The sequence below is a fragment of the Excalfactoria chinensis genome, chromosome 1 (genome assembly GCF_039878825.1).
Source record: "Excalfactoria chinensis isolate bCotChi1 chromosome 1, bCotChi1.hap2, whole genome shotgun sequence".
NCBI lineage: Eukaryota > Metazoa > Chordata > Aves > Galliformes > Phasianidae > Excalfactoria > Excalfactoria chinensis.
This window is the reverse complement of record NC_092825.1, coordinates 42140673-42284851: the sequence shown is the minus strand read 5'-3', so window position 1 is coordinate 42284851 and position 144179 is coordinate 42140673. Positions and strand designations below refer to the sequence as shown.

The following is a 144179-nucleotide window of genomic DNA, read 5'->3' as shown; positions in this document are numbered from 1 at the left end:
AGGAGATACCAGACCTGCCATGTATCTTGTATTTGTCCCCCATTAGCTTTCTGCTCGTGTCCTTTCAAGCCATTCCCATTGGCTACCCTTTTTTTCTGGCCCCCAGAGGAGATACTATACCACAGTGAGCTCCCACTCCTTTGAGTCCAGTGAGCTGGGAGACAGTCACAGCACCTTTGCTTATCATCAGTGACTTCCTGGAGAGACTGAAATCAATCCTCAAGTAGGACTTGCTCTTTTAAGGAAACTCAGTGAGCTTTTGCTATTTACTGGTTGGCATATGTATTGGTTATTTAAACCAGAGAAGGCAAAATCCCTTGGGCCTGTTGCCCAGGGCTTTATGAGTTTATTTGGGAATGGCTGACAGCTTGCTATCCCTGGCTCTGTGCTTCATCCTGGACGTGTAATGTGTCTCTGAGTCAGCCACTGCATCACCTTGGTTTACATCATGGTTGCATTCTGTGATATAAGAAGGCTGATTCATGTTGATTCACCAGCAGTTCAGATGTCCATGTGGTTTGGGCAAGGCAGAAAGCAGGGGATCTTTCACCTTTTATTCCACCTAAGGAAAGAGCATCTTCACTTGCATTTCTTAGGCAATTTTGAGTATGGGAAGATTCACTGTTCTGCAGAGCATTGCTGGCAATCTTTATTACGTTCTTCTGGAGCTTTCTGAGGTCTGTGATTGCAGGAACATGATAGGCTCAGGCTGTGCTGCCAGTCTGTCTGGGTTTGCAAGTAGACTATCCCCTGTATTTCTTGTCAGCTCATTCAGGCACATCCTTGAGGATTTGCTTTTCTTTGCCTTTCTTTTCCTCGTCTTTAAAAGGGTCATAACCTGTTCCTGGCCCTTTTAACTGCTCTCACGGGAGTTCGAAAGCACTATGACACAACGACTTAAAAAACACTACAAAATGTTCCTTCAATTTCAGCACAGCAGCTGTGGGCAAAGTGCCATGTTATCAAGTACTGCAGTGAAAAATATTGCCCTTCATGTGCAGGAGGTTTCCTTACTGCTGAGAAATCTGCTTTCTGACCTGTTTGCATCCCACTCCAGGCACAGCTACGGCAAGCAGTTCTCAGCCTCAACACACCACTCTCCTCCTTCTTCTGCCTTTCATTCCCATCCCTGCTGCATCTCCCATCTCTATCGCTGTGACAGTGTAAGAGGAGTGGAGAGAGAATCTGTTCAGAGAAACCTAAGAGGATGGTGGGGCAGAGTGAAAAGAATGGCAAGAAAGGTGGAAGACATTGGCTTTGTGGGTCCAGGCAAGTGCTGCTGGAATGGAGACAGAGGTAAGAGGAGACTCTGCTGTGCATCAGATCAGGGAAGAACTCACTGAAGGGACAAGTCATATCTTTTGTTAGATACAGCTAAAAAGCTCAGACATATTTCTAAGCACACCAACTTTGCAGTTGAATTGGAGGAAAAATTCAAAGGCAGATCTTCCTCCAGGGTATGTTGAGAACAAGCCTTCCTTATGCAGCCTCTGCTCAGAAATAGGTTTGACATCCTCTTCAGTTCCTAGAGTTCAAACCAGTTTAACATCTTAAAACACTTGCCTGTTTGTTGCATAGCCAAACCCTGCTCTGCTTTCTCCAAAATTAGCAGAGCTGCCGGAATAGTAGAGCTGACCAGGATCAGTCCCTTCCTGTTGTCTTTGTGCACTATTTCTCCCGATGTTTACTGGATAAACTGTCTCAAGCTAAATATGTCCACCAGTGTATGTGTTAGGCTTCTGTCCCAACACTTGCTATGGTACAAGCACTGCGTGAAGGAAGTATCTTAGCATATGATAACATACTACCTTCGTGTTTCTAGTTTACTGAGGGGTAATATGGGATATAATTTCAGGGCAGACTGCTGATTTGCAGCCTCTTCAGGAAACTGTAATGTTCACTTAGAACCTATCCTTAGCCTGAATACATTAACTCACTGCCAAAAAAATATCCACAATTTAAGTTAATTGTACAGTTGCTGGGAGCAATAAAAGAAGAAAAAGTTTCTCATTGTAGCCGGTCCTCCCACTCATGGGATCCGCTGGTGTCATATTCTTGCTGTCTCACACCACAAACCAATGGGGACAAAACAGTATTTTTGGCTCTTGTTTGAGTTGGAGGAGGCAAGGGAAGGACTTCTTTGTATTCTGTACAGCTCGATTCAGCAGTATTGTTGTATTTCGCTACAATTGTCAAGTGTTTCCCAAAAGATTACCAAACCTACCCTGAGAAATATCTGTGGTTTATTTTGAAGAAAGAAGTTGAGATAAAAAGAAATGAAATTGAGGGAATTCATGTCAGGGTTTTCTGGCTTTAGGTTGTGGCTTAGTTCATTAGAAACGTTTAAATGGAAAGGTGATCTGTTTGCAAAAAAGACTGTTTGTCAAAATGCAATCAAGTGGTAACGTTTCCAGGCTTTTTCCTCCACTTTACAATGAAGGCCTTAGAACAGGTAACCAGGAGGCACACATCAGTCCTCAAATCTGGAGAGTGAGATAGGGAGAAATATGCTGTCTGCCTCTGAAGTGCTAGCAATTGATTCCAACGGATCCCTGAGCTTGTTGCTGATAGGAGGAAGTTCTTTCTCATATATAAGGGATATTATGGTCTTGGCCTCGAATCCAGGGAAGAATTAGATATCACTGTGCATAAAACTTTCCCCCAGGCATTTAGGAGGGGCTGGGAGCCTTCAATAGCTCTGTGTCTGTTCACTCCTCTAAGAAGGGTTTTCTTCAGGCTTTAAGGGGGGGAGGAGAGGGGAGAACAGACACAAATGCTGGTGAAAGCAAATGCCAAAATGTGAAAATAAGACCAGCAAAGCTTAAAGCAGGAGACTGTCCCTTCTTCCTCCTTGCAGTCAGCCATTCTTGTTCTTACAGAAAAGCTCCTAACAGTTGCAACACAAGCATTTGTGTGACCTTGTGGCATAATATATTGGAAAAACTGCATTTCTTTTTTTTTTTTTCCCAGGGGCTGTTTTTCAGCTGGATCAGACCTCTGATCTGGTTCACCATGTAGCTGCACAAATATTTATGATGGCACAGTACAACAGATGATCTGGGAGATGATGTGGGAGTGGGAGAAAGCAGGGACTGCTTCACTGGAAATTTGGTATGCTTGAAAGAATACCAAATTGCAGCTGAAGGAAGAAAGGATTAGACATGGGATGACACACAGGAGAATAGAGTTGAAGGATATGCATGATTCCCCAGAAAGGAAAATGTGGCTTAAAATGCCAAATGGTACAACTACAGGAGCTGAAGATCAGTCGCCACAGCCATTTCCAAATAATGCAGCCTGCAGGTAGGGAGATGTTCAGTATTTCACCCATTCTGGAACTTCATCTGGAGGGAGATGGGAAGCAGAAGATGGAGTTGGTGGGCCAAAACAGCTGCAAAAGTAGTGGGTCTACCCCTACACTTCCTAATGAGCTACAAGATCTGAAGTGAGATCTTGAGGAAGAATGTGACCCACAGATTTATTAAGCAATATTTTCCTGCTGGGCTGCTTGCAGTAGCCTTCTGGGCCCTTCATGCTGCAGTGGCACAGCACCTGGCCAGGCCCTCGCAGCAAGATGATGTGCAGCTTTCTGCTTGTCTGGGTTAGGACAGGTGCACTGCCTGCATCCGTCCATACTCCCCAAAATGGACTTGGCTGTGACTTTGGATGGCCTCTAGCAATTGCTTCAGTATGTCTGGGTTTTATGCCAAAACATCCTATTTCCAGTGCATTCAGCTGGAAGGGAGAGAAATGGGGAACTTCTGTTTTCTGCTTTTTGAGGCTCTACAGTGTTTTATAAAATGCTTTGAAGATATTTCCCAGCCCAAAAGGGAGCTCAAAGCACAATTCACCACTATCAAGCTAATGCCATTTCTGAGTCTATTCAAATGATCACAGCAATGCGTGTGCTGAAAGGTCTTGCTGGACAGGATGGACAAAATGCTGGGCTGCATCTCTGCTGCAGTCTCAAGCACCAGTTGATACTCGCTGTTTTTTCTCCTATACCCAAATAACAGCTCAGATACATCCAACCTGGTTTTGAACCTGTTAGCTCAGCAGTCCAGATATTGGCAATAAAGAGTTCAGCAAAAATGTCCTGTCAGAACATCTGGGTAATGTGAGCAGCACTGAGCTACATGGTACTGCAGGTTGATGGTTGCCTCTGCCCCAGAAGACCTTTAGATCTTTTTACATTGTTGTAATGGGCTGCACTTCTTACATAATACTGAGATAGGTTTTCCCTGTTTACAGCTGTCTGCCCCACTGTTATGTACAGTATCTCAGTTATACAGGAGGCAAGGTGAGAGCATTTCTGCACTGTGCTTAGTCTTACAGTAGGATGGACTGTGTGCAAATACTCTGAATCTGGACTAAATACCATATCTGATTTAGTACAGCAGTTCTTGTGTGCATGTTTCCAGGGACACATGAATTGGTTTCTTTTTGAAACAAACCTCCGAGTATCCAAGTGAGCTTTCATTTTGCACTGGCACTTATTTCAGAAAGTACAGTTTCAGGCAGTATCTCCCTATCTTTTCAGTGAATGATGTGATTATATTTCCACCTCTTGAGAGGCTCTCAGGATCTGTAGTGAGATCAAAGATGTCAAGTACTCTCTGATCTTCATTAAAATGGAGAGGCAACAGGGAGTGGGCTGGCTCATGCAGTGGAAAGATCTTTTAAAAATCTTGGTCTCTTCAGGCTTCAATAACAAAGCAATCATAGAATGACTAAGGTTGGAAGGCACCCCAAAGGTCATCTAGTTCCAACCCCTTGCTGTGGGCAGGGCTGCCACCCACCAGCTCAGGATGCTCAGGGTCCCATCCAACCTGGCCTTGAATGCCTCCAGGGATGGGGCATACACAGCTCTCTGGGCAGCCTGTGCCACTGCCTCACCACTAAAGCAACAACACTACTGTGGCTAAAGGACACAGGATAAGAGGCAGAACAGTGCTGGAATCAGACAGTTTAGCTGTTTCTTTCCTTTGTGCTTGGGGAGGAGCCTTTCCAGAGCAATAAAAATTCTGTGTTGCCACTGTGCTGAGCAGGATGGCAGGAAACCTGATGGCAAGGAGCAGCCTTGGGAGCAAGTTTGCAGCTCTGTCTGCTGCAAGTTGGAGGGCAGCACTTCTGGGCTTAAAAAGCATTGGATGAATAGGAGGCAAAAGTATCCCCAGGAGGGGATGTTCAGTGCCCTGGTGCCCCGCTCTGGGCAGGGAGTTGGGATGGGCCCAGGCTGCAGGGCCCTGCCCTGCCTGCCCATGGGATCCCCATCCCAGGGCTGTCTGTGGGCCTTTTCCAGCTTGTGCTCAGAGACATGAATACGTCTGAGCTGACTAAAAATATTCTTATCTATTATTCAATATCTCTTCGTCTTTCACCTTGCTGCTGGGCTGCTTTGTAAAACTTTAACAATAAGCTCATTTGATTGAAGTGCAGATAAGGAGTCAGCTCCAGCGTGCAGATTTTTGCTGGAGAATGGTTTGTGAAACCCATTGGGTCTGTCTGCTGGCTTCAAGGCCTATAGACACTGCCATACTGCCAGGAGAGAATGCTTTGTTTCCACTGAAGTTTCAAGTACATAATATAAGACAAACATGCTATTTAAAGCTATATTTTGCAAAAGCACTGAGCTAGACTCCAATACGCAGGAATAGCAAATGAGCTGTTCACTCATCTGGAGCAGTGTTCTAAACAAAGTATTTTCATGGCAATGTTTTTATTTTCAATTGAATGATTATTTTTCATCAGCGTCAGAATGTTTGGTGAATGTATCTGACAGCATTTTGTTGAGGAGTGCATAACAGCCATGTGTTTGAGGCTGAATGATGAGGAGAAATGGAGGAGTTACCTGATGTGAGGATGCTGGAACAACTCTCCCCAGTGCCACGCCAGTTTGGATACTAGGTGATTTTACCATGAAGTATCTGACTGGTTGCCTTAGTGTTGGTAAGTGGATCTTGGGCACCTACTGCTGCTTTCTCCACTAAGGTGGTAGTTGTGGTTGTGGTGTCTTCTTCACTTGTGCCAAAGAATTGCTTTTGCGGATCCTCCAGATCTACTGTGTAAACAGGACAGAAAGGTAAACCATTTGTACCATCTATATTCTCAGTGTCTCCTTGCATCCTGATCCTAATGGAAGCAATGTTTAAAAGTACTGAAAAAAAAAGTCTCAATTAAAAATTAAATTAAAATCTTATTAAGCCTCTTTGGCCTGAGAAATACAGATACATATAGCTACGAATACATTTCTATTTATAGCTATGCAGGGAAAAAAAAGCACTAATTTTGCAGAAAACAGTTGTGTTCAATAACATGGTAATTTGTCGCAAATTTCTGCCCTTGCCCATTCCAAGGACAAAATGAAGTTTAACACTGAGATAGTTAAAAAACATTTTACCTCATACATTTTAACACTGCATTTTCCCACTATAGTGCTGGGCTTAGGTATTCTAATTTTATCTTCAGTAATTGGTTCCTAATTTTATTGTTGTGGCTGTTGCTCCCTGAGGGCGTTTGGAAATGAGATTCAGCATTTTAAAAAACCCTAAGCTGAAACAGACTTTTAATAATGAAATCAATGAAAGGAGCATTCCTAACTATAAAACCTGGGCATAGATACGTAAATAATGGTTACAATTTGTTTAGTGCAGAGTCTTCCAGCCCTGTTGCATTTAACCATTTTTATTGTCCTGAGGATATTCTGCACAGATCTGCAAAATCCCATTCGTAAAGGCTGATGGATGGCATTTTTTCAACCAAAGCATTTTTCAGATGTGGTACAGTCCACAGGAAACCTTTTGAAATAGAAGAGGACTGTGGCAGCCAGCACAGCATTGCGGTGTTATGACCAAGGAGCTGTTTTGAAGAACGAGAGACATTTCTTCTGATAGAGAAATAGATGATACTTACCCTTCACTTCAGTGGGAAAGCTGGTGGCTCCAGGTGGGAGGAGGTATGTCTGTGGGACTCTGGGTTTCCCGCTGGCATGGCCAGGTGCTCCCATTCCTGGGTGCCCTTCTCTACATCAGCAGAGAAGATCAACAGAGATGTCCATGGGGATTGCATCTGCAGACCTCTCCATTCCTATGTCTGTAGATTACTCAGATAGGATAATGTGTTTAAAAAAGGATTATCTTGCTGGGTCTTGTTTGCCAAATATCAGCCTGGAGCAAGTTTTTACAGCTGAGTTACAATGACCTGATAGCAGTGTTTATGATAGAAATTGTGCCAACTACTTGATACCAGCGGCGCGCTGGTCGCTTAGTCACTGGAAGACTTTGTTGTCAGAATCACTTTATATTTTGCAAATGGGAATATGTGTGGTGAATAGAGCTTGGTGCCTCTAAGCACAGAGGCTCCACGCTGGTTAGTGGTTAGCCAGCCCCACAGGCACTGCCTGCAAGCATCCCCACGCAGCGCTGCCAGGAATAACAGTGGCTGATGCTTGCACAGCACTTTTCCTCTTTGGGTTGATCACGGGATGCACTGCACATGAGCTGTGGGTGCTGCAGAGTTGCCACTGCAGCCCTCTGGCAGCCCAGGGCAGGAGAGCTCATGGTGATAAGCAGGACATGTGCTGCCCACCACTCCTGCAAGTGCCCTCTAGTAGAGGACACAGCACAGCCCAACACAGGCACTCATTGTTTACCAGGGATAGCAATACCACACTGCCTGCCTGGAGACTGAACTCCTTTATCCTATGGACAGACATATCTCTACTGGGCTAGTTTTAATTCACCTGGTATAGCACAAGAGTTCCTTCAGCTCTTTTTACTACTTTTCGTGTAACTGGGGCAGGAGGTGAGAATTTGTTCCTTTAAGGTGAATAGTTTTTGATCCTGATCTGATTTCCCACACTTGAGGCACTTTTGGATAAAGAATACCAAATATGCAAAATTAGGTTGTGTTTCTACAGTGGAGTTACTAAGGCTCATTCACTCCTTTGCCCTTATGCCAAAAAAGTTCTGATGAGGCAACCCCACAGCAGAGGGGTTTGGTCTGGTGGAACTGCAGAACAGCCTTTCTGTGGATGTGCCCTTGGGATACTGAGAAACAACAGCCTTGTGTGTCGGTATGGGCAAAAGCTACCTAGAATTTAGATTAAAAAGAAAATGTATTTGCTGAGCCACTCTGAGTAACACAGCAGCTCCTGCAGTCGTGTAGTTGTTGTCACTGGCTGGGTTTGAGCAGCTCGTAGTCATATAAAAGAACATGAGAAATGACATTGTGATCTGAGACCTCTGAGTTTCAGGTTATGTGATACATTGCCTGCTTTTGGTTAAGCTCAGTATGAAGGAAATCGTTGCCAGTTGTGTTTCATTAGGGCACTGAGAAAAAGGGCTGCATTTATGTTTTCCAGAAAGCTGCTGAATCACATCACTGTGTAGAATTTATTCCTCAAATGGTCTCTCTCCAATCATGCAAGGAAAAGGAAGAAAAAAAAAAAAGAAAAGAAAGCAAAGCTGTATCAAAAGATGAAACATTATAGGGGTTGGTGAAGGAAAAGTAATACTATCCTTTTAAAAAACCTCAAGCTGCAGTGCCTAGGAACTGAAGGGCAGAGTGTTCCTTTTCTCTGTTACTGCTGCATGACCTGTGCTCAACTATAGATATTGCAGTCTTAAAGCCTGCTCTCGCTCCCCAGGAGACAAATGCTAAAGCATTCTTAAACCTTAGTGCGTGGGGGAGAGAGCTCTCAGTATAATTTCGTGTATAAATATTGTATGCTCTGTGCCTGTTCTTAAGTTTTTACAGAATTGGAAGTTAGCTGGTGCACACTCTGGTGGCCAGTCATTCTACAGAGAGAACTCACAGGGATGACACAGTAAATTACAGTTGCAGACTTGCCATGCATTATGCACCATTTTCTCCTTAGCACATTTGTTATTTTTAAGACGAGAAAGCATATGTCTCTCAGTTAAGCTTCTTACAAAAGTCTTTACTCCCAAACCTACATATTTTAGTTGCCAGTCTTTTGATTTTAAAGGCTGAATCTGAGTTTGTTTGGTAAGATCCGCTTTCTGTTAAATTTTTCTGCTCACAGCTCCTTGTCTGTTTCAAAACCAAAACCAAAACCAGGATGTCCTGTCATCCTGTCTTTCCTTGGGCTGTAAAATCAAGGCAAGGTAAAGCTCTTAGCACAGGTTTGTATTATGCTCAGCAGAGACCCTCTGCCTAGGCTGGGCCTTCTGAGCTGAACCAATAACTACCAACTTTCTGGACCTCTAATAAATGTATACATGGGTTAAAGATCTGTATTTAATTATTTATTTTAATTTTGTGTGTATGTGCATATAAAGCAGAATGCATGTAATGTTTGATTTGTTGAAATTCAGGCATATGAACACTATTTGCGGTATTTCAATAACTCTGATATTTCTGTTTTCCGTCTTCTGAATGCAATTTTAATATTGATTCTGCTCAATACTGCTTAACTAATGTTATAATAACTAATGTTATCTGTGACATGCAGTTGTGTATTTTCTTGTTATTCTACCTGCTCAGCAGGTAGCCCTGTGCTTTCCTTACTGCGTTCTTCCCTTATTTCTAGCCAATGCTGTACTGCTTTGGCTGTAGGTGTCGGAAGATGAAATTCTGCTCAGCTTTGAAGAAAGGAGGCTGAAGTGTCAGGACATGCCAGCAGCTACAGAAGATGGAAAACAGCAAGTGATTCTTCACTTCTTGCATGGCCTAGGTGTGAACTTTAAGACAGGGTAAGGAGGGAGACATGGGGCCACAGCCCTCTTGCCCATGGCCTGGGCAGGTGGGTGCTGCTGTGGCTCCACTTCTTTGCAGGGTAACCTGATCAGGCCCTGGGACTGCTCCCTAAGACACGACCGTCCTCCACCTTTGGCTGTCCTCCTCGCAGGGCTGTTGCTTAAGACTGAAAACCCGTCACTCAGGAAAAGCAGGCGGCCTGCTCCCTCTATAGGCTTTTCTGGTTGTTGCTTCCGTGAGCTGGCTGCCCAGATCAGAGCTGCATGCGGGTTTTGAAAGCTGACAACTCTTACGTGAGGTGTAGTTTGCATTTCCTTTAAATTTAGAGATGATTCTTTTTTTTTTTTTTTTTTTTTTTTTTTTTTGCATGTTTACGTGTGTGTGTATATACATGTGGATTTATATTTGTGTATTTTTCACGTTGTCTAATGACTATACATGCAGCTATTTCCTCTGCAGATGGCACATAGATGAAGCAATTTTTACTGTTCAACCTTGGGGCTTTTTTGAACTGATGCATTATCCTTTTTGTTGGTGAGCTGTTTGATAACTGTGTCACTATAACACTCTTTCAATTGCAGTCTATCTTTATTAATGGAAGAGACGCTGTCTGAACCACGGCACACTTCTTCCCCAGTGCCTGCTCTCCTGACTGCACCAGCACTGCAGTTCCTGATGCCATTCTGATAACAAAAGCCATCTGGATTCAGAGTATCCTCTTTGTCATTTGGATCAGCCCAGGGAGCTGCTGTGCAGCCCAGCCCCAGCAGCTGCTGCATTGCTGCACGGGGGGAGGCAGGGTGGGAGGCAGGCGTCCTCAGGCTGCTGTTGCAGTTGGGTGCCCATTGCTGCAAGCACAGCTCCCTGCCTGCTGCTGGCATGGGCTGCGGAGGGGATTCCCCTGCGGTGCCTGAAACAGCACTGCAGGGAAAGATCCAACACATCTGTGGGTTATATATTAATAGTCAGCGATGACCTTCTGCAGAGTGGTGGAGTAACCATCTCACTGAAGCACTGATGAAGAAGTGGCAGTTCTGCTATGCAGATCGCAGATATTAGCACCTAGCAGAAGGCTGACAGACAATTTCCATGCAATTATACCATTATCAATTGCTCCTTACTTTTTAAAATGTGAATAAAACGTTCTGAAGTTTTCGGTACTAAATAAATGGCTGTTTGTTGCAGGGAACAGAAGGGAGGCAACAGGAGAAGTTTTCACTGAAACACTGAGGGCACGTCCGAGGAAGCATTGGGAGAGTAATACATGAGCTTTGCTTATAGAGAAAAACCTTAGCAGTCATTCCATGCTGTGCTCATTTTTCCTTCACCAGGTCTGACCTTGTTCTGCATTGAGCTCAGTCAGAGATCTGCTGCAGTGGTGGTTATGGACACTTGTCACTTAAGGCACAAACAGATTGCTTTAACTTAAACTTAAAAGTAAAGCCAATAAGTAATGGCCAATCCATACACCACTGGTTAAATGACTGACGGTTTATTGGTCTTTGGGGCTGTTGGTGAATGCAGGAATGTAGCAGTGAAAGAAAAAAAATAAAGGTAAGCTACATAAATATCTCACATATGAAGTTTGTCATGGTCTTTCAGTGTTACATGCGTAGATATACTGAGGATGATTTCATCTGGTGTCCATTGTGCAGTATGCATAAATTCAGAAGATGTTTTGACTAAAGATGAGACTCTCAGAGAAGAGCTTTCTTCTGGTCAATATATTTCACTATTTAATAAAAAGAAATCCTGGCCTTGTTTCAATTCAATTATTTGGTCTCAGGAGTCATTTTTTACCTTCAAACACACGCACACAAATCTTTTTTTTAACCAAATTATCATCTTTTTGATTTTTTTTTTCTTCTTCCAAAGAGCTTCTCATTTGAGTAGAAGTATATTTACATTAAATTGAATGATTGAAATTGTGTTGTATGGATATTCGTGTAGCCAAGGCTTTAAGTGCTCTTACATAATTAGTATGAAACAAAATCCTTGTGGTGTCTTTCTGTCAGGAACTCAGCAGGACAGCCACCTGCTGAGACTCTTTTCCACTCTGTCAATATGGGAAGCACACTCCCTGTGCCTGGCAAGGTAAGAGATGAAGGGATTCAAGTAACTAAAGGCTCATAATAAATATCAACCAGCACAGAAGATTGAAGGTGGACCATAATGAAGGCAGGATAACAGCTATAATGTAGTTGGGGAGGGAAGTGCTAACATATAGGAAGATGAGGGCTGGTATGAAGCTTGTCTGCCCCTTGGAGTTGCTCCCACTGAAGGCTGTATCTCCTTTCATCCTCCCCAGAATGCTTCACGGAAAAGAGAAGCAAGAGTGGTGGAGAAGAGGATGAATCATTTTGCATAAATAGCTGGTGCTGTGGCAGCCAACGAGGAGAAGGGTGAAAGGCCAAGGGGGAGCCCGGATGTGGTCAGAAGGAAGGATAAGTAAAAGCCAGGGATGAATGACGCAGTGTACCTATGAAATTGGTGGAGTGTAGGATGTAAGTGTGCTTAGGGATAGTGTGGGGGTTGTGTTTGGATGCAAGGGCACTGTATGTATCCTTGCAGTTCAGACAATGGAGCTGATGCCAGAAGTCTGTCACATACGTCAATCTTGGAACTGCTGCCAGTTTTCTGGGTACAGCTTGTCCACGTGAACATTACGTGAGACTGCAGTTGGAAGCGTGCAGAACGAGCTGCCTTTGAGTCATATGTGGACAGGGGGAAGAGATCACCTATGACAATTTTGATCAGTATTAAAAAAAAAAAAAAGCTTTGTACTTTGTAAACTAAACTTTTGTTGTGATGAAGAGGCAGCAGCATCAATTTCTGCTCACTAAAACTGTCCTGCATGTGGGCTTTGACACCACCATTTATCCTCAAAGGGCATGAAGAAATTCCAGCGTTACCTCTCAGATGGTTATGCCATCACGCTCCTCTGTTGCACCACAGTGTGTCGCAAAGAGCACCTTACAGCGCAGAGCTACCCACTCTGGGAAGGGAAAGGCTTGGGAGTGACAGATTCCTTACCATACACATGATGTCATTTCAAAAAGGAGTTGAAAGGTGAAAAGAGTTATTGTAAATTTCATTTCAGCAACAGTATGGTTCAGATAAGAAGGAATTCCATTATTGTTGTTGTCCTTTTTGCCAGCTCTACCTATAACTGTTCTCTTTTCATGCAGAAGAGGCAACAGCGCTGACATCAGAAGGAGCAGAAGTCCTGTGCAGCAGATTGGTGCTGCGGATGGCATGGGGCTGCACGCAGGCGCCTGCGGCTGTGAGGCAGAGGAGGGAGCTGCAGCCGCTGCCAGCAGCCAGCTCTCCTGTCAGACTGTGCAAAGTGGGAATCAATGGCACTGCTGCAGACAGAATTCTCATTCGTTTCTTGCTTGAAGAGAAAAAGCCCTGCAGATGTGGGGACAGGGACAAAAGTAGCCAGTATTTCCTCTCTTCTCTTTCTACATGCTAATCAGCCACACTAATGGGACACTGGCTAATCTCTCTGGTTCCTGAATTGAAAGAAGATGCTCCTCTTCCAAGTAACTAATGAATCATCCCTTTTAGTGCACAGCATGCATGACTGCATCGTTAAAAGCAGTCTTAATCACTCGCTGAGAAAAATGATATCAATCATTTCTCCCCTTTAGAGATGTTGTTAACTGTGAGCCTCAGGAGCTCTGACTCACAGCCTGTGTGCTGCAGCAAGCCCAGAACGACTACACTAAATTTTTAGCAAGTGATTGGAGCCCCCTGAGTCTTATTCCTTTTGTCTTCCTAATATGGCCACAATTGAGGAAAAGCGTAGACTTCTTGGTTTTGTACCTTTCTATCAGTCTCTGGTCAGGTAGATTTAGACTGAACTTTACACTGAAGTTCAAAGAGAAGGATTTTTGGTAGGCAATTGAGTCCTGGCAGAGTACAGGGCCAAATAGTTCCTGAGCTGATAGAACCCTGCTCCCCATTTTGCCCTCAGCTCTGCTTGTCTGACGGACAAGCTGCACACATAGCACTTCATCTTGCTTTACAAGCATCAGATTGTCTATGGGACAGTATCGTGAAGCAAAAGAAGTAATACGAGTACATTTAAAAGTGTTTGACAGTTTCCTGGAAAGAGGCTGAATGTGTCTGATGTGAGAAACACATTCACTTGTTGATGCTGAGGAACTGCCAGTGGCAGAGCAAACAAAATGATCAGATAAAAAGTTTTCAACCTGATGGGGAAAAAAACGTTACCTGCTGTACTTTCCAATATAGTCGGGTGCACTGATAGAAATATTTGTGTATCCATCCCATAAAAAATAGTCTTGTTGTTACCAGTGACAAATGGTCAAGTTTTCAACTGTTGGGGAATGCAACAATTAAGACTGCCCACACCATCTTAAATCAGCCCTTCTGTGTCTGTATGTGCATTACAGGCATGAGAGCATGATATCGCTGAGTTATCTTATTGCACCCAGGTTCTCTTTTGGATCAGACTCTCAGCTTGTCAATAGCTCCACAAATGCAAAAGGAGATCTGGGGTCTCCCTGGAGGAGATGTAAGGGCAGCTCTGAATGTCAATGACTGCAAGTATGCTTCTTGTTCCCAGTACTTTCTGTTATTTCCCCTAGATAGCCCTCCTCAATGAGTCCGGGCAGAGACCGTCCCCAATTGCTGCTCCAGTTCTGACATAGCGACATGCTGCCATTCAGCTCATCCCTACCATCATCCTGCTGCTGGGAAATGAGTTTGTTTCTGCCTAGAGCACACCTTCAGGAGGCACTGGATGAGGATGGTTGTGTGTGTTACCAGAAATGCACGTGTTTTACTTTATTATGGCTTTATAAGGCTTTATTATGTTTGAATGCAGGGAACAAAGGTGATGTAGAACAATTTGGTCATTTGTTGGGCAGCGTTCAACTGTCACAACCTCTTGTAACAGACAAGTGCAGATGAGCTCTCCTGAAGCCTGCAGCAATGGGGTCTCTTCCAAGGCCAAGCCCACCGCTGTGGCCACCAGTCTGCTCTTCCCTCTGTAGGCCTTTTGTCAGCCCCAGCCCTATGCTCTGAGAGAGGAGAGACAGCACACAGTCCTTCCAGGACAGGTTAAATTTAAGATTAGGATCCACTTGTGCACTGCCCCAAAGAGTCTGAATACTTTTTGTTTGCTGCCGTGAAACATCTGCCATAAAAATATGTGTGGCCTGCTCATTAAATGCAAATTGCTAAGGACAGTGACGATGAACAGGGAGAAATATATCCAGATAAATGGCATGCTCAGACATTCTTCAAAGAGATGCTAGGAGTTATCATGTGAACTGCCCTTGGGGTTGTGCCGGTGGAGGTGGAGGGCTGAGGATGACCCAGAGATCTGGTGCTTTGGCAGGGGCTCCCAGGACATACTTTCTCAATCTGTGATTGAGGTGATCATGGTTTTCTCTTAGCATCTTTGCCTGGCGTTGGATGATTGAATTTCAGTTTTTTGGGCTGCCTTTGCTACAAGAAGTATTTGTATCAGCTGCAGGTCTGAGAAATATTGTTTGATATATGGAAAGAAATGGGATTTATGTAGTGACAGTCTCATTCCCCTGTGGGTCACTTGATGGATTTGGTTACTGGATGGAGGAATGCTGTCATGGGGAGCAGCCCCTTGGATCTGCCTTCTGACAGCTCAGCTTTCAGGCAAGTATCCCAGTAGAATCACAAGGAAAGAGATGACGGAGAGGGGCTATGTTGGGGATGCCTCTGGGGCAAGACACAGAAGCCCAGATGCCTGCCTCAGCAGCTGTGGGCTGCCAGAGGCATTGCTGACTGCCCTGTGGGTGCAGAGGAGTGCAACAGGTAGAGCTGCAAATCCCAGCCAGCCTCTGCACCGAAGGATCAGTGAGGAATACCAAATAGTAACTGTACAAAATTCTAGTTTCTAAGTAGTTTTCTCTCAGTAAAAAATGACTCAGCCCTTGGCGAATAAAAATGGGCCAATCAGTTTCAATCATCTTTAAACGTTCTCATGATGCAGTGATAGTTACAGTAGCCAGCACTTGTTCTTTGTAAGTACGGTAGCAGACTTCAGGAAACCAACTAATAACAATCTGCAATTTGATGTTTGAATTCCTGACTGCAGCTTCGGTTTCAAATCCCTGTAATGCTCCTAAAAAATATTTCTGGTCATGATGTTCATTCAGAATCATGGTTTCTGCTCAGAACAGGACAGTACCTTTTCACATTTGCTTTCTGTTATAGTCACAAAAACAGTAATTAAACATCAATGATACCTTATAATCCCAAGACTCTTGGAGGACTTCAGGAAATCGCTCAGTACAACTAATTGCCCACCACTTCACAAACCCCCTTTTTGTTGCAAGACCTTGTAAAACCCCTGGGAGACTGAGATAGCTTCCCATCTTGTATCCCAGTATTCCTAACTCAGCAAATTTGAGCTTTTTCCTCCTTTCTCCAATATATATCTATAGGCAGGCACAAATCATGGAAGACCTTAGAACTGGGCCCCGGTGCTTTGCAGTCAGTGGGAATTCTGATTGCCAACTCATCCAGGTGCACTGCTGTGGCCTTTCACAGCTCTGTGGCATGTACACATACACGTTATTTGCCTTTCCATGTCAACAGAGTTTTGAGAGGTGTTCCTACATAACAGGGACCCAATGGAATCAAAAGTCAGGTTGACCAGAGAAGCCCTGCTCAGTCATGAATCATGTGTAATGGTTTTTTCTCTTTCCTTCATACGAGCTGGAGTATTGATTTCAAGGCCTTGCAGAGGTCAGCAGTAAAACCCATGTCTGCAAGGATGCCAGGAGTCCAGCCTTAAACATCTGACACTTACTAGGAGATTTACTTGAGTGTTCTGAAATGAAACACTGAATGCCTGCTCATTGCTTCTCATGCCTTGGACTGGGCTATAAAATGGTTCTGTCCCAGCTGGCGGTAAACACTGTGTCACTGGTCAGGCAGCAAATGGTGTAGCAGGAGATGATCCCCACCTTCTTCCTAAAGACAAATGGCATTTTAAACCTACATTTTTGCCATTATACTGTTACATTGTCAGGGTTTGTGATTATAGGAGGCAGGCTTTAAATGAAGGATTTTTTATGCAATGAAGAATTTCAGAAATCTCAAACTGAAATTTCTACCAAAAAGTGGCTTCATTATATCTTATAGGAAATCTCTTTACTTGATCTGAAAGTGTAATATAAATGAAATATGTCAACTTCAAACAGCACATCTTCCTGCTTCTCCAAAGCACCTGGCAGACTCATCAAGAGGTTTTGGCACACTGCACACACTCTAGCTAAGCTTTTAAACCACCACTGAGACATTTTGCAAGTTGGATCCTTTTAATTGATTTTCTTATCTTTAATCTTAAAACCATTTATTTTCTTTAGATGATGCTCTTTCTTGCTCATTTGGTTCATAAACAGGTAAAAACTGCCAGAGCTATAGACTTCTACAATATCTAATACCCAGTATTGTAGAAGTCATTTCGGTATCATTACAATGCCAAGTAGTAATAAGGAGTGAACACTTACTTCTGAACATATCTCTGGCATTCCTGCAAGTGCTCTCAGGAATCACCTCTTTCTCTTGCATTGCTCCTGCTATTGCAGCTACCTAACAACCATCCAAGCAAGGATGGGTATGGAGACCGGGCTGTAATAAATTTGGCTCCGTAGAATCATAGAATTGCTCAGGTTGGAAAAGACCTTAAAGATCATTGAGTCCAACCATATTACCCTAACTCTAACAACCCTCTGCTAAATCATGTCCCTGAGCACCACATCCAAATGATTTTTAAACACATCCAGGGATGGTGACTCAAGCACCTCCCTGGGGAATCTATTCCAGTGTTTAACAACCCTTTCTGTAAAGAAGTTTTTCCTGATATCCAACCTAAACTTATCCTGGTGCAACTTGAGGCCATTTCCCCTCGTCCTGTCACCTGTCACCACTGAGTGACACTGTGGTACTTATCACACTTATTACAATTGTTTTAATATTATTTTTGACCTGTAACTTTTTTTCCTATCCAGCTTTATTATGGACATCATACCTTCTTGGCCCACTATCAATCTGCAGCCAATGGAAAGAATGAACTGCTTTAACATCATATCCCACACTCACATTAGTTCAGAAGAAACAGCAGTACGATGGCACACGTATTTGATCCAGATTAGAATTGTATTGACAGCTGACTCAGTAGTGCCTACAGCTAGTATTAGTGAAAGGGAAGCCTCAGCTGTTGAAGGATTGATTCTTGAGAATGATGGAGCATTTTGTCATCCCGCAGTAAATGCATTTTCTTTTACCTTCATTGATTCCCAGCTTGTCCAAGGCTTTGGTAAACACTTTGTTCTTTATTTGTAAATTAGTTTTTTCTTTGTTTGCAAACTTTATGTAATGTTCTATGAAATAATGAACCTTACTGGCTCTGCACCAAGAAAAGCAGATGAAGAATGAAAGGTCCATTTCATTATTCTTTTACAGCAAACATCTTAACTTTTAGAAAGTATTTAACTGAGAGAGATCTTTAATCCTCCTTTGCTAATTCCCATCATTCTTCTTCACATCTACATCATTACTGCAGTTGCCACACAGACAGGTTTGGCTTGTACTTCAGGAAAATCAAGGCTTGGTCAGCAGGGCTTTTAGCTGTGTAACACTGTAGAGCTTAAATAGCATTTTGGATGTCAGATACAGCAAATGTCTCACATCAAAATACAAATGTGGAAGACTTAGAGAGTTGGAATCTGTAAGAAGAGATGCCTTAAGCACTGTGTGATTACTTTAAGCCTGCAAGACTATTTGTTTACTGTTTCAAGAAAGCCTGGTAACTTCCCTTTGGAGTTAAATTTTGCCCTCTTTATTTAGCAGCCTCTACTCTGACCATTTCAAAATATTTAACTGAATTGCTGATGCAATGCATGAACTCTGACTCCCAGCAAAGCCAACACTTACTGCATCTGCTTACACACAAAGCCATGAACAAATAGTGCATTAATTTGCAGAGAGAGTGAGGAGTGTTTGAATCAGTGCTATACGGACCTTCTTATAACTAGAAAAATCTTGCTATTGCATTCGTTTAGCTTTATGTTTGAAATCAACCACAGGCCTCCAGCTTTCTATCTTTTTTTTTGCAATTACTCAGAAAAGCGATCACAGCAATACTCATGAGTATTATCACAATCTTCATAACATCATGTTGAAAACCCATCTTTTGTTTCAGCTATAACTAGAATAGACTGAGTAAGATTTATTTAAAGGATCAGTTGTAGTGGCATCCCCTATAATCTACATGACTAAGGGCTACCCTGATTACTTCATTTGGAACGTCAAGTAATTTGCTGATAAACCTTTGAAATTGCCTCAAACATGCCTAGAATAATGGAGAGAAGAAGTTTTTGTCTGAGACCCAAAGAAAGAGAAATCATGTATAAATACATAAAAGCACATAACCAAAGCGAGCAGATAAATAACCTCAAAGAATATGTTCTTTAAAATATTTCTGTTTCACTCTGCAGCGGAAGACCACCAATCTCCCTTCTTTTTCCTGTTCACTCATTTTCATTGCCACTTGAAAGTGCCCAGGAAATGTGCCAGCAACTCCTTGAAGTGATATGACTGATAGTATCACTGCCGCTTTCTGAGGTGGAATTTGAAAGTCTTTGTTTTGTGGCAAGCTTTCAACTTGATGCAGAATAATTTCTTAGCTGAGGCATTTGGCAGGGTGCTCCACATGACTCAGCATCAGATCTTCTCCATCTCACACTCTGGTTATATTAATATCGGGCTTATTTTTTACATGAACTCATACGTATTTCTCACTTAAGCCAACAAAGCTATGTGGCATTCTCCTCGCCATCCTGGCGAATGGGAAACAAAATCAACTACTGATGCTTTTTGTTTGTTTGTTCGTTTTGTATAAAGATTATTCTATTATTCATGACTTTAATGTAGGTTATCTGGGGAGAGTTGTGCAAATCCAACAAGATTCAAGTTCTCTCACACTGGGTACAAGTCGTGAATTTGAGCTCTCAAATTTGGTATTAGTGCAATCTTTATTAGCACACTCACTTGTTACTCATACGAGTGATTGCACAGTCTTGAAGGAGGCTCTCTTAGCACAGGACTTGGCCTGTAGCTGTCACCTCTTTGTTACAGACATCCCCATAGATTCAGCTGGAAAGATTAGCAACCCAAGCTGATGTACAGGAGCTCCTGTGAAGCTCTGAACTGACCATAGTGCAGATGTCTCATGTGCCTATCATGAGTTTCACCAAGAAATTCTCTTGGCTGTTTTCTGTCATTGGCGTCTTCAAGGTCATTGGTGCCACCTGCAAGAATAATGAGGTTTAAGTGTAGTTTCTCAGCAAAATGAAGTGAATGTGAATTCAAACAGCACTCTGTGTATTTTGTTTGTGAATATTTTTAATTAAAGACTAGAGTACCAGTAGCTGAAAAGTAGTTTTTTCCTTCCTAAATCTCCATTAGTCCATCCATGACTTTCTTACAAGGCAATTCTCAGTAGGTGTTTTGATGAAACAATCATATGATTTAGGAACACACAACCCCCTGTATTTTTATGGAATACGTGCTCCCTGATGCATGCCTTCTTGTGGTTTCAGCAATGCTATAACCTATAATGTATCATTTCCCTATGAATTACAGTTCTGCACTTACTTACTTAATCTTGAAGATAGGTGGTTGGCAAGTTTTTAATACTCCTAATCTTTAATCTTATTATTTGCCTGTTCCGTGGTTTTTGATGTGGATTCTCGACCTATTACTTTTACCTGCTAGCCATTATGGTTTTCAACACACAGATCCTTTAAACCATCTGTTCTGTGTGTTCAGTTCACAGAGTTCAACCCAGGAGAGCACCAGAAAAAGATGTGGGTAAATTTGAAAGACATCTGCCAAAAATAAAGAACAAAAAGGGAAAGTCATAAGTGTACAATTAAACAGCAAACCCAAAACACAGACGCTTTCTAATGCCCTTTATAAACAAGAAACCTAAAAGTAACATCTTGAAAAAAATGAGATGGGGTCAAGAACTTAACACAGAATCACAGAAATCACAGAACGGATTGGGTTGGAAGGGGCCTTAAAGATCATCCAGTCCCGACTTCTCTGCCATGGGCAGGTCTGCCAAGCACTGGATCAGGTGGCCAGGGACCCATCCAACCTCACCTTGAACACCTCAAGGGATGGGGCAGCTCCTCTGGGCAGCCTGTTGAAAACAATTATCCGTACAAAAGCTGGTAACACTCAGGACAGCAGTGCAGAATATTTGGAAATTTAGAGTTTACGAGTCTATGTACATGCGATATTGACATACCACATATTATTTTCTCAGTCATTTTGTTTGAAGCCCTTAGTGATGGCAGAAGATTACATGGGCATAGCTTTCTGTGAGCCACGGACCAGGAATAGTGGCTTTTATGGGCTTTTATGGGCTTTTATGGGCTTTTATGTGCATAGCCATGAGAAAAAAAAAAAAGGCAATGCTCCATTGGAAGGCCTGGGAGGTGCTGCTGCATGCTGGGCCATTCTAAATACTGCTTATTCAGTTTGAACATTGATTTTGATTGTCTGCTGAAATGCAGGCCCACCGATTTCTGCAGCTAATGTTATGTGAGAGGCTGCTGTAGTTCAGACTGAGCCAGTGACTTATGTTCAGAGGATGAAGCACCAGCTTTCCAGCTGGCATGCCCAAAAAAGTCTCTGCCATGATTTTAGTCCAAGACTGTCAGCAATAGGCTCCATACAAAGGCGCCAAAGCCCTCACAAAGTTTACGAGGTTGGATGAAATGCAAATTTGCAACTCCCATGCCTGGGGCCATAAACCATATTTAAACAGCATGTGATTTCACCGTATTTGTGCTGCACCTATGAACTCACGGGCATTAACATACACATAATGATTAAAAGCAAGGAATTCCACTTGAAATGGAACTGATGAAATGTTTTTTTTTTTTTTTTTTTTTTTTTTTTTTTTTTTTTTTTTTTCCTACAGTCTACCCCAAGGGTAAATTCTTATGTGCATTCTTGGTGTTTAGCAAAGGTGATCACACTGCAGTCTTTCCTTTACAGTGGAATTCTAAAGGCTTCTTTCTCTCCCTGGTCATCTACTTAAATCTGCTGGAGCCCATTGCCTCTGAGCCTCAACTGGCACTGTCATATTTGATGGAAATTGGCCAACGGATCCAGAAGTCACTGAGGGAATGATGGGGGACAGAGGCACATAAATCCACAGAAACATCCACAGAAATAGATCTGGTGGATGTGACCAAAGATGTCACCTCTCAACAGCTGAAGCCATGACCCTACATGGTATGTGCTCTTATGTGCCCTAACAGAAGAACAGCCTCATGAAACACCAGGACCCGGAGCTGGGGAAACTCAGATGGGACACTTCATGTTGCTGTGCTTCACATCTTGGCTGCTGCAGCTGAATCCTTCTTGTCACGTGCTCATAACACACCAAATCCATGGATTTTAGAGTGCTTAGAAACACCAGCTTCAGAGTGGAAATGTTTTCAATCATTGCAGCTCGAAAAGCATCTAATATGTGCTATGTCCAACACAGTAAGTTATCAAGTATGTCCATTATTTAATCGTGACCCTTCACCTTGCATTCAATAAGTAAAAGCTGCAGCTTTAGAACTGACAGGAAATGGCAGTGTGTTCGCTTCTGCATGCTGGAGGCCATCGGTGTTCCGGTAGCTCTCCCGCCAAAAGCCTTATAGGATTTTTGCCTCAGCACTGGTTAAGCACAGACCCTTTATGGACAGAACTGCTCATTTTGGGGCTATTTTGTGTTTGACGGAACCCGTGTGGGAGCACAATATTCTCTTCTGATATTTTAAGGCGAGTCTAAGCGGCTATGCCAGAAAGTAGCCCTGCCTGCCCCTGGTTCTAAGGAAGCAATAAGGAATTAATTTCATTTACAGTAGGTTTAGCTTCCAGTTAACTATCCAAACCACCGCACTACTCGGCACTTCCAACAACCGACACGGCGGAGAACGGATGGGGCGGGGAGCTCTGTGGGACGTGGCCGCCCTCCGGCAGCTGAGGTTCGGCGGGCCTCCGTCCCCCCCGGCCGGCCCTCCCCGAGGCGGGGCGGGCGCTGCCCGGCGCGGCGCGGTCCCGCCCCGGCGGCTGCCCCGCCTCCCGGCCGCCGCGGCTGTCACGGGGCGAGCGGGCCGCGCCGGGCTCCTGCGGGGCGGGGGCGGCGCTGCGCGGGGCCCCGCGGTTTCCTCTCGGCGTGGCCGCGACCGCCCGGCGGCACCCGGCTCCGCCACCATGTTCAGGCGGATCCTGCAGCGGGTAAGGCGGCGCGCTGCGCTGCGGCGGGGCGGCTCCCCCGCTTCCTGGTGCCGGCCGGGCTCGGCGGCCGGGCGGGAGGCACCGGCCCGAGCTGCGGCTCTGCCCGGCCCCGCCGCGGGCATGGAGTAGGCCGCGGGGGCGGCCCCGAGCCCCGCCGCTACGGGGTGGGCCCGGCTGGGGGCGGCGGGCGTGCGGAGCCGGGGGCCGCGCCCTCCTTGGGGGCGGAAGGGTCCCCGCCCGCCGCCGGGCTGAGCTCGGAGCCGGGGGGCGCGCCTCCATCGCGGCGCTCCGGGGGCGAACGGGCTCGTAACGCCGGCCGCTACCCAGCCGCCTCTCGTCTAGTCGGAACCGGCTTTTCCTGCGGGCCCGGCTGGGTGGAAAGCCGGGCTGCGGCATCTCCTCGCAGCCCGCGGCCGAGAGGGCCGGGCCGGCGGCGCGAAGCGCGCTTGCGAGAACGTGGGTGGGGGATGAACGTGGTGCGCTCCGAGCTTCGTGCTTCCGAGGGACGGAACGTGGTGGGAGGAGAGCTGAGAGCATAGGGACTTCGGCCCTGCCCGAATTGAACGTGGCCGGCGTTTAGCTGGGTGCTGGCTGCTCTGAGGAGTCGCAGGCCTTCAAGAAACAGCCCTGGGGAGGCTCACCCGTGTGTGTGAGAAACCTGAGGTAGCACAGAAATTTTTGTTCATTTTGAGCAGCCGCTTTCACTGGGAGCTGCAAACAAGTAGCTGTTTCTCACTGCTTCCTGAAATTAGGGAACCACAGCAGAGCTCATTGCTAACCAAGGTGCTCAGAAGTAAATAGGGGAACAGTAAAATTGGTGCATGCATTTTGAGTGGTGTGAATAACTCTGCTTTTAAAAGGTTCCCCTCACAGAAAGCATCATGCCCCATCAGTTAAAGCAGTGACTGTGTGCATAGCCACATTCGTATCTTTTGATCTACACCGTGCCATTGGCAAAGCGTGGCAGTGACTTCTGATGCACCTTGGTGCTAAAAGTGAGCCTTTGGCTGCTGCTGCCAAATTTGCACATAAAGAAAGTAAGTATTACAACTAGAGGCGGCATGAAAAATAATCAGAGTTTTTCATCACCATGGCAGTGAGTTGAGTGACAGCAGTCTTCCTTTTGGAACTTTTGTTGTGCATCATAAATGTGACTGGTTTAAAAACGAACAACAAAATAAGAACCAAACCCAACACGGTTTCTCATACATATGTTTAGTTTATCGTTTGCTGGTGATAGGCAACAGGTGAACTCCTGCATTGCACTGCACTTCTGTTGGTCTGGAGGGCTGGCTCTGGACTGGGAAGGAGGAAGGCATTAACTGCAAAGATGCTGTTTGTAGTCTCTTGAAATTCTGGTTCCCGAAGTTGTAAAACATCCGATGTTTCTTTTAATACCCTTCCTGTTCCTGATGACCCTTTTGCTTCCTGCACAGCTGTAATTTTTGCTTTTAAAAGAATACTCTCAGTAACTTTGCATAGCATATTTTTAAAACAGAAAGGATTACGCACTCCTTACTACAGAGCATCACTCAGTGTTTGAAGTTGGTGTTTCCATGCTGTCTTGAACTGAGACCTCCTTTTGGGTCCTTTCCTTGCAAGCTGTTCCTGAATTTTACTTATGTTTTCAATGCAACATCTCAAAGATCCATCTGTTCTATAAGTTTTCACTTAACAGGTTTATGGAAAAAAAACATCTTTCATTCAGGCTCTTGCCACTTCTCAGTTTCACACATCGATCATTGTGCTGGCCTGGAAAAAAGGCAGTTTATGCCAAAAGAGGCCTGTATTACATTCAGTCCTGAAGGCCCTTTGGTTCCAAGCGCACACTCGGGCTTTGCAGGCATTTTTGTAGCTGGAGTGGTACATTTGCCACTCTTTTTGCTCTGTGCTCAGGAATGAAGATATTCACTTGTCTGGGATGTGCTGCATCTTGTGCCGTACCTATAATTTTCTTCTTTATGCCTATGATTACAGGGCTGGCTAGGCAGCGTGCTCGCTCAGGTGCTCGTGCAGAACTGGTGGCATGCATTGAGGGGAAGCTTCGTGCCCTGTGGACGCCAAGTCCTTTCATTTAATGGAGTTGTGAAATAGCTGTCACGTTTCTTTAGATGTAAACCCTACCACTGTTCTGTATCACAGCATGCTCTGTTTCGGGCATACCTGTTAATTGCTGCTAAGTGGTGGCCTTGTCAGGTGTGCTCAATTAGACTTACAGTGTTTCCAGAGTTGAAAGTTTTGTATGCAGGCCTTGAGAAGGTGGTTGTGTGAAGGCTTGTTGTGTGAACATGTAAACTGCAATACAAAACGTGTCCTTTTCTCAAGGAGCTCCTGATGAGAAAGTTTTACTGGAATGTACTTGGGCCATCAAGGCTTTAAGGACAGATGAGAGTAAAATGGAAGGATGGGAAAAGCTCTGCAGTTTGTTTGATGACAAGGGCTGTGGTTGGATTGTTTTCCCATTCTTGTGCCTCGCTTTTTGGTTCAGGCAGTAGTGCCTTATGTCGTATTTCAAGCTGCACTGGGAAAACTATATAAACCCGTATTTGTTAAGGCATTCTCAAGGCTTAAAGTCTTTTTCAAAGACTTAATTTATTCTGAATTTAAAACCTCTGAAAAGAGCGTCACAAGTGAATGGAGCGTAGGTACAGACAGATAAATGACTGTGCAGAAACAACATGGGAGTGATCCGTATTTATACCGTGTCACTTTAATGCATTAGCTCAACTCATTCATTACATAATTTTGTGTTCCTTTTCAGAAAACAAGCTGCAGTCATTGCGCTTTCTCTTGTTAATGATGTTTCTTTATATTAACTCGAAGTATTGAGAAAACTCAACCAACAACATTACGCGGTTTAGCATGATATTTCCACAGCTGTAGTGCTGTAAGTAGACATGTATGCTTCTCAGCTAAATAAACAAATGTAATTCAGATAATTAGGAAGCTAATACCTTGGCTGAGAAACTAATTTTTTTATCAGCTCTATGTATAGCTTTAGAGTCAAATATTAGTTGTGTTAGAGTACAAATACAGAATCCTGTGTGAAGAACTACTCTTGCTGTGTGATTCATACATCATTCTTCTGCTCCCCCTCATCGCCCAGGGCTTTATTCAGTCAAGAATAATAAAGGTAACTGGAAACAAAGAGCATCACTCTGAACCTTTCCCGAGTTCACCAGGCGAGCCCATTTGTTATGCTGTTCAGTGGGTTGTGATTTATTTTTTAATGGAATGTGGCATAGCAGTGGTGTGGGAGCCTCACTTAAGTATCTGTGAATATCTTCATCACGGGATACTCAGTGAAAGAAAAGATGTCCCAGTGTCTCAATCTCCCCATTCTTTGTTTGGTGAAGGATGTTTCAATTACAGTGCAACTTTAGAAGAAGTGAGAAGTTAGTTGCACTGATGGTCTTGGTCTAACATAACATCCTCCCTAATGTGTGTTCTGTTCTTTCTGATAGATTGTGTCACTTTGCAAGTGGACCATCAGAGTTTCTCCTGATAGGTACTTAATGACCTTTCTCCTTCCCACCCTTCTTCCTCATCTGTGCTCCCTGGAAGATGCCACCTGTTGTACCTTCTACATCTATGTTGAATTACACTTTCTGTTTTGAAGGAAGCACATTCTTTTTTAAATCCCTAGAAGGATTTTACCAGGAGCTGTTTGATAATTTCTTTGTCGCACGTTTCTTGTAGTAAGACGTGCCATGTGGTGCAATTTAGTGTGATTATGGCATGTCTGAAGTGTTTCGTAAAGCAAGTACTTCAGTCAGCCATGTAACAATAATCCTGTGCTTTACTATAACAGCTTTCCTCCTGAAGCTTGTAGTGATCTCCAATTTGTAGTGCTAAACCAGCAGACCTTAACGTGCAGATCTCATTGTGAAACAGTTCTGCTACATGATAGCTGATTAACAGTGCACTGTAGCGCTGTATGAGATGCTATAATGTAATGTGAAGAAATGTTCTTCTGTCTTAGCAGTCACAGAACTTTCTTGGTTTTGGGAAGAAGTGATTCGTTCACTGTGCAGCTGACAGGTATGGCTGAAGTGGAGGTGTTCTCTGCTCAGTTCAGTGGGCTGTCTGGCTATCTGCTGCGTTCACTGACCAGGCTGTCAGCACCTGTTTGGTTTCTCCCTTAGGATTGTCATAGAATCCTTAGAATTGGAAGGGACCCATGAGGGCCATCTAGTCCAACTCCCTTGCAATAAACAGGGACACCACAGCCCAGGGCCTTATCCAACCTTGCCTTGAAAGTCTCTGGGCTTGGGGCATCAATTATTCCCAGACTGATTTCTTCAGATTTTGGAAGTGAAGAGTGGAGCCAAAGGCATCTGCTTGCTGCAGGTTATTACTTAAGAAGTGTGTTTTCTGTTAAAGCTGACACATTCTCCACTTTGAAGCATCCTGTTTCTGCTTGTGAATGTAGATATTAGAACAGATAGGGGTTCCATTTTTTAGCCTTCTTGGGAACAGAAGGATCTCCCTAGCTAGCTGTCATACAAATCCTTTTTATCATCCTTAGATTTCTAAAGCTTCTTGAAAAATTCCTGTCAATAAAATTGCTTCTTGCATCTTGAAATTTCAGCTCCTTTGTGAGCTTTTAACACCTTATTACACGTTCCCTTATGTAGATGTGTGTATATACATCATAGAATCACCAAGGTTGGAAAAGACCTCTAAGATCACCCAGTCCAGCAGCCAACCTATTACCTTTGGACTCTTTGTTCTCGCACAAAACAGGCTCACAAATGCAGCCCAGCCTCCTGCTGATGACCCAGAAAAGACTGAAATGTGGAGAGATGTTCCCCTCTTTCGCTTGCGGTCATCAGCTCCCAATAGCTTGCTTCTGACACACTTACTCGCTTCCCCTTGTTTCATCTGTGGAGCTGCTCTAAAATCTGCATCTGGTTGGGCATCAGTCCTTAATCAGTAAATTTGACCTTTTAATTACACAAACACGGCAGGGAGGAGCGCTTTGTTTTCAAAGTATGGAGAAGCTTGCATGTTGTAGGTATGTTTTCAATCAGACTGACTGGCCTGAAAAGAAAGTATACGTTAAAGAAAATTCTAAAGCAAACTTTTGGAGATTCCATGATTTAAAGAATAAAACTGTTTCCTTACTTCTACTCCACTTCCCCCCCCCCCCCCCCCGCCCCCCCTTCATCTGTGAATGTCCATCTATATCTTTAAATTTCTTTATCTTCAATCCTCCTGTATTAGTTCAGAAATCCCTGTACGACGCTATGAGTATTTCTGGCTGGGCTGAAATCGTGTTACTTCATCCCACTTTCAGTTGTCCTCATGGAATTAGATAATGAACTTTTATTCTTTGTGGAAAGTAGGGTTGCATATCAGTACTGAGATAATTTATTTGCTGGTGTTTGCTTTGAGAATGGAAACTCTTCTGCCATTGGTCAGGCAGTGGAGCTATAGTGGTGAGTAAAAGCAGCAGCCATTGTTGCTGAAAATGTTTAGATTGTAATTTCTGATGTTTTTCTCTTGGTTGGAAAGAGCTAATTTAACAGTACAGCAATATAACAGTGATATAAGGGCAGACTTGAGTTTAATCTTTGTTCTGTGTTGAGTGTTAAAATCTTGGCCTTTGCATATGGTGTCTGCTTGTTGTTTGATACTTTGATTGCTTTGAGAAACATGGGTAAAAGTTTTAGTTTAGTTAAGTGTTGCTCTGAAAATTGCCTAATTAGTTTGTGAGCTCGTTACTTTTGTTACACTTGTGGAAGGAAGATCTGTGTTATCGCAGAGAGGCCTTTGTAAAGGTTACATACCATGCTCTATTAAATACAGGCTGCAGACATTCATTTTGCCCCTCCCTTTCTCTTTCAGACTCCAGGCAGAGTTGGGTCTCAGAGCTCGGATTCCGATTCATCTGCTGCTCCAGGAAATGCTGTGGATGTGAACAATGAGGGCTCCTCTGAGGTACTGTGCACTGATTTGTGGGGCTGGAGTTGTGAACCTTGTGTCTGCTTGTCTCTGACCCACAAAGCTGCTGGGCATTCCTTTGGGTGCCGCTCCTAAATAGCAGCTGTTCTATGTAAATACTCAAAAGTCACATTGTCTAAAAATAGGTTCTTATTTAAATAAAAAAGTGAGAATTAGACCATATTTATTTGACTTTTGATTGTTTATCTAAATGATGACAAGCAATCCTTCCTGCTATCGTAGGCATGAATGATTAAAATGAAAAGCAATAAGATACAAGCTTGAACATTCCTCATTTATAAATGTTTAATGAATTCTGAAAACTCACCTGTACTTCCTTTTCACCTCGCATGTGCTAGATATAATGTGTTTTGGAAACCTCCTTCTCCACATGAAATATCAAATGGGATGGGTTTTGTTTGGTCTGTGTACCTAAAGCTGCCACTTGTAAGTCCTATCAGTTTTTCTAATGTGCTGTATGCTATGTTTAGCCAGCAGAGTAAGGTGTTTTTCTTGCTTCTATCCTATGCTACATCTTTGGATTTACAGTGTTGTCAAATATTAACTTTTAGAAGTGCATGCTGACTTCACTGGCTGTTGAAGCTATTTTGTGTTAATGTAGCCTGATTACTGAGCTTGTGAATGTTTCAAGCTTAGCATACAAATACAGTGCAAGGTTAATTACTCCTATTACAGCATTAAAGGGAGCAGAGTGCCCTTTCTTACACTGAATGAAGTGTATGATGAGTCAAAAGCTCATATGCCTGTTATGATAAGCGATAAGAGAACTTCTCACTGTGCTGTTCAAAATCCTAATTGCCTTCCATCTGTGCATCTGTTTATTTCTTAGTTCTCAGAGTTGTATTACAATCAGTATGATCAGACATTGCGTAATTTATTGCTGTATGTTATACATGTCATGCATTTGTGAGTTTTGTATGCATATTTATACTGTCCCTGAGGTGAATAAATATTCTGAAAGTGCAGATTAAAATCTTGTCACTATTTTAGTTAACTACTGCACAGAAATAAGCAAGGAGATGATTGATTATTTCCAAAGTTTCTCTAAAATGGAACAATTCTATTATTGTGATTGTAATATCACTGGTGGTAATATCATGAGGTACCTCCATACTAATATATATAGTGTTGTTTGTTGACATAAGTGTCAAGTGTTGATGTGCCTGCACCCCTGCTGAAACGTAAGCCAGATCACTGGCTGTGTCACTTCTGGATGATGCTGTATAACATACATAATATGAAAGTATCTTCAGTTATTAGTAATTCCCCACCTTCAGCTACATTGCTTTACAGGTGTTGCATGTGACTTCAAAATCTGATCAAATCTGAGTTCTGAAGCAGGTGATTGTTTGTTGCTCTTTGAGATCTATGCATTACTGTGTGCAGCTCAAGCCTTTCTCTTGGTTGTGCTTTTCCTTTGCAGCTGGTGTGAGATGTTTGCTTTCTGAGAACTCTCAAATAAAACCACTGTAGTCGGGCTTTGTAGAATGTTTGCTCTCCTTTTTATAGTTGTGATCTCAGTATTTGGTTCTCCAGTATTGCATAAAATAAAATAAAACATCTAATTGACTTGTTTTCATTTCAGTTTCATGGCTAGATTTTCTAATTTTTATTGCTGTAAGATTCAAATTACTAAATCTGAGTAGATTCTCATGTTTCTTGCCTCCTTCAAGCCAAGTTGAAATCAATGCTGAGTTGTGAAAATTGTAGTTTAAAACAAAAGGAATGAGGGAGGGTGGTTAAATTAAAACTGTTCATTGCTCAGCAAGAGAGGTAGGCCTGTTATAGTTCTTCCTGGGGCCGTGTCAGCACTACAGATCGCACATGGGCCTGAAGTTAACTCTAGATATATCTTAGTTTGCTGTGTGTCCTGATGGAAGGAGAAGTTCAGGCCTGTCATTCCTTTGTATCTTAGATCCCAAAGCAACTCCATCTGCAGTATAGTGTCACTAAATATTCCATGTTTGCAGGGTATCCACCTGTGAGTTACATTTCTGCTAGCATCACGTGGCTGCATTGGTCAGACTGGTCTGTCTCAAGACCCTGTTTTGCAGGTGTGCCTACAGGTGCAGTTGTCCCACAGCCACAGTATGGATGGGCACCCACAGTATGGATGGGCACCCATAGCACGCCATGCTACGCCTGCTTTTTCTGGGGGTAGAGCATGTCTACATTTACTGTCCTTTAGAAATTCATTTAACTTTTGCCTTTGATAAATCCCTGGTGAGCATGTTTAATCCACCTTTCCCATCCCTTTTATTGATTTTTTTTCTTTAATTTCTGCCAGAATGGTGTTTCTTTAAGCGAGAATGCCAACTGGGTGTGCAGTTGCACTCCTGCATGTGCTTCTCATTCTACTGTAAATTAGCTTACTAATTTCCAGAAGTATTTCTGCAATCTCTGTGGCAGTTCTGGTCTCTTTCTGTCCTGGATCTGAAAATGCCTTTGAGAAACTTGTCTGGTGGATCTGATGTAATGCCTTATAATGGTCCATCCATGACTTGCTATGCAGCAGGTCACACAAAGGAGGTCCCAAGGGTGTCTGGAAAAGACTTACTAGTATGCAATATGGTAAACATGTGGTTTAGATTTATTTTCACATTCTTAACTGTTCCTTTTTGTCTTCTTCATGGTATTGATGTGTGATTTGCAAAAATTAAACATCCAAGTGGAAATAGCTGCAGACCTTGCTTTTAGTGATTGTAAGAACTTCCAGCATAAGAATTTGAATGCTATTTGATTCCAAAATCTTTTTGTTTTCATTAGTTTCTTAAAGGCAAATATACATTTCACAGGGCTTCATCTGTCCACTCTGTATGAAAGTGTGTGTAACTCCTACTGATCTGTCTGAACATTACCAGAATGAGCACGTGGGGACAGAAGGAAGACAGGAGCTTCGTGACCTTCCAGCTGTTACTGTGGGTCTTGTTTATTTTGTTTCAATAGCTTTGGTGATGGATTGTTTTAAATGAACATACATCTTTTCCAGTGGCTTGGATATCAGCTTTTTAAAAGTGTATTTATTGTGATTCCTCTTTAAAAAATAGTTGATCTCTTTGCAAGATTGAAAGGCATACATTCAGCAGAAGAATTCATTTATGTACAACTCTCTAGTTTACAGTTATGTCTCATGTGAAACATTCCCAATATTAGAAGACTTGCATTCATTCATGTATTTCTATTGAATGGCTTTTACTCGTTTTTCTTGTAAGCTAAGCTTATGTTATTTGATATATTCCACTTCAGATTCAGATCTGTTTATTTGTAGCTGTATGACAGAGGAGAAGGTTCTGGAGGTGCTGGTCAACAGCTGGCTGAACTTGAACTAGCTGTGTGCCCAGGTGGTCAGGAAGGCCAATGGCATCGTGGCTTCTGTCAGAAACAGTGCAGTCAGCAGGAGCAGGGAGCTGATTGTCCCTCTGTACTCTGTGCTGGTGAGGCCTCACCTTGAGCACTGTGTTTAGTTTTGGACTAAAAGACATGGAGGCCCTGGAGTATGTCAAGAGAAAGGCAACACAGCTGTGAAGGGTCTGGAGCACAAGTCTGATGGGGAGTGGCTGAGAGAACTGGGTTGTGCCAGGAGAGGTTCTGGTTGAGTATCAGGAAGAATTTCTAATCAGAAAGAGTGGTTGTGCACTGGAACAGGCTGCCCAGGGGAGCTGTGGGTTCACTGTCTTTGAAGGTGTTCAAGAATGGTGTGGATGTTGCACTGAGCAGCATAGCAGTGTTGGGTTGACAGTTGGGCTTGATGATCTTAGAGGTTTTTTCCAATTTTATGATTCTGTGATTAACTCATCACTGCCACCTATTGAAGCAAGGACCATCTCTAGTGCTGTGTTTACAGACATGTTGCCTTTATTTTTTTTGACTTTCTGGTCACTATGCAAGTGCTTTATGTGAGTAAGCTATGGCTTACGGTGGCAGATTGAGGTATTCCTGATGCACTGGTGTCAACGGATATTGTGATGTGAGCCATTAGAGGTGGTTTGGTTACCTGAAGGAATCACTCTACACGTTACAACTTTTTAATCTGAGAACACTCCTGTATTGAGTATGGTATATGAAATACAAATTCATTCATTTCTAACTGAAATGTCTGAAGCTTTTTTGGTTTAGCGACTCAGAAAAGAGGTTTCATCTATTATTATATTACTGTTCATGGATGCTCTGAAAAAAGTGGAGCATCTGCTAGTCATTATTGGTGCTAGTATGTAAAATTTTAAATATTTGGCTACTGAGAAGCTGGTGGTTTGTATTTGTTGATGGGAAATGATAGTTTGTAGTTATAACAACCACATCTTGATTCTGAAACAGCAACGCCTGTCACCCTTCACTGTGTCTTTGCCACTTCTGAGGCAGCATTGTAAGAAGAGCATGATCGGCTATCAGTGCCATCTGCTATTAGTGTCATCTTTTGCAGCAGACGTAGAAAACATTGCTGACTTCTGCTTACTTATACTGAGGTATGGCTGTCTGTGGCTTGCTGATACTACTGTGAAAAGCTCAAATACAGTTTGCTGGAAACAGTGCTGAAGAAGCTCTTGAGTTCAGTTTTTTTTTGCCAGTGCATTGTCCTCAAGTGTGAAGAAAGGAAGCACTGCAAGGTCACTGTTTAGTCTCAAGCTGTGTAACCCAAATAAGCGTCTCTCCATTGACAAAAGCAGGGGTACCTTGCTTTTAAGTTTGCCTATTGCTTTCTTCCCTAACCCCTGACCTCTTTTTTGCTGATACGTGCCCCCTGCTGATCAAAATTGAAGTAACTCAGGTCACTTATCACTTCGTTCTCCTTGCCCTTCCCTCCTCCTTTCTTCTGTGCAGGAAGGGATGGTGCCATCCTTCGGGCAAGGGGTCTCCTCCCAGAACTTCTGAATGTGTCTGATGGCTTGCTGCAGGAAAGGAGACTCACCAGTCACCTGGAGATTTACTTGTGGTCTTTCTCTTAAATAGCTCTTGCGGTCCTTCTTTTTCAAACCAGGGATTGCACGATTTGATAAGTGGTTAAGATAACAGTGAAGTATTTTTCCTCACTCCTCACACACTGAAGAAACTTTACCTTTAAAGTTGCAGGCATGCTCAGCTGCAAGAACAGGCACCATAATATTGGCAAGTGTCTTTGTCAGTGTATAGCCTACTTGGCCCAGATAGAATGCTGTACCCCAACTTTTGTATATAGTGTTGTCACTAACAAAAGCTGTTTGGTTTGATTCATTTCTGTTTTTATTTATTTATTTTTTCCTAAGGGAATGATGCATTTCTAAACTGTTTCCTCCATTTCTTTGATGTCTTTTTTGGACATTGATGATGATTAAACAGTAAGTAAGAGGCAGAATTTCACACTTCCTGGTTTCTCCAGATGCATCCAGAAAGCCACTGTGTGGTACTCCCACGGTATTCAGAATCTAGTCGCCATCAATGCCTCCTGTTTCAGCTGCAGTGTGGCTAAACCTAAGGCAATATTTAACAGTTCATTTAGGCTATTTTTGTGACTTCACAGATGCTTAGTAAGTACACATTTCTTGGCTAACACAAAATATGAAGTTGTTTTCCGAATAGGCTTTTTATAGCATGTTTGTTTAGTGTGTACTTTGGAAATACTAAATGTGCAAAAATGTTTTTTGTTTTTGTTTGAAAATACTTTGTTCTTGATTTTTTTCCCCCTATTTATTTGTCTCTTACCTCAATTGATTATAACTTTTTTATGGATGCCCTTGGCATGTTGCAGACTGTTCCCCCTCAATCCTCCTGCTCCCTGCCTACACAGAGCTTTAATGCTTACGTTGTATTTTATGTATCCTTTTTGGCTGCTCTTTCAGTTTCTCCTCCAATGAGAGTGCAGTTTACACCTTGGTGCTACTTGCCTGCTTTGCACTGAAACAAAAATCATTGGCTACATTATTTTCTGCAATGTCTGAACAATACTTAAGAAAATAAAGAATCAGAGATACTGATCCCATTTGACTTGGCTCTGTGATGCCACTTTCTTCTAAGAAGCAGGGAATCCACTGAATTAGAATTTCTAATTCGTGACAAAATTGTAGTCTTGTAGGTTGTGACAGAACTGTAGTCTTACTCATCAATAGTAATAGAAACAGAAGAGAACCAAACTAGAAATTATGTTGGTTCTATTCTTATCAAGAAGAATCCAGCTTCCTTCCTGGAAAGACATTGTCTGCATTGTCTGTATGTTACACAATAAACGGTAGCAAGGTACCCCTTTTCTTTTTTGCTCAGAAAGTGACATATTTGCTATAAAGTTGAGATGGATGGTGGGTCTTAAATGTCAGAAATGTGATGTTTTAAGATACTTTTCTAATAATTAAATTAAATAGGGATGAAATCTCAGGAAGCTGCTAGGGCCTTATTGTGTATGTAAACATGAGTGTTTTGTTTTTTTTTTTTCTTCTTTCCCTGATAGAAGCATGGCAAAAAAATAAATAAATAAAAAAAAAAAACCCATAGAATCACCAAGGTTGGAAAAGACCTAAGAGATCATCCAGTCCAACCGTTCACCTATTACCAATAGCTCCCACTAAACCAAGTGTCCCTCAACACAACATCCAGTCATTTCTTGAACACCCCCAGGGTCGGTGACTCCACCACCTCCCTGGGCAGTCCATTCCAATGCCTGACCACCCTTTCTGAGAAGTAATATTTCCTAATGTCCAGCCTGAATCTCCCCTGCCACAGCTTGAAACCATTCCCTCTCGTCCTATCACTAATGACACAAGTGAAGAGGTCGACCCTCAGCTCACTACAACCTCACTTCAGGAAGTTATAGAGAGCTATAAGGTCTCCCCTGAGCCTCCTCCAGACTGAACATTCCCAGCTCCTTCAGCCTCTCCTCATAAGGCCTGTGCTCCAGACCCCTCACCAGCTTTGTTGCCCTTCTTTGAACATGTTCCAGGGCCTCAATGTCTTTTTTGCAGTGAGGGGACCAAAACTGGACACAGTACTCAAGATGTGGCCTCACCAGTGCTGAATCTGTAACAGTATTCTCCTTTAAAGATTATAAAGCAAGTGACCTTATTTTTTCACTTGAAGTATCCCATATATATATGTGTGTGTATATATATATAAATATATATAATAAATACACATAAAATTATATATAATAATATGTAAATTATATAAAATATAAATTTTATATATAATATTTATATATATAATATATATATAATTTTTATGTGTATTTATTATATATATACATTGTATATTTAATCAATATATAAGACCTCTGAAATAGATTACAGGTGTGGTCTCGCCCTTGCTCTCAAGGAAGGCAAGTGAATCTGCTTCTGAGAATTTCCAGAGGATTTAGTTAATTGCTTCAATGTGTGTTAAATAAACAAATCCTAGAAATGACATGATACAGCATTCAGCTCTGAAATGCCAGACTGCTTTTGTTCTTTGTCCCCAAGTATGCACACTTCCTGATCTGTCTATGAAATGTTTCAGCCTTCAGATCACCCTGTAACGGAAGAATATGAGTTTTAGTGTCAAGTTATGTGAGTTCTGGTGTAACCGTGCATCTGGAAAGATTGTGAAGGTCCAGCTTCAATGGAAAAACACCAACAATGAATTCAGAATCTTTCCAAATAATTGTCACACATAAAAACTAAAATCAGCTCCAGGAGGGTGATTATGCCTCTGAGCATGTGAACGTGCTTTTGTACTTTCTGTTCTAAATGTGCTCAGTGTTGTTCAGAGCATCAGCTTGCAATACCGATACACTTGTGAAAAGGTTATTAATGTTCCTCTGACTTCTGAGACGCTTTCAAACATAGGTCATGACTGGAAATATTACAGCTTTGGACTTGAATCCTAGTTATCTCTTTTTGTTTGTGTGATTCACTGTGAACAGACTGTAAACTTGAGTGCTGGCATAGTATTTCTGGAAGGTCAAAGATGAAGCCAAGAAACTCAGATGTAGTATGTAAACTAAGAGCCTGGTCTTATCAATGACAATACTGGATTGGACACTTCTGTCCTATATTATGTATATGGTAAACTATTTTCTCACCCTTTCTGTATGGTAAAAGTAGCTATTGTGCAGTGGTTCATTTTTTGTTGCTTATTCTTTGCTCAATTTTTCTCATTTTCTGAGAAGAGTGTTTATGGAATTAAATTGACTCCTGAGTGGAAAATAGCAAAGTTCCTTGGTTCTTTAAGCTTGAGTCATGATGTAACTGCAGGGATAAAAATGCAAGATGTTGCAGAAGTTCTGCTTGCATTAGCAAATAGAGTTCTGTGCGCGCTCTTCATGTTAGATGGCTCTCTACCACAGACAACTGTAGATCAGCAGTAATTAGAGCAGCCATTTGTTCAATTCTATTTGGTATTAAAATGGGGTTGGAGAAGATGGCAGTCATCTCGTTACTAAACAAAACACTAAGGAAGCTGGGTACTTATGTCTGTGACATCCAAACCTGCCTAGAGTTCCTTCTCTTGTACTTCATCTCTATAAGCAGATCTGTATAAGCTGTTTTGCCCATGGGGCTGTCTCTAAAGAAGAGGTGGCCTCTTTCTACCAGTTAGCTCCAGTTTTAATTTGTGAAAAAGAAGCCTAAAGTAATCTGCGTTTCACTCATTAGTTACGTAAGACAAGATTTCATATATTAGCTCTACAAAGACTATTTCAGTAAAGCCCTGGAAAATAGAACAGTTGGTAAGTGCTTAGATTTAGATTTAAGGCATATGTATGCAGATGCTTCAAGCTCCAGTTCTCAGCGAAGGAGTCTGGGGAGCTCATTTGCTGACCCTACGTACATTATAAGCATTCGTTAGGTCAGCTTCTGAGTTGCTTGTTCCATTAATCATATTGAATAGTTTTCCATTGACAGTGATTGTAGAGTTAAACACCTACACGGAGATTTAAAAATAATAAAATAGAACAATTCAAACTTCATGCTGAAGCCTTCAGCTCATTAAAGAAATGTATTTGAGATCTTCAGTTTTCTTTGCGAGCGAGTAGGGAAATTGTTTCTGCTGTGAAGGTGTTGTCACAACACACAACTTGATGTTCACATCAACTTTGTGCAGAATGATGAGGGAAAACATTGAAAAGAAAGGTAATATGCTGATAAAGTTGAAATTTTCATTATATTTTCACATCTCTCCTCCATCAGTACTATGGAGTAATAGGAGGAGAAACCAGAGAAGCAGAACCCATTTAGTCCTATAGATGAATTTCTCTATTTGTAAACACTTTCTGAATCACTTCTGTAATGACTGAGGATTAAGAGGACTCCATGGCAGGCTGCAGTCAGTCTTGGTAGCACACAGTGTGCTGAGTCCATGCCCCAGCTGTTTCTGGGCAGTGTTTCTGGGTGGGAGGCCAAGGTTCTTTGAACAGTTAATAGCCCTGTAAATTATATTGGTCCAGTAAAAAGAAATGTGGTAGCTCTTGATGCAAGAGTTTGCTTCCAGTGTTGCTTTTAGTATCCTGGCTTGCTTCCCAAAAGGTGTTGTATTAATGATTTGTAAGAATATTAATGTTACCCGAAAGGAATCATTTACCTCATATGCCTTTTAGGAGAGGGAGCATTGAGAAGCCTGACTTTATCAGGTCTGAAAGTAAATTTTAACTATTAGAAGAATGTTTGTAGATATTTTTCCCCTCTACAGGCTTGCTCGTAAGTCTTGGCGAAAGCAAATAAAGAAGTCTCTGGTACTTCCATGGAGACCAAGATCATAGGCAAAATTTGTCATTCTAACTCAAACTGAGGCAAGGCACCTTCCTATGCAGCTTCTACCTAGCGTTATCCGTTCTGCCCTGACTGAAACTCATCTGTTTTGGAGTCTGCACTGAGGAAAACCTCTCCTGCAGAGAGCAGTGCAGAGGTGTTGGGTGCTGAAGCAGAAAATTGAGGCTTGAAATTCCTGTCTCGTTCTCATTGGTGTACCTGGACCACTGGGTCAGTCACTACAGTGAGCTGTAAATTGCATGCTGATTCCCAGTGGACTGTTTGTGTACATGTATGGTATTTTGGTTTGGGCTTGTTTTCTTTTTTAATATTCTTGCTGTCTTGCTTTGGAACGATGGTGGTGATCTTAAAAACACTTAAATGATAAGAATTCATACATGTGATGGTTGTTTTTTTTCTTTATTTAATTGCCATTTCCTGATGGAAAATCTCTGTATATAAAAACAAAATTCATCCTTCAACTTTTTGGGTGCTCTTTTCTCCTTAAATAAAGCAGAAGATTTCACTCAATTAGAAACATACACTGGGAAATTACAAGTTACGCTGCAGTGCTGCAGGGGTCATAGGTGATATCTTTGCTTTTATGAAATGAAGATTATTAAATGCCTTCCACTTCTCCGTGGTTGTGCTGCGCTTTATGCGAAGTAACTTGTAAATGCATTTTTAAATTAAATTTACCAAATGTCTCTTGGCAAATACAGCCTTTTGAAAAGTGTAATTGTGCATGTTATGTATGGTAGCTTTCTTCTTTGAATACAAGAGCAGTTCTTGCTTGTTCTCCAATAGTCTTTTAATTAAGGAAGCCAAGAGTAGACCTACTGGAATGGAGATCTCCCTGCCCTCCTCCCATTGGTGAGGGAAGCATTACATCTCATGGTAGCAACCGTGCCATCTCCTCATTATCCAGAGTGTTACCCTGATAGAGGACCACTTCATGTGATTCCTTGAAATGAAAATTCTTGTAAGGTTTAACCATGGGCCATCAGTTTGCCTTCTCTTTCCCCTTTCTCACATGTTCATCTTTAAATTAATGCTATATACTTTTGCACATTCTCAAAATGCATCTCAAGATGGTGCTGAGAAATGGTCAGCAGGGGAGGTCCTGCTGATTCCCCTTGCTGTAAGGAGACCTGGATTACTCTTCAGCCGTCAGCTCTGATTTCAGCAGTGTTATCGTTCTACGAGATGCATCAGTGCCTGAGTATGCAGACTTGAGAGCTGCTGTAGGAACCAGTATCCTTACCCATCCCACCACTGCAAGCAGCAGGAAGGGCGTTGCTTTCTGCAACAGAAATGCCTCTTTGCAGAAGGGTAACATCTTACTCAGAGCTTGTGATTCAGACCTGTTGCAAATGCTGTGTCAACATGAGGGTGTGTGTCTGAGCTGTAACCCAGTGTGCTGACTCCAGCAGTGCCAGGTCCCTCAGAGCGAGGCTGGCCTAGCCTTGGCTGAGCAGGAGCTGGGACTGATTATGACACTGCCCTGCCCATGTGGGGGGAATGTAGTTTCTGTTAGGGCAAGGAGGTATTGCTGTGCTTCCTCCCTTGCTAATGACAGCAAAACTGCCTCTGGAGCAGGAGCTCTGCCCCTCATGGGGGGCAGTGGTAGACTGGTCCCTTGCTGGGTAACTTGCCCCCCTGCCTCTTTGACCTTGCCACCTCTGCAGTGACTTGCTGGAGCATCTGGCTTTGACTGGTGGTGAGATGGGTGATTGATTGCTGTCCCCTAGGGCTAATTGCCGATGTAACCTTTCTTCTCCTGGGCCCCTCTTGCCATAGAGTAAAACCCAACTACATATCACAGAATAAAGAAAAAAAAACAAAAAAGACAATCACAAGCATATAAAAAGACTCTGCTCTTTAAATGGGAAGAAATAAAGGGCAATAGGAAGGAGAGGACCAAGCATTTTTCTACAGTTGTTCTTTCCAAATGCTCTTACTTGTGCAGTGAGGAATGTCTGCTTTTCTCTGTGGGCTGCAGGCCTTCCCGTCACGGGGAAACCAAGCAGCAGTCTGGGAATCGCTTGGCAGCATTTCATCCAGAGAGGGCTTCTGTTACAGTGTGCCGAATGGGTCTGTCTGCTTTCAGCTGCTAGTTAAAATACGCTCCTTGCTTTTTGACAGCTTCTATAGTTCACTGCCACTGCTGTTTGCCAGGAATTGTCTGGAATTTCCCTCTGGTACTTTCAGTGCATTCAGATAAACATCATTGAGAATTTAGCAGTTCATTTGTCTTTCCGTACCCATGTTGTTATGTATGCTTGTGTATGAGTTACTTGCTTTAATCTGAAATGAAACCTTACAGACCAGTTCTGGAAATAGTAAATGGTTGTTAAATGTAAATGCCTGTTGTCTGTTGATGGAGTATACTGCCTTTTTAACAGAGCTATACTAAAATTAGTCTTCAACGTGGTATGTGCTGGATTTTATAAGCAACGGTATTTAATTATTAATTTCTTAAAGCATTAAATAAATAACAGTTAGAGGGTTTCTGTTTGGTCCTATGGAGCATCATCCATGCTTGAATTCTCGTACTTGACGGTTCTCTTGGACTGAATCCATGCAAATATTTGGTTATTTAAGTCTAAGCAACCAAGCACGAGGTTCTCTTTACACAGTCTGGCATCATAAGGAGCCTTTAATGTGGGACTAAATTGTTTACTCTTACTCAAAAGTTTCTTTGTCTTGCCACTGTAGTGCATGTTGTCTGTAGTTAAAAGATAATTAGGCTGGGAGCAGGCATGATAACCAAGTGAGTGAAGAACCATAACCTAATTCAGCCCATAGAAGCAGACTGCTAAATAAAATGAGATTGATGGTACTTCTGATAAGTGGCAGTTTGTACACTCCACAGATATGTAGAGGTGCATAATATTAACAGTTTTCACTTGGCTGTTTGCTAGTGGGTGGAATGATGGTATTGCTCTGCTAAGTTTTTGCTCTGGTAAGCTTGCAGTAACTATTCTGGATTGAAAGAGGATGTCTTATTTAAGCTGTAAAGATGTGATTTCCTTGAGATAGTATTTCTGTGAATTGCACTTACTAGTTAATTATATGCAAGGTAAAAAGTTTCTCTTAATCTGCTGTCCCTCACTAAAATTTGTAGCCTAAATGTGGTAGTAATTGCAATGCAGCCCTTCGAAATTACCATTTTTTCTAACTAAGTACTTTGTTACTCACGTGTAATGCTACTGGAAAAACAACAACACTGAATAATACAAATTTTACAGACATTTTCTAAATTTCTAACTGCTAGAGCTATTATCAGATCAAGAAATCCTTAGTATGTATCTTTAAAGAATAGCAATTGTATCTGCTGCATTTTAGATACACAAACATCATTTTGATTGAGATGGGAAAAAACAGATTTTACTTCTCACATTCTTTTTTTTTTTTTTCTCTTTCTTTTCCATCTCTTCTCTTTATAACAGGGATTTATCTGTCCTCTGTGTATGAAGTCTCATGGATCAGCTGAGGAGCTGTTCAAGCACTATGAAGCAGTTCATAATTCTGGCATTGATTCAACTCGAGGAGGGGAAGGTCATCTGTCACCAGAAAGGTGGAACACTATTCATTTGTGCTTGTGCTTCTGTGTCAGTGTTGAGCTGTTTCTAATTACAATGAAGGCTGTATTAATTCAAACACTTAATTATGTAGTGAAGTGTTCAAGTGTTCATATCCCATTTCCAACTACAGCTAAAAAGCAGCTTGAAACTTACATTGACTGATACTGATATGGCAGTAAATGGAAGTCAGTTGCTTATGCTTATATCGTTAATTGCATCAATGTTTTCTCATGTATTTGAGAATGTATTGTAACAAACTGGAAGATTTTTAAGTGTGGCAGAATATTGGTTCATTCTTATTTGCAGCACAGAGCTGAAATTTCTTCTTTTGAGCATGGGGAAGGACAACCCTAAAGAAAGAAGAGAAACATGATTTTGTCTCTTGGTGGTTAGGATACCTACTGTGTAATTATAACATGAGATTTTGTCTGAATAGATTCCCTTATCACTTAGTTATTTGCAAATCTGAGAAGTCTCTGTGTCTGTGTCGCTGTATCACCTTTCCATGTTCCAGAAACTCCATCCTCATTTGTAGAAGACTTCTCTAATTTAACTCTTTGGTCAAAAGCATTTAGTTAAGTGTATTCCTGTGAAACACATCAGGTTATTTTATTTCTGAGATCAGCTACATGTAGCAGGAACAGATGAAAAGAACTTACTCTTTGTAGAACAGTTGAGAGTAATCTCTCTGCATTTGGGTAATGCCTCATGTTTGTTTGGGAAACTTTTTCTTAGGAAAGAAGTTTACACAGGGTCCCTTCTGCTGCCTGCTGGTTCTTTTTCCAATCAGTGTTTATTTTGGACATTTGTAAATGACAGTCCACGCTGCTGTTTGGTCACCTCCCCCTCAAACTCCTTTTTGTTTTGCACACAGTAGTGTCACAGTAAGCAGCTGACTGTGGCCTCATTCAGCAGACAAAGGTACACACTGCATAACCCTGCTGGTGTTCACTTAGAAGTGGATTTGCTTCTTCTACTGCAGGAAGTAAACCACTCAGATGTTTGCGACAGGTAGATAAGTGACCTATAAATGACCCCAGTACTTACACTGATAAAATTAATATATTTACTTAACTCACAAAAGGTTGATACTTTGGTGAGAAGAGTGTGTGGAAGATACCATAGTTTGATTATTACTTGAATGAAGATCTCTGTTTCCCCAGTGTTGTGCAGACTGAGCCAGGAAGAGCCAACATTTTCAGAGGTCTTTTCTGTATGGATGGATAAGACCTTCCTTAGGCATGCTGCCCTTTTCCAGGTGCTGTAGGCTTTTGGCTGAATATAAGCCAGTGAGCAGAGCAAATTACTATTGCTTTTTAAAGCAATACAATTGCTATTGCTTTATTTTGAGCATGTTGCAGCATAACAGTTTGAGGGGAATAGATTTTTCTTTTTTCTCTATTTTTTTTTTTTCCCTCTCCAATGGTGCTATTTTTGTGATCGCTTTTATTCTGTGTTCTCCTGGTTTGTGAGGGATCAACAAGAAGCCATAAGATGTAGAAGACAGTTTGAAAGAAAAGGAATTGTATAGCCAGGGGAGAACTAAAGAAATTGAAATTTAGGCTTATATATATGAGAAAATAATACCATGCTAGCAGGGTTATATTGGGTTTGCTATGTACACATTTGCTCAAGTGTGAGTAGTTCTTCTCTGTCTGATTTAAACCTTTTCAAAGCAATTTAAGTTAAAATGATAGCACCCACATGGGGGAAATATTGGTCATAACTATATTGTGTGTATAGTTTATGGAAGATTTATTTTTATGCCTGCAAGTTTCCAATGTCAACCAGATGTCAGCTGGTGCAATTTAATTTTTTTTTCCTGCCTCTTGACAGTTTAAGGACAAGTGGTTTTGTTCTCTCTCCTTTAATTGAATAAGTGGACAAGGTCAGGGAGTTGGATGGAGTGCAGGGCGGCTGGTGAGAGCTGTTGTGTAACACATGAGCTATTTCTTCCTGCTAGTGTAACATTTTAAAAATATTTCTCAGTTGCATGCTTGCTTGAGAAAACTCTCATTCTATGTAAACATGTTTTTTTCAATGCTCAGAATACTGCATTAAAGTAATGCACTGACCTGCAGCAGGGGTGCACTCTGTTAATGCTCTAGGGGTAAAGTTTGCATGTGATTCATACAACCAAGATTGGTCTGTGAAGTTCCTTATTTAGTCAGGAGGGAGGGCTAGTTATTATGAATTACTTTGTCTTCTCAGCCCCCTTGCCTGTAAAGTACTGTTACTAGTACTAGTACTAGATCATGCAACTCTCCCCAGTGCAATTTAGCTGGGCCATTGGTATTCATAGAATCATAGAATCATAGAATTATCCAGGTTGGAAAAGACCTTGAAGATCATCAAGTCCAACCGCAGCCTAACCAGTACCCCATCCCTAAGAAAAAAAAAAAAAACCAAAAAAAAACCAACCTCTGCTAAATCATATCCCTGAGTACCACATCCAAACGGCTCTTAAACACATCCAGGGATGGCGATTCAACCACCTCCCTGGGGAGCCCATTCCAGTACCTAACCACCCTTTCTGTAAAGAAGTTCTTCCTAATATCCAACCTAAACTTGCCCTGGCGCAACTTGAGGCCATTTCCCCTCGTCCTGTCACTTGTCACTAGTGAGAAGAGACCTGCCCCACTCTCACTGTAAGAACCTTTCAGGTACTGGAAGACGGCAATAAGGTCTCCCCTCAGTCTCCTCTTCCTCAGGCTAAACAGCCCCAGCTTCCTTAGCCTCTCCTCATAGGGCTGATTCTCCAAGCCCTTCACGAGCCTCGTTGCCCTTCTCTGGACCTGCTCCAGTACCTCCATATCTTTCTTGTGCTGAGGTGCCCAAAACTGGACACAGTACTCGAGGTGAGGCCTCACCAATGCCGAGTACAGGGGCAGGATGACTTCCTTAGTCCTGCTCAGCACACCATTCTTGATACAAGCCAGGATGCCGTTGGCCTTCTTGGCCACCCGGGCACACTGTCGGCTCATGTTCAGCCGTGCATCAATCAGTACCCCCAGGTCCATTTCCTCCACACAGTCCTCCAGCCACTCCGCCCCAAGCCTATAGCGCTGCCTGGGGTTGTTGTGGCCGAAGTGCAGGACTCGGCATTTGGCCTTGTTAAACCTCATTCCATTGGCTTCAGCCCAGCTCTCCAGCCTGTCCAGATCCCTCTGTAGGGCCTCGCTACCCCCAGGCAGATCCACACTCCCAGCCAATTTAGTGTCATCTGCGAACTTACTGAGAGCGCACTCAATGCCCCCATCGAGGTCATCAATAAAGATGTTGAAGAGGACAGGCCCCAGCACCGACCCCTGGGGAACACCACTTGTGACCGGTCGCCAGCTGGATTTAACTCCATTTACCACCACTCTCTGAGCCCGGCCCTCCAGCCAGCTCCTTACCCAGCCGAGAGTGTACCCATCCAAGCCACGGGCTGCCAGCTTCTGCAGGAGAATAGCATGGGAGACAGTGTCGAAGGCTTTACTGAAGTCCAGGTAGACCACATCAACAGCCTTTCCCTCATCCAGCAGATGGGTCACTAGATCATAGAAGGAGATCAGGTTGGTCAAACAGGACCTGCCCTTCATGAACCCATGCTGGCTAGGCCTGATCCCCCGGTCATCCCGCACATGCCGCGTGATCTCCCTCAAGACTATCTGTTCCATAACCTTCCCTGGAACCGAGGTCAGGCTAACAGGCCTGTAGTTCCCTGGATCCTCCTTACAACCCTTCTTGTAAATGGGAGTCACGTCAGCAAGCCTCCAGTCTTCTGGGACCTCACCAGTCAACAAGGAGAGCTGGTAGATGATGGAAAGCGGCTCGGCTACCACCTCTGCCAGTTCCCTCAGCACTCTCGGGTGGATCTCATCCGGCCCCATGGACTTGTGGCAGTCCAGCTGGAATAGTAAGTCTCTGACCGTTTCTTCCAGAATCACAGGGGGGCTAGCGTGCTCCCCAGCCGAGACTACCAGGTCAGAGAGAGGAGTACCCTGAGGATAACTGGTCTGACCTTTAAAGACAGACGTAAAGAAGGCATTCAGAACCTCCGCCTTTTCCTTATCCTCAGTGGTCACATTCCCAGCCTCATCCAGTAAAGAGTGGATATTCTCCTTTGTCCTCCTCTTACTGTTAATGTACTTATAAAAGAGTTTGTTATTCCTTTTCACCCCGGCGGCCAGGTTAAATTCGAGCTGGGCTTTTGCCTTTCTGATTTCACTCCTACATATCCTAACGACTTCCTTGAATTCATTCTCAGTTGCCCGTCCCTCCTTCCACAGGCGGTAGATTTTCTTTTTCTCTCGGAGCCTCAAGAACAGCTCCCTCTTCATCCACCCCGGTCTTCTTCCCCGCCGGCTCATTTTGCAGCTCAGGGGGACCGCCTGCTCCTGCGCCCTTAGGACTTCCTTCTTGAAGAGCAACCAGCTCTCTTGGACCCCTTTGTTTGCTAAGACTGAATGCCAGGGGACTCCCCCTACTAGTCTCTTGAACAAATCAAAGTCCGCCCTCCGGAAGTCCAAGGTAGCAGTTCTATTATTCCCTCTCCAAGCTCCACTATGAATCAAGAAATGTATCATTTCATGGTCACTCTGCCCAAGGCAGCCCCCAACCTCCACATCTCCTACCAGACCATCCCTGTTCGTGAACAGCAGGTCTAGTGGGGCAGTTCCTCTCGTGGGCTCTCTTACCAGCTGCATCAGGAAGGCATCCTCTATGCACTCCAAAAACCTCCTAGATTGTTTCCTCTGTGCTGTGCTGTACTCCCAGCATATGTCGGGGAAGTTGAAGTCCCCCATGAGGACAAGGGCTGATGACCGTGCAGCTCGTGCCAGCTGCTCATAGAACACCTCATCTGTCTCTTCAACCTGGTTTGGCGGTCTATAACAGACGCCCACCAGGATATCTGCCTTGTCAGCCCTTCCTCTGATCTTAACCCATAGGGATTCAACCACATTGTCCCCAATCTCAAGCTCTTCAGCATGAAAGCATTCCCTAACATAGAGAGCCAATTCAGTGCCTGGATGGAGGCACCAGCACTGAGGATTAGAGAGGAGCAATGAGGAAAATGTAGCAGATAATGGCTGGATGGCGACGTTCAGGAGATGTGCTGAGAGCAGCATGAAATTTTAGCAGCACTAGGAGAAAGGGAGATTGAGGGAGAGTTTGGGTGGCAGTAAGAAAGAAAACACGTACACTTCTAGACTGATTCATTACACTTTTTCCCTAATTGTTCTCTGCTGGATAGGTAAGTCAAATTTAGGTTTTGTCTTACAGCTGAACAATGTTGGTGAATACTGAAACAACTACAGTAGAGTACTTTATCTTTTCCCCATCTCATCGCCTTTTTCCTCTCAGTTGCAAGTTATTTTTATGTAGCTCAAAAATGTACAATCTAGAGCATAATAAAAGCTTTAGCACTGCTAATCCGGTACGTGTTTGGCCATAGCTTCAGTACTGTTAGCTGTGTTTCACCTGCCTAAGATTCCATTCATAATCTAAGGTGTGAATGTTTGCTGATTTACTTAATACTGGTGAGAAAGCTCAGACAGTGTGTAGGTTTTGAGTAGCAGTTATACCTGACTCATTAAAGTTTTATTTGGAAACCTCCGATTTATCTCTCACAGGCCAAATAATATACGAATATCAGAAGATCTTTTACAAAAATTATCTTTCCAACATGACAATATTCATTTGGCCATTAGAATTGGTCAGTCTCGGAGTTCTTCATTGGTTCATGCGCACGTTTCACTAGATTCTTGATGACCCTGTGGTTAATGTGAAATGAAGGTTGAATTTTTTCCATTGTGGCTTAGCTAAGGAATAGGTTGCTTGGTTTGGATTTTCTCCTAAGTTATAAGGCAGTTTTAAAGAATATCTGTGGAGGAGGGGATGATGCAACACAGAATTGATAAAATTGTATGCTATAAAACAGAGAGAATCCATCAGTACTGACACTCACATGGACATGTTCTGTGTGCCTCTGTTCTGCTGCTGTACAAGCAATAGGAAGGGTTATGTTTGCATTTGGAGTGGCTGTATTTGAGTCATATAACATTATCCTTGTCTGTATAGTTACACAATTCTGTAAGGAGACCTGAGATTTAGAAGAGTGCAGTTAGTAACAATTTTAGCCTTGGATCTTGTGTTCTTTTATGGCTGTAGGCTTGAGTATGAAATCTGAGAATTTAAAATCCCAAGGCTTTAAGTATTCAGACCATTCATTGAGTGCATACTGCATTGCTGTGTGGGTAAAAAGTTATGTAACTTCGTATTTCAGAAGGAGTGAAGTCATACGCTGTCTCTTAGCAGTGTTCCTCCTGTGAAACTGGAAGTGAACGATATTAGACCTGTCCCTTCCATAAAAAGGTGTATAAAAGATTAAACATGCCCAGCTTTGCAACTCAACTTGTGGTTAAGCTGATGAAGTGAATTAGATTTGCAGTTTACTTTCATGAGACTTTTTATATGTCTATTTATTTACTTATACTGTTAATGTTTTAGCTTTGTTCAGGTGATGTGCAAAGTGAACTAACAAGTATCTATAAATCCACTTCCAATTTTCAAATAATGGAAAATAACTATGTTTATATAAATTATGTTTATGGAATATATGTCTATTACTGTAATATACTTTAGAACTTTTATGTAATTGACAAAATATAACCACTGCATATTCATTTTCTCCACTCTGTGGATATATTTATTCAGAGATGAAGTATCACTGCTCCGACAAGAAGTACAAGACTTGCAAGCTTCACTGAAGGTTGGAAATGTATTTTACTTGCATGTGGTTTTTTTGTTTCAAGTTGCAAAACATTCTGCTATCTTAAGCAACCAAATTTACAGTTCTCTTTTTCCCCGTTTCTTTTTTTACTTTCTAGGAGGAGAGGTGGTATTCAGAAGAGCTGAAGAAAGAACTAGAGAAATTGCAGGGGCAGCGGCAGCAAGTAATTGCTTTAAAATACTTGAAGCAGGTTTATCATCAGCATTGACATTGAAGATTAATACCTTTTTTGTAAGGCACGTGGCCTGATTTAGTTAGTTCCATGACTTGAATATTGACATGTTCTTGAAAAGAAAGCTAGTTGTCTCTTTACCATTTAACCATGTAAATCTGAAGAAAAATGCTGGAGTGGGTAACGGTAATGTTTACTGCAAGTTCAGATCTTTCTGTTGGGCTTATTCAGGACTCAGTTTGAGTGTGTTATTTTACCTGATATGAGAAAGAGCAGTGGGGTGTTAGTTGTAAAAACCATCAAACAAAAAACCCCAGACCCTCAAAAAAGCAAGCAAACGAACAAACAAACAAAAACAGAGGGAGGAAAACAGTAAGTAGTGTGACTTCACAATAAAGATGTGAATGATATTTCACAATCCAGATGAACAATTTTAGTCAAATTATAATACATTGTCTGTAGGGAAACACTTCTGGTATTTTGAGCTACTTAAATACTGGATTGTTATAAACATTGGGAATTACATTCTGACAGTGCCTTTTCAGATGTACCTGTGTTTTAGGCCAGATTTCAATATTGAGGATAACGAAGGGGAGGGGTTTGTTTCTGAAGTCTTGCAGGTCTGGGAGTTAGATAGTATAGCGATAAAGAAATGGAAAATTGTCTTGGTCTTTTCCAGTGTTCCAGATATAAATGTTGGAAATTTGTACTGCTGTGCACTATGTGAGCAAATAAGTCTTTATTTCTGTCTTTTCCAAAAGTGGGATGAACTTTTGAAGTAGTAGTTTTAATTCATTCTGTCTAATGTTGCATTTGTCCTTCTGTTTCCTTAAGGATTCTAAGACTGATGGATTGACAACGTCTACGTCTACAGGTGGCTAACCTTTTATTGTATTAAATTCTGCACTGTTTTGGGTTTTGTTTAGGGTCGCTTTTAGACTAATGAAAAAGCACTTTTGGTAAACTAAAGATCTAGCATTCTGTGAAAGCACTATTACTGAGAAAAGCTCATTGCAAGTGCTTAGGACAGCTATAATGTGGAGAAATATACAGAAGCTTGGGGTCTGTAATTTGTAGAAGTTTTCCTTGAGAAAGGAGTTCTTACTGTAAAAGCAGTACTCAGTAGTAGTTTTGAACATGTTTTTAATCATTTCATACATTCAAGCATTTAATTCTTTTGCTGAGAAAGACCATGGTTGTTGACATTCATACTGTAGCATTTGTCAGTGCTTGTCTTATTCAGTGCTCTTTTGTACTAATTGCTAGCGAGGAAGCCAATGAATTTTGTTACTTTTGTTTTTCAGGCCCATAATTTTTGCTTCATGTTTCATTTTCTCTAGGCACTCATGAAATAAGACTTTCCTTATGTGTCCAAAAAGGATCTGACTGATTGTGATTAAAGAACTTTTAATCAAATGACAATGATCTCAAGGGTTATTAGTGACTGGTGAAAACTAGTATATACTTAATCCTACATAATACTCTGCTAGTGGCAGGTTTGAGTGTCATGCTTGTAGATTCTTCAGTGAAATTGCTCACTTTACTAAGTTAATTGGATTAACTAAGTGAACTTAGATTAATTACTTAGATTAATTTTTATCTACTATGGTTTGTTAGTGACTGTATAACCTTATCCTAGCTATCCCAGGAAGTAATACTGTTCTTTTTATGGGAATAGAATCATTAGAGCGGCAACTAGAAGAGATCCAAGTAGAAAATTTTAATATTAAACAAATGAAAGACTTATTTGAGCAAAAAGCAGCACAACTGGCCACTGAAATTGTGGGTAAGTATGCTAATATTTGGTCTGATTCTGTTCTCTACTTGTGCAACTTGTGCAAGTGATTATTTATTCAACTTCCTTCTTAATTAGATCTTAAAGCAAAGTATGATGAAGAAATTGGCCTTCGGGAAGGTGCAGAACAGAAAATGACAAACCTAACGCAGGAACTACTGAAGGAGAGAAGTACCATAGAAGACTTAAAGACAGAGCTGGTATTCATATCACACTATAAATGTTTTTGTTATTTTCAGGCAATTGAGCATATGCCTTCCTTAACAAATGCTGTAGCCTAACTCTGTTGATGCTGCAGACGTCTGATTGAAAAGAAATTTATAATACCATTCTTTCTGCCTGGTTTTACTAATTAAAATTTTCAATGTTTTTCCAGTGTATATTAGCTTGTGTATTAAAATTTACCGTATGTTATTTTATAATCTGCTCATTTGATGCACCACTTGAGGAAATTTACAGAGTATTTACAGCTCTAGATGTATTATGCAGTCAGTCCTTCACTGGTGAATGCCATCACTGACTTCAGAAGCTGTCTTAAGATGACTCCTTTTCCATGAGGTGTTACGCTGTGCCTGTCCCTGGGCAGCTGTGTCCATAAAGGAGTGCTCGGAGCGGTGTTTTGTGGCATGGTGGCTAGAGGGCTGGCAGCTGTCATCACTGTGCCTATGTTAATGTTTACCATCTTGTTCTTGGCTGATGATACTGATGTGTGTGTATTCCAGGATTTTGGCTCGTGGTGACTTGGCTTCAGGGAGCGATCTCAGTGACTCAGCAGTCATGCTGCTTCCAGAGCAATTAGGACTTCCTAACTTCTTGTTTGTCTTCTACTGCACACGCTCTGGATGACAGCAGGATGGCATTTGTCTACCTTCTTCCCTGTAGTCAGCTGCTGGCAAATACTCATGAGTTCCTCTTGGTCCTGACCAGGCACTGGACCTGTACATTCCTCCACCTGTTTAGTTGGTTTCTTGTCTTCTTCTCTCCTTCTACATTCCTACCTTTTTTTTCCAGTACTTTTTCTCTAGCTGCCAGCACTTACTTTTCTTTCTTCAATGCCCAGTATTGCCTTCCTCCTCCCTTTCCTCCATAGCTTTTCCCTTGGAAGGACTTTTTATCACTTCAGATGTAATTACTAGTGGTTTCACCTACATGTCTAATGTAAAGTATGTTTGACAGGTCCTGAAAAACATCTCCTTGAGTTGCCCATTTTTCATCTGTTCCTGTTGTTTTCAGAGACAGCATTGTTTTAAGTCTGTAGTCAATTCTTATTCGTCTCTGTCATGAGACAGGGTTGTGTGTATTACAGAAGTACAAACAATAATCTGCTCCATAGAGTAGTGGAAATTAATATAACCGACTTCTCACAGAATTATAACTTCAGATAAATGTATTGTGCAGATTCCCTGTCAATTCAGTGTTTTCTCCTAATGGTCTCCCTTACCTATCTTCTTACATGAAAATTATAGGAATTTGATCTTTGAGGTCTTATTCTTTTTTGTCAGATTTGGTTGAAATGGGTCAACTTGTTCAATGTTCAGTTAGCAAAACCTGACAACGAGACATTAAAAACCCATTTTCTTTAGGAATTGTGCATTATTTAGTTTGTTTTGTTGTTCCAGCCATAATACTGTCTGTCTCATGTTGTCTGTAACTTAGTTTGAAAGATTTTTAGAGGTGAAATTAATGCTGGAAGTATATCTACGAGTATCATGCAGCTCACTCCTACTTTTCTGCTTTTCAGCTACAAAGGCCTGGTGTGGAAGATGTGGCTGTTCTTAAAAAGGAACTGGTCCAAGTTCAGACACTAATGGACAAAATGACTTTGGAACGTGAGAGAGAATCTGAAAAGCTGAAGGATGAGTGCAAGCACTTGCAGGCAGAGCAGGCAAACTCAGAGGTAATCGTCATACCATAAGATGTGTGTGTATTATTAACTTTTTTTTTTTTTTTTTTTTTCCCTCCATTTGAAAATGGAAAATATTAATTAATCACAATGAAAAACCTTTTTTTCTTAACAGAATCTCGTGTAACTTACCTGAGAGGTGTGTCTGTTCATTACAGTACATTGCATAATTCTGTCAGTATTGACACTTGGAAAAGTCCCCGGGTTTTTTGTTGCGAAACCTTTTCTTGGCATGAAAAGTTACTACAGAGCTAAAGACTATCTGGTATAACTGTGCAGTTTCTGCTTAGAGGGAGAAGTAGAGCAGTGCTTGTGTGATTGTTTATCTTTTTTAGATATTGATTATCTTTTAGAGCTTCATGTGAATAAAGGAAAGTTGTTAATCAAAATGATGGTTTTAGTTTAGTAATAGAGTCCAGGTGCTTGAAAGTGGATGCTAGTTCTAAAGTACATAAGAAAAATTAATAAAAAGTAGATAATTTGAATATTCTTATAGGAACTATATAACTTTTGAACTTACTGAAGATTTTAAAATCTCAGTGGGTTTTGTTATCTGTTTTTCATTTTCCTTTATATAGCTTTTACTATACTTTTAGTGGGAGCATTTCTACAGCTATTATTTATTGTAGGTATGCTCTGTGTGTAAGATATTAACCTTTCCCCATTCTTGCCCAGATCTGCTAAATAATGGCCTCTAAATGTTTCTTGTTACTTAGTAGACAAGAAGTTGACTGGTTGCCAGGTTTCACCATAGCATTAGGGTCAATATGTCAGTATGTCACTTGTAGTCTGCTTCAGGTATCAGCACTCTAGTTTTAATCCCTTTGCTGTTGCAGTCTGTAGGAAGTAGAAAATAAACTCTTGTTCTAAAGTTGGTTACTGTTTTTGTTTTAATTTTTTTTCCCTTTATATTTCCCTATATTTTCCTGATCTTAAATCTTTTCAATTCATCCCCTCTGTAAATTGAAACTTCACTGTTTACTTAAGTTGTGGAACATGTGGATTTCTTCTCAGAATTACTTTCCAAAGGCTTTCCTCTGTTTTGGCTGAGTCAGTGAAAGAAGGCTAAAATTGGTGATGGGAGATTTGAAAGCGTTTGCCCACTTTTGCTGTTCTTGTATATACAGTTGATGATAACTCTATGTTTAAGGATGGAAAACTAAGAAATTCTCCCATAACAGATGTTTGGTTTTCTTGGTTTTGATTCCTCTGCTTTTTCACCACTGTAAGTTTCCACTTCCACGAAGACTAGAGAAAAAGCAATTTAGCAGCTCTAACTTGGATCTATTAGGTGGAACCTTACTCCTCAGACTGCCCTGTTGTGGAACTGTCTTACAACACTCCTGACTAAAGCGTGTTTGATGTTGTTTACCATAATAGCAAGGGAAATCTCTGACAGAGATGTTGGCAGGAAACCCTTACAAAAACACTCTATCTCCAATAAGGTTATCTAACACAATTTGTTCTACTGGGGACCTGGTGATTTTGTACCTGCATAAGAATTCTCTTGCTGAGTGTTGTTGCATCTCACTAGTGTGTTGGTTGGTATATTTTTACTAAGAAACAATTTGATGCTGGAAGGCTTTGTTACCTATATTCGAAACCTTTATACCTCCCTTTTCTGTTGGCCTACATGACTGCAAAGACCAACAAAACAATGCAGTACTGTGATTCCTGGTGCAATTGTTTCCATGCAGAATACCCTTTTTTACAGGAGGACATGCCTAGAGCTCCTGTAGAACTTGTTGTATCCTCCATCCTGTTGATACTTCTGAATGTGAAGAAATTCTGGCATCTTGTTATCGTGGGCTTTCACGTGCCCTAGATTTCAGAACTTCAGTTTTATCATCTGTTTCTTAATTTACACTGCAGAGCTTTGGAGAATGTCTGCCCTCATTATTCTGAGCTCCTCAGGGCTTTCCCTCCTGCCTTCCCATGAACTCTTCAACAGATCTGTGGAGCTCCAGGAATCGTACAAGATTACAATTTTGTACTAAGCATGATTCTACCATTGTCTTCAAGTTAAAATTATGTATGCCCAGAGCTACATCTAACAAGAAAGAAGGAATACCATAGTTGGAGTCATGAATGCAATGTGGTTATGTGGCCATGTAAGTTGCCGCATAACTGTAATTTGGTTTTAACTGTGAGATCCCACAACTATGCTGCAGAATTTAAGTTTTGTTTCAAAACACTGTCTTTGTAGTCTCTGCGGTTTTGGATGTTGTATTTAGTTTTTATGTGAAGATAAAGTGACAGAGTGATGTAGGCATAACAAAAATCTGCAATCTTGAAACACAGCAATGTGAATTGCTTCTGTTCACTCATAAGGTATACTTAAGCTTTGACATAACTGTATTAAAATTTCACTTTAAAGTGCAGCTTCTAACAGGAAAAAAAGACAAATGGTGATGGTTTTTCATTTCTGGTGGAAGTAATGGCAGATTAGGGGAGAAAGCTGCACAGTGCTCCTGGCTGCTCCCAGAACAATCTTAGAAATCTTAGATATATGGAAAGTGTATAAACTACAGTGTCATTATGATAATATCATATGTCCGTGTAGGATCATCAATATGTAGACTGAACTAGAGAGGACTGAGTTGCTGCATGGAAGAATGCAGTGAGCAGTGGCAGCCTGATTCTCCTTGCGAGCAGCCCTGTGGAGAGGGACCTTGGGATCCTGGTGGATGAAAAGCTGGACATGAACCAGCAGTGTGTGCTTGCAGCCTGGAAGGCCAGCTATGTTTTAGGCTGCATTAAAAAAGGGGTGGCCAGCAGGGAGAGGGAGGTGATTGTCCTCCTCTACTTGGCACTTGTGAGGTCCCATCTGGAGTACTGCGTCCAGGCCTGGGGCCCCCAATATAGAAAGGACATGGAGCTCTTGGAGTGGGTCCAGAGGAGGGCCACTAAGATGATCAGAGGGCTGAAGCACCTCTCCTATGAGGAAAGGTTGAGGGAACTGGACTTGTTTAGCTTAAAGAAGAGAAGACTCCCCAGAGACCTCAATGCGGTCTTCCAGTGCTTGAAGGGAGCATATAAACAGGAGGGGGAATGGCTGTTTACAAGGATGGATAGTGACAGGACAAGGGGGAATGGATTTAGACTAAGACAGGGGAGGTTTAGGTTAGAGATTAGGAGGAAATTTTTCACTCAGAGGGTAAACAAGAACTGGAAGTCTTGTCTTGTTAAAATTGGTGCAGTTCTGGGCATAAAAGTTTGCTCATGTTTTATCTCAGCTTTGCACTTTTAAGACCAAGGGTTAAGTGATTCTTAGGCCATTACACTAGTGTGGCTGTGGCAACATATATATATATGTACATATATATATGTATGTTTCACAGCAAGGCTTCTTTATAATGAGATAGACTTATGGCCTGGGTGAAGAGAGTAACAACGATTGTCTTAACTCTGTAAGAGTATCTTTAAATGCTGCAGGAGAAAGAAAAAGTGAATAATTACATAGCTCTACAGTTGTGGTCTAAGTGTGTTCTTTTCCTTTTGTTGAGTATTATGCTTTATTTCAGATTCGCAGCTTAAACTGTGGCATCCAGTTATGCCAGATGAATGTTTGTTCTGAGATACTCATTCCACGTTTGGTTTCTCACTATAGGGAATTCTACATAGCGAACACATTATGAAAACAGCTGCACTGCTGCAGAGCTAAGCGTTTCTGCAGATTGGGATTTGTTTCAGTATCTGATAAATGTTCCTACAGATTGCTATGTTGAGTGCCTAGAGTATTAAACCCTAGGCCAGATTAGTAGATTATATTATGGATAAATTTGATAAAGCCAGGTCTGTCTGTTTTTTTTTTTCTTTCTTTTTCTTCTTTTTTTTTTTTTTTCCAAACTAAGCATAGGCAATATTTGACAACAAGTTTGAGAAAGCATATCAACTAATGGCTTTGTCACTGCTTATTTCCATCTTTCATCCACTCCTTTTATTTTTTTCTGCTTTCTAATGGAGATGCTTAAATGTGAGGTAATTTTTTTTGAGAGCTTGTTATTGCTACATTAGATTTCTGTTGTATTAAGATAATATTAAGCTGTTGTTAAATGCTTTCCTATTTGGCTAGTTTCATTTATTGTTCAGACATATCAACCAGACAGCGCCAGGAATGAATATTCATCCATCATACATTTCTAATTTAAGAATGAAATATAGGTCAGTTCTTTGATTTGTGATTGAGAGAAATGCACGTAAATTATGGTTCTTGTTTGAATTGTTGCAATAGTAACCTTAGCTTCTGGATGTCTCCTGCACCATGTTCTCTCACTTGGGAAATATCCTTGCTCTGTTTCTTAAGAACATCCTGGATTGTTTGTCTGCCCAAGACAGATCCCAGGATATATTTTTACTAACAGCTTTGTAACAAAATAACCATGTAAAGAACAGCATTACAAAACATCAGTAATAATAACAATATGTAGCTATACAAAAAAATGCATTCATATCTTCTCTTTGATCTACCTCTTTATGTAAAAAGGTTGTTAATGGTATACTTACTGTCTGCTACTTCTGGCATTTACTCCATTCTTGAATTTAGTGTTTATTTCTTCTTGCTGAAATCTGTTCTTTTGAAAACAGTAGGAGGAAACATTCTTTGAAAAGGTCGTTATGAAATGATGTAGTCAATGTGAATGCATTCATACAGAGCATTTTATTTTCTGTATTACAAATAGGCAAGGAAACTATTCTTCAGTGTGTTTATCAAAAAGAAGCAGAGCATTAATAGCATGTAGAACTCCCAGAAGTACCTATGCTTCTGAGTAGCATGCCACAAATATGTTTTATTATTCAGTATTCATTAACCTTCTATTAAAAACAATTACCTTTGCCGTCCAGCATTAGGATCAATATCTACAATTTTCAATTATATGTGGAGAGATCAGACTTCAGAGTTGGTTTTTTTTTTTTTAAATTATTTTTTATTCTTACAATTTTCAAAGAATATATGAGAAGTCTGCAGGAGGAATGGTCACAGAGTAACTAGAATACATGATAGTGTTTGTCATTAACTCCAGCACAGTGTGTTTTGGGGCAGTCATTGTTACCCATTCAAAGTGCTTTTCTGGTTTGCTTTCATTACTGCATACAAATACTATGTAGTCCTTAATCTGTTCTGTGTGTACCAATCCTGTTTGATGAATTAGCATTTGTTACCCTGATTATACTCACCTGCAAGATCAATGTATCCAAAAGTCACACACCAAGTTTGTATCACATTCCAGACTTGAAACTTTTACTACCTTTTGTAGTACATTATTCTAGTAAGTATAATTCCAGTGATTCAGAGGTGGGGAGGGCTTCACCTCAAGCTAGAACTGTGATAGTGATTAATGGATAATATGATGTGGTTTTTCATTGCTTGTGGGCCCAACCTTGCATTTTCTGTTGGGGCAATTTTAGTCTTGAATAAATCTCAGGTGGGAAATCATTGATATTTCTGCAGCTGATAGTGCTCTGAGATGAGTTTGTGGATGGTGTTTTTGTTTTTAATGCGTATAAGGATGTTTTTGTTTTGCTATTTTGTTTGGGTTATGCAAAATTTTGTTTTAATTATGGATTTTCTCTCCATCTGTCTAGGCTACCATTAATCAGTTAAGAGCTGAACTTGCCAAAGGACCTCAGGAGGTAGCTGTGTATGTTCAGGAGCTGCAAAAACTTCAAAGTTTAGCTAAGGAGCTAGAACAGAAAAACCAGGTGAGAATGCTGTCATTTCCTACATTTGTCATTTCACGTTAAAATGGAAACCACACATTGCCTTAGTAAGTGCTGAAGACTGTAACAAAATACTTCTTTGTGTTGTAGAAGTCTAGAATTCCTTTCCCCTTCTTGCTTGACTTGAGGGATTTTGTTGTGTACAAATGAAAAGTATTTTTTAAGTGATATTGGTACATTTTAGTTTAATTCCTAAGAGTTGTTATGGTTGCAGGTTTCTAATAACTGCAGTTTAAAGATATGTGAGCATTAACAGTTTTGCCATCTCACTCATTAAAAGATCAAAGCGACACCCATCAAAATGTTATGACAGTTCCCAGAAATTATCATTCAGAAGATGAGCTCTATGTATTTGTCTTCCAGTTCCTTCACTTTTTGTTTGTACCAGCATCATATTTTCTGGCCTTTTATCAGAATGATGAACAATAGAAAACTGAAATAAATTCCAGGAGCTTCTCAGCTGAGTATTCATTGAAAGCTTTAATTAAAGCCTTCTGAACTTGGTGTGTTTTGTATTTTGTATTTGTAAGAAATGAAAGGAGACGAGGAAAAATATGCGTATTGGTTATTGTGTGTATATATGTATAACACTGTGTTACTGTGAACATTACATATGTATTCAGCAACAATCTCTCCAGTCATGGTGGGGGAAAAAAAGAAAAAGATGCAGACCAAACAGTGCATACTTAATAGCATTTACAAAGATATAATAGGATGCAATTAAAATTTGATAGGATGATTCTTGATTTGACTTATAAAGTCAATTGCAGGACTGAGCTGGTGAGAATTGTCATGCTGCTCTTTTCCACAGATTAACAACACTTAATCAAGCTTTTGGCAAAATTATTGCTATAGAGCACAGAGAACTCACCTGAACATGTTGCTGTTCAGTTAACAACATGAAGTGAAACAGACTGATGAATAAAGTACTCATACTTTAAGAGAGATTCCTCTGCTATGTCAGGTTAATGCCAAACATCAATTGATGAATGTGATCAGAAATGGCAGTGAGCTACTTCTTCCAGTTTCAGTGACTAAAAGCAGTTTACAGCCACCTATTTACGCAGCTTATGATATGCTAGCCAAGGAATCCTTGCATTGGAGGACTTGGACTTAGAGCTGGAAAACTTGAGACTGGCTTCCCAAATAATAGAAATTGCTCCCCCTTCAAACAGGGCATGCTCCTTGAACAAGCTGTCAGGGAGGCAGGATGTGCTATTAATGCTGGACAGAGTACCTGGCATTTTGCTGTGTATGTCCTTTTGTAATTCATTGCAATGCAGGAAGATATTTCAGTACTTTGACACAGAGTTTTCAAGATCACATAAAACTTCAAGCAAGTAAGCAGGCTGTTTCTTTTATTTTCAGGAGTTATACTGAGAAGAGCAGATGACAAATACATAAGATCAGTTTTCTGTGACCAACAGGAACTGACTTCCCTTCACTTACAAAACACTGTAATTATGGGGCCTGGCTTGTTTTGCACAGCCAGGCATTACTTTAGAGGCCAGAAATGGCATGTGGCCCAGAGGAGATCTAACATGAATAAAGCAGTGTATTGTATACCTTGACATGTAATACTTGCTGTAATTTCAAACCCATCAAATATGGGTTCTTTTGTTCTCTTTCAGGAAGGTTGTGAAGCTATGTTATCTTCGTGGAAAAATGCTTGGTTTCCAACCTTCTACTGATGTAACTGTTTTGAAATTCACTCAGTTACCACAGTGTTTATTCTTTAAGGCCTATTCACTATGACTGCACACACATATATTATGTTCTTTGTGCATGTATCCATGGAGTAGCATGAAAAAAAGGGCTGTGTTTCAGCTTGTATCTTGTGAGGTATGAAGGCTTAGGGCTTTGCAGTGTGCTGGAAAACAAGCCTTGGGAAAGAGAGGCAGCTGATGTGTGCCCATATATCCCTTTATGTATCTGAGATGCAGCTGGGACACGCATTCAAACAGGAAATGCTACTGGTCCACTGATATAAGCTGAATGAGGCTACAGAGCTGCCAAAGTATGTGTTGTCAAGTTTTCTGGTGTACTTCAATCACACATGAAGGTAACTCAGCCTCTTGACTATGTGGCAGTGACTGTGACTTTGTCAGCTACATAAGACTGCAGAAGCTGCTAATCTTTCAGAGGTGAAGGCTCTGGGTCGTAGCCTGCTAACACTGCCTTGCAGATTTAAACAAGATTGTTCCCTGTTGTACTGTTTAACCTACCAGGGAGGAAAAGAGTGGCACAGAATTCAGTGTCATCATGTCATCATCTTGAATCACATGTAGCTGCTGCTTTTGGCTGTCCTTTGAATAACTTGTATTGAGAAGGTGAAATAGCTCACATATCTACATGTGATATGTGGATCTAGTGATGAAGGACTAATAGTACTAATTGCTTATCTCTATCTTCTCCTGTTCTGATGAAAAAGGCAGTGTGGTGTGTTGGTATTTCAGGACCACCATTTAGTATAAACGTTAGTAATCATGGTTGGCCTTTTTTCTTTAGTGAAAAGGGAATTGCAACTTCATTTCAGATTCAGAGCAGTAGGAGCCTTGTCACTGAATTCATCAGGGTAAGGACAACACATGACTTCATTGTGTTCTTTAGGTGTTCTGTTTCTTCTCATTTTATATGTTTAGATATCACTATACAAAAACTTCTGCTTACCTGTAACAGCAACAGGTGGTTCTGTTTTTCTAGAAACATTTCAAAATATACAACCTAAGTGCTGAAATACAATGACCAAACTTTAGTCAGAATTTAGAAAGAATTTTTGACCGAGATGAATACTTTAGAAAGTATGCTTTTGTAAATGGATGCTTCAGAGTATTAAATGTATTTGTTTTCAAATGGATTAGTAGATTACTAGATTTGTCATCTTCAAGATATTTTATTTTCTAATGTCTCTTTTAAAAAAGATTCTTCTGTTTATCACGAATGTAAAATAAGTGCCAGTATGTCATTTACAATGACCAAAATAGTTGTTATCTGTTAAAAATTGTAAAGAACAAATGATCAGTTCAACTTACTTGAATAATACTACAGATTTTTTCTGGAAAAATGGATTGCATCCCAGGGTACTGTGTGAAAATGCACTTTTAAGGTGTCCAGCAGAGCCAGAATTACAGCTCTCACTGTCTTTTCCTGGAACAGTGCTGCTGCAAAGTTGCAGAGCTGTATGAAGTTTTTACACATCAGAATGACCTCAGTGTTGTCATTTTCTTCAAGCTGATTTGTTGGAAAGGTTCTTTCTTTTTCTGTGTTTTAATTTAAAGGGTCACTACAGAATATGTAGTCACTGAAACTGCAGGAACAAGGTTTTTGATAGGTATATACAATAATGCTTCACTGAGATATTGCAGTATCTCACTGATACCTAAAAGGAACTTCCTGGTACCTGTCAAGAAGAGAATGAATTGCCCAAGCTGGATGGTGAACAGGGCCTTCGTGCATCTGTATTTCTGTGCTTTAGCAAATGCCTGTGGAAGATTGAAATGGTTCTCGTGGCTTCTTTGTCATCCTTGATGATGTTTGAAATTCTAGTTAATGCTGCAGCTAAGCTTGTGTAAAAACCTAAATATTCTTGAAGTATATATTGTCAATGAAGTTACTTAAATTCTATTAGAATATAGTTTTGGTTGAGTTATGAAAATTGGTTAAAATTATGTAATAGCTAAAAATTATCTAAATAACTTCTTAATTTGTCTGTGTGTGTCAGCGTGTGTTTTCCCCAAGCGAAGGTAATTGTAAGAACCTGGAATTTGAAATTTCAGGGAAAGCAGATAATTTTTCAGGATACACAAACAGATTTTGTGTGGTGATCTCACAAACAAGAGGTGGATTTGTGTGAGAATATGGAAGCAGCATTTCCTGGTGTAACTATATGTGATGTGGGCTTCAAAATTAACTGATGTAATATGAAGTAGAGACCAGTATTTCCTTTAATAATGCTTCTGACTGAGTTCATTGCTGTGTTTAGCATCAGCACTTGGGAAACATTTGAATATTATGTTTAACAGATGTAAGCATAATTGCAGTTAAATTGCAGTATAACTCTCTTTGTAGAATCTGACTGAGAAGCTGCTGAAGAAGGAGCGGGAGTACAGCCAGCTAGAAGAAAAACACAATGAGATATCTGTGAGTAAAAAGAATGTACAGGCAAGCTTTCACCAGAAGGACCTGGACTGCCAACAGCTTCAGGCAAAGCTGTCTGCATCAGAAGCATCGATACAGAGATTACAGACAGAGCTAGGTGAGAAGGGAGAAGCAAGCCAGAAGCTTAAAGAAGAACTGTCCGAAGTAGAGACAAAGTACCAGCATCTTAAGGCAGAATGTAAGCAGCTCCAACAGCAGAGAGAGGAAAAAGAACAGCATGGCTTGCAGCTCCAGAGCGAGCTCAGTCAGGTAAGAGTCTTTAAACCTCCTAGACAATTCCTGCTGGGAGCGTTCCTTAAACAAGCCTGTTAGGTTTTATTTAACTGTGCTTTTTCTTGTTCAAGAGGAGTATGCAAGTAGATAAGTTGTGTTTGGATAAATCCCTTCTTCCCCTTAGAGAAGTGAAAAAAGAATGGGCAGAAATAAGAAGCTGTGATAAGAGTGGTGGAAGTGGTGGGTTTTTTTGTTTGTTTGTTTTTGTTTGTTTTTTGTTTTGTTTTTCTTTGTTAAATGTTGCTGTATCTGGATCCTTTTGATTGGCTTGAACTCTCAGTAGAAGTAAAGGCTGGCTTAACTCTGTCTTTTCTCATGTCTTTGGAGACTAATATATTAGAGTGGATAAATATTTGTGTATCAGGAGTAATGTCCAGTCCTAAGAAGGAAAAATACATATGTGTATTTACCTTAGGATGATGCACTTGATTTTAGTATTTTCTCAGCTTTCAACTGTTTGAATAAGTCAGAAACAGATTAAGTTGCAAGCCATGCATGCATGACATATCTTGGAAGAACAGTGACTTGGCAAAACTTTATATATTTATTACATCCTCAAAATGTCTTTTCTTCTTCATTGAGTCTTTTTTGATGAGTGAAGGGAGAGATATGTTAGTCATCTGCTTAGGAATCCTTGTTTAGTAAAACTGCCTCAATCTGTCTAGGCAACACATATGCAAGCTTCAGAAGAAAAGCCAAGAACTAGAGCTGAAATCTGGGTGTAGACTGTAAGGACTTTTTTGGAATTCAGTTTTGAGGTAGACAGATGGAGAAGGATCATGAATGATGCATGGCTGAAGGAGCTGCTGTGAAAGGAAATGCAGGCCTTGCACATTTCTCTAGGGATATTGCTGGGAAGGAAATCAGTCTAAGTGAGAAAACCTAAACAAGCCACTGCATCTCAGGATGGGTTTTAGATTTGTGTTGTAATAGAATAGCAGGGAAAAGAAGTTATTTACACATGGTATAAAATTAGGAGTGAAATCAGGCAAAAATTTCTTTTCCTGTCTCCCTCCCTCCAAAGAAGAGTTCAGTAACTATTGTCATCATAGTATCATAGTATCGTGTGAGTTGGAAGGGACCTTAGAGATCTTTGAGTCCATCTCCCGGGATTTGAGCCTTCTGTGTAGCAGAGAGGCACTTCTACCACTACTGTCATGGAGAAACCAAACTTCTCTTATTTATTAACATACTGCTTCAGTGGAGTTACCTTTTTTCACTTGTAGTTTAGTAGCTTATATTGATGTAATGTAACAGTGCTTATGAAGACAGATATGAGGATGTGTAGTACTTCTGTAAGTAATGGAATGAAGCTTGTATAACATCCTCAAGGAAGGCAGTATTTTGCTTCTGCCTTGCATTTGTTTTGGAAAAGATGCAGTAGATTTTCAGTTGTATGTGCTCCTCTCTGAGCACTGGTTAAGTTTGTATATTTTAGACTCTTGAGTGACCTAAAGGAAGTGACCTTCACAATGGAAGGAAGCTCTGATGATGGTATTGGTTCCAGCACTGCAATGGGAATAGGAAAATAAGGACTACTTCAGTCTTGGAGAAATGTTAGCTGCTATTATATACTGTCACTCTTGTTGAGGAAAATTTGAATCTTTCTGTGTTGTTTAAAGCACAGAGACTTCTTTATAGCTAAATCTGATTTTTGTGTTCTGTAGAACAAGTTAATGCTGGATTTTATGTTCTGTCTTCTTCAAGTCCTACAAAAATACTAATATTCATTTGCAGTGTTTGTGGCGGTGGGCACATGATTTAGCCTGGTTTCCTAAGAAAATAAAGCATTTGCTTCTCTGCCTCTATTCTGTAACTTTTGTACTGTATAGTACCTTCTGTCAGTTTTGACAGATGATTAAAAGGTCTTCAGTGTTGGGTTCTTCAGCATTACACTTTTGTGGAAGCAGACAGTCAGGTGAAGGAGAGAGGCTTAGTCTATTTTCATGCCTCACCCCCTCTGTGCCTGGGGTATTATCAAAAGCCCTGTTTCTTGTTTCTGTCCTGCTAGGCAGCCAGCCAGTGTGCATTGTATGGCCAGCCAGGCGACTTGCAGTGACAACTTGCAGTGAGCAACGAGGCATGCTGTCTTTTGCCTGGGTACTAGTAAGAGCACATGGAAGGCAAGAAAAGAGGTTAGACTGAGGGAGCTGGGCTTGTTCCGTCTTGAGAAGGTTCAGAGGAGACCTCATCGCAGCCTTCCAATAAATTTAATTCCAGGGAATTTATAATCAGGAGGTGAAGAAACTTTTTACATGAGTGGATAGTGATAGGAAAAGGGAAAGTGGTTTTAATCTAAAAGAGGGGAGATTTAGATTAGATATCAGGGAAATTTTTCACTGAGAGAGTGGTGAGGTGCTGGAACAACCTGCCCAGAGGAGTTATTGATGCTCCATCACTGGAGGTGCTCCTGGCCAGGCTTGCTGGGTCCTGAGCAGCCTCGTTTAGTGCCTGACTTAGTGGTTTGCAACTCTGTCCTTTGCAGGGAGTTGGAACCGGATGATCTTTGATGTTCCTTCCAACACTAGCCTTTCTACAATTCTGTGATATCAGAGGGAGGTCCTGAATGTACAGAGTGGATTATATGAATATCTTGGATGTAAATTTATTAGGAAGCAAGCCTCACTAATCCAGATACCTGTAGAAATGTCTTGCTGTGCTGCAATGACTGGATCACTCCCAGTTTTTGCATCAAGTGGAACTTTCATTTGTTTAGGTATAAATTTGTTAATGTAGAAGTAGGTAGGAGGTAACTCAGAACCTTTGGAGGTAAGCTGAAGGGAAGAAAAGTTGGTTTTACAGAACAAGCTTTCCTCTAACAGCGAATTGTGCAGTACAGCTTTTGACGATCCCAAAAACTGCAAGGGAGCTTTATGTCTGTCTGGAAGAGTGCATCCCTGACTTAGGATCTGCTTCTGGGAGGTGCTGAAATATAAGCCACCAGAATTACTGTGTACACACTGCAGTGAAGATTCATGCGTGGCTTTTCAGCACTGAATGAATGCCTAGATCAAACTAACAACTTCTAGTTTGTAGCCTAGCAATGCAGAACAGTGCATTGTTGGACCCAGTGCAGTGGGTAAAGGTGCAGTGTTCTGGCCACTGAGTCTGTGTGACTGAGACATAAGGTGAGATCACTCTAAAGCTTTGCTGTTTTACACAATAATTCTTATGTCTTTGAAAGATTGCCCTATTTGTTTTTCTGTTAAAACTTTGTAACGCGTATGGAAGGGTTTCACTAGATAAATGAGGATGTTTCTAGGTCCCTGTTACCTACTGCTTTGAATATTTACTTATCCTAATATAGCTGATGCTATTCCTAGATGTGACTTTGTTTCTGCATTATATGGTATATCTGCACGAATTCAGGAGCTGATGCCATTGTTTTATTCCAAGTAATGAAAATACTGGTCAAACATGGCAAAATTGAGTCTAAAGTGGCTAAAGACTGACTGAAGGAATGAATAACTTTGTATATTTTTTTATTTTGCAGTTGCATACTAAGCTTCTAGAAACAGAGCGCCAGCTAGGGGAAGCACATGGGCGGCTTAAGGAACAGAGGCAGCTCTCTAGTGAAAAGCTGATGGACAAAGAGCAGCAGGTGGCTGATCTTCAGTTGAAGCTTTCTCGTGCTGAAGAACAGGTAGGAGCATTTTCTGCAAACCTCTATTTATACTGTTTCTGACAATAGCTTGCATGTAGTCATGTTGTTATGTTGCAGTTTATAGATTGTTTTCCTTATGGGAGTGTTATTTGGCTAATATTGTTGAAGTCTTAGAATGAAATCGTCAAAATCTGCCTAAATACTTTTTACATTGCAGATTTTGTAAGTCTTAGTACTCATTTCATGCATATATGCTCATGGTACTTTGGAGATAAAAGAAAGATCTTCCTTTTACGTTGATGATCTTTGTGTAAGAATTGTATAAAGGAAAGATGTAGGTGTATCAGAGCACATATAGGTAATGTTTTGTGTGTAGATACTGTTGTGGGATAAAACTCTCCATGAAAAAAATGTGAACAAGACACAGCAGCTCCTTGGTAGTTAATGAATTCTATGTGGTGGATGGGTAGAAATTGCTTGCTTTTATTAATTTTCATTTATTTTAATGAGTGTCTTGTATGTGTTGCTGATTTTCTGCTACCTCTATGGGGATTGGCCAAATATCTGAGTGGTATGTTGTCAGAATTTGTAAAGCTATTAGTATAAAAGTGGAGAGACTACTAAACTGAAGTTGCTACTAAAACTGCTAATAACAGTAATGTTGTTTTACAGGTACCTGCATTATCAGTCATGTTACATCTTAACAAGTGTTGGAAAAAAAAAACAACCATACTAATATCTCTTTTTATCTCTTATATTTTTGAGAACTAAAATACATATGTCTGAAAGCTACATAGTTTTCACTTATGATTCAAGATCTCACCTATTAATAAGAAATGCTTGAGTTAGATTTTTGTTCTTTAACTTAGATTCACACACTTGTTTTTATACCAATTTTCATATATTCTTGTTTAGAGTAGACTTTGCAGTCATCAGAATAAACATTGAATGATATTGTAATACTGAATATACTCATTAATACTCATTAGTGTTTTTTTTTTCCCAGTTAAAGGAAAAAGCAGCAAATTCCACAGAATTGCAACATCAATTAGATAAGGCAAAACAACAGCACCAAGAACAGCAGACACTTCAACAAAACACAACATCAAAACTACGAGAAGCCCAGGTGACTTACTTTTATAGCCTCACATGAAAGTGTATTTCAGGTTCTTGTTATTTTCGATATATTTTCTATGTAAAAATGGCTTATGGGACTTTAAAATAGTTCAAATAGCTTAATGTGTAAATCTCGAATAGAATATATATGGAGGGTGTTTAATAAGAGTATCCAACATTTTATGCATTAGGAGTAACATCTAAGGTTGCTGTGATTAAGGAAACTGTTCTGCCATTTTCTAGAATGATTTGGAGCAAGTACTACGACAGATCGGAGATAAGGACCAAAAAATTCAAAATCTTGAGGCCTTGCTTCAAAAGAGTAAGGAAAATATCTCTCTGCTAGAAAAAGAAAGAGAGGATTTGTATGCAAAAATTCAAGCTGGTGAAGGAGAAACTGCAGTTCTTAACCAGCTACAAGAGAAAAATCACGCACTACAAATTCAGGTAAGAATTCAGAAATCTGTTTCTCTACTCTTTCTCATCATTGTATCTTAGTTCTGTTATTCCTCTCGTTAAATATGATGATCTTTTCTATGCTTTGCTGTTTCTTTGATACTATGAAGTTCTTACCTAAATTTCAGAGGATGTGTGTGTTTTGGTAGCTTACCTGCTATCAGCAGAGGAGAAAATTCGTAGGTGTTGCCTACATGCATATATTAACAATGTACTCTTAAAAAAATTGGACGCATATATATGTTTTTTTCTTTTCAAAAAAGAGGTTTATTTCCTGTTTTCCATACCAAAATTCAGTCTAGTCTGCATCTGTTGTTTCTTCAGTTACTGATTTTGTTACAGTGAGGCTAAATTGATGAGTCCATTTTGTTTCCACTTTAACTGGTATTCTACTGAAACTCTGATATTGTACAATATAGCTTTATTGTAATAGTTAAAGTTAGAAGTGAACTGTGATAAGACATCCTAGAATTCCAAAGTTTTATGACTTTTTTGGTCATTCTGTTACAGACTTTGTTTACCTCCGTTTTCGCTACAGGTAACTCAGCTGACAGAGAAGCTGAAGAATCAATCAGAAAGTCATAAACAAGCCCAAGAGAATTTGCATGAGCAAGTGCAGGAGCAGAAGGCACACCTAAGAGCTGCTCAAGACCGGGTGCTCTCTCTGGAAGCCAATATCACTGAGTTGAGCAGCCAGCTAAATGAAAGTAAAGAGAAAGTATCACAACTTGATGTACAGGTAATGGAACTCTATGCTGCCTGGCAATGATAAATCCTGTCCTGATTTCTGTATTCTCTGTGGAGAGTATACAAAGCAATCTGGGAAAAAATTACGTTTCTATCTACAGATGAAGATAAGGCAGATAAACAAGCAGAAAATGTAAGTGGATTTATAATAGGAATAGATAGCAAGGTTGATTTTTGTTTCTTTATTGGGTAGGTAATTTTTGGTGGTGGTAGTGGGAACTCATAATCAAGTTGAGAAAATTTGTCTTCAAGCATCTTTTGTTGTATTTGTAGTGGTTAATCATCCACAAAACTGCTGTTATCACTCCTGAGTTCTGTGCAACAGATTGAAAAAGCCTGTCAAGTCATTAAAGATGTTTCTGCTGCATAGAAATTTTTTATGTTGGTAGCTTTCATCTAAAATAAAACAAAAGTTGCCTTGTTATTGATTTAACTGAATGAAACAAGGCAATTCCTGACTATAGTTTCAGTGTGGACTTATGTACAGTTAAGTGCTGCTTAAGCTAAAACCAGTTGATGGTGTTCGGATAACACAAAGAATAAACAACACCTTGATCAGAAGTTTGGCAGATATTGTTTTCTTCAATTAATATACTTATAACACCTTGTACTGCTTGATTAATACACTGTGTAAAGTACTGTTATTCAGTTTTCTGAGCAGGTCTAGTTGTTCTGTGATGCTTTTGCTGGATTTTGCTATAATATTTCAGTTGTTCTTCAACAAGACTTCAGTGCTAAGACAGTAATTTATGGCCTGTTGCAACTGCTTTTTAAGGCAATACGAGGTTTGCTATAGCCTTTGAGAAGTAACATTTATGTTACAGATAAAAAAACCAACAAGCTGCAGTAGTCAGTGATCCTGAGAATTGCCTCTATGCCCCAACACCATTCATAGCTGCTGTATAAATGTAGGTGGCTGGATATTTTGGAAGGAGTTAGGGGTTGCTCCCTGAAATGCCATTAGTAACAGTGAAAGACAGCATACACATGGCAGCATATTTTAGTTAGTTTTTAATTCTTTTTCCTCTAAAAATTTTAGAGGACCTCAAACGTTCATTAAGTCTGAAGCTATTGAGGTACACATGTGTATGAATATATTAAGCCTATTCCATTTTGTATTTTTTTTGCTTCTATGTAAAAATATTTCCTTAGAGAAGAATGTGAATAGGACTGTTCTTTAATTCTGTTTTTAGCTAAATAAAGGAACTAACTGCGGTTTAACATGTTGATTGTTTTTCTAAAACGTGAAAAAATTTCCACTTCTCCTCTTTTCTTTTCCCATAGTACATGAAAACTTCTAATGAAGTTACTAATAATAGATATTGTAACGAAGTATAACTTGTCTTTCAGGTAAAAGCAAAAACTGAATTGCTGCTTTCAGCAGAAGCATCAAAAGCTGCTCAAAGAGCAGACCTTCAGAATCATCTGGACACCGCCCAGCACGCGCTGCAAGACAAACAACAGGTTATGAGCAACACGCAAACATAAAGTTCCTATGTTACCTAAAAATCTACTTACAGATCTAAGAATAGTCTGATTACAAACTATATAAATATGTGACTATGCATTTGGAAATAATCATCTAGGATATTTTAACCATGTGATGTGTTTTCTGTTCTTTTTGCTGTAATCTGGACCATATGGGCATTTTGCAGTGTAAAGAACTTACTTGGATATCCAGTCTTTGCTGTATGTTCAGCAATGGTTTGTGGTCTCAGCTGTGGTATTTGAGTACAATTTGAACTTGTATGCTATGAAAAAGAAAAGTTTATATAATGTGCTGGGTTCAATTGAAAACTGTTAACTTGTATTACAGATTCAGATAAATTCAAAATCAAATCTTTCTTCAGAAATAATTATCTGCATGCCAGCTGACAGAAAGATATGAGGGTTGTTAAAACTGCATGTTTTAGTTTGCATTAATCCAACTACTGCATTCCACCAGGTGCTGAATCAAATATTTTCATTATTAGAATCCATGCTGTTGTCATCTTAGGAGAAATATTCAGCACTTCCAAGGGCACCAGTGTTTGGGTGGGAATGTAATTGATAGCTATAAACATAAGATATCTTTTTGGACCTGTTAATTAAAGACATAATTAACTAATAATTAAACAAATGAGCTTGCTTGGAGAGTAAGGAGCTTGGGTGTAACTGTCATCTTAGTGTTTTCAAGGCAAACATGTTCATATCTCCTATGGAAATCACATCGTTTTGTGTTGAACCAATGATCTGAAATGATCCTTGGTTTGTGGAGAGTTTACTGTTCTGTTTTACTGCAGGCTTTCTTCTTCGGTTTTGCTTCATTCCTGGGAGACATCAAGTTTTCTCTTAGGTTTTGTGTTATATCCTAATTATTGCTGTGTTAACTCCAGGATCTTGAGCATGACGTACAGTTCCTCATCTCTTTATAACTTGAAACACATTTTTTAAGCTCTAGCTCATAGCCTGTAAAGTTTGTGAGAGACGTATTTAACAAAGAGAATTTGTTTGTGTTTTTCCCTCTCAATTTCCTGCCTCTCAGATTAAAAAGGAAACATCATTTTCCTTTTTAATTTCAATGTATTAGATCACTCAAAGCATATATTCAAAGGACATTAGTCATTTCTAGAAGCTACTTAGAAGAAGCTAACAACCCTCTTATTTTTATTTTACCTCAGGAGTTAAATAAGGTCAGCGTTCAGTTGGATCAGGTTACGGCTAAGCTGAATGACAAGCAGGAATACTGTGCTCAGCTGGAAGCCAATCTCAAAGACTACAAAGAGCAACGTCTTAATTTAGAACAGAAAACCGAAGAGCTAGAGGGACAGCTTAAGGTTTGTATTGAACACGGTGTCTGAACTTACTGAGACTGATGTTCACTGCTGCTTGGTGATATTTGATAAAAGCTGTGTACAGATTACAGGGAAGGATTTATATGAAGTATGACTTCCATAAGTTTTCTTTCTCACCAGTGTTCACTGATATACCCTTTAATCATATTCTCTTCTTCTGGGTGTGCATATCACACTAAGGTCCCTTATACTGCCACTTTCCTTTAGTATGCTTCTAACAACCTCTATGCCTAGAAAGTGCTATGAGAGGGAACATGATTACTTCCAGAAATTAGAATAATCTTCACCAAGTGGTGCCAGGGAATGTGTCTTACATTGGTTAGCGCACGTTAATACTACCTTTCTGGTTTTAAGGCCTTTCAGGCCATATATTTTATATTTTTCTGCTAATTCGATCTTGCATTTTGCATTCCATTCCTGGGCTTAGCTTTTCTCTTACATTGCCCATCATTAGGTATACAGAACCTTCAGACATTTTTCTATACTAACGTTTTCAATCATTGGTACGAATTACTCCTAATTATGAATTGCTCCGAATACTTCAGTGTTTTAAAATTTGAGGTTTACGTTTCGGTGCTTTTTAATGTTAAACATTCTTGAGAGTCAGAATTGCAATATGTGAAACCAAATAATAGAGAGATCTTAGGAGCACTACAGAATTTTTTCTTGGTGTTGTGTGCCTGTTTTTTGAAGATTAGCAGTCTAGAGGATGCTCTTCCTAGCTTATGTGCTTTTCTACCTGCTTTCATTTGTGTTTTTAATTCTTTTGCAAAAGTTTTGCAAGTAAACCAATGGACTCAAATACTTAGGAAGAATACACTGTTTTCTTGCACAAGATTTGATGAAGCCCCTGGTAGCTGAAGAGTGAAACTGAGCGCTGTTGTTGATTCTGTCTACAGGAATGCAATTGTGTGTAAAAGACTTCATGTCATCACCATTCTTTGTGTTATTCCAGTTGGATGTGTGGTATTTAAAAGGAGAAAAAACAAACAAACAACACACAACAAACAACAGAAATCCTCAGGAATTTTTTCAGAGGAACTTGACAATTTTGTATTATGACCATTGCATAAAAATAGAAGTGCCTATAAAACAGCCAGTGTGTTGAAGAGTCTAAGCAGTACCTGATTGCTGTGTTCTTTGTATTCCATACAGACAAACAAATACCTTCTAAAAACAAAACAAAATAAACCCTCTTTTAGATGAGCGCAGGATTTCTTTATAGCTGTAGTTCATGTCTTTGTTGTTACAAAGAATGTCAGAGTTGGGGCTATGTAAATCAATAGTCAGTTGAAACTGCTGAAACTGTTGGTAGCTGAGAAGCTAGCTCCAAAGCCAAGCAGTGTCTATGGCTTTTTAAAGATGTCTGTGTTTTATTCATTACTTTGCAGTAAAATGACTGCTTGCATTTAATTTAAAGGTGATTTCAGAATGTTTTACCAAAATAGTTTGCTTTTGGGGGAGCATAAGAATTGCAGGAACTAAATAATGAAGGGCAAGTGGCCAACTAGTGAAAGAGATGGATAGTGTGTGAGAATTGTCACTGCTTTCTATGGTAAGGACTTTCCAGTAAATACTGCTGAATGACTTAGGCTTTTTACTGTTATTTTTGTTGTATTGGTTGTGTTCCAATGGCTCTAACTTTTCTATTTTCCTATCTCAGAAACTTGAGGCTGACATTCTTGATGCTAAAGCAAGCAAAGAACAAGCTCTTCAGGAGGTACAGCAGCAGCGACAGCAATCTACAGACTTAGACCTCCGAATAGCAGAACTGAATAAACAACTTGAAGCAGAAAGAGAAGTGTATGTGTTCCCTGTGTTGTAGTACTTTTTGAAGTTGGACGTAGAACTAGAGTGGTTTGGAGTAAACTTGAAATTTTGTTCTTCCCTCCTGTAATTTTATAAAATCATAGATAAACGTGCCGTATTCTCTCTGCTAGGAGATCTGAGTTAGATCCCAGTTGTTTTCTTGCACTTTACCTGCCGTGCAGACACCATCTGCCACATCATCTCATGTGAGTCACTCACAACTGTGATTCAGTGCATTCCAGTTTGTTCACCATGCTTGTCAGTTAAATATCTGAACGATTTGAAGCACTAAGATTCATCTTGAAGTATCCATAGCTCTGTATCTTTCAAAGATTAATTTGTGGTTTTTGCATAAGAGGCAAAAGAGTAGTTCCTGCGTACGGTATTTGAGGAAGGAAAATCCATCTCAAAATAGTGTTTAGAGTTGCTGATATGTCTTTACTGGAGATAAAGAATGCCCATGTTCTCAAATAAAAAGGCATTCTTTGAATTAGTTACTAGTTAATATTCTTAAGTAGAGGTGTTTAATGTTACAACAGAACCGGTGAAGAGAAACATGAAAATCTTTTATTTTTCTCTGTTTGATTTGTATTTGCAGTATTTCTAGTGCTAAATTGGATTTACAGAAGAAATCTGAGGCCCTTGAACAAGCAAAACAGCAGATTTCAAAGCGAGAGGAGGAAAATGCCAGCCTCAAAAAGAATCTTGAGAAATCAAGTCAAGACACAAGTAAACAGCTCAAGGAACTAGACTGTAAAATGCAAGCAGCAACATCAGAGCTGCAACAGGTGAAATTAGAGAAGGAAACTCTGCTAAAGGACCTTACAGCTACCAAAGAGAAGCTCTCAAAAAATTCTGAATCTTTCAAAAAAAGGAAGGAAGAATTAGAAAAAGAAGTAGAGAAAGGAAAAGCAGCTGTAGCAGAAATGGTTAGTAGCTTTGTTCATTACATATTAAGTTTGAAGTATTTATTGTCTGATATTAAAACAGGTTTCTGACTGAAAATAGTGTGCATAAGATGAGACGGCATGGAAATTAATTAGTGCCATTGTATTTGCACTTTTGGGAGTTGCCTAACTTAAGAGTATACATGAGCAGTAGTATTATTTCAGTTTCAGAGAAGTCTTGTACTTGGCAATATAATAACAAATACTTCACCCAAACAGTGTACTATGGTAAGAAGAATAGGCTCTGACTAGCCTTAAAATACACCTTTTTTTCTTCCTCCTTTTGCTTTGTTGGTAATACAACTGATGGCTGTATCAATAAACATTCAAATATCTTGCATGTCCCCATTTCCCAGAAGCTGTGTGTAGCTACTTTTATTCTACTCTATAAAAAAAAATAAATCTGCTCCTAGTTAAAAATAACACTTTTTCCTTTCCTCCTTTGCTTTTTGAAGATAAGCTTTTTTGCTTACTTTAGTTACTGCTCTTTAAATATTTGTTTTTCCTAAAAGCTTGAAGGATTTTCTCCTGAGTTTAGACTTTCCAGATTCTGCTTCTAATCACTGGAAGTCTCGTCACTGACTTGAGTGCTTAGAATGTAGCTGTTTGAATAATTTTGCAAATGTATTTGCTCATGAGTTTTAGAACATCAAAAATTTTTGAGTCCTGAGTGAGAAATGAGCCCGATGCTTGCCGTAAGAAGGCTGCCAACAGCAGCTTCTACCATGGAGACTATTCCTAATCAGAAAATCTTTATGACACGCAGCTGCTTTAAAGTATATGTTATCAGCAGTGGTCAGGTTAGATTTCTCACTGCTGGAATTTTTAACTGAAAATGTCCACAACTGAGGAGGAAGGCATTTTCACTGGGGAAAAAAACAACCACAAACATTCTCTGTAAAGATTTCTGTAGCTCTTATGAAAATAGCTGGCATTTGGTCTTAGTAGGTCCCAGAAATATTTGCTTGTGTCTTCTGTTTTATAGGAAAAATCTTACCAAGAAGTAAAACAGCTGCTTCAGGTACAGACAGAGTCTGTAGCTAAAGAGAGGAATGAATTGAAAAACTCACTGGAAAAAGAGGAGGGGGTAAGCCATCCACCTTTTAAGTTTGAAAAATCAAGAAAAGAGTAATAACATGTTGAAAAGATTGATTTTCAGCTTCTCATGCTGGGATTGTTGAGGGCAAAAGAGTTGCAGTTTTCAAACTGTAACACATTTGGGACTCTAGAATAAAGTGATACTAAAAAATTCCTAGATGTATTTTAAAATACAAGTTCTGCTCTTACTTATTTGTTCTATATATACCAATTTGGCCCTGCAGTTTCTTCGTTATGGAAACAGTTATGTTTTTATGACTGTGTCCTCATATTCTTTCAAACTTATGCTCCATGAACAATGGAATTGTTTATCTTATATCCTTAGATCTGCTTTCGGCTCAGGCATCACCATGTTGCCTAATCCAAATGTTCCACGTGTGGTTTACAGGAAATTGTCATATATTCTTGAGGATTTATTTGCTTTTGCAAACTTTTATAATTGTCTGTGGCTTCATACAGACCAAGTGAACTTTTTAGAAGACGAGCATTCAGACAAAATCATTTAGTTCAGCTAGTAGACTGAAGACCAAGTCCATTTTTATGAATTTCTTTACCTAAACTGTCACCTCTTCCTTGAAGGAACCAGGAAAGCATAATGAGCAGTGAGCGCGTTTTGAACTGTGGTGGATTCTTGCTGCCTGAAAGAGGGATTGTGGATGTGTAGATGTAATGCTTTCATACAGACCTTTCCTCTGTGACTGCTGCTGCTACTCTGTCTCCTCTCTTGTTCAGACAGAAGCACTATGGTGCTCTGTGGCGAGTACAGGAGGATGAGTTTGGTATCTGCTACAGCTGGCAGCAGGAAAACACAGATCACAGCTGGCTGCAAAAAGCTGCTTGCTTTTAATTTTGAATGGGAAAAAAAGACCAGAGGTGACCTAAGGGTGGAGATTAAGAGATATCTTTGTGGTATAGGTATTCTTAAAATCTAAATCTGGTTGTCAGTGTTCTTTATTATCCTGCTCTGAAGAAGGAGCTCGTAGCACTGACACTATGGGACAGCCTGGTTCTGTATGAAAGAAATAATGCGTCCTTGGAAACTCTGCTACAAATAGTCTTCAGGTTATTTAAAAATGTAAGAACAAGTGTACTACTGTCTCGCAAGAAAGATACTGCCTGGTACAGAGTGAATCGGCAGATGCATAGAGCAATGTAGAAGAGGGCTTTGTAACCTTTCAGGTTACAAGCAACGGACACTCCCCAACTTGTAGCAGTCTTTTGGGGTATGAGCCAGAGACCATATCTTCAGCTTTAACAGCTTTGTCTGGTTTTTCATTTGTGAATTCGTCTGTTTGCTTTTTGAATGGTACAATTTGACAGTTAAATGTATAAATAATGATTTAAATTAAAATTATATACAGTTATTTAATATTTTTGAATATAGATTTCTAAGCAGTTGTCAGTAGAACTTGACTCAACACGAGCGCAAGTATTGGAAATTCAGGGTCTTCTGAAAGAGAAAGAGAACAGTGAGCAGCATCTTCAGGGAAAGCTGAGAGAGATAAAGGAATCTTTTGAGCAGAAGAAAAAGCATGGTGAAACGCTGCAAGCTGAATTAAAAACTGCCCTTTTAGAAAAGGTAAGGCCGGCCTCTCATACTCCTGTCAGAAAATTAATAAACATTTATCTGATAAATGCTGCAACTTTTATGCTGATGTCTTTGTGATAAACAGCTATTTACTGTAGTTGTGTTAGAAAGAGAAAGATAAGGGTGTGGAATCAAGGTATTTAACAGTCAATGCTGAAATATACAGTTTCTGTAGGAGCTGAGTTTCAGTACGTTGGTAAAAAAGATTAAATTGCACATTTTTTATGTTGCTTCAAGAAGATGCTATGAAGCAAGAGCTGCTTTTTTCCTGTAAAGCAGTAGAAAGTTTTGTGAGAACACTTTAGACAAACTCTGCAGCGTTTTGGAATGGAGTTTTAAACTAACTCTTTTATTATACCAAAAGAATTTATCTGATTGATGGTATGAAACTCATAAACCATAGTGGAAGGAGTTCAAATATCTTCCAACATGAGAGAATGCTGTGTTGCGTGCCATGTGCTGTTAAATGTTGTTCCAGCTTTGGCTGCCCTGTGCTACGTGTTCCAACTTGTGTGTTAGTTGGACTATGGAAACTGTAGGCCTTAAAGTATTAGATTTTAAATGTTAAGTCTTATTATGCTTAACTTAATTTTCTGATTTGAATTAAGTGTTGTTGTTAAATTAGTTACAAAATAATGTTATAAAACTGTAAATATTAGATTACTAAATTGCTATTTCCTAAGTGGAAAAAAATAATAATCTAGTTTTGCAGTAGAAATGTAGTTTATTGAAATGGTTAAGATTACTGCCTGTAACTTTAACTGGCACTTCCTATGCTTATGTTTCAGGCAGAACTGGAGAATAAACTGCAACAGCAGAATATTTTGTCAGCTCAGGAGCTTAAAGCAGAGAAAGGAAAACTAGCAGACTTACAGAAGACCTATGAAAAAAATAAGGAAAATATGGAGAAGTTGCAGCTGGACCTGTATGGGAAAGAGTCTGAGCTGCTGGCAACCAGACAAGACCTTAAGGTACTCAGAGACATTTTAATGTTATGTGTGACTTAATATCCTTTCTGAAGACAAAGAAACAGTGTGAGAACTGTATGGGGTAAGAAAAGAAGTTGTTTTTTATATAAAGAATTTAGTGATGCTCAATCCCTTCTTGTGGGCCAGAGAACACAGTAAAACTTATTTCAGGCCAAGTGTATTTGCTAATTTACCCGAGCTACCCTTCCATTTGTGCAATGGTAATATGAGCTGTGGGAGCGAAGTGAAAGATTATTTATTTTTTTATTATTTTAAGAGGTTTTCTTGTTTTTCTTGTAGCTTCCAACCAATTTAAATAGCACAGCTAATGAGAGCAAAGTTGCTAACAGAACATGAGTAACTGCCACCTCCTAGATAATCTGTAGAACTGTAGAATTCTAGTTTTTAGTATTTTCCTGTATCTTTGCCTCTTCCGCTTCTTCCTGGCTGATAGATGTCAAGCTAAGAGAAACAGTACGTTTAGGGATCTGCCTGGAATGCAGATGTCTAATGTAGTCGTTCAAGTTTTTGCTATTCTGAAGGGGAATTTACCTGATTTGGTATTAGTGTGTAATGCCTTCAAAAAGATCTTGTTGGAAATTCAGTCAGTAAGAAAAAATGTTTCTTCTTATTTGTTCCTCCCTCCTTCGTGTCAGTGATAAATCAGTTAGTCTAAGGCCATACTGTGTTGCAGAGATGTGTAGCTTTGGGTCCTTTCACTTGCAGAGCTGAATGGGATTCATTGCCCATGTCTGATGTTGTTGGTTTAGGCTTTTCTGAAGTTCTTGGAGAGCAGTAGGAGCTTCTGCAGAGCTGGCCATCTCATCCTTTTTGGATGCTGGCTCCTGTTCACATTTGACAACTGCTTAGATTGAGCAGCTCCCTTTCACCTGTCCCAGCACAGGATTTCAGTCCTTTCCTTGAAATATTAAAGACCTTGGAGCCATTCCGGATGGCTCCGTATGAACTGTGGAGGCCTATCCTAATTCCAGGTTTTGCATTACTTTAACAAAGAAAGAAATAACTCCTTTATGCACCTGTCACTGAATCATTCCCCTAATCATTCTTCTCTGTGGCATTAGAATACCTGCCATGTTTTCCTGCAAGTTAGGGAAGCTTTGTTTTCAGTGCTCCTTGTTTGAATCTTTATGCAATGATTAAAAGAGCTTTGGCCTGCCTACAAACAAAGGTGGTTTAAACATGCCTATGGTTAGTGACTATAGCATGCTACCCTCCTTTCTGAGTTTGTTTCTCACCATAGATCAACATTTGGTAAAACAGTGACATATAAATGTATCAAATGTGCTCAGTAATCCTTTCTGGTATAATTAATTTAAATATTGCTTATTGCTGAAATAGCTCTGCATAAGTATTATTAAACCAGCTTGATGACCTCTGGTTTGGACAAATACAAAGTAGGACAGTAGGTGTCACACATGCTTTAACATCTGAATTGGGATGATGGTGAGAGATGGAACATCTGTGCAAAAAAGGTAAAATAAGGTGACAGGAACAGGTGACTAGCAATGCCTGTAGTATATAAATAAAGTGACTGGCAACAGGAAAGTAAGGTTGATAATATGAGCAGTCAGGTAACTTGATGTATTGTGTAGAATATCTTTGAAAGCTGGAGAGGCTCAGGAAGGTTGGTGTCCTCAGCATGGAGGTGATATACCACTTTGGAGGCTGTTTGGTTATTTATGTATTTATGCATAATAATTAGGGCTAGCGCAGTCTTCTTGGCTCTGCTTTTGTTTTTTTGCTATAAAATTTAGAAGTAGGAAAAGGATGATGGGAATATATGTTTAATTGTGGCTATGCTGTCTCATTGCAATGCTAAATTCTGTAAATGAAAGTAGTAGTGATAACTTGGCTTGAAAGACTGCAAAGAAGGAAGTGTTCAGGAAGATTTGTTTTGAGAGCTGAATATGTAAATATCACTCAAGTCAGAAGAACCATATGACAGAATTTCATAGTCTGGTTTCACATCAGTTATCTGTGATTTGTTTAGCCTTAGGGGGTTTGCATAGTTAAGACAGATGATTTGAGCCACAGCTAGGAATTTCTGGATAGTTGAGAATGAAGGCTGGTAGGAGACCTGGGGTTCAGAATGGACTTGATGTTATCAGTAGGCAGTAGCTGAAGCTTTTAAAACTTGTATATGAGGTAAACTTAGGTGACTCGTGCAGGATTGATTTTTGGTAGAGATATGAGCTCCCTGCGCAGCTATGTTTAGTCAGCAAGGTTTGAAGCAGTGATGCCCAGCCCAGGCATGGCTAGGCTGTTTTGGAAGCTGCTAGCATTGCTAGGATTGCTTTAGTTGAAAAAAACCTAGAAGGCAAAACTTAAATATTATGAATTTGTGTAGCATCATGCTGTTGGTGAAGCCAGAATTCTTGGATGTGAAGATAGATCAAAAAAGGCTGCGAGCATGCAGGTGGTGTGAGCTGAGTCCCAGGGAGGGGATGGCAGGAGCTGGCTGTACACAGAGCACCATCTGCTGGCTTGTGGCTGGCATGTCACTGCAGGCTGGTGGCTGAGAGCTGCCAGATTGGCCTGTGGCAGAAAGTAGGGAATGCTCTCTCATGTGAAGCTTTGCAGCTTGGGATGTATCACTGCAGGAGAGTGCAGCTCCCATGCAGCTGTCTAGCTGGAGTGCTGTCAGCACAGGGCGAGGAACAGCTCTTTAAAATTGCAGTTTCTGATGGAATAACAGAAAATAGTTCACGTAGTTTTAGCCAGATGCAAACTTTGGAGCTGTTAGACTCACACAGGAAAACTGAGAAATGTAGGAAGTTCTAAAATGAGTGATGTTATGGATACTGTGTGCTGCAAATTTAGCTTAGTTTAAAAAAGGCACCTTTAATAGCAGTAAATAAACTTGTGTGTTTTTGTCTCTGAAAAAAGAAACTGGGCATGATTTGAGTGCTCATAAAAGCCATAGATTTATATATATTACTATTTATACTTTATTTATATATATATAAATGGGATTTTATTTTTATTTTTATTTTTATTTTTATTTTTATTTTTATTTTTATTTTTATTTTTTTCTGGAAAAGCCTACTTACAAGAGTTAATAAAAATGCAGAACTGGTATTTCTTCCTTCATTTTGAGTTAGTGCAGACATACTTGGTTTGTGTCCTGCTTTCCTGAACTCTGCCAAATCTTCCTCAGTCTTGGCATTAGTGCTTTTTGTAGTTGATCCTGGTTTCCTCTGTGTTCTCAAAAGAATGTTTCTTTGCCTCCAACGTTGGCATCGATGTCTGTATATCTTCAGTGGATGTTCTGGGAGAGTATCCGTGGTGCCAAACCTCAGGTCTATAAGTCAGGAGACTACGTTGCCTACAGTCAGTCTAATCCCACTGCTGAAGACATGAAGCAACATTAGGTTAACATCTGTGAGCAATTGCATGCCCCTTCTTTGGATGGGGAGGGAGGAGAGGGGCACACAGACTAAACTGGCTCATATGTCACCTCCCTTAGATAGGATGAATCCATGTCATGGGACCCAGGTAGTTCTTGGAGTGCAGCAGCCTAAGTTGAACAAGATCAGGATGAGATAACTTCTTAGTTACACCAGCCAAGCTAACATCTGTTTTTATTTACAATAATAAATACAGATTGTCTTCTTTTGATATGTAAATTTTCCTTGCATTTTGTTTTCTTTGTCCTATGATCTCATGACTTGAGGTTATCTTGTTGGGAGCACACCTGTTGTTTTCTGGAAACAATGCCAAAACTGAATAATGAAGGTAAACAGCATCAGATGTTGCGAGAAGTGATTTTATGTTGAAGGTGTGAGCTCCTCGGCAGTCCAAAAGAATGGGCTGAACTACAGTCTTGATGGAGACTGTGCCAGGATAACTGGAATGGTTAGCTGTGTGCCAGATCCCCTCTTGTTTCCAAAGGGTGCTGTGAGGGATTTTTGAGCAAAGCAGAAAGAAAGGCACAGATTAATAGAAGGTAGATTGACTGCTAAAGTTATATTAAATGGCGTGCCAGTTAAGGTTAGTAGCATTATTACTAATTGCAGCACAATTAAAAGTCACTTGCTGTATGGGAGCTATAGTATGCTAAAGTATGCTCAAAATTCAGACTCCCTCATATTACAAACTACTGATTTACACCAACATTTGCATATAGGTACCATGCAGAGTAGGCTGAATACTGGCAGTGTTCCATCGCTAAGTCTGATTTTTCTGGCAAAATGCTTCAGATGCTACAGTTTAGGGTTAGAAAAGATCAGAAATCAATTGGCTATGGCTTCAGTGCCACTTAACAGCTGTATAGAGTTACAGTGTGGTTGTAAATTGTGTGTAAACAAAGTCAAACTCATTCTCTTTCCATCAAACAGTCACTTTTCCTTCTTTGCAGTTTCATATATTTTTGTGTAAACTGGAGTATGTATGGTAACGTATTGTGGATGGAAACATTTCTGGGTAGTTTCTTTTCACTAGGGGTAAACTTGTGACCTAGAAGTTCCTTTAGCTATACTTTGTCAACCTTTGAGGTGAAGCATTGCATGGTAGGTGGCGGATTTTCCCAGTGGAAAATGATTAGATGAGTGTCAAGTATCTGAAGGTCTTGTACTTGCTGGGTAATCTGCAGAGCTGTCTTTGTAATTAGTCCACAGAAGAAAAATTGGCTCTTGCTCAAGAAGAATTAGTTTCCAGCAGAAATCGAATTGCTAGCAATAACCAGCAGATTCAGGAACTGAAGAAAGCAAAGTCAACGCTGGAACAGGATGCAACAAAGAAGGAGCAGCAGCTGGGCGAGAAGACCAAAATGTTACAGGATCTTCAGAATGAGAGGGTAAATGTCTCTGTCTTTTGAAATCTTCACACGGGCACTCAGTGAGTCCCCCTGCCCTCTCCTCTCTGTTAGTTCCTGCTGTGTTTTTAACAAGGGTTATTTTGGGCGCATAGTGCTGCTGTAGAACATAGCAACAGCAGTTTTACTGACTGTGGTGCACAGACTATTAACAGAATGGTGAAGAGAATTTACTCTAAAATAGGCTGTTAATTTGAACTAAGTGGATAGACATGCAGGAAAACACTAGCTTTAAATCTAAAACAGTTAATATGCCGCTAATTGTTTGCACTGCTAATTGTGGCTAGAGAGACAGTTATGTGGCATTTGTTTTCCTTCTTGGAGCTTTTGCAGTCAATTGGTTTGGGTTCTAAACTTTTTTTTTTTTCTTTCAGTGAATTTGGAAATCACTTTTCTAGTGCCTTTTTAATGTTTTTATTTACTTATTATTTCTCTTCAAGATTTTGAAAGAAAAAGACTTGGCTAATGAAAAATGTAAAACAACAGAGCTCCAGGAAATAAGGAATAGACTTGAAAAAGAAAGTGCCAAGCTGAGTGAAGAGCTTAGAGTCTGCAAGCAAGAATTTGAGAAGGTATATTGAGACAAACTGAGTCTTCATATGGTTGGTTATCTGATAAGAAATATGTGCCTACTCAGTAGATGTTATCTGGAATGGCTTTACAAAGATGGTAAGATTACAGGTAAGGGAACCAAAGCACAGATTTCACTGAGGTTCCTGAGCAATGCAGACTTAATTAATGATAACCCAGGAGCACCATTGCCCACTGTTCTTGGCTGGGTGGACACAAAACGTGTGTTAGTTTCAGGGATGGGCAGAATATGTACATCCTGCCTCTTTTTCCAGTTCACTGTGCATTCATTGTGGATACCCTTGCTTGACTGTGCTGGAGTGCAGAAAAGAAAAGATGTCCAAAAGTGTCATGAATATTAACTTTTCCAGATATTCTAGATACTCAGATATTCTGGGCACATCTAATACTTGTCAAGTATGTGTGGTAGGTGCTTCCAGCTCCCTCGTTGTGATGTGGTTTTTACATTTTCTTGAAGAGTCATAGTCTGGAAGAAAAAACAATGTCAGGAGCTTCATAAAAGGCTAACTCTTATCTGAAATCATGACAACCAAATGATCAGTTTAAAGGGTAAAAACCTGGAGATATCAAATAAATGATTTTCGGTATTGAGTAAAGCACGTTCTACACATTTTAGTCTCTTTAGAAATGAAACTCCTAAAAGACTATTGGTGTACTGTCCACATGATACTGTAAGTAATTATATTAACATCTGTTAAACATACAGCATTTAAGTTGCTGCACAAGTACAGGGACTCCACCTATATACAAGTAAAGGAAGTAATGTGGTGCCTTAAGTAAAATTTCAGATGTTCGTTTGTTCTTCAGTGTTTAAAAAGAGCTCTTTTTGGCTTAGGTAGAGATCTATATTTTGTTACTGTCAAGCAGTCTATGCCCAGCAATTTCTTGGGTTTGGAGAATGCTTACTGTAATTGTCATCACTTTGTGAAATCTGTTTTAAAAGAGAAAACTTATACATAATCGTGTACGACAGCATTAGTAGCTTTGTGTTTATCTCTTGGTATGTATACTAGGAGTCAGACTGAAGCAGAAATTGTTTCTTATAGTCTTATACTCTATTTTCCATCTCTTGCCAGGGGTTGTATATATGTACTTTTTATAGGACATCCACTTGTCCTCAGGTTGCATTTTCTTGTTGTCTTTGGGTTGCTTTTAACTTGTGGTGGAAATTTTGATTTATTTCCATAATAAATACCTATTAAACTATTAGTATCTGCATACTTGGCTGTGCAATTTTAAGGGAAAGAATTCCTGTAAATTCAACGATGTATCCTACTTCAAGATTAATTTATTTTTTAATGCAGAGAAACAAATATTTAGAACCAGATGTATCATTACACCTGCTTAAAACATAGTGTACGTACTTAAACGTTTAAGATGAAGACAAACCAGCTTTTCTCCATTTATGCTGGGTTTTTACTTTATCAGTCTTACATTTTTAAGGTGATCAGTGCAACCAGAGAACAACGTGAAGTAAATGTTATAACTGACACTAGAAAACGACAACGGGCAGTTGTTAGTGTATATATGAGCATAAAATCTTTGACAGTGAAATCACTTGTGCTGTAAAACCATCCTTTCTTCCAGTGATAAAATGAAAAAATACTGCTGTGCTCTTACTGGAAAACAGTGCTTTTGAATTTAAGTCAACAACACTTCCAGTTTTGCCACTCTAACTTTGGGCTCTTTATCCTAACAGGAGGTGGCAAATCTCAAAGATGCAAAACAACTACTGATTCAACAGAAATTAGAGCTTCAGGGCAAGATAGATAGTATGAATTCAACTCTGGAACAGGAGAAGAAAAACCAACAAGCTATCAAAGATCAGCTGAAAAAGAGAGAAGAGGAACTGAAGAAAGAATGTGCTGAAATTGAAGCCAAACTGGTTAGTATGGAGAGTCTATAAGACTGTTTTGTGAACGTGCCTTTGGATTGTTTTGGAGCAGAGAGGAAGCAGAGTGTTATCAATTTTTAAATGACAAGATCAGAGATCTTTGAGGCATCTAATAGTATGGGAAAATTCAGTAGGAGACAGTCTTTTTTGATGAGTTTCATTAAAAGTAATAATTAAAAGTAATGATTGTAGTATGGTGAAGATTTTTTGCCTCAATTAAATGTAAGGAATATGGTAAAATACTTGGAAAATTGTTTTTCATGTTATTTGTGGCTTATTTAGAGCTCTGAGGTGAAAGAGAAAGAAGAAGAAAACCAAAAACACGAGGAGAAGGAGACAAAACTCACCATGCAGGTCACAGCTCTGAATGAAAACCTGGCTACCATGAAGAAAGAGTGGCAAAGCAGTCAGAGACGAGTTAGCGAACTGGAGAAACAGACAGATGATTTACGTGGGGATATTGCTGTCTTGGAAGCAACTGTGCAGAATAATCAGGATGAGAGAAGAGCTTTGCTAGAGCGGTAAGGAGGAGTCACGATGATGTGGAAGTGTAGTTTAGGAAATGGTTAGCCTTACACTGAAGCTTCTTTCACTTGGATCAGGATTCTGTGTTTAAATCCACGATTGCTGCTCATACCTGGGCTGTTTTTGAGAATGAAACCTTCTGTTGTTCTTGCCAAGGCACAGCAAGTGTTGTTGTGGAAAAACTGTACTCTTTGTGTTTGTTAGGGTGACTATGTTGGAGGAAATCAAGCAGGCTTATCGGACCCTTGCTTCACCAGAGCACCATATTTGTACCTGTGCTTAAAGATTTATGTCAGTCCCCAGGAGACTTCTAAGTCTATTGGGTACCTCTGAACTTTGAGGTGTGTAGGCTGTGGCTTCTTATCTCATCTGCTGCATGACCTTCACAAAAACTGGCAAGAGGGAGCCTCTCGTAACTAAGAAGGTTCCCCTTCTCCATCACGCTGGGGCACCTCTGTTTTGAATGAATCAGAACAGATGCACTAGCAATCTTGATAACTAGACCCAGCTCCTTAGTACCTCCTATAACACAGAATTTGCTCATAGATTTCTAGGTATGTCTACTGCTCTTGTTAGAGGACTGAACATGTAATTAGACAAATTCCTCCTGAAAACCTAAAATCTTCATTTCTTCAGTTAATTTTTAATCTCTTTACTTGCATTTATTAATGCAAGCAGAGCTGTTTTCCCTCAGACAGCAGGAGGAAAGGCAGCAAGAGTTATCTGAAAGCAGAGATTACAAGGGTTGCAACATCTGCGAGACTGGAAACTTTTCCATCTATTTCCTGAGATGTTTCATGAAGGCAGAATGGAAAACTGTCTCCTGTCAAGCTTGTTGATTGGCTTTTGAGCAGTAGGCTTTGGGGAAGAAAGTGGGATCACTTCAAATAAGATTCTTTTCCTTTGACAGTTCACACTATGCTGAGCTCATCCAGTAACCCTTTTACAGCTTAGTAGCAAAACACATTTTGAAATCTAGCTTTGAACAGGTAGCTGCATTTCAGCTGAAGTGGTCTTACTAAAAGCAAAGGTTACTTTTCTCCTCTTTTATCTGAGCTGATCTACTACAGATGCTTTGTGAGAGTGTCCTGTAACACAGTGATGCTTATTGGAGGATGCTGATTAATGGACCGTATTCAGTACTGTCCCTGGTGTTGGGAGTAGTGCCAGGTATTAACAAGCCCCAGGTATCTGGGAGCAATGCCAGATAATCTTAAATAGGCTGTTATAACAGAATGTTTCCAGCCAAGGTGTCCAAGAACTTTTCACAGCAAGTATATTTTCAGCTGGATTTTATGAGGCTAACTGTTCTTCTCTGTTATGACAACCTGCTCACAGGAGGCAGAGTACATCACCTTATATGCTTTGAACTGACTATTCACTATGTATCCTTAGGTGCATAAAAAGTGAGGGAGAAATTGAAAAGCTTCAATCCAAACTTGTAGAAATGAAGAAAAAGCTGGACAATACTACTGCTGCAATGCAGGAACTAGGCCGAGAAAACCAGTCATTACAGGTATAACTTTATTTTAAGCATTTAAACCTGTTGATTCTGTCTGTGGGGCTTGTGAGAAACAAAGTTTGCATCGCATTCCTGATGGGTTACCTTTCCACGGTGATTCAGGTGTTCCTGTGGTAGTATTACTTTCTGTAGGTTAACTCTATTAAGAGTTTTCTTTTGGAGAAAACGTGAGTTCTCAGTGTTATGGCAGAACTGATGTTTTTACTGCATAGTATGTGCAGTGAAATTGAACAAATTAGGAGGAATTAGATATGCATTTTGATTTGTTTTATTTTTGTAAATTTAAATAGATCAAACACACTCAAGCTCTCAACAGGAAATGGGCGGAAGACAATGAGGTGCAGAATTGTATGGCCTGTGGAAAAGGCTTTTCAGTGACTGTGAGAAGGGTAAGTGTGTTTTCCTGTGTTTCTGGGGGGATTTTCTTTTTCTTCTGTCGCTTTTAAACTATTTTACATCTAATGCACTTTAGAAAATGGCTTTAGAAGTGTAGTGATATTTGAGATGTCTCAGAATACGGGTGCTGCTTATGATGCCTTAAATACTAAAGATAATGTTTGCACGGCTTACTGTATTCATGCTTGCCATTTTAACAGCATTAGTTTATAAATAGAGTTAAAGATTTCAATCCCCAAACAAGCAAAATATACTGCTATGACAGTAGTTACAGTAAACTTTCTTATAACCAGTCTGGACTGGATTTACAAGTGAAAAAGTAACGTGAATTTGTTAAAACCGGTTATGTGTGAAAATATGAGACATCAACATGGACTGGAGCTTTGTGACTGTATCTTTGTAAGCACTTGCTAAACGCAACAGAACAGAAGAAACAACTGTCTGTACTTTTGGTCTGTAAAACAGTTGTTGTCAGGTAGGATCTTAGCACCCCTTCATTGTCGGGGTCTGCCCTTCATCCAGAGATTATCATTATTATCCCACCACCAAGTGACTTGGCAGTGAAGTATGTGAGGGATATTGATAAGGTTCATTTTGCAGTGCTTCCTGACTTCTTGTTAGGTTGTTCTCCTTGTCCTATGTTATTTGGTGTCATGTCTTTTGGGTAGTCTTTGAACAAAGGCGGTTGGATTGTTTTATTCAAGGATACTTCCCTAATGTGGAAGCAGGTAGAAAGAACATGTTTTTTGGAACCGAAAACAGTTAAAGAGGAGGAATTAATAAGGAGAAATATTATAACCTGTTCCATTCTGAAACTAGCATAGACAGCACTCAGTGAAGCAGCACATCTAATGATTTTGCTCCTTTATCCCTTAGTAAGGACTTACCCTATGCTCTTCTATGTAGATATAAGCTCAGGGCGTGATATAACTACTGTTTAAAAATCCAAACTTATGAAACACGAGAGAGTTGATTTGACGTGATAATGATCTGTGCCCACAGCACTGTAATCAATATTCACAATATATGTTTGTTTTCTCTTTCACAGCATCACTGTAGACAGTGTGGAAATATCTTTTGTGCTGAGTGCTCAGCAAAGAATGCCTTAACTCCTTCTTCTAAGAAGCCTGTCCGGGTCTGTGATACTTGCTTTAATGACTTGCAAGGATAACTGGTGTGAGTGACAAAGAAATGTTACACTAAAATTTATTATTTCTGTTGATGCACTTCATTCAGCACTCAGACTACTACTCAGTTTGGACAATGATTGTAACACTTGGCAAAATTTAGTATATTTTAAAATGTTTATTGATACCAAGTAAAACTATTGTATTTTTTGTGAGATATGGGCTCAGATCACCCAAGCTTATTGCTGTCTATCCTGGAAAGAGCTTCTATGTCTAGATTAGAAATACCCGGTTATTTGTAAATAAAGTTTAAACAGAGGAGTAACAATGTATTTTTTTATCTTTATTTTTTTTTCAAGAGAAAATGCGTTTATGTGATATTGCAGTTTATTCTTGTTTCCTTCGATGAAAAAGGAAGATGCAAAAACTTGTGAGGATTTTGTGTATCAAATGATGCTGTAATAGCATAACTCATTGTTGCATTTCATTGTGTATCTGATGGTCTTTATAACCCCTTGTGGTTTTATTTTCTTTCTCTCTGGTTTTTGGACTTTTTAAAGTTCGAATTCCACATTGAGGGGACATGGCTGGACTTAACTCTCAGTTTTACTTGCCCACATAGAACTTGTAGTATCAGCACCTGAGTTCTTACCCAACTGCAGGACTTGGATACTGGAATATCTTTATGCATACTGTACTGCATTATTTGTTTGCATGTGTGCGCGCGTGTGTATGTATGAACAAATGATGAGACCAAGTTTAGTGGGCATTGTAGGAACATTGTGAAGCTCTCCCATGTGGACGGAATTCACTTTTACATATTTGATGAATTGATTTTAATATCCCAGAAACCCTTTATATGCAGGATTTAAAAAACAGACCGTGCAGATAGTAGCCTGTAGCTCATTTGTCACCATGCCATAGTCTGGGAGCTCCAAGAAGTCCTTGTGGTTCTGAGGCATGTCCTGAAATTCCACACTAGGAATTCTACTAAGAAAAACTCTCCTCAGGGAGTTGCTGCAGTTGAGCTGAACTTTTCTCCTGTCTCTTACTTCAGCTTTTGATGGAAGGAGCTGAACACCTGGTACTCCTAACAGACCTCACTATTCCGTTGTTTCATCTGTCCCCTGTTGCTGAGGGTTCTTAGATTGTATGCTAGTTCTATGATTTAGTCTGCTTAGAATGGTGATGCAAATCTGGTGCTGGCTTAGCTTTAAGCCAAACAGCTCTAAATAAGCAGGTCAGTATATTCAGTTTTAGATCATTTAGATTCATTGAATTGCTTGGGCTAAAGGGGCCTTTAAAGATAACTACTCCAACCCCCTTGCAATGGGCACTAAACCAGGTTACTCAGTCTCATCTGACCTGACTTTGAACATTTCCTCTGATGGGAAATCAGCTTCTCTGGGCAATCTCTTCTGGTGTCTTACCACCCTGTGTTTGTTCAGATTTTACTCTTCTGTACTAGCAACAGAGGTTTCCTGATGCGTTCATGTAAATTCCAAGTCTTTTTATTGTGCTTTTATCTACACTTGTGTTTTTTTCCTGCCTGTGTCTAACTTTGCATCTCTTTGAAGTAAGTATCCAGTGTTTGGCCTCAAAACTGTTATTGTTTCTTCTGAGCTAAGGTTATATCTTCTGATACTTAGAGCCCCTTTGTCTTGAATACTCTAATAAATTTCTTACAACCCAAGCCATTCTCTGTCCTAAAAAATTGTGCTGGTTGTTCAGAGATAAGGAATATGCCCTCAGTTCCTCTACTCCTTGCCTCCCAAGGTAAAGAAAAAGTTTCTGTTACAGTGGTGGACAGTTAGCCATCTTTAGGCAGGTTTCTTTACTTTTGTGTACTGACAGGTCTGTATGTGAATGAAGGGGAGACTTTTGTGAAAAATGGCCATCCACGACTCTCAAATGAAAAGGCTTCTTAATCCTTCTTCCCCAGTAGTGATCTGTGTTTCATATCCTAACTACCTAGTTAGGTAGATTGCATCTTCACCTCAAGGATTCTTTCTCAAGAGGTTTTCTTACTTCCCAGAAGCCAGCTGAGTTATTTAACTGGTTCTCACAACTATAGATGGGCTTGGAGTAAAAGCATGATAACGTGAAATACTTTTCAACTTTTCTAGTTTGAACTTGAGAGTTGCTTGCTTGAAAGAAACTGTTGCTGCAATGACTCTGTATGAACAGACATTCTGGACTTGCTGCATCACCTTGTTGCAACTGCTCAAAATAATAATTTCTGGAATAGAAAATAAGAGCAGAACTTTGCTTCTGGTAATTTCTTCTATTTATTTATTAGCTGAGGGAATCCAGAAGGTTTGCTTTCAAGCCTTTTTTTTTGTCTGACAAGTGACTTCAGAAATCTGGCAAAGGTGATGAGATTGGAGTCTTGCTTCAGCCTAGGTCTGGTTGTGAAGCAGATGGAACCTAGTGCTGCTTTCAGGGCAAAGGACAACCACATTAAGCAGAAGGGATTTTAAGAGTGAAGGGGGAAGCCTCTCACAGCTGTACCAAGGACAAAATGTAAGTGGTAGATGAAGATGGAAATCTCTCAAGGGAGCAGGGGAAGTGGTTAAAAGATTCACTTGTGTTCAGATGTTTTACTTTTGTATGGGGATGTGTGAAACCTGAGGAGATGGGTTTACAGTAAGGAGAAAATAGTAGAAGTTCTAATGAAGTTGCTCCTGATTTAACCTTTTGCAATGTTTTTGTGCAAAAATGAGCAAAGTCACCTCATGGAGCTGGCTGCTGGAGCAGTGTGTTTGGTTGATCATGGCAACTCTTGATGAACACATCATAACTCTTGATGTGGAGCTCCCCATCTTCAGGGTGAAACCAGCTGCTTCTAAAGGTTGTTTTTGATGACAAAAGACTTTTTGAGGGGACATAAATATTTTTCAAATACATATTTGAAGAAAAATGAATTATTAAAACCAGGAGGGACAGTGGGGTAGAAGCTTTCATGCTTGAGAATTGAGTCTACAGCAAAGTTGGGAGTTCTACAGCTTTTCACCGGAGTGCATTAGTGACTTCCTTGCTAAATCTTTTGCTTACGATTCTTAGTGCAGATCTGTAATCACTGATGATGGACCATGTAATGCTGGCTTTCAGGTGGGACCTTGCCCAAGCTTGGGAAAATGACTTAAGAGGATTATTATTGCTATAAGGAAAACCGGAAGTCGAAAAGCTCTATATTTTTATTTCCGCTCATAGATTCTGTTACTTTAATGGGTGTATTTTGAGTAGGAATATGCTTTTTTGTTGTTGTTGTTGTTATTGTTGCACTGTTTCACCACACAGAGTTAAAGGACTCTGGACAAGGTAATTGAGCGTACTGATTTTTCAGACTATACAAACAGAGAAAAAGTGTCAGAAGAAACTAGAAGATGGGAACCAGAGGACATGGAGTGATTTGCTTTAGCCTTTATCAAAAACCTCATTGGTCTGATTCACTGAGGAGAGGCTATAATGGAGCAAGATGCGGAGGGAAAAAAATGGTAAAATATATGCTTGCAAAAGTAGGTATGTGGGATCCTCAAGATGCCTTTAGTTACCAGCTATTACTGTGGCGTCAGGAATGTGACAGTGAGCTGTGGGATTTTTTTCCTGAAACTGTGGATTAAGTGTCCTCAGAGAGGGCATTCATAATCTTTGGTGGAAGCAGAATGTGAAACACCAGCTGCTGCATGGGCTGAGGCAATTGGAAAAGTATAAAGGATGGTGTTGTTAAGGATGGGGAGAGGTTCTTATAACTTTTTAAAGACACTGCACCTCTCCTTAATCAAACAGCCATGATCCCTTGGGCTGTTGCCTCTAAAATACCAAATCCTACTGTTTTTATTCCAGCCTCATGTCAGCGGTACATACTTCATATTTCCACACTGCAGTCCCTGTGGAGGCAGGTTGCATTGCGGAGCTCAATGGCAGGCTTTTGATCTTAGCTGGATATGCTTCACTGTTGTTTCTTCTCCCCATGTATTCCTTCCCTCCAGTGACCTTCCCCTTTCTACAACGATTTAACAAAGACAATAAAACTGAGTCACAGTAGGAAAACTTGCTGTCTGCGGATGAGGAGAGAAAGGGAAATTGCTGCTGCTGCTTCCAGCAGTGCTTTAGCTTAAAGTGCAGTTTTTTCCTCTGTTTTTGGAAGGTGTCAAGTAACCAAGTTGTGGAGTGTGGAGCACTAGGCTCACAAGAGCAATGAATGTTTTTGTTGGTTTTGGAGCCATCAGGGTTGTTTGTGAATCCTCACAGGAGAGCTTTTCTTACTGGAGGAAAAGGGCATTTGGGAGCACAAAGTAACCTTTCTGTGCTTGTGTTACATTAGCAAGAGTAACTGAACCTCACATACTAGAGGTAAGGAAAGTGACATTCCTGAAGAGGGGACCTGGAAAACTCAGGTGTTATTTTGGATTGTTAAATGCCAGTTAAATGGAAAGTTGTAACAAATGTCTTTTGCAAAACTTAAAAATTTACGACACGTACTCAGTGTCAGACAGAAAACTGCTGGAGCTGAAGTTCAAACAGAGCATAAACTCTGCCAGGAAGGATGACACATCAGTTTAAGTATGCTAAAACTGATAAATTACTCCTCCAGGGTACCACCCTTCCACACATATTCTTGTGGGACTAGGAAATAACACTGTCATTTGCACTATGCACTTTTTGCTGTCTAACTGAATATAATCTGGAGTAAGTCGAATGGCATTGTTGGCTTTGCATGCGTTAGCTGTAATCAGTGGACAGAAAGTTTATCTTCAGCTGGACTTTTCACTGTATTACTTTTGGCCCCTTGCTATGTAAGGAGAATTGCACTCATAATTACTGTGTACCAAAAGCAAGATCGTCTGAGAGCACATGTAACAAGAAAATTCATGTAGTCACGCACACATTGTCTTTGTAGAGCTTCATTTTAAGATTATAACATGAGAATACGTGAATGTTATATATTTTCAAGGTTTTTGCCAGTTGTTCAGTTCTTCATTTATGAAGTACTGACCTCGCTGTCCCTTCTAGGACAAGCCTGAAATTATTGTCCAACCACAGCCCCTCTCCAAAGGCGCTAAATGCTCTACTTTTCAAAACCAGCAATAATTGGATAGTGAAGTCCCTCCACAGAAACTCAATTTCACTTTTTAATTTTTATTATTTAGGGGGCACTGAACTAAGAGCTTTGCATCTTTAGAGAGAGCGTTAGATGCTTCTTACGGTCACAGTAACAAATAGGTACTAATTAGTGTCATAAACTCTGCCTTTTGTCTGTAGTGTGCCACATACTATGCACTCACTGTGCAGCAGATACAGGAGTATCAGATCTATTGGAGATTACCGAAGCCCCGCTAACACACTTGGATCAGTGTTATTTTGACAGCAGAAACCTGCTAGTTATGTTCTCCAACTTTGCCTCCCCCCATGACCTAAACGAAGTAATTAACTCACTAAATCTGTGTTTTCTGCCTTTTTTTGGGTAAAGAGGGCTGGGAGAAGGGCTCATTGTTAGATGTCGACAGGCCTGTGGTGGCAGGCCCAGGCTCCTGCTGTGGGCTTTATGGCAGATTGCTCTGTTGTATCACACTGAGCCTCGATTCCTGGCACAAGAGTGGTGCTGAGGAGAACGTCTCGCTGAGTTAGCAAATACCAGAACTTTTTATATTTATGTGTCCAAAATGCTGCTTGTATAGAATTTGTCACTTTTGTAAGAAAAGAAGAAAAAAATCACCAAAAAAAAAAAGTCATAAAACCCCACCATCCCATCATATAAGATTTCATTTGAACTACCTCTCAGCATAAGATTCAAACATTAGGTAAGTTTAATAGGGTTTGCTCACTGTCACATTGTGTAAAAGTTATAGTGAATGCCAAAATCACAAAAGTTTATCACCAAAAATAACTGAAGAAAAAAAAAAACACAAAGAAAAAAAGATGAAGTCTTTCTTTTTATGTGTTTGGAAGTATCCAATAGTTTCAAGTTACTGTAAACTCTGTTGTATTCTTTTAACTTCTGTAGTTTTAGTGTTGCAGACTCTAGCTGCTGGACAGGAGGCAAACCATAACCACAAGCTTTCATAACCATGGTCTGCTGAGTAAAAACAATTTTGTGTGCAGCATTGTTGTTTGGCTATGGATGGCCTCATTCACCGAACATACCATTAATTGAGTATTTGTTTTCTTCAGTACTTGAGATGTGAACTTGATGAATGGTTTCTGTAATGGATGCGTGCCACAAATTGCGTTGTCTTGTTTGCCTCTTTCCTGAGTTTTAATGATCAGTTTATTATTGCGGATGTGAACATCGCAGATTCAACTTATTTTCTGTATATCTGTATAAAATATAAATGGAAAAAGGTTTAAGTTCTTACCCAGTATTTAGAGGTAATGTATTATAACAGCCTTATGATGCAGTTTCACTTACAGAGTACTGCACTTCTTTTAAACTGGATCATACCATCTCGGTAGGTGTAGATCAACTTTGCATGAGTGTGTTTGGGTTTTGTTTCTTTTTTCATTGAAGTTTAATTCTTAAGTTCTATTTCAGTGTTTGTGTTTACTACTTGTGATCATGTAGTTGTGCCTTACATTGTGAAAGAATTTAGTCCAGCGTGCACTGTAATTCCTAAACTGCGGTTTGAAAGGTGGCTGTGGATTTGGATGAGAAAATGACACCATGCATCAACCAACCAGTTCTGTATAAACTATGATGAAATGTTATTGAAATGTAATTTTTGTTTTCTAACCTGTTACAGGATTGATGAATGACAATAAAAGAAAAAAATTAGACCTTTCTAATAGACCCTTCCATCATTCGCTTTAAACAGCAAACTGCTTGGAAAGGGGGGATATATCATTGTATACATGAACTGCTGGGAAGCCACACATTTGAGAGCAAGCCATACACTCAAATTCCTCAGACTTCTGAGAAACTGTAACAAAAACTTTAATGAGGAGACTGTAATCAAGCTACATTCAGAGTATTTTTTCCTTTCATGGGAATTTCACAAGGCTTTTGTCAGTCAGACATTGCATTCAGTGTAATCTGACAGTTGACATAACTGGAAGACTTAGCTGGGATGCTTGTTCTAAGTCTTCAGATTAAGGACATGTTCAGCTGTTGGGCAAAAGCCATATGAAGAGCAAAGGGAGAACCCAAGTGATCGGTGTATGTACAAACAGTCCCATAATAAAGTGACAATTGAGTTGTGGAACATTCACAAATACCACATTTAGAAACTGAAGCAGATCTTCCTACGGTCTCTGCTTAGGCAGTATAGAAAGTTTGAGAGGTCTTCTCTGAAAGGCAGTTCGAGTTGGGAAGTTCATTTCTGCCTTGATTGCTCTTTGGGGCATCTTTCTCTTCAGACCACATAAGAGCCTGTTAAATTTGTCTCCCTGAACTCAGTCAGGGTGTGAGTACTGCCTTCCCCCAGCATGTCCTCCTTTGGAGGCGTGCTGGCTTCTAGGAAATGATCTCCACTGCTGTTTAGTTGCCTGGTAAACTACACAGACTTAATGGCCTTTCTGGCAAAAAAGTACACAGAAGTGCAAAAACTCCCCCTCTGACAGCTCACAAAGCACAGGACTTTATCTGTGTGACTTCTCTGGGCTTAAAAATCATTCTTTGGAAATATCACTGGTTGCAAAGATACTGTGAGGTTCTGGGGAGGCAGCAGGGATGTGAGGGTGTGACCAGGTGCGGCTGAGTATGCGATCAGTGGGGATTATTGAGCACAGCTGTTGAAGCCAAGCTGTGGCTAAGCGTTTGCAGCATACATGGCATCCTGGAGTAAATCTGCTGTGTTTGCTTAGTTCTGCTCTCCTGTCCTCCACATTCACCGTTTGGTGTGAAGCCTGGATAGCTGATCTTTTCTTGTTAAGCTGTGGTGGAAACTTCTATCATAAGTATAAAGGGGAGGAGCAAGAACACGTACTACATCTGAGCAATGGTGAACCAGGTAAGTCTGTATACAACCTCTGGTCTGGAATCTCTATGTATAGATGTGAACAAGTTCAGGTGGATAAGACAGACCACCACGTGGGTGAAGCTGGATTAGAGGCAATGTCTGAGCTCATGACTTTGACTTGATGTTAGAGCAGAGGTAAGGAGGTATGCTAATTTAACCATGAATAACACGAACAGTTGGAAGGGCACTCCTAAATTTTTCAATCTGGTCCTCATCTTTGTAGTTTCCCTATTTAGTTCCCCCTGGAATCATTTTTGGCACCAGAAGTGTTGTTTAAGAGTTAACTTCCCTGTTTAGGGAGATTATCTGGTTGGGCACAGCAAGTGGGAGATGTGAAAGGAGCATATAGAGTGGCTCCAGGGAGTCTGCCTTCCTCTCTTGACTATGGCGAATTTCTTGCACTTAGCCAAGTGTAGCCTGGTGAGAGCACCCTCCTTCCTCAGTGGTAACCTGTGAATGTGTTGTGGCAAGCAGATGTAAACTGTTCTGTGGTTCTATTCATGTATCTCTTAAAAAAAAAAGGATGTGATTAGCAGGTGCGTACTTTCTGGATCACAGAACTGCAGTGATGTATTGAATAGTTCAATGCAGACGTTCAAATTTTTAAAGGGAAGTTGAAAAGGGAAGAAATAGCGCAGCATTTGGAGTTTGGTTTTGCTGATAGTAAGTAATAGTGAGAGTAGTGCAAAGAGAGTGAGTTCTCACCAACATAGGTGTTTTCCTTGTCCTGCTTTCTAGGAAAGAACAGATCATATTAACACTTTCCTTGCTGGGAAGAGCCTTCCCCAAGCTGAAGCAAAGAGGCATCTGAGAGTGATGTATTTGTTGTGTGGCTCATTCTCCCCCTCCGCATCCTGTGATCAAAAACTCATCACTTCTATTTAATTGAGTCAGACGCCTTTTAGTTTCAGAAGGTTAGCGTGCACTGGAAGAAATAACGGTGCTATTACCACAGCAGTCTTCTGTTGCATCTGTCAGAGCTGTGCTGGCATTATTAAATTCCAGAGGATTCAGCTGGGGAGCAGAGCAGTGTGCTTTTCTTGGTTCCATGTTGCTTCATGTAATTGGAGATTGCTCTTTCTATCTGTGACATCCATGTTTTCTGTTACAAGAAAAATAATCTGTGAAATTCTAGTAATTCAGAGAAATGAGCACCTGTGAGCCTTCAGTTCTATTTGCTGTTTCTTCAGGCCCAAGCTTTTAATTCTCAAAATGAGCACAAGTTACCCATAGCCCAGCTTCCCAGTTGCTAAGGCTGCAGCACATCACTGTGTCCTGGGCCGGAGATGTCCAGTTAAAGTTTCCTTTTAGGTATGAAGATGGGATTTTAGTGCTCTGCTTCTACATTTGCTGCTGGCTGTTTCACCTGTTTTTATTCAGTATTTATTCATTTAATGCTGTCCCTCCAGCTTGCACTTCCTGTTATGCTGGTTAAGACAACTCCAGAGCTATCAACACCACAAATGGTTGACCCATCTGAGGTCTGTTTCACATGAATTTCATTTTCCTGCACCATGCTGACAGCATTCAGCTCTATATCCTGTCTATGAGGGTGGACCTGAGATGGGACAAGGGGGAATGGTTTTAAACTGAGACAGGGGAGGTTTAGGTTAGATATTTGGAGGAAGTTTTTCACACAGAGGGTGGTGACACACTGGAACAGGTTGCCCAAGGAGACTGTGGATGCCCCATCCCTGAAGGCATTCAAGGCCAGGCTGGATGTGGCTCTGGGCAGCCTGGTCTGGTGGTTGTTGATCCTGCACATAGCAGGGGGTTGAAACTGGGTGATTATTATAGTCCTTTTCAACCCAGGTCATTCTATGATTCTACGATCCTTCATCATCTGTGTTTGAAGGTGGAGGATGATGGCTGCAGAGGGGTTTAAAATACTGAACTCCTCTCTGTGGTAGTTCAGATGATCTGGGTCACAGAAGCCGAGCTGTCTCAGAACTGTTGTGATCAAACGCTGCAAATTGTTTGGCTGCATTACAAGCTGGAGGTCTGGCTGTGCATCTCCTGCTGTAGGGGTTTTGTTTCGCTTAGTCAGCGGCCGCTCTTCCTGTTTTAGTGTGCACCGAGTCACTGAACTTTGATGCGTGAGGAGAGGCAGCCTGCTTTACTTCATGCTATGTTGGGATTCATCAATTTGGTTAGCGACCCATCAGGTTGTTTCTATGTGTGTGTGTATCCTGAATGAGATAAATACATCACTGAAAAATAAATGGCTGGGGGGTGGTTGCTCAGCCCTGCTGGTACTGCTGGTGGGGAGGGGATGGTGTACAGTATGGTCTGGTCTGCCAGGAGTGGTCAATTAAGAGATTTCTATTATCAGCTTTTTGTGGCTCAGGGAGTGGGGACAAGGAAGAAGAGAGCAGAAGGCAGGGCTGCTGCACGGATGAACTGAGCAAGCAGTTCTGTGTCTTCTTGCATCTGCCAAGTACTGCAGGTCTGAGAGGGAGGTGGGGCAAGGTGTTCACCATATCTCTGATACATACATGGCAAAAACCTGGAGCATGTGCTCTCCATACGGTTGATGCAGAGCTGTGCTGCAGTGAGGGGTGCATGTTGGGCTGGAGTGCCTGAGCCTGGTGAGGGGAGCTGGTGACCTGGGCAGGCTCACATCAGTGTCAGGTATCCACAAGGCAGTCTGTAGTGCAACTGCCCTCTGCTAGGAGTCAGTCAATGGGAGTGTTGCACTTTTGGCATCATTCAGTGTGCTCTCCCTTGAGACGTGGCTTATCTACCTCAAACTCCTGGTTTGATGGACCTCGCATTTCATTCTTAGCAAGATCACTGTCCTTTCTCCTTGCAGATCATAGCAGCAGCCATGAGGGCACGTTAACTAGCTAAGTTTGTTTTAAAAAATATGTTGGTTGAGCTGGTGTAGGAGCTGAAATACATTAGTTTATTCGAAACAGAGTTGGGTAGGGTATACCTTTCCTGGGGATCAGAGAGACTAAATTCAGCAAAATGCTGTAATATTAACGCATTTGTGTGGAAAGAGCCTGTTGGTGCTAGATTTTCTTGGTAGTAAAATAAAACTGGAAGACACTGATAGGGTGGTTGCAACCTGGCATGAAGGCAGCTCGGAAATATCACCTCTTCTGTTCAGTAATAGGTAACTACTTGAGGACATACCTATTCCAAGTATGAACCAATGGCTTGGAGATGAAAAGAGTTCACTCGTTGTTTTTCCCTGATAATGACTGTTTGTGATCTACATGGAAGATCACTATCACTGGTAATCACGCTTTCATTGTAGGTATTAGAGAATGAATTTTAAATGACAGGGCAAAAACCAATTAAACAAAAAAAAAGAACCAAACCCCAGCAGCTCAAGGTTCCTACCAGACTTTCAGATGTTATAAACAGCACTGCTACTAGAAATGTGGTGTGAAGATGAAAGGTAAATTTATATAACAGTAGGATGAATCATACCATCTGCTCAATCTGAAATTGCAGGAGTGCACTATGCATAGATGAACATAATTCAGGTTTTTGATTTGGGTACTACGGGTATGAATAGGGGGCTGTTTTATTTTTGGTTTCTCTGGAGGGGCTATCCATCTTCCTTTCTGTTATGCATGGGATGGCAATTGTTTTAACAATCAGAAATGATGTTTTTCAGACAGCTTGGACCTGCTATCAACCCTGATCTTGAAAACAAACAAAAAACCCCAAACAAGAAAACTGATGTGTGTTCAACAGTAAAAATTCTGTAGCAAATAAAATGTGATCCAGAACACCATTTTTGGGTTTTTTTTGTTTGGTTGTTTTGGTCCAGTGTCACAGCTGCGATCCTCCTCTAGGGACAGTGTAGTTGTGTAGTTACAAAGGAGAAAAGATGAGCTACTTACCTTAGCAGAATCTGTTTGTGCTTGTAGCAGGAAGACCGCTATGCACTGCCGATACCTATTTTCATGCTGTATTAGGAAAGCATTTCGCAGGCTGAGACCTGGGGGAAAAAAAGTGAAGAAATGATACAAATTCCCTCGTGCGGCTGCCACCCCAGATTTATATCGCATATTCTGGTGATGACTGAAGACATGATATATGTGGCCATCTTTTCTGATTCTTAATAGGACAGCGCGCCCTTTTGGGGTTAACTTCTTGTTATGTGGGAAGCTTTGTTATTTCAGAAAGATAATTCTACTTGTATTCATTTTAGTTTCAATTACTAAATCATCACACAGCTTAGTTTCTTTTGAGTCAGGCTGAAGGTTATTAAAGAAGCTTCCATTCAAGTGGACTAAATTGTAACTGATAGTAGAGAAGAATAAGCCTCAAACAGAAGGAGAATAATTTCCAAGTCAGAATGCATGTTACTGGCTTCAGTGGTGGATCCCTACTATAAAACATCTGAAGTTGCACCTCTTGAGCAAGTTCCTGGCTTTCATAGAGAGTATGAGTGCGGTGTTGTACCTCTTGTGTCTTTGCTGCAATGTGGCAGGCTTTGGGCTACTGTTATCCGGCTTGCTGCTGAAAGTGCACCTCTACAATATTACAGTATACATATGTATTTCCTCTATTGTTTCTTTCCAAAGTACGATCAACATTCATCAGGCTAACATACATAGATAAAAATACTGAGCTTTGATTTTTAATTGGCATAGGGGATCACTACAGTCCCATGCTGCCCTGTTCAAGCAGCTTCCTGAGAATATGCTAACTGATCTAACTTCTACCATGACCTCACTCTTTGAGATGCAAATAAACTGGCAGCATTCCCCAAGGTCACACATTTCTGAGAATATCTAATCCCTCCTTCCCTCCTTCCCTCCAAAAGACCATGTTCCAGTGATGCTGGCAATTTTGCTTATTGCTTTATGCCAAATGGTGAAAATTTGAACTGCAGGCTCCCTACAGTCATTTTAATCCCTATTTTTACTGTACTCCATTCCAGTGGGTGCTGTTTTAGAATGAGGTTTCTGAGGCATTGCAAGACTATACGTAAGCAATGGACACTACTCTGTCTACATCTGGTAATGGTATTGGTAGGAATATGTGGTGAAGTCCAGCAGTGTGGTGCATAGTGTAGGGATGGGCCATAGGCTGGATCCTGGGCTGGTCTGCAGCAAGTGACTTTGTCTGCTGGCTGTGGCTGTGTCACAGGGTCTCTGGTTAGAACACAGCAAATACTGCCTAGGAAAAAATCCAATCATTTGCATCAGCACTGTGGCTTTTATGCCTAGTGTTGTATGTGCAAATGGGGGCCCAGAGCTGCCCCTGTGTTGGCTTGATTTACACTGTGTTGTCAGGAGGTTTGTCAGGCAGGCAGACAGTGTCTGGAGCATGGTTAAACAAAGGTTATTCTCCTCTGTGCTCATCCACTTACCTCATCTTTAGTCATTTGCCTTTTATTGCCTGCCTCTATTTCCTATCAGCATTGATGCTGAATGCTAATTACTCTGGGTGAATGTGTTTCAAGGTTATCATAAATTTTACATGCCCTAGGCTTATTTTCCACATTTACTGACTTTTTTTTCAGACTACTCTACCTTCCTGAGCTTTTCCTCCTTGTCCTTGGGATTAGGATGGCTGTCAGGCCCTGGAGCCTGGAGATTTGTATTCTCTCATTTCTCTTTGATATACAGAGTTTCCTGGGATTTGTCAATGTTAGACTAAGGTGTGTAAGCTTGTGGAAGTGGCTCAGATTAAAGAGAAAGCCTAATTATTTCCATGCTTGCTCCCCCAATTCAACCTTGGATTTGAGAAAGTGCCTTCATTAACATCCACCTTTACAAGTCACTCTCTGTAGAGGCTGGTCTTCCTCCCCACTGCACCCAAAGACATGTCAGACACTACTGGAAGTGGTTTCCCAGATATGTGTGTTTGGAGGTCTGGATGATGGGAAACATTGGCTTAGGGTGGATGATTTCCATTTGTGATAAGAAAATAGTTGGCTCATGACAGAGAAGTTGTTGGGAGTCTTTATGCCTGTTGGGTGAATGGAATATACCTGAGTGTCACCCATGTGCATGTGAAAGTGCATATGAAAGTCCCTGTTTCAGGCAGGGGGATATGGACTGTAATGTTGGTGTCCAAAGGTCATAGTAAGTCAATTACTGCTGATGCTTTTGTGCTTCATGCAGCTGGGGGTGGTTTGTGGGCAAATAGCATCTTTAAACCGCTGCATACATCATGCATAGAGGAAGCTTTGTTGAAAACATTCAAATGCACGCAGGGGTGTACCTGTTACATGGATGGGGTCAACATTTTTCAGTATTAATCTGTCCAGTGGGATGGGTTGGTCCAGGACTTGGCAAAACCCACCTTCTCTTACAACTGACTGCAGCTCCAGAGCAAGGGAAGGACAGACAAGGGTTAAGCCTGTGTCTGAGCCCCCGTATTTCTGAGAATAGAAAATGAAGTTGATTAGTATGCTGTCTGCCATCTGCTCATGAAGTAGAGGCAATAAACAGCCCTAAATAATGTTCTCTGTCTTATCAAAGGTGTTCTGTGGTTTATTTGCTAGAGCAACAGCAGAAACTATTTCTCTGAAAAGCTCATCAGTACCTGGAAATCTCTTGTCAAGGTCTTACCTTGTATTGAAATGACATGATAGAAACACAGTAAAGGTCCTCAGGAAGAAAATGAGGGTGTTCAAAGATCGTCTTCCACCTATCCTTTCAATATCAGGAGATTTTCTCAGTGTCTTGGAGATACATTTCCCTGTCTCCCCTTGTGAGCGTGCAGAATGCAGGATTGTTGGGTCTCCAAGTGGGTCACAACCTCACTCAGAATGTTCACCAACAGGTACACAGGCAAACCCTCAGAGATATCTACCAGCAGGCACCAAGACCCTTGAATCCCTGCTCCCTTCATCCCTCTCCATGCTATAGGATGGTGCTGTGCAATGGAGTAACATCTCTGTCCTATAAAAGCAGAACAACTGCTTCTATTATTTTAATAGCTCTAAATTCAACCCTAAGTTTATTGATATTTAGTACAGGACTGCTTAGACTTAATTTATATCAGCTTTGTAAACTTTACTAGCTAGAGACTTTCCTGCATGCTTGTATTTCTGGGTTGGACTGAATCATAAGAGGAGCATTATAAAACTTATATTCTTGAAACTTATGAACTCAATAAATCCAGCATATAAGAACAGCATCAGGATAATGTTATGGTCTAGAAATGCAAGTTCTGCCCATAGTTCTCCTGTAACATACTGAGTCTAGAAACAGGGTTCGTTCATTTATCCAGATGGAAAACACGGTAACAATTGCAATCACATACCTCTGTGTCTGTTATTACCTTTTTGTTACGTTTAATTTTGGTGATTAATAGGAAATCATCAAATAGGAAGAGGTAGACATCAAGAAGTCTTGTGTTTTCTGAGGGAGAAAAGGAAGTCAGTATGATGGCATGATTATTTTAAGGAATTGCTGTTTGGACATTGAGGCACATGTAGGAATCACTGCATCTTATGGAACACTAACAAAGAAACATGGTTTGCAATGCAGTACACAACTACTAGCATCCCAGTCTGCACTCTCAATCTTAAATGTGTTATTCTTTTTCATGACTTTGGCTATTATTTGTAGTAGCTACCTTGTTATGTAAAAACAACTGTCTGCCGGTAGAAGTGATGTGTAAAGTGCCTCTGAATGCAACAGCTGGCATGCTGCAAATTAGCAAAGCCTACCCGGTAAATAAATAACCTTCTGAAAATGTCAGAGATAAGGAAGTAGTGAAATGCCACTCTTTTCTGGTACCTATAAATACCTGTCTGCAGCCTTCTGCACAAGCTATCATCTTGATGAAATGTTAGTTGATGGTGTCACAAAGGCCTTTCAAAAACTACACAAAACAGAGTTGGCTTCTCTTTTCTTCCTTGTTTGGAAGGTCATGAGGATGTGAGACATACAACAACAGGTGTCTGTGAGAACACTTCTAAGTCTTGAAGTTATATCTCCGTGCCTTGGTGAAAATTCCATTGTTATCTCTATAGAAATAATAGGGAATAATTTAATGGAAGCGAGAGCAATTTTTTAAGCAGCTTCTTGCATGGAATCTGGCCTTCAGAGTTTCCAGGAAACTCTCTGCATGACTGAATTTGTGGAGTTTGGTCCTTTGGTCTTTTCCCTGTTTATAGCACCTCCTTATTCCTTTGTCCGCTTGTCTTTCATTTCCCTGTTTTGTCTCAACTTGCTGTCCTACTTAACCTCCAGAATCACTCTCTATCTCTGCTGCAGGCTTTATTCTTTATCGGTCCTATGTCTAGTCTGTAAACTGGTAGAGCCTCTGGGGGCATGAAGAGCCCAGCTATTCTTCACTGCAAATAGGCATGCTCAGAGCTATTGCTTCCAGGCAATTTGCAGGATGATAAAATACTCGGATGCTTTGTTCTGAAATGCTTTGTCTTGAAAACCCATTACATTAAGATTGTACAAAACACCTTCAGTAACTACTGAAAAGGAAATGCCATGAGAATCATCTTGTGTGCCAGAGGAGATTCAGAAGACTGTAAGTTGGGCTATTGATGTGTATTTAAATCTACACTTGTGTAAGTTTCTATGAAGTCAAAAACTTGATAGGATATTGTTCCACAGCATCTCTCACACAGAATGCGGCTTTTGTGGGCATTGCGCAGGAAGGAAATATTCCCTGTTGCAAACCCTATCTACTGCTCTGGACAATATATTTATTACAAAATGAGGAGGATAGTAACTTGTCTTCATTTTCTTGAAGTAACAATTATTTTTATTTTTTCCAATTTTTCAAGATTTTCCATCATGAATTTCATATCTGTCGGCCACTTGAATTCTTATCTTCTTCCTGGGCATTTCACTCTTCAATTTAAAAACTTGTTTTCATGGACTTTCCATGATTTTCACATAGTAATACAGCAGCCTGATGTAGATCTTTCTGACTTCTTTGTCTTGACTCCCAGTCCCCCTTACCATCCATTTTTGACTGTGCTATTTTCGAGTAGAAGCTGACAGCAGAAGGTGTATTTGCTCCTTGAAAATTCTGACAACCTGCATTTCTTGAAACAGAAACTTTCCAGCATTTCCTTTTGGATTCTAAGATAGCCAGAAAACATAAAATTGTGGTCTCAGTGGCTGTAGTTTCATTCAAAGAAGCACAGTTCACCTTAACAACAGATTTGTCTGAATCTGGGGTGTGACAGGACATGCTTCTTTCTTTGTTCAGCATTACTTTTTGGTTCTGTCTTGAGAGATATTTCATCCAGACAGGTGGCCAGATACCAGACACTTCAATACTGCAGCTTGCAGGCAGCTGGCTATCTCGGTGGGTAAGAGTTATGCTCGTGCCTTCTCCATTTTCTGATTACGTATCACGAAAAGAAATGTGGCTGCCTGATGTCTACCCTTACATCACTGCATTGTGTGCTGATGCCTTGTCAAGAGGTCAACGAGCGCAGGGAGAATGCTGGCATAAATATCTTTCTTCCTTCTCTTCCCACCACCCCATACACATCAGCAGCACCCTTTCCCTCTGCTTCCCCTATCCCTAGTGCTGCACTGCCACTGCACTTCTCCTGTGGGAAGAAAACCAAAACCACTGAAAAATGTGCTCTGTCCTTTCACTGCTCCTTTTGTGAAACTTAATAGTGAAGGTGGGAGGCAGGAAGTATTGGGATCTCCCTCTCTGTACCTCTGCTCTTGTCAGGGTGGTGAAGGAGTTGTAAAGCAGTGGCTGGGCCAACTTCTGCTGCAGCCATTCTTGCGTGCTGCTTCCACCTTTCAGATGCTGCTCTTCTCCAAGTGATCCAACCCCCCAGGTTCTTCTTGCTGTTCAGACAAAGAGAAACTGCTCCTCTCATTTGCAAGCAGCAGCTCCTCAGTGAGCAGCCTATGCCCTGCTATAAAATGGTGCCTGTGAGTCTGGAGATACAACTCTCAGCAATGCCAGAGTGGTAGGTGGCTGTGAGCATGCTGATGTGGGACTGCTGTGCTCTGTGTGGTGTTAGTGGCAGGCATGTCAGCAAAGTGTGCTGCTAATGGAAGACACTCAGCTTGATGCTGTTTACATATTACCTTCTTGTTCCAAGCTTTGCATCAAAACAGCAGTCTTAGCAAAGATGAAGTACAAAATGAAAAGAACCTCTGGACTTTTTGTGTTAAGTACAATGTGCAAAATACAGTGCCAGAGGTGAGGCTTCCTGATATCAGTTCCCAGGCACGTGGGGCGCTTTACATAGGACAGTCTAAGCTTCCTAATGTCCTTTTGCTGCAGTCTTGAGCCTGACAGTGTAACTCTCCCTCCAAGTGACAGGCATAGGCGAGTCAAGCTAATTTCCTGAGTACCTGATAGATTGAATGTCCAGATGTGCCGATAAGTAATCATGAGCATTACTCATCCCTTTGGCAGTCTGGCTATTTCTCAGGCTCTCTCTGACAAGGTGTTTGCTTCTTCTTTCCTGCAGCTGCCCATAGTATCTTAGAATTCATCCTGGGCTGCCATAACAAAGTATAATTTCACTAAGCTGAGTTGTAATACCAGGACATAGGGGTGTTACCTGCCAGTGTCAGCTTCCCGTCGTGAAGAAGTCGTCTGCTTGCTGAAGACAGAATATTTTCAATGCTGTTCTCTCTCAAGCTTTGTTTCAAACACTTACAGCAAAAAGAGAAAGACAGTGAGAGAATGAGGAATCTCACATATCCAATTACAAACTGGGAGGCACCCAGCAGTTAAATGGAGACCACCTATACTGATGTATCAGGATAAGTACACTACAGTGCTAATAAGTGAGCATGACTGAATTTCTTTTGCAATGCTACTGCTTAAATGTGTTTAAGCTTCTAAAATGTTAAGCTGGGTTTTTCCCTTCCATAGTAAATATAATGGTTTTTTCAGCTCTGCACATGAACAGGCATAATCCTCGAGGTGAGACTCTCCTGATGATATTTCCATAAAGCTGTTTAAAGTCTGTTTGTCTGGGTGAGGGAGCAACCACAAAAGAAAGGTGTATGTGTTCTCAGGGATGCTGGGTAACTTTAAATGATATTTAAATAAGAAATAGGAAATCGGCTTGCCATGAAGACTGGAAGAAGCAAATATTTCCTATTTGCTCTGCCGCTTTAAAAAAATGTATTAATGGTTATATCTATCTCATTTCATTCTGCCCCCTAAAAGCAAACGGTCCTCCCGACTCATCCCATCATACTATCTCTGGGATGTTAGCAGCAACCCATGCTGCCATCCAGGGGACTGTGTGCAGCCGAACTGTTCACCTACAGCATTTGTGTGCTTAGGCTGTGGCTGCTCCTGCTGGGGAAGAGCCCACCATAGCAAGCAGAGTAAAGACAATCAGTTGGCTTTTAGACTGCATTATAGATTGGAAACTAAGCCTTCCCCAAGGAAAAACGCCCTTAAGAATTCTGCTTACCTCTGGGACAAAGAATCTCTTGTCACGATCCCACACTTGAGGCCAAATTATGACCTCATGGAGCTGCCTGAATTTCTGAAAGTTGTCCAACCACTTGACTTTACCTTCCAGATCCCCTGAAATATGTAAAGCATCGGTTACTGCCAAGGCTGGCAAAAAATAGGCTGCTTTCTTGAAGGTGATGAATACTGATTATCTCTAGTGGAAGCCAAAGGATGGAGTCCTGGCTTCACTGGAGGCAATGACTAAACTCTACTTAGGTCAGCAGAGTATCAAACTATGCATTCAAAGAGGCCTAAATTCGCTGCTGAATGCAAAAGTGCTATCTATTAATCTGCCTTAGCAAGTGAGGGATTTGTATAAAACTCATTTAAATGATTGCCTTAAAAAGCTATTGTAAAAAAAAATCTGCCTTTCTGAACTGTCTGAAGTGGTGAGAGAAAAATAATTTTCATTATGTAGAGTCTGATCAAAAGGCTGTTGAAAATAATGAGAACCTTTTAAGGAGGAGCAGTGGCTCCAGAAGTGGCTGAAGTATATAACTGGAATGAGGGTGCCTCAGTATGTGAAAAATGGAGATTTCCATCTTTGCTGATTGAGGGCAGTTGCAGGAGAAACTTTAATGGACCTGCAGTTTAGCTTCAGAGTTTTTATGTTGAATGATATTGCAAAGAGTTGTTTCAGATAATTCTCATATACCTCAGAAAAGGAATTCTGAAACTGATGCTATTCCTTATGTCACAGACTGACTTGTCAACAAATTATGGCAGACTTCTGTCAGGTCTGTGAATAAAGAGGCTGACAGCTCCTGTCTTTGGTTTCCTTGCCTCAGAGGTAACCTTAGGGCTAATGTAACCAAATCTAAACAAGACCTTTGTTGTTGTTGTTGTTCCCTAGATATCCCATGGTGCTGTGGGGCCACATTCACATCTCCTTCCTCCCAGCAGGGCTCTACCATTTAGTGACAGAAAACCACCTGATATTTCTGGAGCAAAGACTGGAAAAGACCCCTGTCTGCTTTCTTCTACAACCTCAGCAAGAACAGGGATGAGCCCTAAGGTCTGCAGTGGAGCTCATGCTGAGAGTCCCCAGCTGGAGACACACACTGCACCCTGGCTGTGTACCTACTGAATTGATAAATTTCTTAGGGCAGAATCCAGAAAGAAAAAAAGAAAAAATTCCTTGACCAACCCCTTATTTTTCTACAACAACAGGAGAAAAAAATTGTAGCTCTGATGGCTCTTCTGCTGCTTTCCGTGGTAGGACCCTGTCATCTAGCAAAAGGTCACTGGCATAATATTCCCCTTGTGAGTGGTATTTTATCCTATTAAGGATTAGCCCCAACAAATCCTCTTCAGACATAAATCCAACTCAAAGACTTCTTTGTTTGGGATTTTTCTTGATTTGTTCCAATTTGTGATCTGCTCTTAATTGTTTCCATGTTGCTGCAGATGACTCTGAGCCGACACAAGTGAGTCACTGATGTGGGAGTCCTATGACCTTGCTCAGAGGGCCCAGGGGTGGCACGGATCATTTCCTAAAGAACAAGGAAGGACTCAGGACTGTAGAAAGGCATGCACATCCTCCCTCCTTCTCTGCAGGGATAACAGCCTGGAGTACAAAGACACCATGTAACTTAGTAATTGTTAATTGCATATTTTTGACTTAACCATAGCCACTTACGTATGGACTTTTCCACCTTCTCTTTAAGTGACCAGATAGAATCTTTCTCTGTTTTGTCCATGCTCCTCTTCCAGATGTTGCTCAGGAGGAGGGGGTAGTGGGTCAGGCGGTGCAGAGGAGCCACCAGCAGCTCTGGCAGGTGCAGCCTCCTGCACTGCTCCTTCTGCTCACACCACTACTGGAGAAAAAGAGCATCTCTCTTAGGCCTCTGTTTGCTCTCTGGCAATGAGGTTGTATGCATCTTTCTGCATCATCAGCTGTAATAAGATGGGCTAACTGGAGACAAACTTCTTACTGAGAGTAAGGGTGATGCAAAGGCTATAGCTACTGTATGTGCAGTTGCTGCATTGAGGCAGAAATAGAACCTGCTCTATTGTTCTTCATAAATGCTGTCTCTGCAGTGGTTGCATTCTCTACCATCCAAGATGTTGCTTCTTCTCTGAGGGAATAGATTCTTTTGTGCAAGCAAAGAAGCCCAGCCTTCTTGCCACAGTCTGGCCAAAACCCACCCTGCTCTTTCACTGCAGGCTCCCAAGCTGTGTGAATACACTGATGTACTCCTGGCTTTCTGTCTTCTCTTTTTTTGCCTTGTGTTATGTATCCCTTCCCTTATGGAGAAGGAAGTCATGGTGCTCTTCTCTGGCTGTGAGGCCAGTGTACATCACTGCTGATGTGAGGAAGGCCAGGCCATCCATAGGGTACAGATGCAGTATTAGTGTTACCAATTTCCATGAACTATCCTCAGCCCGGACCTTCCCAGCCCATCAGTACGACTCTATGCATGTGTGTGTGATGCCAGTCAACACTTGCGATGTTCTTGAGGCTCTCTAGCCCCTCCCTGACATCCCTCTCACTGAGTCATGCGCTTCCTTGGTTAAAATGTAGGTCAGTTTGTCAAGGGATTATGTGCGGAACATATGAATGCTTAAGGCTGACAGTACGTATTGTCTGCCTGTAAAAATACAGCCTTATTTTTTTTTCCTCTTGGCTCTTTCCTACTCTTACTTGTTCTAAATTGCAAATATGGACAAAGGGAAAGGTGTACTCTGAAGAATGACTTCATATCCATGATTATTCTCTGCAGTTCAAGTATTTACATAAAATTCTGTCTTCACAGTTTTGCTTCCAGTGAGTTTTTCTGGTCTACTGATAAAATCCTGTCAAAAGACAGGAAGGCTGGAGATAACAAGAACAAAAGCATCACTTTACCTTCAGGTAGATGCCAAAATCTTCTCTCTGTCTCAGCTTTTCCAAGTAGAAGACAGCGGAGGTATAATTGAGGCAATAAATCTGGTGCGTCTGGCAGAGGTCACCATGGAAAAACTGCAGAAGAGGTTTGAGAGCTTGTCAAGAAAGGAAAATGTGATGACAAAAGGAGGAGCACTGCTTTTAGTTTTGTAATGTGGGTTTTACCTGAGATTACCTTGTACCTAGGGAGAGAGTGGAAGAGGGAGAAATTAAAAGAGCAAAGGCTGAGTTAAACCGTACTAAAATTGGTACAATACTAAAAAAATAAAGGTGGGAATAGGAGCTCAGTTCTAGCGGCTCTGCAGAGGAGTGAAGCAGTTTTAGACTTGGTTCAATTTAAAAATAAACAGTATGAAACTGATGTAGAAGCTGAAGATCAAAAACACTTCTGTCTGTGCAAGAGATTTATGTGGCCTCACATAACGTGCCACTTTATGTCCACGTATGTAGGATAGCTCTTAGAAGTACTGAATGACATCAGTGATAAAACTCATTTTTTCTGGGACTGAAACACTTGAAGTCCAAGGAAATGGGGGTAAGAAGCCCAGCTGTAGACTCTCTCTGCCTTCTTAAAATCCTAACCATGAGGTAGGGTCTTTCCCAGAAGCTTTCTATTGGTCTCTACTGCTGTAGTAAGTTCAAGTTTGGCTATCACAGTGGTAAACTTCATGATTTCCTGCCTGCATTAATATTACCTGCTGTTTGGCCATAAGGAAGTTGTGCAGGAAATTAAATGCTTATGGGAGAACCCCTGAACATTGTTCTCACTCTCTTGCCTTTTGTGTTGATGACCTCAATGTCTTGGCAGCAGCAAGATAGCTGGGTCTTTTCCTGCCTCTCACTTAGCAGATACAGGCCACGATGCATATGTATCCCACTGAGCTCTTATATACTCACTTTAAATAGATTAGTGGATCTAGCATGTGGAATAAAGGGAAGATCTACGCAATGGTCTGGAAGGAGGCAGGGTACAGCTGGAGACTGGGCCAGTGTCTGGTTTTGGGGAAACCTCCCCCACAGAAGGAGAAGCTTGGTTCTGTTGGTGACAAAGTCTCCTCAAGGTCTGGGCTGTAGTTTCCCAGGAAGGGAATATTTTTTCATGCTTTGTTCCATGTACAGAGCAGCTTTCAATAACCACCTCAAACATGTCAATGAATAAAAATGTCCTACTGGTGGGAGGTACGTGAGGCTAAGACCAAACTGCCTGTGACAGCTGGAGTGTCCTTGACTGATTTGACTGCTTTAAGGCACCTGCACGCTCTGATAAATGATCTGATGTAAAGACCTACTGAGGTTAAACAAGACTATTTCTAATTACGTTACCTTTCCGAGTACGGAGATGAAGTTCATAGGTGATCCTGACTCACTGACATGTTCCTTCACTGTTTCAAAAAAATTTTCCACAAAGCTGAGACTTATCTAAGTAACGAGAAAAAGAAATGAGCATGACTGGACTTCCTAAGTTTAAATTAACTTTATTTCTCATTCCTGGCCTCTTCAGAGTCTTCAGGACTAACACTTATCTCCATGACGTCTCCAGGATTACCTTCAGCAAATTACATGAAGTGCTTTAATTAGTGGGAAGATAAAATAAATCTATACAAATATCCAGTTACATCATGATAGTACCATGTGACAAAAACTTTGAAACAGGATTATGATTATTCTCTTTAAAATTACTTTATGGCAACAGCTGTATTGGACATGAATCAACATGAAAAATCACAATGGATGAACGATATCTTTGGGAAAACATTGTGTGTGACAGCTGTGACAATTGAAGCCTTCACATTCATTTGAAGAAGAAATCATGTTTCATAGTTTGAGTTTGTTTTGTGCTCTAAGGGATTGGGGAAAACTCTGTAAAATGCCTTAAAATGTAGAAACTGCATTTGAAAACCCCATATGCCCTGCAAGTTAACTTTAAATGTTCCAAGGATACCTATGCTGTCAGTCAGATGTGGGTGAAAGCCTGTTCCTAACCTCTACTTGCCTTTCAAAGTGTTTGCTTTCTAGTTCACAACCAGGCTGAGCTTTAGACCAAAGTTTTGTTCAGTCATAAAGAAAGAATTGTGTGGGTTCAGCACATTGTCAGAGGCTCAAGCTCTACGTTGCCCACGGTTAGAACATGCAGCAGTCCTGTCCAGATAAGGACCATTGCTTGTGTTTGAAGGCTTTGCCAGGTCTTTATCAACCTTATCATTTTCTCTAGGCGTAGTTCTGGAAAACTTTCTTACGTCGTGTTATCTAATATTTCCCTGTGAACAGAAGGGAACATCACCACCCTCTGTAATACTGCTATGAAGTGCTGTTGTAGCTGCATGCACTGCCTTGTTTGGGAGCACAGCTGCTTATAGGATGGCATGTCTTTCATTTTATTGGGGGCTCACTTTGCACCTTTTGCAGCATGCATTCTTTCATGGATTCAGCCTGCTTTCAAGGAAAAATGCATGCAGTAAAGTGCATGAAAAAAAGCCATAGTAAGCACTGAGAGTAGCTACAGTTTTTTCCTACATTTGCCCACTTGTGTTTGTTGAGTTTTCTTTTGTAGTCCCTTAAAGTAGCTCTAAAGTCAAGGAAAACTTCTATGTGACTTCTAAAGCTGTGTAAAAACTATTCTGGATTTATGGGCTGCTTTAACTTGCAGGAGCTGGAAATGACCTCCCAGCAAGTGGCCACAAGTAGCGAAGACCCAGTGCCCACTGTAGCCAAGCCTCATCTTCCCAGTCCTCCTGGAAGCTTCGGAGTGAGTAGCACAGGGATGAAGAGCATTAGCTCTGTGCTGGGAATAGTCCTCCACTCACACAGGGGAAACCCTGGCTACAGAGGAGTGGTTGTCATGTTGTTTTTCCTTGCACCATCAGAGTGGCTTGATAGATATCCAAGTCCATCTATTTGAGAAAGGAAGCTTGTCACTGAAGTTATGTTGCTGTTCTTAATTTTGCAGTAAGGTTTGTGTAGTTGGTATCCATGTTCACAAATCCTTTTAAAATTACTTTATTTCTGAGAAACTCAGATTCTTGTTTGCTTCAGAAACAACTGTTGAATGAACTCTCCATCATCTTTTCCTGGAGAATTTGCAGTAATTAAACCAGACACCCAAACTGAAATACTAAATAGAAATGTCAGAAGGAGTAATTATTTGAACTCCTCTTCAATTGCACGTGTTGAATCTGAATAGAAACCTGAGTGCTGGCTCCTCATCTCTCTTTTATTGGGCTGTCTGGTTTCTGATCTCAGTACAGCTTGCACTTCTTTAATTTCTGTTTTTTTACTCACCTTATTTAACTCCTCCAAGTTTGCAAAAAGTCTCCATAAGTCCACATCCAAGAGAAATTCATGACTCTGGAGGTATTTTAGAGTGTTCATAAATACCTTTACAAACAAAACAAATCCATATTACTTAGCAGTTGTGCTTATTTTTATATATAATGGTATTTTCATGAAAAGAGTTTGCATCGTAATTCTGAAATGATCTTTTGATTTTGAGGTGGGCAGAAGATGATTTTGTGAGAAACTTCTGACCTGCCTGACTGCAAAATACAGGGCTTTGTGCAAAGGCAGGGTACAAATGATGGCTCTGGGCTCTCTCTGCACCTACTACAGAAGTAACAATGTCCTTGCTATGCTCTCTGTCTGAACAGGGCCAGTGAACCTACTGGAGATTTGCATGGAAAGAAAATATTGTGTCAGAATTGTAGAGTTACAGATTTCTGTGCCTTTTTAAAACACCCTCCTAACCCATACTTGCATAAGGTGTTGGGAGCCAGTATGAAAAAGAGAAAAGTTGTTGGAATAGCTTAAGTAAAATGCTTGTGCAGGTTTTACATCTCTTTGGGTGGTTCTATTAACCTGTACTGAGTGCAAATTGTCTTTGTATTTATTGACTATTTAAGATGGTGCATTATCTAAGCTCTTACAGGGATGTTGGAGTTGTGCCGAATCTGACCAAGAGCTGAAAATGTCTTAAGATTTCTAAGTGGAATTTTTAGTGTGTATGTGTGAAAAGCATTAATGAAAAAAACCCTCATCACTCAGCTGCTGAGACTGAACTGCTGGTGTTTGTGCAGCCTTGCATAATTCCTTAGTTGCCAGGAGCAGCAGACTTGAGAGCTTAAAAGGGATTTACTGTGATCTTGAAGTTCCCTATGGAGATTCATTAAAATCAGTGAAATGGTATTTCTACTATTCACCTGCTTTATGTATTCATTTTATTTCTAGAAATCTTTTGACCTCTCTAAACAGAGTCAAGAAGGAAGGACACTTCCATCCTGTTTGAGTTGTTGATCCCTTTCCTATCTCTTTCTATTGTGTTGAAGGGGAAGGAATTCAGCCCACTCCTCCATTTATTCCCTTTACTTTGCAAATCTTCTTGTGCTGCCTAGACTACTTATTCAGCTACATGGAAATTGTTTCACTAACCTCATCTGTTTTTCCTTAAACTAATAATAAAATTGAGATAGAACTACAGATCTGCTGTTTTCATGCCATACTGTGGAAAATCGAATAACAGATATGTATGAAATTAAACCAAAAGTATTTTACGGACTTGTGATAGAGAAATATTCAATAGTGTCAGCTGGAGGGTGTCTTTGGTTCAGAGTTAGTGAGAGGAGTGGTGAAATGTCATCCAAAATTACTAGAAGAATCTGAAGTCATAGTGTATTTGTGAAACATTTGAAGCCATGTCCAGAGAAAGAGATTCCATCAAGAAGATTAAGAAAAAAGCAACAACCAAAGAGAAACAAGAAAAGCTGGGAAGATAAGTGGGAGAAAAAGTAAGAGTCCCGTAGACACCAAATGAGAGATTACAGATAGCTTCACATCTCCTGTGTTGCCAGGCAGGGTAAATGTTGTTTAATCACTTTTGAGAGCTGCAATCTGAACTTACCATCTTGAGAACCAGCAAATGATCCAGAAAGTAAGTGCATTCACTTGTGAAAAGTTCCCACACTGCTTCTTCCTTTTTCACTTGCAGTCGGCTGTTGACATCTTTCTGCTCAGTTTGTTGAGCCTTTATAAATTCATGCCAAGATTTACTCTGTTGAGGAAGAAGAAAGAATAACCAACTTGCATCAACTGTTTAAGACCAAACGAGTAGAATCTATGATCTATTTGCTCATGTAAAGAATTTTGCTGCCAGTATGAGTGATTCTTAGGCTGAAAGTTTAAAGTGTACCTTAAAAAGATTAAAGAACTCCCTGAAATTCTCCTGCAAAATATTAATAACACAAACATGTGGAATTAAAGGTGGCACAGAATGATACCCTATGTTTGTAGGATGTTGTATCAAAAGAAAACCAACAGTGGGCAGCCTGCAAATGTTAAAGAATTTATTTGTTATGGTGCTGGAAAGCAGGGATTTGTGATGATCTCTGTACCAGAGGACTAGGTCTTCAAAGGTATTCAGATCCCATTTAGCTTGGTCCTGGAGTGGCCACCATCAACTAACTGACCTGCTCCCAGGTCAGATGCTCACATAAGCTAGTTGCTGGCAGAAGTCCTCATCAAAGAAGTCTTGGAGACCTGAGTATAATAGTTTGCTTTGAGAAGCAGAAGGGTGAGGTGGTGAGTGGATTGTTGGCTTGCAAGCAGGTTGTCTTGCTGCTGTTCTCAGAGGAAGGTGCCCTCCCAAATCAGAGCAGCACAGCAAAATCTGAGTGGTTGTGAAGGCTGTTGCCTGCCTTGTCTGATGCTCACATTGCTCCCCTCGTCCATTTCAAACTATTAATATACCTCTGTTTATCCTTCAGTTTTGCAGATGGGATTCATATCCAGATTTATTTACTGAAAAATGTTGACTTGGGGATAAAGCTTTTGTCTTATTTTCATCCTGAAGAGTTTAATCAATAGCTTCCTTGGTACAGTATACTGAGTATTTTGATACCTTGAAACAGCAAAAATCATATGCGCCGCAATCTATGGCCTTAATGGTTGAAAGACAGTGTTCCAGATCAGATGATTGCTTCTGTTTGTCTTTAGCCTGTTTAATGAGAAAAACAAACAAACAAACACCAAAACAACCAAAAACCTAATTCATATGATGTTTAGAATACTAATAAGAAGCTTACTCAACTCAGTAACCTTGCCATGATCTGTAAGGTGTGTGCCCTTAACCATGTGATTTCCTCATATCTTCATGATCTCCCACACATATACAAGACAGAGATGGCAGGTTTACTTGTAGCCGTGGGTGATGTGCATAGGTGACTTAGAGGTGTGGGTGTGTAAGGTCTTGTTCATGCAACAAAATGGTCTTCGGAGGGGCAAGGCATTGGTATGGCAACAGACAATGGGCTGCCACCACAATGCAGAACAAGCAACGTTTCATTTCCTTCAGCACAGACAGAAGCATGAAGCAGCAAAACAGATTTGAAGTCTTCTTCCTCCCTTCTTAGTTACGTAAATATTGGGTGAATTTTATTTTATTTTTTTTTTATTTTCCGTTTTGTTGATTTTGAGCTCTGATTTGAAAAACTCCTTTGGTCAGCTGCATAGTGATGTCTATAAAAGGTGCTTTTACAGAGTTTAAAGAACTCGAGTATTTTTTCTTGGGGGATTATGAAATAAAAACAATCGCTTTTGGTTTGGCTTTACTTTTCAGGCCAGCAGTGCTATATAAAAAAAGCATAAGCAATATTTATGAACCCAAATTTAGTGGTATGGATTGGCATGTGGAAAATACATGAAGATGTGTTTGGAGCAAGGCTGTGACTGAGTCACCAAGGCTCTTGCTCTGGAAGCAGCCTCCTAGAGGTGCTGCTTGGGTGGGTGAGATGCAAAGCCATGGCCCCAGCTGGCACAACTTGTAGCAGAGCCTGACACAAACACCTTGTGCTCTCTTACCATGGGCAGCTGCCTTGGATGTCTGCAGCTAAAGTCCTCAAACGACATCTCCTGTGAGAAATGTACCTTTATTCCCTGTCCTGCTCTGTCCCTGTGGTGCTGTGTAGTGGGGATCACTCTTCCTGCCACCCTGCTGGGCTGGGATGCAAGGGTGCTTGCTGGTTGTCTTAGCACGTGCAGAGGCTGTGTTGTTAGAACCACCCTACCTTCACAGCAGATGAATGACCAAGAGGATGCTTGGTCCTGGGGATGCTGCAACTTCCAATTTCAGCTCACCTGCTGGCTGCCTTTCTTCATAGGCAATGACATAAATAAACTCTTTTTCACCCCGTTAGCTGTGTGAGAAAGCAAGGTCAGTGGAAGGGAAAGAACATGGTGAAATACTCACAACTCCTCTTTTGGCAAAAGGCCACCTTGTCTTTTTGGATTCTAATGGGTAAAACAAATGTGTTGTAAGTAAAGAGGCAAATAGCTAAAAATAGAACTGTTATTTATGTATTCCCCCCACCACACTCCTGCAGTGAACCCCAGTATGCCACACTTTACTTGGTTCAAATGTAATACTTATATTTAGACATTTTGTACACCAGAATTTTAACCCATTAAGGCTGTTGAGATGTCTATCTGTGTTGGGATCTTGGATGATGCTGAACACTCCCACTTTCTGCAGGTGATCCATATGCGACAGCCAATTCTTAACATGGGAAAATGAATCATATCTCAGATCAACTCTTAAAGATACCTATTGTTTTGAAGGAAGAATTAGCATATATCTGCTCTTCAGAGGTACCTTGGGTCTATGCAGGTACTTTGGATACTTCATATGAATCTAATAATATTGCTGTAATAGTAAAAATATCATTATCTGTACAGATTAATCTCTTCAGAAGAAGGAATATCTCTGTGAAAAGTCATGCCCATGGGATGACAGCTAGAAAAGTCCCATGAATAAACAATCCTAAAATCCCCAGGCCTCAGAGCAGTCATGGGGCTAGCACAATGGTGCAGGCTGCAATTCACGATCCTCACTGAGGATCAGGGAAGGCTGGGAATCCAGACGTAAGAATGCATGGGTGGGAGGTTAGAGATGCCTAAGTATATTCTAAGCATATTCAATGAGAAATATGTAAAGCTTTTCTGAATTCATGGGCACCCTTCAGGCTTCTGTTTGACTGGGAATTGCAGTTGAAACCATCTCCTTATAGCAATCCCGCTGTACCCCATGCTCTGAAAGTAATGCCTTTTATTTATTTTCATGGAAACTACAATAGAAACAAATAGCACGATAATACTATTTGATAAAACCAATTCTCGGCTACGAAAGTCTATTTTTCAACATAGTCAACACCTTTAGTTGTGCATTTTCACCAGCAACAAACAAGAGCCTGCATGCTGTGCTTGTAGAAAACTGCATTAGTGGAGGTGACCCACTGTTTCCACTGCTGAAATGCACCACTTATTGCCTCAGTGTGACATCTGCTGTCTGGTTTCCTTAAATGTTCAGCAAGTGTCAATGGGTGCCATTATTTTTCCACATGGAAGAATTCAGTAACACACCTTTACTTCATATGCACTTCCATGTCAGATGCTGTTTTGTCAGACTGTCTCTTTGCCGCCATCTGTCACGTGGCAACAAAAGGTAATGGAATGTTGGTGGGAAGATTCAACCTCTAATGTCAAACCACCATCATCTGGCTCTGATGTAGTGAGCCAACATAATAAAATAGGAGGCATTATTTTCAGAGCAGCCCTCATATATTACACAACAGACATTTAAGGAAATTGCTTGCAGGGCTACATTTCAGTGTTGGAAGGTCTCATGAATAACCTGTGGCCATCAGTTGGGTCTGCCATCTTTGTAATTAGAGCACTGATAGAAAGTGAAGCATAAGCCATTCAACATTCTCTGCCTAATGCTGCCCAGGTAGGCATTTATAACTCAACTGATTACAGATGGAAATCCTGGCCTGGGCCCTGGTTGCTGCTGGACAGTGTGGAGGCAACTGCCTAGCCTTCCTCAACTACCTCATACATTTTGCATTCAACCATAATATGAAGGAGAAACTCTAAACTGAGGGGAATTTTATAAAGGGCACTGTAGTCTTTATTGCACCAATCCCTCCTTCCGTCCCTCCTTCCCACCCTATGCATGCACACACTTGTCATATCTGAAATGGGGTGTGGATGAGCGAAGCCCACCCTATGTCTGACCTGCATTTAGTAGCAGGGCTGTGTGGGGCAGGTAGTCCATGGCACTGTCTGACACCAGCAGGTCTCCAGGGAACACCTCGAGTCCTGGCAAGCTCACCACCACGGAGCTACGCCTGCGCTCGGCTGATCTGTGAGATCCAACAACATGTGTCAGCTCTCCTTGTGTGGCTGTGGAAGGAATTCCTGAAGTGCTCCTTGCTGATATGGGAGGAAGGGAGCTAAAAACTGAATGACATTGGCTATGATATAAGGTGTTAAAGGAGAAATGAGAAAAAAACTTCCAAAGCAGAAAATATCCTGTTGTCTTTTCAACTGCTCAGTGTTGCTAAGAATGAGGTGTTTGAGAAGAGAGGCAGCTGGGAATGTAAATACTGCACATTCCTGGGTTCTTCTAAGATTAAGCAACAAACAGGGAAAGATTACAGAACAATTTTGGCATTGGAGTCCACAGAAACATTTAAACATTGTGGCCCTCGATGACGTATGTGTTGATTTTTGAACTTCATGTAACTCAGGTGATATCAGGAAAAGACAGTATAGCAATGAAAGAGTTTATTTTTTGTAATATACTTAACCATTTTGCTAGTTTGTGCCACATTCTTTCTAAATTTTTAAGGTTTTTAAAATTTTTTTTAATTTTTTTTCTGCTAATTCAAATACTTTGTATTTTGAATATAATGTGGCTTAGTCAGCCTGCTGATCTGAAACCAATGCCTCTTTCCAACTATTGTTGTTACCAACAGAGCTCATTGTCCAGGATATAGATCCATCAAGAGGAATGACAGAGGCATTCTGTATCCAGCGGTGTGTTTGTGCCAGAGGCTGCTCGTATTCAAACACAGGAATTATTGGTGCATATCTAAAACCTTCTTGAAATCTCTTATTTATTCATGCCAATACCTAATTAATGGTAGTATCATATGGTTGACTGATGTCTCCTGCTACTGTTCTGCTGTCTACCACTGAGTGATGCAAGCAAAATGCGTTGGATTTCAGAGGGTCAGTCACTAAGTACTTAACTTTTGGTGATCTTTGTAATAAGATGGTTATGAAACCACTTCTGATTCCACTATGTAATCTCTCGGACAGACAGATTATTATACAAGCTAGATGCTGCAGTATAACACAGTATAATTCTGGAAGTTGTCATTCCTGTAATAGGAAATTCAGGTGATTTACTTCAGCTTGGACACACAATTCTTTTTTCCAATGTACTATCAGTCTTTAAGGTATCCAGCTTCAACTTCAGGATATATTTGAATTTATTCAGATAGATAATGGGAAGCATAGCTTCACTGTAACTGAGTCAGGTGTTTCCCTAGACCTAAAAGGCCTGAGCTTCAGAGATGCATAAACAAAGCTCTCATATAGGAACGCAAGCCTGTGAGGTGTGGGAGCACATTTGGATGTGCAACTACAACACACCCTTGTGTGACTGATCACTTACATGCCCAAGTTTTGTACTCATCCCTCACAGATGAAGGCACAGATACAAGTGTCTGTGATTGTTTGGACTGATGCCCATAGACATATTAGGTACACCAAATGCTTTCAGTAATTTTAGTAGACAATTTAAACTACTGAGGTGCTGTGCAATCCATACAGACTCAAACACTGCTAAATAGCAGTGTTTTACCATCTTTTTGTACCTGCAGACCCCTCACAAGGGGAGATGCGATCTGTGCGATAATTTCTCCTTTAAATCTACTTGTTTTGTGAAGCAAGATGTGGTAACTGGCTCACATTACAAAGAGATGAAAAATCATTAAATACACTTTTTTTTCTTTACTCATTGAAGACTCATGGTCTGGAAAAATGATCCTGTGTATGGTTGTTTCTAAGGCATGAAGATTTTCATCTGATTTGCTTTTTAGAGATCTCTGTCCTGCCATGTTAATGATCTTAGCCTAATGAGAGTTTTAGATATCCCTGAGGACAGACATCTGATGTAAATCACCATAAAGGAATACAGCATAGAAGAGGTCCCCAAGGATGGGGATACTCTCATCCTGGAGGCATTCAACGCCAGGATGGATGGGGCTTTTAGAAATCTGCTCTAGTGGGATGTGTCCCTGCCTATATCAGGGGACTTGGAACTAGATTATTTTAAGGGTCCCTTCCAACCCAAACCATTCTATTTTATGAGGTCAACATTTTAGGGTGGCTGTGGTACTGAGATGATAGTTGTCAGATGATGACACTGCTAACCAAATGGTCTGGGGAGGGCATTTGGACTCTGCTTTAAAGACTTTGCAATAGACTTTATGGGCACATGAGATACTGAAAGAGAAGTACTTCAAAATAGCTGAGCCCAGCTATTTGAATTCATTGAAAATGAACATCCTAGCAGGTTCTGAGAAGACTCTTCCCTATCAGGGTGTCCGCAGGATTATACTGAACAGGGCAAGGAGAAAATGAGCTCAGAAGAAATTCAAGATTTTGTTTTATCAACATTTCTTTCCACCATAGCGTTGACTTCAGCATCTCACCCTGTCTCCACCACATGCACTTCTCTCTGCTTCCCCGCTGGTCCTTTTGTTTATTTTGGCTGATTATTTTTAATCAGTGTCAGTTTAGCATGATAACAGAGATGTACAGTCATTAATGAGAGCTGGGTGAGGGAGGCTGCTTAAAATGAGCACTTTTGTCTAAAAGATGGCTTTTGAAAGTATAGCCTGGGAGTGAAGAGAAGAGAGATTCATTAGTACTGATGGACAGCAGTATGTTTTTTCCCTCCAAACGTTATATGAGGTAGTGTTGGAGGAGGGTTGCCAGCTGTCAAAAAGTTCTTCTAAACCGACAGAATAATCTGATATTTCAGCAGATTTCTCTGGCTTTGATAATAGGAAATCAGCTGTTAAGAAGTCAGACTAATGATGTGGATAAAGGAGAGGCTGATTGCAGCCCTTGCCCAGACCTCGGACCAAATTTCACTTTACAAAAAAGCTAAAAGCAGAAAACTGTGATTTTTTTTGTTTTATATTTCCACACACTCCAATACAGGTCAGAATGAGAAACAGAAATCATAGTATATCATCCAAACTCTTTTTTTCCCCATTCTTTCTTGCTAGTGGCCCCAGAACAAAGCTTACAATCACCTCTGTGTGATTTTTTTGCTTTTAAAATGTCTGGATGGAAGCCCAGAGGCAATATCCTTGCTGACATATATTGGGTTCCCTCTGAAGCTGCAAGGCAAGTGACTCCAAGAGAAACTATGTGCATTAAAGATTTAGTATTCTCCCGGTTTTAGCCATTTGCAATTGATATTCTTCAAATTGTCACCTAGTTTGCTACAAATCACACACAAATTCTCACCCCATCAGTGAGCTATGCTTTTATGTATTATAGTTTTGAGTGGGATCAGAGCAGGCTATTCCTGTAATAGGTGCAGAAAGCCTGTTTTCATACTGAGACACAAAGATTTCTTCCTCCCCACCCAATCTCCTTCTCTTTTCTACTGTAAATTCAAAAGGCTGAAGAGTAGGCTGGAAACTACAATTCAGAAGATTGAGGAGACCTCTTCAACAGTGAGCCTGTTATTACGTGTGCATGCACACATCTATTAAACTTTGCCTAGGGGACTGCATTGCATATTGATTCACAGATTGTATGTAATTTTTTCCAACCCTCCCAGTATCAAACACAAATAGACTTGAAATAAAGACTTGTTGGCAAACTGCTGGTGTTAAAAGAGATTTTAACCTCAAGAATGAGTAAATACTGGGACAAAAAGGAGATACAGCTCAACTGACGATATCTGCTGAAACCCATCATGGCACAGTCACAAAAAGCAGTGTACTTCTATTTGCTATGAGGCTTATCTTCTACAAACCTTGCTCATGAGTGCCAATTCTTTTAACATACCTGACTCATCTGCATGCCCCACCTGAAATCTCCAAGGGAATCAGGTGGTATAGTGAACCACCAGAAGGAAAGGTGATGCTATTTATGGTGGCACTACCTTCTAATTTCTTTTCTTTTGGGGAGAAAAATAATTCCATTTCCTTTCTGTAACTGAACATCTTAAGGAAAACCAACATGGCTTTTAATCAAGGTTTTACTTTCTGATGTAAGATCTTGATACAATTCACAGAGCACCTTAACTCGACAGAAAATGCCTATATTAATTTATAAAATTTGAGTATTCTCATTTTCAGATTAACAATCTCTTCGTCCAGCAGCAGCCCTCCATTTGCTTTGCAAATGTCTGAGAACAATATTGAGCTGTTCTGCTGGCTTCTTTGCTCCCCTTTCCCTCCCACAATGTTATGAAGAATGCCACTCAAGATTATGAGATGTTTCACATTCTTTGAGTCGAAATTTGACACTGCTAATCCAAGCAGCTGGCCCTTTTGGCAGCTAGTTCCTAGTGCAGAGCTCTCAGATGATCCAACTGAAATACAGTGTAAAATACTGCTTAACATGACAGGGAGGGGGCTGCCTTTGAAAGAAAATCTCATTAAAATATTTAGTTTAACAAGCTGGTGACACACATTTCTCAAAGTGAACCTACAAATTGAAGTTGAGTTGTGCATATATACCTCACTGTTCAGTTCTTAGAGAAGCAGATTCATTAAAAACATACAGAGTTTGAAGTAAGATGAAACAAATATGTGCGTACCTTTGTGTTGGCAATCCACTCTTCTGAAAGAAAGTGAGATATTTTTGTTACTTGGTCAGAAAGCAAGTAATCTGATGTGAAAAATGATGATTCGTTAAGAGAAATGTACTAGAGAAACTTAGCAGCTAATTATTTCCACTGTTGTGGAGAAATGAGCAGGACTCACTTGATATTCAGAATATTTTCAATATTTGATGGGGGGAAAAATCGCTTTGGTGTGTGGCACAAAACTAACCAGTTGTAAAGAGTGCTACACCAATGTGACACCATCCAGGTTTGGTGAGACAAGTAGGTGCTTTGTGTGAGGCTGAAGTCAAGCATGTGTTTTAATTTAGCTGCTTGTAGAAGTAACACAGGTTCTTTAAGAGTAGATCTGGTAGCAAAGCTGGCCTATGCATTCCCTCTCTTGTTCTCAGAATAGAGCCATAGGGCATAGCTGAACAGTAGAAAGGTGGAGGGTTAGCTCTTCCCTTGCTTCTTTCCCGTTACTGATTCCAGCACTCACTGCACCAGTGTTTATTTCTTCAGAAAAGATTATACAATTGGGTGCTTGCTTTTGGAGCTGAATATACCAGTGGAGGGGGACAATGAATGACAGAGCTGGGTAAGTGGAAGTAACGAAAGGGAATGGCATCTGTCTTAAACCTTAAGATCTGTTTTAGTAGCAGCAATCCTTAAGTTCAACAGTTTTGAGTGACTTCATTCTTGGTTGTTGTGGGGCTACTAATGCTATAAAGTAAAAAAGAGCACAGAACTGCATTGGCTTTGGAATAATGCTGCAGATGGACCCAAGAAGGAAAATAACACCCTAAAACCCAAGTAGACCCTGGTTAAATTATCTGGTCTTTTTCTTTCATAGCCCCACAAACAGTTATATTGACCATCAGAGTGAATGGACAGGGGTGGGAAGTAGTGGCTGTGCATAGGAGTTGGACAAGGCCAACTTGGTCACTGATATAGCTATAACTGTGCACTCTTTCTGCAATAAAACATGGGCTGGTTTGCAATTCAGATTAAGAATTAGGCCATAATGAAGCAACACTGAGTACATGATCTTGAAAAGAAGGCTATGTCATCCCATCATCCCATTGTACATACCTGGATACCCTCCTGTGACATGCAGCTGAAGCGGGGGAGTCTCCTGGGCAATGTAGCAGAGTTGGCTTGCCAAGAATTTTGGAGCATCTCCTTGGGAGTGCCATTGCTGAGAAGATCTTGGCTTGGTAACTTGAATTTGGGGTTGGCAGACTCTGGGTCTGCTAAAGTCGTCTCAGTCTTTGCTTTGGAAGACAGTAATTTCATGTTGACACAAGAAGGCAATGACAGTGAGGAGGACTTTGTGCACCAGGGTGGAATTTTACAAATATGGTGGAAAGAGCCTGTGTATTCCGTTTGATTCCCCATCTGAGCTGTGTCAGAGGAGTCCTGACATATCGGTGCCTGTGAAGCAGAGGCCATCCTTAATCTCCTTAAGGTTGGAGAAGTGGAAATTCTGGCCAGAGCATGCCGGTCGAACTGGAAAGCTGTGTGATGGCTCCCAGTGCACTCCTCTGTTGGAAGCTTCAGAAGTGAAGAGTCAGTATACCCTAGTCTTTGAGTACAGTCAGCTGGCGGTGTAGTGGTGTCCATATAAACTGATACTGGTTGTGTTTCACAAGGACTGAAGGCATCTTCTGGACTGTTGCTTTCAGACAAAACAGCATTTCCTTTATGAAGCTCACTTTCCTTGTTTAGAAGATCCATGCTGATGCAGATTTCTTTTGTCAGGTTTGGAGTATAATCAGAACTTGCTTGTTGCATCTTTCTTGACATCATGAAGATTTATATCTCTGTGCACCAGGGAAGCATGATCAGAAAAGGTTCTTAGGGTCGTGTTGTATGAATTTTTATATAGGAGAATATGTCAGCTGAAAAAGTCTAAACAAAATAACACAGATATGTGCTCTAGTACAGAAACTATCACCTGCAGTTTGAATCTTGTTTAAATGTGGATTTCAACAGCTTTAGGACTTTAGTTTTTCTTCTAATCATGAGTGTGCAAGCAGTGTCAGCATCAGTCAGCAAAACTAATTGGATGGTAATTTGGCTGTGTATTTGGGAACTGTGTTCATCTAGTGCTGCAGCCATCTGATTTCCTGTTGCTACTCCCCCATGAATAAATGAGACTGTAAATCTGCTGTACATGGAATAAAACAGAAGTCCACTGGCTCTGTAGACTCTACTGGTTGCTAAATAGTTTACATACAAACGCTCATTACTTGCTGAAAGCTTATGCACATACAATGTAACACTGATGTAAGGTGAGTCTAATCGTTCTTTTCATCAGGAAAAGTGTTTTCTTGTAAATGTCAAGTTCACGTAATCAACTAATGAAGAAAACAGTTTATCAAAGTACCTTACGTCTTGATCGATGGTTAAATAATACTCTATGACTCACAAGGCTCTATTTTAAGATGTTTTGTTGACTAGTCTATCTAAAACTGAACTAGCATTTCAATTTGTAACTGGTGACTATTAAGCCTCTTCAAATTCTGTAATTTGTCCGCTTCTTTTGCTAAGAGGAATCTTAAAGCTGTTCATGATTTCTGGCTTGTCTGGGTGCTTTTATTTCTTAGAATGAGTTTATTCACGTGTATGTTAGCTTTTTGCTTGAGCTATAGATAGAGTTTTGAGTACTTATGTAATCCCATAAGACTGATTTTATTAAGTGATAAGAAACAAATGCTTTTCATCAGGTTGTCTGGTTCAAAATGCTTCTTTTTACAAACTCTTTAGTGGGTAGAAGACAGTCTTTCAAATGTTTGCATGAAGCAATAACATATTTCTATGGTGGAATTATCTTCATTCACAGCCACAGTGAATAGCCCAAATATATTAGCATCTATACATTCTTCTTTGGTAAATAAATGCTATTTTCACCATATGCTCATTAAAATGGACATAAAAATCACATTCTCTGTTTATCATCAGTGACAATAATAAAAAAACCAGCTACTATTTTTCAATTCTGAGCATGATATGATTGCACAGCACTGCTGTGAGATTTGCTATTATTGCTTTGCGATTCTTTAAGATGTGTTTTGTGAAGCGCAATCATATCTAGGTTATATAACAAAGGGAAACGACTGATCATTGTTGGGCAGGGAGTCTCTTTGCTTTTTTTATTAAATAGCCACTTCTTCCCCGTGGAGAATTTTGTAACTGGGTACGGAATTTCCAGATACTCATGTGAATAGAATTCTGTTGTAGAAATAGAAAACATTAAAGAGACATTTAAACTACAAAGAATACAAAAGAAAAAGTCCCAAAAGATAGATGTAAAACTGTAATAAAAATATTTTTTAAGGAGAAGCTCAAGGAATAGTTCTTAAATATTTTTGCAGCAAAATATTTGTAAAGAAAATGCATTGTAACAAATTCCACACACACTCAGAAAAATTTCAGTGTATGTGATTAAACTTACCAAGCTAGCTAGGTGAGGATTTACCAGCTCCCGGAATGCAGTATCCTTTTCACGTACAATTAACTTTTCATCAAGTGCTTGATTAATTGCATTGAATAAGCTTAGAGGCAGAGACAGTGTTTTCTCTCTTGAAGCCTTCTTCCCGAATGCCGGTATAGGGAACTAGTTTTTCTTCTTGTAGATTTGTTTCCAGGGGATTTGTTTATCAGGTCAGACGGAAGTAGCTTCAGGATCAATGCCCATTTACAAATGGTAACACGATCCATACATTTTATTAAACTTAATTTCATTTCTAATTCTTTTTATACTTTTCACATGGCTAAGTTTGAGAGATCTCAGTCACGCCTACAATAAACTGCAAGGGGAGATGAAATACCTCCACCTCCTCAGTAACCCCCCTTTTTTTTGGCTTGTCTTGATTCATTCAGCTGGATCTAAATATGCAATATTCATCTTCTGTGGAAGAGTAGTAGTGCTATATTCCTTGGCTACATTATTTCCAATCAGATTTTAGTATTTGCAAGTGTGTTGGCTGAGTGATTCTGAACACAGACAGATCTTAGTACTGGAATACCCATAGTTCTTATTTCCCCTGTTCCTGTCAGTCATTGCATTTATGTGTAGCACATAAGCAGGTACATCTGCTGCCTAATTGAAATCTTCTGAATGTACTTAAAATCTACTGCTATGATTTTAGTTCCATGTATTCATATTATGTCAAAATATCTAAGTAGACCTCTGCAAGGACCAGTCCCCAAATTAGTACAGGATTAGCTGGACTAGATTCTAGTCCCGCTCTTAGAAACCTCATCCTAAATCTAATCCCAGTTTCTGAACATCTAATCATTCAAATATTGCTTTTCTTTTGCCTACATGCAGTCAAGCGGATAACAGATGTGGCAGGGTGGGAAAAAGGGCTGTTGATAGGACAGAGCAGTCAATTTGTTATCTGGGAAATAGCATTTGTTTCAGAAAGATGGGCCTAAATTGTAGAATGCTCCTGAAAGGGTATATAGGGAAGAGTAAGTATCATCAAATACTGATACTGATTTTTATTTATTTATTTATTTTTTTACAACTTCATATATAGTTTTGTCACCTCTCAACATCTTCATCGGTAAAAGACAGTTAACCACTTGCTCTCCTATCATTCACAGAGCATCAAAGAGGTTATATATATATATATATATATATATATATATATACACATATATCTACTGTCAGAGACAGGACAGTGATAAACAGAGGTATATTTGATGAATGACCTGGGAAACACTGTGCTGGCTGATGAATTCTTAGCTGAGTTCTGTTAAAGTTCTGGTTTGTTCTCTGTGATTTTGGGGTTTCAGAGCACATCTGGTTACCTTCATCACTGTCCACATTTAAGCAAAACTTTGATTTTGTGATGTCCACCTGTTGAAGGGACAGGTTTTAATTTCTGCTTTCTGTGTCTCTGGAGTTGCTGAGCTTCCCAGGCACTTGATGAGTGGATACCTGAAAATTAGCATTGATTAGGGAAAAGATGATGATTCGAGTTCTATTTTCTGAAGAGGAAGTTGGGTTTAGGAAGAGGACTGCTTTTTGGTTGTATTGCCTGGTGTTTTCTGGCTGATGAACTATATAATGAGAGGTGGTATGTGGTATGTCTTGGGACTGTGAGCCCAGGCAGCCAGAATACTGAGCTATTAGGGCCCAGTTGCTGGGAGCTGCTCTTCCTTTAGCCTATGGCCTGCTTTAGAACATCTTAAACATGACTGGAACATTGGGCTGTAGCTGAAGAAATGAGAACCCAAATTCTAGAAACAGCACTGGACTTTGCAAAAATTAATGATCAGGAAAGAGAGAAATTAGTTCTTGGTTTGGTCTCTGTTTCCTTCTGTGCAGGAATTCAGTTCCATTGGATTTCATGTTAGTGTTCTAGTACAATAACCCACACCCAAGCCTTGGTAGCTGCCATGCAGGGTCCTTTTGCAAAGTGACAGTTGGATAAATACTAGTAAAGAAAGAAATTAGAGAGCTAGTTGAGCTTAGGGCTGGTGTAGGAGCAGCCACACTGACTGAAAGTAACTGTGCAAAAATAACTCCTTCCTGCTTTCTAACCCAAAACAGCTGAGGTCCTGCTTTCTGTATACTTAGCCCTTGAATTGCTCTTAACAGACTCATAGCACAGATGCTGCTGACATCAGCTGCAGCTGTAAGTGCTCAGCTCTCTTGGTAGTCAGACTTCAGGTCTCAAGTCAAGGACCCTGAAAAAAAGGAGTATGCACTCTGTGAGAACTTATAAAAACTCAGTTTTAATAACCTAGAGAGCAGAAAACAAAACAAAAAAACAACCAATGAAACAAAAATAAATGAAAACAAAAACCAACCAAACAAAAAAAAAACAAACACAACAAAACAACAACACACCCAACCATGCAATAGATGAAAAGACAGAATCCACTTCTATAGGGAAACATTAACATGAAAACTCCCTTTCTCTCCCTGTGAGTGCCGGCTTCTGTAACCTCATGATTCTCAGCTTTTGAACAAATAAAGAGCAGTAATCCAAAGACAGCAATCTCCTATTTTCCATAGTACTTATTCATTAGGACATCCTGTACCCTGAGGAAGGGTCCCATCCAACATACAGCATCTATGTATGATTAAGACCTGTCCTAATGTTAGAACTGTGTGAAATGGGGGCAATGGGCTGTGCAGGTGGTGCAGCCATCACTCTGTAATGGCACCTGGAGTTGCCTTCCATTCCTTCTCCGAAGAGGTCTAAAAGGAAACCAAATAGAGAGTTAAGGCTGTGGTACTTCCTCATTCCTTGTCTTTTATCTTTCAAATCCAAGTACTGCCCTTCTAATTGCCTAAAGCCTCCTTCTCCCATACCTAATACAAGAAAAAACAAAGGGAACTACCTTTTCTCAGTAAGAGAGGAAAGTCTTGACTTGTCCCAGGACTGCAGGTACAGAACAAGCAAATTAAACTGAACTTCTCAGTAACTGAAAATAGAATCTTTTTGAAACTTAGCATGGGACACTGTTGGCCATTTTTCCAAGGCTTTACCTTTAGTCAGATTGTAACAGATTTTCATGGGATTAGAATTAATTCAACAAAACAAACAAACAGAAAAACAGCCCCTCCCAGCCCCCCACACAAAAGAAACCTCAAACTATTTGCCAGCAAAATTTCAACTAACTAACACAAAGCTAAACTTATAAATGAAGATTTTTCCCGCTTTATTATTATGACACAGACATGATTTTCCCTAAAAAGATAGAATATTTTTCCAGAGATGTTTTAAAACATTTAGTTAATGGCAGATGCCCACTGCATGAAATCTGCCAGATGGTTGAAATCTGATAAAGCAAAATGGGAATTTAATCATGATGGCAAATACAGGGTGAATATATCATGCATTGCTATTTCTTTTTTTATAACAAAAGTACTTTTAAAAAGATCAGTAGACAGTAATACTTCTACAGAAGTTACCAAGAGATGCAACATATGTTTCCACTTGTACACAATGATTTCTGGATAAAACGTAAATGCTTTGTATTTATTTATGTCTAAATTCTTCTGGAGAAAGAGAAAATATGATCCATAGAAAAAAGTTCCTTAGAAAAAGATTTGACTGCCTTGACAAAACTTCACTCTACCTAAGTTTGATACGGGCCTAGTCAAGCATTGTTTATGATATGTAATAATTTCTACCTTAAAGATAGTTCACTTCCAAAGTTGAAACTTTTCCATTTGAAGTTTCTTCCAAGAACATATTTAGAAGAAAATATTTGTTGATCACTATTACAGTTGGAATATTTGGTCCATTTTAGAATATGCAGATAATGGATCATTATTTTTAATAGAAGCATTTGAAACATTAAAAGGTGATGTTTATGTGTTAGCAAACAAATGTCCGTGAAGTATGACTTTATAACAGAAATATAGCATACAGAGCCAGCAGTGAACCTTGAACACATGTAAGGTTGGGTGTTCGAGTGATAACAGTCACTTCAGTTCAGCAGATCTTTGGAACTGACCTGTGTAGACTTGGCTGAAATTTGTTCTGTTTATTTGTTTGATTCAGCCATATATATGGTGTTACCAGCACACCATGTGCCTGACTACCCATAAAACTGAAAATCATTGCTTTGAGAATTCAACATGAATTTAAGTTGTGCTTTTTTTCAACACTTTTATTTATTTATTATCATTGCAGTAAGTGTGTAATTTTCAATAATCAAACTGCAATTAGTGGCCCTATTTAACTCTGGCACTGTATAAGCTTTTCAAGCTATGAGTAACTGTTTCCGGTGACTTTTTGTTTAATATTTAGCAGTATTTCAGGAGACTTAATGCTATAGAGTATAAGTAATGAAGGCAATGGCTATAGTTCCACAGTTACAGAAGAGTTAACATTTTTATTTAAAGAAATGATGGTTTCCCCCATGTTCCATATGGTATTTATATCCTGGAGATGCCCTTATCTCCATTCATTACATATCATCCCTAGAGGCCTGCCCCAAAATAAAAAATAAAAATGTTTTCTTTGTCACGCAGCTTCTTAGTTTGTGGACAATACTTTTATTTTATTGACCTGGCATTCATACAGACTTTACGCTTTTATTATATCTTTTCTCTTTGATGTATTTCTCAAAAACAAACAATATTGTGCTTTGAGCTAACTTCTTGATCGCTCAACTAACTCAGTTTGCATTGCCAGGAATCAGATATTTGTCATGCTGTGGCTTAAACAGGCTTTTTTGAATGATCACTCAGTCCTGAATAGATGGAGTGTTCAGTGGTATTAAATCTTGACCATGAAATCTAATGGGTAGAGATCATTCCATAGCAAGGAAGGAGTCCAAAGTGTATTTAACCTCCGGACTATCAAAATAGTAAAAATAATTTTAAAAAAGCTTAACTCCCTGTATGGGAAATTGGTAATCACAGCCTGAACCTCTGATTAATCAGCTGAGGCAAGTGTTGGGTCAGCTGTGTGAGCACAGGTGACAGTAATTTAGCTGTGCTCCCGGAAGGGGTGGAGCTTGACTCCACCTCCTCTAGACCTCATTTAAGGGCTGACCACCACTAAGGCAGCATCTCTTGGAGATTGCTCCCTGGTGGGGATTGCCTCAGTGTTTTCCAGTAAAGATATCCATATTGGTGGGTTTTTCCTTATAAATAGCCTTTTGAATATCTGTTACTATCTTTGTTACTATCTTTGTATCGTTCCACCTTAAACTCCCATACCCAAGATCCATTATAGTGAGCTGCCTAGTGGTCAGGACCCATCATTGGAGGATTTATTCCAGTCTACCATTTGGGGTGTTGCCTCTTGCAGTAGTCTAACTGCTCATGCTTGCAGTGCAGGATTAACACCTCTGCTGCAGCTCAGCACTGGAAGTTGTGTGGAGATTATTTTTCTATCAGTTTCAGAATCTTTTAAAACCCATCAATCTGAGATGGGTTTTCACTTTATACATGTCATTGTGGCAGTAAGGATGAGGAGAGGGATGGAACTGTGGGCTGGGGGGAACCTCAGGAGCTTTTTAATACAGTCTCTGCTCCAAGTCAGGTTGGCTCCGAGGCTAGATCAGCTTGTTCAGGGTTTCATCCTGGTTTCAACCTTCAGGGGTGGAGACTCTGGATAAACTGCTCCAGTGCTTGACTATACCATATCTGTATCACTGCTGCTTCTGGGGTGATGAAATCACAGCCTTTTTTTCTCCCATTCCCATGCATTTTTTCAGGTATTTCAAAGACAGTCCTGATACCTATATATCTGCATTTATTTAATTATTTCACAGCTTAGAGAACAGGAAATAATGAACTTATAGGAAAAGGAGTAATTTGTCTTGAGCCTTAAATTCTGGAATTTCAGAAAGAAGAGATGTTCAGTATGTAGTAATTGTCCACGTGTAAGGAAAGACAGTGCTGTGCTTTTACCTTGGCTCATGGGTGCATTTATCCTTGAGGGATTGAGGTAAGGGCAAAACAAAACCCAGCATTAATGTGTCATTCATCAGTAAATGTAACACAAACCATCATCTACATCTAGCTGTAGATGTCCCTTTTCATTGCAGAGGAGCTAGAGAAGATGGCCTTTGAAGGTCCCTTCCGGCTCAAACTATTCTATGGTTCTATGAGAGTTATCAGCGTTTATCAGGTGCATTTTCTTTTTTTTTTCTTTCTTTCTTTTTTAAACACCCCTCTTATTCCTCACTTCTAGAGACCTTAGCACAGAGCTAAGCACTTGACCATCTGATACGCCACTGGAATTTTCTAAGAAAGGCAACTGGCTTTGAAATAGTTAGAGATATTGGCTCAGCTGGATGGAATAAAAAGAACCCGTGTGTTTACAACTGCAAAGACCCATTATTTTTAAGCATAACAAAGTATAACAATTAAATGTTATAATTGATATGGTATTTGTCAAAGGAAATCAGGTTGTAGTTATCTAAAATATTTACATTTGGAAAGCATGCCACTAGGAAAAACAACAATAACAACAAAAAAGAATTGCTGTTTTGAAAGAAGAATTGTGTACTTGCATCGTATAAGCAAAACTCCCTGAACTCTAAAACAATTACAAACTGGATGGGATGTAATTAAAAAGAAGTATTTATGAGAGTCCACAGTAACAATGATGGAATTCTCAGTTCAATTATATATTACTTTAAAGGCAGCTTGGTTCCAGTGAAGTGGAATAAAATGATAGGATTGGACTAACATCTAGTCAAACACCAGTGACTTTTGCATGGTTGCTCTGTAATTATTGTCTGAATCGCATAGCTTGGAAGCAGTAGGGTTAGCCGTTTGAAATGTTATCCTCAAAGGAAAAGCAGAAACAAACAACAAATCCACGGGGAATCGAATAGAAAAGCTGACATTCACTCAACAGTACATTTCCACAGTTAACCACTAAATGTCAGGAAATACCAGATATTGGTCTCGTTGCATAACTGTGCTGCTGCTGCTTCTTTGTGTGCATTATCTTATTGGCTGATTACATGGGTACCTGAAGCCCTTCAGACAGAATCAGGTATAATGGCCCCACAAGGATACAAACCTATGCATGCATTCAGTATTTGTCATAGATTTGTGAGGAACCAGTTGCAAATTTATGGATGTGAAGTGACTGTGAGAAAGTATTCTAACAGTAACTGAGTGGAAACCAAGTCCTGTAAATTGGAAATCAAAGCTCTGTCACCTCAAGCACCACAGAGACCTCTGTAAGGGTATCTCTAGATTAATCTGGACTGTAACATGAGATTAATGTGAAGGGATATAAAAAAAAACTCTCTGGAGATTGCAAATTAATGGTTTGCATTTCCTCAAAAACTGAAGTCAGATGTTAACGTGACATTCAAAAGTGAGGTCATGCCTCGGAGACCAGCAAGCTGAGGCACTGGAGGCGGCCTCCAGCTGAGACCACACATGAGATCTGCACATAACATTCATATGTGACACTGGTCTGTATCTCCCCTCTTGCAACAATCACCACCACCTCCTCCTAAACCAGTTTGCATTTGATTTTGTCAGGCTGCAGAAATTTGGCCAACCTGAATCTCTCACCTGCAAACCCCTGAAAATCCTTTTCACTTTCACCTGACTAGGATGAGAAATTCACGGGGGGTTGTGAAAACTGGAACAGAAAAAGAGGTCCCCTGCTGCATTCTAGTGAAAGTCACAGGCTTGCAGCTCTCCTCAGCTTTGTTTCTCAGAGCTAATCTGCAGTGAAGCATGTGTGGGGAGGAGGGACAGGCTGAAAGAACATGCAGTAGCACCTGAGACATTTTGCAAGGCATCTGTGTGAAGGCAGGGGATTGGAAACTTTGGAAATAGTAATACTGAATAGCCTGAGAAGCAGGACAGAGCAGGAACTGGAAGAAAAAGTAGTTGTGGCCATCATCCATGCTCTGAAGCACATGGATGCATCCATTTCCCTTCTTTTCTGTATTTCTTTATTTTCAGACTGTCGTTGACAGAGTGTTCAGTGGATATAGCAGCAATCCTACAGGGTGGTGTAAAGAAATCTGATATATCACCTTTCTTTTTTTCTAATGCGGTCATTCTGTTTAGATGGCAAAAAAACTACACAGCTTAATTCAGTACGCCATGAATTCTCACCAGGCACCTTGTCACACATAATTTGTCATTCTCTGTATATGATACCACAGCCAGAGCTATCATTCACGTGTATCATTCATGTGACCTTAGTGTAAGATAATGTGAATGAACAGCTGGGCAAGACTTCCCAGGGCAGTGTAGAAGTACTTACTGCAGTTTGGATGGAAGCTTTCTGTCACAGTTTATCCTGGCTTCCAGCTATTGACAGTACAAAGTTATTGGTTAATATACACTCTGACTGCTTGTGAGGAATTCTGGGTGCTCAGAGTAAGGTGCCGGATGTGCAGAAGAGATGATGCATCATGCACACGTGTTTGATTTAATGGGAAACTCATAGCACCCATTTGGAGGAATTTCAGGAATTACTCAATAGGCAGGTCAGTGTCTTCCATTTTCCTTCCTTTTACCATTTAACACTGATGTTTTCCTAGAAGGTTGGTTTTTTACTTGGACTACCAGCTGAATTCCCACCCTCCTGTCAGACATAAGATTTTACATGAATTTTACATGGATCCTCATATCTGCATTTTAGAGAAGGCCTGTCATGTTTAGTAAGACTCTTGCTAACACTGGATATCTAGTTAAAGCAAGTAGTTTGAAAATAGTGTCAAAATCTGGAAGCCTTCCTGGACTGGTTGCTGCAGATGAGAAGCGTGTTCCATCATGGGTAGAGCCAGCACATGCAGAAATATCAGAGCAAGTACATGATCCTCCATTGCTGTAAAGTATCAGTGCTGTATTTAGTGGTAAGAAGTGCCATCTTCAGCAGCTTTGTTCTTGCTCCTGGGCAGACTTTCCTCTTCTTAACAATAACAGATCTACCTAACCATAGAAGATCTATCTAGCAATCTGGCAGCTTCCCTTCTAGGCACAGAACTGAGGAAATATGAGCTTTTGTGTCAGTAGGTGCTTTCACCAGCAAGTCAGGGACCATGAGATTGAAGGGCAAATAAATGATCTCGTAGGAAAGAGGAATAAGCCACTTCAGGAGAACTACTGAACAGGGAATGTGCTAGGCCCAAAGGGACTTTCTTGTTTTATCTATCTCCATAAGCCAGAGGGAAATGCTCATTCAAACACGTTAAAATTCATTAGAGCTTGAGAGAGGAAATCAAGGCCTGGATAGACAGATATTTGAATGGGGCAACTGTAAAGAAGCTGTTACAGAAGTTGGACAGGAAGTGGCAGTCTGGTCAGAATAAAATAATAACATGACTCTCTTTTTCTGCCTTTCTGTGACTTATACTCTGTGGCTGCATGCTTGTTCCTCGGAGATATCAAACCATTGGCCACAGCAGTTAGAGATGTGGTTTAAACATCTTTCATTTTACATCCTGCATGCTTTTTGGCTCGCCTTTATCCTTTGTCACAGATGGGTGTTCTCCTTCCACCAGTGATTTACTTGCATGTTTCTTCTGCTTGGAGTACTGCCTGTCCTTTAAGGACAAGAACTGAGCAAGTTCTTCCTTGGTGTTGTGTTAGATAGAAGAGAAACCAGCTTCCTCAACTGCAACTAAATTTATTGACAAATATTTGTTGATGTTTGCTTATTGTTAAATACTGGCAGCTGAGCAGCCATTGTCCAGGATAGTGTGGGTAAATCTACACAGCACAATGGGGTTCTGTGTGAACATATATTTTTCCTTGTGTTTTCTTTGTCACGGGTAACTTAAAACAATATAGAGCCATTTCAGCCACAAATGCTGGGCAAGAAATTAAGAATTTTAACAATGAAATCCTTCAAACTCATGAGAAAATGCATCTGAAGCACGTTCTTATAATGAAATGAATGACTTTTAACCTTCTGGTTTTGTGGACTGAATTAGGAGAAAATACTAGTTTGCTAAAGGTCACCAATGCCTGCCATAAAACAAGCCTGGCCACCATAACCATAGATCACATGCTGGGGCTTGCAGTTAGGTTTTTCCAGGAGCAGCAGCAGGAGGAATTAAGTAAGCTCTTTTAAGGCAGTTGAGAGTTTGCCAGGGTCAGACACCATAAGTTAGATTTGTTTTGAGGATTGATGGGTGTGAGTGTGGGTGAGTCTTTTCACTGGACTGTGGAAGAAAGGAACATTTTCAGTTTTAAGCTGCCATTTTTTTCACTAGGTTTTATGTACACTCACATCTTACCAGCAGCCAAATGAGCGCTTGTAACTTGACAATGCTGCAAGAGAAGAGACCGGTTTAATTTCATACCTTGAGCTCTTCAATATATGAATTTCTACACTTTGCTGCTATTTGGCTTTGCAGTACACTAGAAGTATACTTTTTGAAGGATCTGGAACAAGACTGTGAGACATTTTTGCAGATATCTATACAGAATAAGGTACACTAACTGGAGATTCTTATAGACTTGTTATATTATGTATTTAGGAGACCTACTATTGAGCAGGAGTTGGCTAATGACAGATGGAAGCTAACAAAGACAATGAAGTCTGAGAAACTCTCCTGTTAGTGTCCTCTTTATGGCTTATGGCCAAGAGGGGCCTCTGATTTAGCCTACTTTGAATACTTTTGAGGCTAAATAGATAGGTGATAGAATTTTTGAACCACTTACTTATGACTAATTAATACTGCCACTCAAAGATTCTTTATGATTTACTGGATACTTGTATAATGACCATGTTATCTACCATACTAGCAAAATCTATGGCCATGGTGGCATGGCCACTTTGAAAATACTCAAGCATTCAGTAGCTGGTACCTGACAAGGTTCAAAGCAGTAAAGCTGATACTGGACTTCTAGTGGCATTTGTAAGTTTGGAGATAAAAATGGTTTGTAATTTGTGGCCTCCAATATTTTGAGGTCTTGACTGAATTTTAATACTGTCCTTTCCAACCCTTGCAAACTGTGGATCTTTGAACTTGTGGATGGTGAATGTACATGTAGATATGGAACTTTGTGTATACATTGCAAAAGATACATCAATATGCAATTTGTAAAACTCCTATTTTGTAGACATTGTAGAAATAGTCCACAGGACTGTGGATTTGCAAACAACATGTTGAAAACAACTGATTTAAAGTATGAAGGAGAGAGACTCATTGAGTCATTGTGGCACGGACAGCACTGTCTAGTAATGACGCATAGAAAGCAAAACTGTAGTAAGGGTAGCATCTTAAATGCATGCTCAATTAATTGCATCCTTTGGTCACAGTTCTGTAAGAAGAAATGTTTGCTGCAGAAAATCTTGCCATCTCTTGACTTTGTCCATGCACGTCTATGCATGTGCATGCACGCATTGCCATGTAGTGACTGCCTCATGAAGAAAACTAATCTCTGTGGACCTACAGAGGAGAGATTTTCTTTGAGTGATAATTCTGTAAGTTGTTAAAGTGCAAGGACCAACCATCTCACTGTGTATGATTTATTGAATGGGCGGGGGAATTGTCTGCAGTGTATGGATTTACTCCAAACCGTAAGAAGCTGCAGGATTGTAGGAATTTTTCATTACTTGGATGTACTGATGTGTGAAAACGTTTGCAGTATTTGAGAAATAGACCTAGATTAGGATAAAATCTCTCTAACTCATAAGAAATCCCATTTTTCATTATGAAACTGTAAAAAAAAAAACTGCACAGGGGGCAAAATAATAAATGTCCATTAATTTTCCCCAGGAAAAAAACACAGTTTTTCAGCTTTTAATAGCAAAAAGGCTGTTAATCATTAGTAGACATCGTCTGTGTTCTTGTGAAGACAGATTAAAAATGAAAATTAAGCATTTTCCTCTTTTTATCATTTCCAAATTCATTTTTACAATGTTATATATGTAGTCACACAGTCATGCGTACCTTTCTGAAGCTTTGCCTTCTTATTTTCTGACCAGCTATTTTTTTGTTTGTTTGTTTAGAAGCTCGTAAAATATGAACTATTCCTATTTTTGCTCAACACAAGGTGGCAGTAGGACATTGCCTGGTGACATACGATAGCTGGGGCTGCTTGATGTTTCCATTCTCTTTACTTATCCGTCAGATAACAAAGCCCTCCAATGAATGAACATTGAAAGCCAACATGTTTATAATAAGAATACTTTGGATGAACAGATGAAGGAAATATTTTTACTAACGTCCAAAGCAGTTGGTTATGTTTTAGCAAACCATGTTATATAACGCTGTGGATAATATAAAATGCCACATTTTTTTTTTCCCTCTCTTTTGCTGTTACTGTTTCCTTTAGATTTGCACGTTAAATAAAGGCTGCTCAGGTCAAAGATGGAAATTTACTGGGCTTAAAGTTTTATTTTAGAAATATTCCAAATATTTGTGGAGATTCTGCATTTTGGAAAATGGTGTTTTCTACTTCTGTTCTTTGTTGTCTAGAAAACACTGCAGCATCATTGTGCTGAATAGTAGCCACACTGATGAACCCTCTTTGAAAAGCAGGGTGAGGGAGGAATGAAGAGTTGTGAAAGAGTATTCTGCTTGTAGTATCAAGAAAGGTTTTTTTTATTGTTTTGGGCAAATATTTATCATATGGTGACTATCCTGAGTGCACACCAGTGTGTTGCAGATGTAACTACTATTTCTTTTATATACTCCAGCAGGCCCAAGGCAAGGCTGAGCTACCAAACATGTTAACATGATTAAACACATCCTTGTGGAACAGATAATTGTGTCTTAGATCTTACACACAGCGTCCAAGAATAGCATGAAGTGTTTATTTATTGAGGTTTTGGCTAGCTGTTCCCTTAAAATAGAGCGTCTGTGGGATGACCCTGGCCACCCAGTGGCCTTTTGGTTTGTCTGTAGCCTCTCTATATGATCATGTATTTGTTGAGAGACAAACAGAAATTATAGATGATTCAGATGAGCTGATTTAACGGAAACTCTGCCTCCTTGTTTCACAAGTTATACATGTGGTTTATTTTCCAAGAACTGGTAGGCAGAAATCATATTATTTTGTTTTCCTTCGGAATGATTTACTTGTAGCTTTTAAAATAAAATACCACTTTTGATACCACGAACTCCTGTGCTTGAGTCACATATATAACTAGAAATAAGCATCCCTTAGTACCTTTCAAAAATGTAGTAGTTTTCTTTTGTTCAAAGACTGCTAAAAACATACAGAACTACTTCTTCCTTTACTTATCTATTCTTAGTTCTACTCTGAACATTTGCCACCAGGAACTGAATTAAGGGCTTTGGCAGTATGCAAAATAATAGAGTTTTCAGAAAGAGAATTCCAAGCTATATGATCAAAATATTCTACAGATGCCCTTCATGAATACTAGCCCTTAGAAGGTACATTTGAGCTAGCATTCACCCTGTTCTCAATATGTAATTCACATAAGAGGGTAGGGTTCGGAGTAAGAAAATGTCATACAATAAAACTCATTGGCTTGATTGACTGTGCATGATTTCTTTAGATAATATTACAGTTATGGGTCAGAAGGACTCTTCCAGGAATCCTCTTAGCATTTAGTTGTTTTTCCAAGAACACTTTATTAAATGTGTTGTGTCAGTTTCCTGATTTCTTCTTCTTATTAGTAGTAGATGAAGTGTCTTCTTTTTACAGAGATAAAGATCATTGCTACATTATTTTGCTAATACATGCTACTTATTCACAGAGAAATAGGGCTTCTGCTTTGATATATATCTGTGGTTGTTTTTGATGGAACCTCCGACACATTTGAGACTATCTGAATGTGATTACTCAAAATGTGAAATGGAATCTCTTCTACAATGGAACCTTATGAAAACCTCCTGTGAGGTCTCCTTTTCTAGGAGACTTTTAGCCTTTGAAGTTTTCACATTGTCTTTTATTTTAATCACATGCCATTGGCCATGCCATTTGTTGAAGCTTGTGAATCTGAAATAATACATTTTTGTCACTCTCATACTAGGAATGGCTGAAATACAAGTACATGGTGCTATTCCACTGAGTTCCCAAGGCACAGAGATGGGAAAAAAAAACAACAACAACAAAAAAACCCAACAGCCAACCCAGCCACGTGCTCCAAGAAAGAAATCAGTTGTTAAATGGTTTTCTTGGGAGACAAACTACGTGGCTTGGATAATCCTGGCCAATTGTGGGTTTACAAAATCTCTCTTGAGAATTTACCATAGCCAACTACTGCTCCACTTATACATCTGTTCATGGGTGTGGATATCACTCGGAAGTGTTATTTTTCTTGAAGTTTTGTTTTGTTTTTGTACAAGAATACACAGAAGAGATGCCAAGATAGGCTCTGTCTGAATGGACGTGCCATGCCTCTTGCAGGCTCACTTGCCGTCTTCACATAAGCAGCACACAGATTCTTGCTCTTCAGCTTCTTCTCCCAGTGGGTGATTCTCTTGTGTCAGCCAAGTTTTGCACACACATGAGAAACGATGGCATCTCTGCTGAGCAGCAGGATAACCTGAGGATAAAGATACCTGAAGGAATTTGAAAGCAAGTTAACTTGTGTACATAAACACAGCCTGTTTATTAGTTCTGAAACATTACTTGTTTTCTGCTTCTAATTCACTCAGTCACTTTTATTTCCACGCTAACTCACAATTTTCTGTTTTTTCCCCTACACTTATTAAAGAAGGTACCACAACTGTTGGTTACAGCTGAGTTCAGACTTGAGCATCTGTTTTTAAGAGTACCTGTACAGTATAAGGCAAACTAGTCAGAAATGATTTCTGTCTTAAATATTAGTGATGTCTGGGACTGCATAAAATTATATCTCTTTCTTTTCTGAACAACCAATAAAGTAACTTATAAGAAGTCTATATGTGTAGACAACTGTAAAAAAAAACCAAACTGCTGTGTTTATTGTGATGTTGACTTAGAGCACAGAGGAGGCATTTCTGTTTCAGCAGTCAGGGTTGTTGAATAGTGGGGTGGCTGCACTTCTTGGCAGGTAGTCACTGCTCTGCTTTATAATTCTGGAAAACAGAAAGGGCCAAATATTGCAGATTCAAGTTTTACTCACAAAATAGTGCACAGAAAAGCATTATAATTTTAAATATCTCTTAAATGAAAGCTGGAGAAATTGTGATGAGTTCTTGCTCTTATTGTGGGTCATGAAGACAAATAACTCCCAAACAAGTGGAGAAAGAAAGACACAGACCTCAGACCAATGTCCTTAGACCTGAAGTAATTGTAAGAAATGTTGAAGTTAGAGGTACTGGTATGCCCAAATGTTGCTAACAGATTTAGGCACCTACTTGCAAATCCACACTGAATCTTCTGTTAGGGAAAAATCAGACTCCAAAACTGCCTTAAGGACATGGCAGCCAACCCTGCCATTTCTCTGTTACTGGCTTCCTAACAGTAAGATCCATTATAGAGGAAGAGAGAAGATGCAAATGACAGGACTGATAACTAGGGCATTTTCCTTGATGTCAAGGAAATTTCTGGTTTCTGGTCTCTTTCATAGGCATACTCATGCCTTCAGAATGTCTTTTGTGAGGAGTAGGAAAATAAATTGTTAGTGAGCTCCGAGGAAAGAAATTTAGTATGTTTGTCTGTCTGAGGCCAAGAAAGAGAAAATTTGCGTTTGATTTCATATTCCTTATGTGAAAGTTTGCTTGACACAAA

The 144179-nt window shown here is 40.3% G+C and overlaps 2 protein-coding genes across 3 annotated transcripts; one reads left to right on the top strand and one right to left on the bottom strand.

Annotated features, from left to right (window-relative positions):
- Positions 1 to 22904: 22904 nt before the first annotated feature.
- On the top strand, positions 22905 to 95917 carry EEA1 (early endosome antigen 1). 2 transcript variants are annotated; one of them, XM_072329529.1, is made up of 30 exons: positions 22905 to 23046; positions 28897 to 28989; positions 31809 to 31931; positions 42149 to 42276; positions 48986 to 49040; positions 49159 to 49224; positions 50068 to 50107; positions 50912 to 51019; positions 51107 to 51228; positions 52770 to 52925; positions 58518 to 58634; positions 62721 to 63059; positions 66577 to 66726; positions 67694 to 67813; positions 68047 to 68250; positions 68798 to 68998; positions 70357 to 70470; positions 71667 to 71822; positions 73504 to 73643; positions 74248 to 74578; positions 75582 to 75683; positions 77079 to 77273; positions 78071 to 78253; positions 82881 to 83066; positions 83525 to 83656; positions 85375 to 85560; positions 85852 to 86090; positions 87490 to 87610; positions 87907 to 88005; positions 89061 to 95917. In XM_072329529.1, exons 1-30 carry the CDS (start codon positions 23023 to 23025, stop codon positions 89181 to 89183), a joined length of 4353 nt encoding a protein of 1450 aa, XP_072185630.1. In that variant the 5' UTR covers positions 22905 to 23022; the 3' UTR covers positions 89184 to 95917. The 2 variants fall into 2 exon arrangements, with proteins under 2 accessions (XP_072185630.1, XP_072185641.1); XM_072329540.1 differs by lacking the exon at positions 31809 to 31931.
- Positions 95380 to 128662, bottom strand: PLEKHG7 (pleckstrin homology and RhoGEF domain containing G7). Its single transcript, XM_072329556.1, has 18 exons — positions 128529 to 128662; positions 126164 to 126894; positions 125066 to 125088; positions 120445 to 120572; positions 118622 to 118662; positions 117275 to 117370; positions 116279 to 116428; positions 114667 to 114762; positions 112711 to 112806; positions 111349 to 111462; positions 110140 to 110314; positions 108457 to 108572; positions 107587 to 107680; positions 104355 to 104434; positions 103290 to 103449; positions 100955 to 101052; positions 98048 to 98199; positions 95380 to 95459 (listed from the first exon to the last, which is right to left on the bottom strand). The coding sequence occupies exons 2-17, from the start codon at positions 126878 to 126880 to the stop codon at positions 98092 to 98094; spliced, it is 2292 nt and encodes a 763-aa protein (XP_072185657.1). The 5' UTR covers positions 126881 to 126894; positions 128529 to 128662; the 3' UTR covers positions 95380 to 95459; positions 98048 to 98091.
- Between the last annotated feature and the right edge of the window lie 15517 nt (positions 128663 to 144179).

Bases quoted from the DNA above. Each gene is read 5' to 3' on its own strand.
- EEA1 (XM_072329529.1), top strand. From the start codon at position 23,023: ATGTTCAGGCGGATCCTGCAGCGG. The intron at 51,020-51,106 runs GTAAGTATGCTA...CTTCTTAATTAG, and splicing joins ACTGGCCACTGAAATTGTGG to ATCTTAAAGCAAAGTATGAT. The intron at 85,561-85,851 runs GTTAGTATGGAG...TGGCTTATTTAG, and splicing joins CTGAAATTGAAGCCAAACTG to AGCTCTGAGGTGAAAGAGAA.
- PLEKHG7 (XM_072329556.1), bottom strand. From the start codon at position 126,880: ATGATGTCAAGAAAGATGCAACAAGCAAGTTCTGATTATACTCCAAAC. The intron at 120,573-125,065 runs GTACGCACATAT...TGGATCTCACAG, and splicing joins AGTGGATTGCCAACACAAAG to ATCAGCCGAGCGCAGGCGTA. The intron at 108,573-110,139 runs GTAAGTGGCTAT...TACATATTTCAG, and splicing joins GAAGGTGGAAAAGTCCATAC to GGGATCTGGAAGGTAAAGTC.